The sequence below is a fragment of the Brachycentrus maculatus genome, unplaced genomic scaffold (genome assembly GCF_059751285.1).
Source record: "Brachycentrus maculatus isolate JH-2025_06_01 unplaced genomic scaffold, ASM5975128v1 h1tg000172l, whole genome shotgun sequence".
Lineage (NCBI taxonomy): Eukaryota > Metazoa > Arthropoda > Insecta > Trichoptera > Brachycentridae > Brachycentrus > Brachycentrus maculatus.
The window spans coordinates 1,110,318-1,254,496 of NW_028280925.1; the positions used below are offsets into that span (position 1 = coordinate 1,110,318).

The 144,179-nt window shown below is 29.8% G+C and overlaps 1 protein-coding gene across 1 annotated transcript; it reads left to right on the forward strand.

Moving 5' to 3' along the window:
- Window positions 1-1,331: 1,331 nt before the first annotated feature.
- On the forward strand, window positions 1,332-63,393 carry LOC148308275 (multicopper oxidase 3-like). Its single transcript, XM_088262019.1, has 5 exons — window positions 1,332-1,791; window positions 33,707-33,806; window positions 35,192-36,318; window positions 58,007-58,192; window positions 61,172-63,393. The coding sequence occupies exons 1-5, from the start codon at window positions 1,647-1,649 to the stop codon at window positions 61,540-61,542; spliced, it is 1,929 nt and encodes a 642-aa protein (XP_088118145.1). The 5' UTR covers window positions 1,332-1,646; the 3' UTR covers window positions 61,543-63,393.
- The last annotated feature ends 80,786 nt before the right edge of the window (window positions 63,394-144,179 follow it).

Here is a 144,179-nt window from a genome sequence, read left to right on the forward strand (position 1 = left end):
TTTAAGGGCGTTGAGGGGAGCGGACATGTCGATTCCTTTTTGAGGGGACATTTCTAGGATCCTAAGAAAAACTTCAAAGTTTAAAAAAATTGAGGCTGATGCTATTTCAATTGGATTATTTTTGTTATCATGAGTCCATGCTCTAATGATAAACAAAAAAATATTACAGTGACAGTAACATCAATAAACAACGAATTTTTTGTTACCCAATTGAATATAATATATGTTCATGTATTGTATTTATGTATAAACAAAAAAGAGATTATGATGACTTATAATGTTTGAAAAACGAATTTATTGTCTATATTCGGTACAAAAGGATAAAAAATTATGATAATTTTAAAATTTGTTGTCTCTGAAAACACCTTTTTAAAAAATAATTTAATAAATTTTATTATTCATTTCAAAATCCCACAAGGTATTTTACATAATTATGTGTTCTTAAAATGGCGGTACCTTTCGCTTTCTACCGTGGTTATCCTAGAATATTCATTCATAATATTATATAGTACATTTACTATCATTGACAAAATAAAGACTTTTCACCTTGATTTCAACAAGTATAATGTTGAAATATGAAAAATACATCCGTAATTTTATAATACTAAGGAAAAAGAATAAGTCGAAATGGTACCAGTCCACCTTTACACGAGTAAAATTATTATGAAACCGAATTTTGCAAGAAAACTGGTTTGGTGTCCCGTCTACGCTCAACTCTTGAAAAGCGAAATTAATAATACTTACTCTATCTACTTCTTATAAGCGCCATTCCAAATAATATACATAATATAAGAAAGACAAAACTATTTTTAAATTTTATAAATTACATTAAGTTTTTTTACATTTCATTTTATTTTAAAATTTGAGCATACGTTAAAAATATAAACTATTGCATAAGGATATGTAATATATTTGTGACGAATATATATATTTTTTGGTTTCATTACATTTTCTTGTTTTTTTTTTTAAATTTCCAATACACAAACAAATATTTCTATTCACACACACAATACACTTAAGTTTTTTAATAAAACATTATGAGCCATAAATAATAAAGTATACAAATATCACACCGGATAGAATTTCCTTTATTATGTATTTTAAAAAAATATATATATTTCTTAAAAATGGTTTACACTCATCATCAATTATTTTACAAAAGTTATGATTTTTTATGAGGTTATTAATATAATAAACAACAAATACGATATTTCGACTCGAGTGAAGTGTGTTCTTACGCTACTTGTCGAACTATTCAGCGCTTACCTGTTGAGTTGAGCATAGACGAGACACGTTTTCAGCACAATGCGGCGCGAAATATCAGAGGTATCAGTTGTCAGCTGGTCGTGGTTGATGGCAGTCGAGGAATCTATTGCTGTATTGTAATAGTCAAATGAAATAAACCAACATAGGGTCATTATTTATATTGAAAATATATAAAATAATATTATTTAACAGGTAAAAGTATAACAAAACTATACGGAAAAAATGTGCATTTGAATGAGCCACTATACTGCAATCTCTTTCCATTTCGCGGTGTTAAATAACTGACTTACATCATGCTGTTTTATGTCGAAGAATTATTCGGTAATATTTAAAAGTTTAGTGCTGTGATAAATATATTTTTGGTATTTATATTATTGAAAATGAAAGCTTCGGAGAGTGTTTGTGAAAAGAATTATGAAATCGGGAAGAAAATTGACTACAGGAAGGCCTCCCTCCAGAAGGTCGCCATTATCCTGGGCCTCGTTTGTTTGGTGTCTGTGATTGTTTACTTTACTCCTATGCCAGGTAAATACTTTATTTTTATTTTTAAATCTTTATATTTTCAATTATGGCAATTTTAAACCCAATTTTTAACATTTTGAGTGTATCCAAATACTTGTTCGCAAACCTGGAAAACAATATCTCCAATTATAGGAGTTATTTTTCAAATATTTTTTTTGACATCTCGACATCGATGAAGAAAAATATGGAAGTCTGGTTATTTACCTGGCTTACGGCCATCATAGGCTGGTTTAAGTGATCACTTTACACACGTGTAACATACAATCGTGTGGTTGTCAATCATGGATAGAATTGGTGAATGTTACACATGTGTAAAGTGATCACTTAAACCAGCCTATGACGGTCGTAAGCCCCGTAAATGCCCATACTTCCATATTCTTCTGCACCTATTTTTCAGACTAGTTTGGAAAGCGATAGAAATAAAGGAATATGAGAGGACAGATATTTATGATTGTATTTTTTAAATTTGAAATAAATGCATTTTTAAATGTTAAAATGAAATCATTAAAAAGAATAATATTTTATAACATGTGTTCGATATATCGCTCACTCCTTTCAAGAACGTCATAAATAAAAAATTGTCAATTTTCAGTAGTGCATGATTTCGGAATGCCCAGAAAATGTACTATATCCCAGCAAAAGCGTCATATTTTTAATTTAACAATTACTTGCTTTAGGGCAGAAAGTGTTGTTTTTGCATTTTGAAGAAAAGGTATTGTTTAAGTATTTTTTAAGTATCCTAAATATTTTTTAATTGGAGAAAAAACCTTCAGGTTTTACCTAAAAAGATCTGTTGCACAGTAAAAAGTTCAATAAGTGACTTGATATTTATTTGAAATATATCGTATTATATTTTTAAACTTTAAAAACGTCCTCCTGAAAAATCAAATTTTTTTATTTATGACGTTCTTGAAAGGAGTGAGCGATATGTCAATATCTTCCAGTGACCGTTGCTGCTATTCCATTTTTTTTTACTCACTAATTTTCCTCTATTTCCTTTTTCACAAGGCATTAATGTTCATTACACTGATTTTTTCTGTACTTCATCTGTATCCTTTAAAATATGTTCCACTCTAAATTCTAATAATTTGAAACCATATGCCATGCCCTATGGACCATTAGATGCAGTTAGTGATGGAAGAAGAAAGAAAGTATTCAATAAATAATTACATATTCAAAATATTTTCACAAAAATCACAGTTAATATCATTATTTGTGTTATTTTTAAAGAGTCTTCAGCGTACTGTAGGTACTGTGTGAAAAAAAAGCAAGCATTGGTTGAATGGCTTCGAACCACTTCATCAGATTCAAAGTCCACCGCATTACCTCAGTACTATGACCCTAATTTTCTCTCTTTTCATGTTCTAAATTAAAATGAATACCACTACAAACCATTAAAATAAATATATGTAGTATGTATATGGCAAGTACGTTTGTAAACCAGCAAAATTAAGTTGGAAAAAACAATACAAGATAAAAAAGTGCTTACGTACTCATAAAAGTAATTATTAACCTTCTTCACACGCTTTATTTATTTGAGTATTTTCAAGTAATAAAATGTAGTTCTCAAAATAAAATAGTTTTATTGTTAAGAGAATTGTAATACATTTCCACATATTATACGTGTAGTACCATATAAAACAAAAAATATATGCTAGACCAAGTAATTAATTGTATTGTATTTTCAGTAAATATATACTACTTTGGAGAAATATAATAGGCTTTCCTCATCCTTCAACACCCTAATTCAAATGTAATTTTTATATACGGTGTTTAATAATAATGTTGAATACATGAAAACACGCGTTGCATAAGATTTAAAAAGAAAAATATTGTGGAATTGAACAAGTAAATGTATATTTATGTATAAATAAAAATATTTAGGTAAATTTGTTTGACATCTTAACTTTAAAAAAAAATAAACAAAAAACTAACAAACCATCATGCCGCTTCCCGCAGGGATAGGAAGAGAGAAAAGAACACCACACCAATCCGTCTTTGGAAATCTTCACCTCTTCCACATTCATGCATCTCCTTACACCTTCCGATCCCTGACCTGTTCGCCTCCGTAGTGAAATGATCAAGCTCGCCTGCCGTTTTGGAGGTCCCGGGTCCGATTCCAAGGGGGGGGGGGTCAAATAAATGTAAGTGATTTTTTCACTGTAATATTTATTCAATATAACGGAGGGCTGATCACCTTTCCTTCATGTATCAAGATAACACTGCGTTGATATGATGCAGTGCCCTAAGCACCGTAGGGTGGATAAGGGTTTTGAAGAAGGCCTGACCACTTTCTAAGTATTTGAAATATTTGACCATGTCAAGTTTTCGTCGGTCTTCCTTTGTTTCTATTACCAACCTTGTATACCTTACCCTCAATTTTTTTCAACTATTCTTTCTTCACTCACCCGATTTATATGCCCAAACCATTGCAACACACCTTTCGTAATTTTATCGATGGTACTTATCTTAGCCTTGCATTCTTTCTTTATATCTCCATTCCAACGTCATTCATGAAACGTTTTTTCGCACTTTCGTCTAAGAGTCATACATTTCAACTGTATTCAGTCGACTTTTATTCTTCTTTTGTCTACGCCACACATTAGAGTTGGAACCAGGACTCCACTGTGTGCTGCCAGTGTAGCTTTCGCTAATAGGGTTTTATTTGCTATAACTAAATTTACTGCATCATTTACTTTGATCCCAGCATTCACTTTCCTTCCTATATCATTATAAATCTTAAATCTATTTAAAAGTAATTAACCGATTACTTTAATTTTGGCACAACGTTGGATTTGAATACGCGACAGTTTTTATTGTTGCATTTTTTCCTTATTTAACCAGACCGAGCTACCGCAACTTGTAGCCGGGTATAGCTAGTTAGTAATGAAAAACGTTTTTAATTGACGATCCCACGAAATAATATATTTTATTATGAAAGATAATAAATCATTCTCATCTTTTGTGTTGTTAGTATCAAATTAAAATTTACACATATAAATACATAAATATATTAATAAATAATATATAATTACACTGCCTTCCGCTTTCAAGCGTGCAAGCAAAGTGAAAAAAATGATCTCGGTGTTAAAATATGTACAATGTACATGTTATACACACTCGCTTCACATGTGTACGATTCCAAAAGTTTCCAAATTATGATATCACCTCCGAGCTATATTTACCGAGCAATTATGTAGGTTTAGTAATCGTCATTGTTATTAATTTACACGTATGTACAGTGCATCAGCACAAAATACCAATTATAGCTACACATTTAGACCGCTTCATTAAATGAAACAGTTGAAGATCAATTATTTTCCAAAGTGTTGCACATATAAAAAAAAATATTTATTAAATATAAACACACATACATTTATATATATATATATATACATATATATATATATATATATATATATATATATATATATATATATATATATATATATATATATATATATATATACATACATATATTTATATATAAATATGTATATATATATATATATATATATATATATATATATATATATATATATATATATATATATATTATATATTTATATACATATATATATATATATATATATATATATACATACACTCATTAAAAAAATCATAAAAAAAAATTCACAGACCCACCATGTCACCTTATATGTCTTGTCAAGTTTTTTTTTTATTATTTTGCATTTAAATAAAATCTATTTAAATATTTGTTATATAAATAGTGCCATGGCTCTTCGGAGTTTCCTGGGTTGAGGCTTCCGTAGTACGTAATATGACATTTATGTGAATGAATAATAATCATGTAGGAACTTAAATTATACATTAATAACGTAGTTTATACACAGCGCAGATAAAACATAAATAATTATGCACTCTGATGATTCTTAATAGATAGTATAAAACACTCCGGGGCTACCATTTTAATGGAAATATAACGCGTTAGTATGTATTAAAAAAAAAAATGGAATAACCCGCAAAGCCTCTACTTTTAGAGGCTTGCGGGAAGGATTCTACAAGTAGAATTGTAAGGATAGGTAAAAGTGAAAATTTCATTCATACCCTTATCCGCACCCCAATAGTGCATAGGGCTCTGCATCATTTAAACGCAGTGTTATCTTAATCGCTAATACATGAAGGAAAGGTGATCAGCCCTGAAGTTCAAGCCCTGATTCAGCAACTGAAGTGTAAAATGGAAAGTGAAAAATACATTTCAAAAACCCTGACCAATTGAATATTTTCAATTGAGACGTTTCTTCAATTATTTTGCAATTGGCGGGAATCGAACCTACCTAATATACCTATCTAACCACTTTAGTTGTATTCTATAAAAAATATGAATAAAATTTTCAACTTTAACATCCTGACAATATAAAACACCAACTTGTTTCCAAAATGTCAAAGCGGTTAGATATAACAGTCCCAGGCGGTGATTCCAAATGGGAGTTAACGCGTTAACTATGTAGTGTAGATAATATCGTTGTCATGGTAACATTAACTTTAATACAATACAAATAGACAAAAGCTATCAAATTGGTAAAGTTAGAAAAAAAGTCTAGAGGTAAAGTTAAAATTATCTACACTACACTAACGCCATCTATCCATCTATCTAATTAATGCGTTGTCTATGCATTGTAATTAACCAACAAGGATGGAATTTCAATAAAAAAGTTCTTTTGTATCTATGTAGTGATTACTTCATGGTAGTTTTCAAGTCAGGATGCTGTTTTGTTTATTTTTTTAAGTGATAAAATAATCGAAAAACTTGTCTCTGATAAAACGTGAAAAAATATGCATACGAACAAACACATATTTAAAAATTGAAACAAACATAAACAATGTGTCGGGTTGTAGTCCCGTGGTTAGTGTCGCGGACTCTTAAGTCAGAGTTTCTCAGTTCGAACCAACTCTACCACAATTTGATACCTTTTTCTAATAATGAGCCGCTTAGGCTCACAAAAATATTATGAAATTTAAATATTTGTGTAAATAATAAAAACAGAAATATTTCTATTTTTCTTAAAAAAAAAAAAATAATTAGAATTTAAATAAATATACGCACAAAAGAAATCACACATATTATTGAATTAATAAATCATTTAAGTTTAATATAAATGTTAATATACATGTAATATTATGGAAATAGGGTTTACAATTGTATTGTAGTCTTGTAAATTTTAATGATCCGCCTTCCTTCAGTAATGTAGAAATTAATGAATTCATAAATAAATTCACCTAGTTTTTATAGCCATGCTGTAAAATAGAAACTCTATCGTAAAGTTTACTTCTATCTCCAAGTTATTAGCGGTAATTTATTATCATACTCCAGTGCATTTGATTCATATATATATGAAACATCATTATATTTCTCCTCAAACTTTTTAAAACATTATTTATTGAGCTGAATTTAGTTATTTTTGTAAATAAGAGAGAGTTTTTACTAATAATACAGCTTATTTTAATTTTATTTGAATTATTTGAGATGGAATTTTCATTGAACGATGAAAAAGGTTTATTAAACAAAAATAATGAAACACACACGTTGCGGTACTCATAGACGGATGTTTATATTTAAATATATAATTTTATTTATAGACTTGGCGTTAAATTAGTCGACTAAAAATAATCTTTTATAATATTATCAACATTTGCTTAACGCCATAAAAACGTTAATTGTATTAAATGTGTCCTGTAAATTATTACAGCACAAGTTATAACTATTCCTTAAGTGTTTAGAATTGTTTACCTATATAAGGACCGTTGGTCCATTTTATTTCAGAGGAAGACCGAGAAAAACTTGTCATGATCAGGTATGCCATATAGGTACTTGAAAGCGGTCAGGTTAGGAGTCGAAACAATCGGCGGGTATGTATGAGGAGATGCATGAACGTGGAAAAGGGCGAATAATGTTTGCATAGACATTTGGGTGGCGTTCTATTCTCTCTGCCTACACCTGCGGGGAAGCGGCGTGATAGTTAGATAGTCCATTTAATCTTCACATTCGTTTGAAAATGCCTTAACAAGGTGAAACAATTGTCACAAAATGTATTTTTTATGTGTTTTTCACAGTAAAATTCAATTGTGTAGACTCAAAAATCAGTGTTTGATTTTAACATTTAATAAATAATTTTTAAATAATTTTATTATGTTGTTACATTCAATATGCTTATTTTTAATTTTTATTATGATTCATTAAAAAAATTTAAAATGAACATGATTCCAAATAGAATTAGCATCTCGAAAGGAAACGCATTGTAAAAAAATGTTTAGCTATAATATTATTTATATATGATAATAATATTTATATAGATAGATAATATTTGTATAAAATGACAAGTGAAAGGCAAACAGTTATGACGACGTTCGAAGACTTATATTATACGGAAGATAATAAAAAGAATCCATTTTCACTCAAAGCCTTAAAAATAGGATATTTTCTATTGAAAATATCAATTTATTAAAAAAATGTGTCATTAATATTGACACTGATGGACCGATATGCCACAACTTTCCGTAATAAAATATCGAATATGAAATATATCAGTGTTAATTTTTTATTTACAAAAAATATAGAAAACTGTTGCTAAAAATATTGAATTAATCTTACCTTTTAGGCTTTAAGATTGACTATTAATTGAATTGGTTACCACAAAAGAGATTCCGGGTGAGATTATTCCGCGACAGAATTGATATTGGAAATTTAAATTACCATTTGAAAACGAATCGGTATAAATCAACAGTATCATATCATTTGATACTTAAGCAAAAAATAACCATAGAGACTAATTATTTAAAATTGATTTTATTTGTGCTTATTTTTCGATCAGTTTTGATCAGAATGGCAGCGCCATCTGCTGAACAAAAGAGCATATCACGCAATTTTAAACATTGTTCTTGGCAAACAGCGTGCTTTTTGACAGCTTCAAAAATATTGTTTACCCACAAAAACTAACTTACCATCACACCGCTTATCCGCAGTGGTAGGCAGAGAGAACAGAACGTCATTCCAATCTGTCTGTGCACACAAACTTCGCCTCTTACACATTCATCTCCTTATATATAAGAAGAAGAAAAAAAAAGTAGTTTTGGCAATCTTTAGGCGTGTAGCATGTGTAATAATATCAGTATTATACACTTTCTAGTCGCATTGTTTAAGGTGTTCATTAAATCTAACATAATCAATTGATTCGGCTGCCAAGATTGTTATCTCGACTTGAGATTGATGAAGCGAATTTGTCTTCTTCAACTATAGCCAATTTATTTGAAGAGATTGGCCATCTCGTTCACATAAAAATCATTTTAAATTCATATAGACAAATAGGTATGAATAACATTATAAATGTATCGTTGAATCTAAATATTTACATGGATGTTTTATACATGTATGATCGTATTATAATAATGAATGTGATTGAATTACTCGCATCACCAGAGTTATTACAGTATTTGCATATCAAAACTTTCGTCAGCTTGAGAACATGTATCAAAATTGATTAATGAATTAATATTATTTTTTGACATCTCATCAAAGATAAAGAAGAATATGGAAGTCTGGGCATTTACGGGGCTGATGACCGTCATAGGCTGGTTTAAGTGATCACTTTACATACGTGTAACATTCATCAATTCTACCCATTATTGACAACCACACTACTCAAATTCTTGGAAGTTCTATACATATGAACCAATTTTGAAACATCGAAAAATAATATAAAAAATACTTAATAATTAATAATTAGAGACAATCCAGATTTGTAAACAAGTATTTGGACACACTCAAAATGTTGGAAATATATTGTATATTGGAATTTGATTTTCTTTAAAACATACATTGAAAAATATCAATTTCATACTATTTCTGTGAGCCTAAGCGGCTCGTTATTAGAAATAGGTATCGAATTGTGGTAGAGTGGATTCGAACCGAGAAACTCTGACTTAAGAGTACACGACACTAACCACGGGACTATAACCCGACACTTCATTTTTAATTTAAGTTTTACTAAGTAAATACCAATATTTCTTAAAATCTATAGTGACACGTGTTTTATCACATGTTTTACCATATCGATTTTTACCACAAAGTGACTGCCGAATCAATTAATGAAATTATTTTTTTCTATACAGACACGGTATTTTAAGCAAAAAAAAAATCAATTGCCTACGTCAAATGTTACCTGGGTTTGAATAAATTACGTTACGATTTCATGTATGTTGGGCCCTAATGTTAAATATATGCTTAACACAATAGATGAAGACAATATGGATAAATATTTTGGCAATTATGATTCCATTTGTAAAATGAATTTTTTGCCAGCTGCACTCGGTTGTGAATTGTTGTGGCTCAAATGAAAAATAAAGAAAAAAGAAGTCACTTTTTATTTTTTTAAATATAATTATTCAAATACAATGTGTCAACATTACTTACTGTGAATAACGAAATTCACAATTTTATTTATATAGAAAGATAAAAACACGAATACAAATAAAATATTAAAACAAGAATATAGTATAAATAAAAACACGCGATTGCTTTTATTCTCATACACCATTGTACGATGAATTTTCCAATATATCAAAAGGGTTAAGTTGCTAATATGATAGGTTAATATGCACATGTATTCTGTCGAGCCTTTTTACAATGTACGACCAATAATAGCTGGTCACGTACATATAAGAGATCTAGGTACTAAGAGTTTTTTCTTCATAGGAATGTCTAGTGTCTTGAATTTCTACATAACTGATGTGAATATAATACATTTGGTATAAGGGGTTGGTAGTGCGTTCTCCTTGAGCCTTAAATATTATGACCTAATCAACGTACAATTATTCAAAAATATTTAATGAAATTTGCAGGTAGAGTAAAAAAAAAAAAAACTTAACATTTATATGGTGGACAGCATGTTTCTTGGCAGCTACTGTCACTTAGCATTGTCAACTATTCGGATTGTACTCTTATTTAGTAAAATTTTCAATATTTTCATTGCAAACATTGTGGAATGAAACATATTAGAAATATACGCGTTATATTCAATATTTTACATTCAACCAGGCAGCCAATAGATAGTTGAGAATAAAATACTTCGTCTTTAATTGAAATTTCACTTGGTAAATACAACCATTTTTTTAAATATTTTGTGACACGTGTTTCGATGCATTTAGCATAATTTTTAAATACAACATTTTGAGTGTGTGTAAATAAATTATCTGGTCAAATTATAAGCTTAATAATAAAAATGAAAATGGTGTTTTCTGGCGTTTCTCATGTGTGTAATTATAATCCAGGATTCGGATCTCACATACTAATATAAGAGTTTCTGCTTAATAAAAAAGCTTCTTTACATCTCACCAATAGATGTCTCTAGTGAAGTTCTAGTGATTCAAGAACAAAGTTTCTAAATTGGTTCATATATATATGTAGAACTCCCAATAATTTGAGTAGTGTGGTTGTCAATAATGGGTAGAATTGGTGAATGTTACACGTGTGTAAAGTGATCACTTAAACCAGCCTATGACGGTCGTCAGCCCCGTAAATGCCCAGACTTCCATATTCTTCTTCATCTTTGATGAGATGTCAAAAAATAATATAATTTTTAAATACTGAAAAGATGCGGAATGCATCGAAGCACGTGTCACAATAAATATTAAGTTAACGTGGAATTAGCCAAGTGAAATTGTAACTAAAATTATTTGGATATTACTAAAAAGTGACTGCAGAATCGATCAATGAAATAGAAAAACGTTGTGTATTAAAAAAAAAACAAAAGAAGCGGAATATCCATAACATATTTGGGTGGAACTATGTTATACGCATGCCTTTTGAACGGCGATGAAGAGTAGAAAATATTTAATTAATTTATGTACAAATGTACTTGTTGTATGCAAATAAGAAATCAAAAAATGACTAGGAATTTCGCATCAATAAATCACGAAGGATATAGAAGAGAAATTTTACATCACCATAAAGCTCATTTGCATAGTATTAAATTCTAACAATACAGGTAGGCCAAAATATAATTATAGTGATGTTCTCGCCCAAACCCAACCCACATATTATTTGATGAGCACTGAGTAAGTACTCTACCACCTACTCAGTGAATCACATTTTTTTATGATTATATGAGATGGTATTTCTTCTATGGAATACAGAATATTGTAACATCTTTTCTGTGATGAAGACGGAAGGAATGGAAAAATATAATATGGTAGCGAAAATATGTAATTAGACCGTAAGTAATACTTACGATGTCTGAACGTCTCTTTGCACGCAATGTTCTCAGGATAAAGATCAGAAAAAATATGATTTAATTTAATTTACCTAAACCGGAAATAAACTAAAAAAACGCATCCGATTCAAAACTTAACTATTATGACGTTATTTTACTCTTAACCAATGAATCTTTACGTTGAACCGTTTAAAATTTTTTTCATTTAATCTTGAGTGTGTCCAAATACTTATTCACAAATCTGGATTATTTTCAATAAGAATTATTTTTTACATGATTTTTTTAACATATCATCATAGATGATGAAGAGTAGGAAGTCTGGGTATTTACAGGGCTTACGACCGTCATAAGCTGGTTTAAGTGATCACTTTACACACTTGTCAATCTTTTCAAGTTTAATCAATGTATCTATAAGTTCCAAGAATGTGAATGGTGTGGTTGTCAATCATGGGTAGAATTGGTGAATGTTACAGTGTGAAAAGTGATGAATGACGGTCGTAAGCCCTATAAATGCCCAGACTTCCATATTTTTTTCATATATGTTGAGATTTCAAAAAATTAACGTTTAATATTATCTCATTAAAATAAATTAAAACTACATTTTTTAGTAACATCATTATAAAAAAGTTATAAATATTTCACACGTTTGAGCGTATCAGCAATGCGCTCAAACGTGTGAAATATTTATTGAAAATACCCTATTATATGTATCTCAGGAAAAATAATTGCCTAGGAAGGTAATTTATTGCTCAGTAGGCTATTATTTTGGTTTAAAAGGTGTGGCATTCCAATTTATATTATATATACCCAAAGGAAAAGTTTTTCCGTTTTACTCGAATGACTGAAGGAGAAAGTTTTTAAGCGGAAATCTTTGACGAAAAACTAGGAGATAAAAATTACGTTTGCGAGTATAATGTTAAAGTATATTTGTACGTTGTCAAAACATTATTTTTAATATTCGTTCTCATTTATTCGTTTGCTAGCTATCCACGGTTTGAATGAAACTTGCGGTGAAAATAAAAATAAAGATCCGAGTATAAAATATGTTTTGGAGTTTAGTAGAGACAAATTCTGCACGAAAATAAATACGAATTCTTTACATTTGGTAGTTAAAATAAAAAAATTACATTTTTATAAAATACCTATATTTGGTTTTGTATTGACATTTCTTGGTGGAACTGAATTTTATATGATTAAACAACATTTTATGTAGATTTTCCACTTTAATTTTTTTGACCTGTGATCGGGTTTCGTCGTTAACGACATCATCAGGCTGGTGGAAGGCTAGTCGAAATTCTGTGTTTTATACACAACAAGGCAGGGGTTGAAAACCTGATTTAATATACATTTTCTGATAGATTTCATTTAAATCTAACAATTTTAAGTAGTGCATTAAAACAATAATTTGAAAAAAATATAGTACGTGTTTTAAGTTGAATTTAGTATAAATTTTATTACAGAAATAGATTTTTGGAGCTATATTCAAATAATGTATGGGTCGATTCCAGATTTGGGACCGTTGTTTGACACTCTTCATCCGCACAGTTGTATAGGGAAAGAAGAAACATAGATTTTGGTCTGATGATGGAATTTGATGATTAAAAGTACCTACCTAAGAAAACAAATCGGGTTAGGTTCCGAATATTATTTTCAATGGAATTCCTTCAGAATTTTGATAAAATTTTCTTATTAAATACAATATTTTATTAAACAGTACGTAGGCACCTATCCGGACGAGAATATTAAAAATGAATAATTCCAATTCAACCAGTCTGATAATGATGAGACCCGACAGCCATCAAGTAAAAAAAGTGGAAAAAACTGTGTACTTGTTATTTTATTAAATCACTATATACCTCATTATGATTTAATAATAATCTCGATTAGTTTCAAAGCAAACAGTTTTTTCCTTAAGACTAATAAGTATTTAATACCATCTACTTAATAAAACATTTAATTTATTTGAGTGTTAAAGAGAGCTTGGTTATGAATCTCAAGTGCCTATTTTTGTATTGATTGGTATTTACAGGCAAAGGAATCAGAGATGGCCAATAATTGGGAACATTTAAATAACAGATATTTATTTTTAATTAATGTTTTATTTAGTAAATACCACTATTTCTTAAAATCTACTGACACACGTGTTTCGATGCATTCCGCATCATTTTCAAACACCGTATTTTGGTCATTGACTTCACATACATTTTGAAAATGATGCGGAATGCATTGAAATACGTGTCACAGTAGATTTTAAGAAATAATGGTATTTACTAAGTAAAACATTTATAATTGTGACGCACTCGCTCACAAACGAAGTCACATCCTCGGAGGACCTCTACTGGACTCCGAGAAGGTGAAGCTCCTACCACCAAGACAGGTCGTGAGTTACATGACTCGTGTAGGTCTTGGCAGTGAGCTGTAATACAGAGGGAAGTCACAATAGACCTAATTTGGTCGCAGTGACATAAAGGATGCAAGATCCCTTGACCAAAAAAAAAAGTAAGACATTTATTAAAATGGATAGATTTTACCACAAAGTGACTGCCGAATAAATTAATGAAAAGACGGATATTTGGATAAATCATGAAAATGTTCTTTTAACATAATGCATAAAATAAAAAATCACAATGTTTGTGCTTCAAATATTGATTATGTTGAATATATTATAAATATCTCATTTTTATATTTATTATTATTATAATATGACATTATTCAATGATACGGATCACGACTGAAGACATAGTAATGGAAAAAGTACGTACATTACGCGTAGATTATACAAATGTTGATGACATGACGGCATCATTAGTTGGCGGTAAGATGATAATGCGATTGGTGATATTTTCACGATTTCGTACTTAAATAAAAATAACGAACCCGTTTAGATCTGGTGAAATTGTTTTATAAAAAGTAGGATGAAACTTGAAAAAAACTTTATAAATTCAATTATAGATGGCGCCGAAGTAGCATGCACGAGATGTTTTCAATTGAAGCATGAATATAACTTCCAAAATTTGAGTAGTGTGGTTATCAATCATGGGTAGAATGGTGAATGAATGGTGTATATATCAATAGCACGCTACACACTAGAGTTTCAACTAAGTTTTTTTCATTATTTTTAAACTTATATTATGTCTGGGAATTGACAGGTCGTAAGCTCTGTAAATGCCTAGACTTCCCTAACTTTCTTCTTCTATATTGAGATATCAATAATAAATACTAATACTACTACCATCACACCGTTTGGTGAGAGGATGGAACGTCACACTCTTCTGTCCTGACATAAACTACCGGCTTCTTTCACAATCATTTATTTAGTCATACATGCCCTCCGATCACGAGGATTTTTGGCACCACCAGATTTTAGGTTCTGATTGATCTGATCGTGCTAAGTCTTATTCGGCCGTCTTCGTTCATTTGCCACATATACATTCTTAGTCATTCTCTCGTTATCAATTCGCTCCACATGTCCCTACCACCTTTAAGAACTCTTCTTAATCTTTTTAACCATGCCTAGTTCCTTCCTTTCTAATATCTTCGTTTTTAATTCTGTTATACAATGATCAATTTGAATTTTAAAAACCAAATTGAATTTTCTATAAATTCTATAATTTATATTTTAAGCAATAACTTTGTGATTTTCCATTCTTTAATTAAAATGTAACTTTGTTTTCAAATTACTGTAAATTTTCCATTATATAATAATTATTCCATTTTACAATTAAAATGTAACTTGGTTTTAAAATCACTATTGATCAAAGTCATTTTAAAACAAAATAACACTTTAATTATTCCACAAATTCGTATCAAGGAGCCCATATCAACGACGTTCACTCTGCATTCATTCTTCCTTTGCCAATGAATGTTAATTTATCATATTATTTTTTGATATCTCATCAAAGATGAATAAGAATATGGAAGTCTGGGCATTTACGGGGCTTACGACCGTCATAGGCTGGTTTGAGTGATCACTTTACACACGTGTAACATTCACCAATTCTACCCATTATGGACAACCACACCACTCAAATTCTTGGAAGTTCTATATATATGAACCAATTTAGAAACCTTGTTCATGAATCACTAGAACTTCGCTACAGACATCTATTGGTGAGATGTAAAGAAACTTTTTATTAAGCACAAACTCTTATATTAGTATGTGAGATCCGAATTCTGGATTATAATCACACACATGAGAAACGCCAGAAAATACCATTTTCATTTTTATTATGCCCAGACTTCCATATTCTTCTTCATCTTTGATGAGATATCAAAAAATAATATGAAAATAACTCCTGTAATTGGAGATAATCCAGATTTTGTGAACAAGTATTTGGACACACTCAAAATGTTGTAAATAAATTATCTGGTCAAATTATAAGCTTAATAATAAAAATGAAAATGGTATTTTCTGGCGTTTCTCATGTGTGTGATTATAATCCAGGATTCGGATCTCACATACTAATATAAGAGTTTCTGCTTAGTAAAAAGCTTCTTTACATCTCACCAATAGATGTCTCTAGTGAAGTTCTAGTGATTCATGAACAAGGTTTCTAAATTGGTTCATATATATAGAACTTCCAAGAATTTGAGTGGTGTGGTTGTCCATAATGGGTAGAATTGGTGAATGTTACACGTGTGTAAAGTGATCACTCAAACCAGCCTATGACGGTCGTAAGCCCCGTAAATGCCCAGACTTCCATATTCTTCTTCATCTTTGATGAGATATCAAAAAATAATATGAAAATAACTCCTGTAATTGGAGATAATCCAGATTTTGTGAACAAGTATTTGGACACACTCAAAATGTTGTAAGTTAATTTATCATATTAGTTGTCTGTAGGGTATACTTATAAACAAATTTAAAATAATTATCATAGCAAGGGAGTTTAACCTCACGTGGTTTCTCTAATGGTTTCTCACGCATATCTTGACATTTCATGTCACTTAGAAGATTACACTTATCCGTCATTAATATACCATTAAATATATCCATGGAACTGTACGTACAAATAATCGAGTTCGGTGCATTTATCACGTTTTCGCTTTAAGAAAAAGTTCAAGAGTCAAAAATCAAAATGAGTAAATGTGACTTGAATAAGCTAATTTGCATTAGCTTATTGAATTTTTAATTAAATTCTAGTTTGTAAAAATATCGGACTTACGGTCAAAGGTAAGATTTTTTCTTAAATGTTTTTCGCAGATAATTTACATTTAGGATTTTTTACGGAGTGTGTGGAAGTTTTGGGTAAGGGAATGTAATTTATTAATAATAATAATAAATACCTTACCGCACCCCAATGGTGCATAGGGCACCGCTTCATATAAACGCAGTGTTATCTCGATCGATTACACATGAAGGAAATGTGATCAGCCCTCCACTTCAGGTACCAGTCCAGTGTAATATTGAATAAATATTAGAGTGAAAAAATCACTTATATTTATTAAACCCCCTAGGAATCGAACCCGGGACCTCCAGAACGGTAGCCGAGCATGCTGAACATTACACTACGGAGGCGGTAATTTATTATGAGTAATTTAATGTTTTTGATGTTTTAAAATTTAATAAACCCTGATGATATAAAGGTTCTTGTCGAAACTGGTAGGTTACAATGTACTAATAATAAAAAAAGTTGTCAAAACAAAGTTGTTTAATTTTACAAAGGTGAGATTATTTGACCGAGCATTTACATTTATTATTCAGATAAGTGTGATAGTATCTGTCAAGAGGCACGCTGTCCGCCATGAGCAATGTTTAATACTGCGTGAGTGGGTGTTGCCATTGCGGTCATATGTTTACAAATATTTATGAATTGTTTTTGATTAGTAATTAAATTAGATTCATCTCATGCTTTTAATTGTCTTTCTTTTTTGTTATTGTTTATTATGGTAGTTTATTGAGTGTGTCTAAATACTGGTTCACAAATTTAGGTTCTCTGGACTTAGGAGTTATTTTTTTTACATATGTTTGACATCTCATCATAGATGAAGAAGAGTCTGGATGTTTATGTACATACATCCAAAAAAGGGACTCCGCTAAATAAAATCTTTCTCAATCCAATACAGATGGCTGTTGTGAACTCATATTTACTGTTTCATGACATTGGCCATATATCTAGGAGCACCAACAATTCGAGTAAATGTGTTGTCAATCATGGATAAAATGGTGAATATTGCACGTGTGATCACTTAACAAGCCTATGACAGGTTATAATACCAAGACTTCCTTGGCTAACTACATCTAGTTTAGTTCAAATAAGACCCACACATATATATATATAAATATATATATATATATATATATATTTATATATATATATATATATATATATATATATATATATATATATATATATATTTATTTATGTATATATATATATATATATATATATATATATATATATATATATATATATATGTATATATATATATATATATATTATATATATATATATATATATATATATATATATATATATATATATTTATATATATATATATATATATATATATATATATATATATTATAATATATATATATATATATATATATATATATATATATATATATATATATATATATTTATATATATATATATATATATATATATATATATATATATATATATATATATATATATATATATATATATATATATATATATATATATATATATATATATGGGTCTAATTTGAACTAAACTAGTTAGTTCAAATTAGAGATTAAATTAGTTTTCATTTCTTGTTAGACTTTTCTTTGTGTAGGTGGTACTCGGTGAATTTATTGCTATGTTAACTTTCAACAGTTAAGAAAAAATAGGCGTTCCTGCAATGAATATTAAAAAGATTGTCATAAAAGATTTGGAAATTAATATTCGAGATACAATTAAAAAAGTAAATTATAAAAATACAAAGTGAAATTTTATGGTATCAGATGAACATAAATCAATATCATATTAAAAAGTATAGTGGTCTTAGTTATCTCACATTTAATATAATATAAACAATTTTGTTTTCTAGGTTTGGTCAAGTAAAGAAAATGAATGGTGCTTTCATTTCCGACCCCTATTTATCATTTGATATCGATAAACGTTTATTTTAAATCCATTTAATTATTATTTGTTAACTACTTCTATTAACAAATGGTAATAACTCAATTTTCAATTAAACAAGACATTAGTAATCAAACAATTTGTTTAATATATATGCATATTTTATGCGTTTGATTTAAAAATATATATATAAAGTAGCGAAATATGGTATTCTAATACGTACATATATTGTAAGCTTTATTGGTTGCTGTCGAGATAAAATAAAAATATTATCAAACGCCAAAAATATACACCAATTCATTTATAACTTGTTTGTGAACTAAAAAAGTACTGCATTCATTTAAATTCTGATAAAGTAAAGGTATTTAAAAAAATATTATTACTGTTAGTCATATAAAGACATATATTGTATCATGTTGAGAGATGTAATAAACCATCATAGACGAAGATACTCTGTGCTATTAAATACAGGTACATTATAAATAAACCTATCTTTTAAAAAACAAAACATTATTAAAAAATCAGATAAATAAATAACTAATCATAATAATAATTTATTTTGAAGAAATAAAATGACTTTTAAAAACGTCATTTTATTTTTAAATAAAATGACTATTAAAAACCAACTAGTTTCGGCAACAGCCTGCAGCCCTCTTCAGGGTTTGTTTTTATGACTTTTTCATTATTGCTTTTTCATTAATTTTTTATTAGTCATGAAACAAAACCTGAAGAAAGCAACAGGTTGTTGCCGAAACTAGTTGGTTTTTAATAAAAATGTGAGTAAAAAACAAAGTCATTTTATTTTTCCAAAATAAATTACAACGATCAACAAAGTTAATGCTTTAAATATTCAAAATATAATAACAAAAAATATCATCACATCGCCTCCCGTCAGGGGTAGGCAGAGAGAATAGAACCTAGAACCTAGGAATGAACCACTATTTTTTTTTAATTAAAATTTTATTTGGTAAATGCCACTATCTTAAATTAAAAATGGATAGATTGTACCACAAAGTGACTGCCGAATCAATCAATGAAATTATCGAACCACTACACTACGAAAGGGCATATTTAGGTTGAAAAAACGTAGGTTTTATAATCGTTTTACGTCAAATTACGGTTTGTTCAAAGATTGATGTCGTAGGTACATACGAGTACGTCAAGCTCAGATTGATAAAAGCAGCTCACGTATTTACCTACAGGCGTCAGGAACGGAATATAAATTGGATCATAACCAGCTTAAATTTCTCTTGTTTTTGATGAATATAAAGGTGATTAGGTCACGTTAAGAGTAATACTCTTCCATTAATCATTATTCCACGGGCTTGCAAATCAATCTCTGAACTCGCGTAGCATTTCCGTTTCGTGATACCTTCATTAATCATCGGACAGAGAAATCCATACCCCAGACTTGATTAGTCGTCCATTGTACATAAAATTATTATTCTGAACGATGCTGCGTTTCCTGTATGAATGGTGGTACATATTGCAGAACACCGGAAAAGATGCAATGTTTTATAACCTCTATCCTGACCTTTGTGTTTTTAATTTGAATTAAAAAAAGGAAATCATAACAATACGAAATAGTAATCACAGAAAAAAAGGATGCCTCTTTTACAAGGCATCAGGTTCGCGCGGCCCAGGACGACTGCTGACATTTTGTCGGCATCTCTCGTCCGAACTTCGGATCGTGGACCTATCTTGGGAGGATGCAAGGGAGCTGGCAGCCGAAGGAAAAGCCTGGAGACAGTTTGTGAACTGCATATGCTCCACATAGGGAGCGTATTCAATAACTTATCACGTGAAAAGCTAGCAGTACTTAACGGAGTCCTGGTTCCAACTCAAACCTATGGAAGTGAATAATGGAATTAGTAAGCACCAAATGAAGTCGAAATGCAATTTTCCAGACGAATTATGAAAAGTTACGAAAAACAGCAATTATTAATATTGACAGCTTTTATATAAATTGTTAAAATTGAAAAAAAAAACATCAATTAAACCAAGTTTTATTCCATCTGCCTATTTTGTAAATTCTCTTTTTCTTGTTTTGAAACCCCTGGTACAGCAAAGATATGACAGGTGGGGATGTACGGGTATGATAGAAAAATACATGTTTTCTAAGCATAGAGTACAATAGAACACCTGGAATCGATACAGTATTCCCTTTTCGGCTTCAATTATTCAGATGGAATAATCAATAGCCCGCAACTTAATTTTCTTCAAACCCAGGTAACATTTAACGTTATTGCATTTTTGTTAAAAACATCGTTATTGTATTTAAAAAAAGCTTTTCTTCAAAATAAATAAATAATAATAAAAAAATATAACCATATCCGCTCCCTAGGTGGAGCATATGGAGTCCACAAACTGTATCCAGCCTTTTCTGTCGGCTGCCAGCTCCCTTGCATCCTCCCAAGTCAGATCCGCGTCCCGAAGCTCTGACGAGAACTGCCGACGAATCGTCAGCAGTGGTCGTCCTGGGCTGCGCGAACCTGATGCCTTGTAAAAGAGGCAAGCTTGATTAAGGCTCTCAGGAGGCATGCGGAGTGCATGGCCAAGCCAACTGAATCGCCTTTTCTTGACGACAGTTGTGACCAAGATTTGCTGCGTCCTACGCCTTATCTCTTCATTCCTCACAAAGTCAAACCACCGAACGCCTAAGATTCTCCGCAAACACCTATTCTCAAAGCTTAGTACACGGCTGCTCTGGGCCCTTGTAAGGTGCCATGTTTCACAGCCGTATAAGAGAACAGGAGCAATGCAGGCATTGTATGGGCGGCATTTGGTTTTCACCGAGTATAAATCCGATCTCCAGACAGCCTTCATACTGTTAAATGCGGACCCAGCGAGTCCTAATCGCACTCCCAGTTCCTTTTGAAGGCTGCCATTTTCAGTCAAAATAAATACATGATTTTAAAAATAAAAGAGTAATTGAAAGATAAGGAGTTTAAAAAATGATTAAGAATGTTTATTCGCCTAATTTCAATACATTTTTTTAATTGTGCGCAGCCAATCGCGTACCGGCTATGTATATTTGAGAGTACACGTTTAATGTGCTCAAATCGTGCGATTTAGGAGTCAACTCTAACATCAAACCCATTTCGTTACACTCTCGTTCCAAGCAATCATTTCCGATGTTCACATTTAGGGATAAAAGAAGAGATGATTAATTTGAAACAGATTTTATCGAGAAATTTCCAACACGTTTTTTAATACTTACTCGTAAGTTTAATATACTCTAATTTAATAACAGAGAAGAAATTTACGCGTATTCTACAACCTAAACCATAAATTATTTTTTTATCAGTTCAATTAAATTAAATTAAAAAGCTGTAAATGCCGAATTTATTTATAAGACGTAGAGCCAGTGGGTACCAAATACACATTTTTTCGTATAAAAGTTGTGAGTTAAAAGCTTTATTCTTGATTTCGGTTGTCGGTATTTTTTTTATCCATTTTTAGCATGGAGTCGTATCCCTCAGACAAATGTGCGGCAAGACATGATAATGTTCGAATCGTGAAATAAGGAAATAATGCAAAGCTGAGATAAGCATTATCGATAAAATTAAAGAAAGGTGTGTTGATATGGTTTGGACATGTGTCACAAAAGAGTGACGAAAGAACGGTAAAAAAATTATGAAGCGAATGCAATGAATGGAATGAAAACCATTAAGATTTCCAGGAGTGATCAGGTCTTTAAGAACAGTGTCCGTCGATGGTTGCTTAGCATAGGGACAAGGAAGGGAAAAGGTAGGAAGTGAATTAATTAAAGTCCAGGTGTAATGAAAAACCTTTAAAGTGAAAATTATTTTTGTATCTCCTGTGTATTATGTTTATAATCTAATAGTTAAAAAAAATATTATTAAAAAATAAAAAAATTAAATAAAATTGTATTAACATGTTAGTATTCGGCTCAACACAGGCCATGCCTAAAGAGCCGTAATACGTATAATAAATTATATATGAAATAAATATGTATCATTTAATGTATCTATATATTATGAAAAAAAATGTAGTTTGAAAAAGACGCCGAAGAAGACCGAGAAAAAATGGTCAAAGTCAGGTGTGTCAGATACTGAAAATTGGTCAGGTCAGGAGTTGAAATAACTGGCGGTCATAAATGAGGAGATACATGAATGTGGATGAGGCATAGAAAGTTTTCAAAGACAGTGGTGTGGCGTTCTATTCTCTTTGCCTAACCCTACGGAGTAATGGCGTGATGGATAATTGGGTAAGTTAGTTATTTTTAGCTTTCTTTTACAAGTTATTTAGATTTATACAATGTTATCAGTCATAAAACCAGAAACAAAGAGGATCTCAAAGGTTATCAGAATCACCCCAATATCAATATTTCACGGTTAATAGGTTACTTTAGTGACATTCAGGGTTACCTTTACCATTTTTATATTTATTTAGTTATAAAATTAATATAAAAAAAATATTCATTTAAATAACAAAAACTATCATTGATTTGATATTGGCAGTATATTACCTACATAATTGCTCCTGTAAAAAGTTTGACCATGTAACCAAAAATTTATACAAGAAAGTAATTTATCTCATTCTCTCCCCGTATACTAATTGATAATCAATAACCTTATTATATTACCATATGTCTGTACGTCATGTGCTTAAATTCGATATAAACGCAAACTATTTGGTTATATTTAACGACATTGCCAAGAAGAAATTTTAATAAAAACAATATTTCTGCACTTTCTCCTTGATTTCGTTTGTTGGGAAAACTTCCTTATTTGTTAAAGTAATTTCTATTCATATTTTTTTTCGATATTTGACGTTTATAGTTTGAAAATGTTAAATATGTGCTTATACATATATACTAAAAATTGCAAATATTTATTGCACAGTTTTCGTAATGTCGAAGCTAAGTGACATGATCGGAATCTTTTTTTTTGTTGCTATGCGAAAAATTAATATTCAATCGCTTTTGTAGAATGAATGAAAAAATCCAGAAGATTTTTTGACATTCAAAAGGTCAAAAAATTTTCATATATTGAGTGTCCAAATTTTTATTTACAAATTCTAGGTCGGAGATATATTTTATATTTTTTTATTGATAGAATGAAAAAGAATTTTCAGACTTCCATTTTCCCTTCGTATAAAAAATGCACGCCAGTCGAGTTATTTATATTGACATCTCAAAAATTTAAGAAGAACATGGAAGACTAGGCATTTAAAGGGCTTACGTCCTGTCAAAGGCTGGGTTAAGTGACCGTTTTATAACGTTCTACATTCACCATTCTGTCAGTGATTGGAATGATGTAGTGTAAGGTGTTCAATCATGGGTAAAATAGTCATTGTTACACGCGTATAAACTGATCAGTTGAACCAGCATATATCAGGTCGTAAGCCCTGTAAACGCCCAAATTCAACTTCATCTTTAATGAGATCATAAAAAAAATCTGTTAAAAAAATTAATGCATTATTTTTGATATTTCAACACAGATGAAGAAGAATGTGGAAGTCTGGGCATTTACAGGGCTTACGACTGTCACCATAGGTTGATTTAAGTGATCACTTTACACACGTGTAACATTCACCGATTCTACCCATGATTGTACACCTTACACTTTATCATTACTTACATATGTACATATGGTAATTACTATGTGGATAAACCAAGTCGTTCATGAGTTACTAAAAACTGTTGAATGCCCAGACTTCCATAGTCCTCTTCATCTACCGTGCAAAAATAATAACCGGAGGTATATAAGAAGGACCTACATAATCCTACATATTTTAAAATTATTTTTTATATGCTAAGATATCAATCGAGAGCCTCGAAAGATGTCTAGAGGAAGACCAAAAAATTCATGGATGCTGCAAAGAAAAAACATGGTTTAAGAACATGGCCTAGGTGACGTTGTCCATGACCGAAGAACCTACAACCTGAGGACGAAGAGAGCTGACCGCAGCAGTCTACAAAGACGATAAGTTGGGATGTAGCCAGGAAGAAGAAGATGTTGAGATATCAACAAAAATCTGTTAAAATAACATTGTGGCAGTGGGCAGTAACTCAGTGTTCAGTAAGTCATGAACGACCATAATTATGTGCACACGTAGGTAGGTACTGTATGTCGGCAGTCTGTAACGGAACATGCCACACGCTGCAGATGCGAGACGAAAGAATGTATCGGGCTGTGCGGTGAAAGTTATCGAGGTACTTTTATTTATCATTCGGCTGTATATTTGCAAAAACTCTTCACTTACGCGGACTTTCGGTTTACGACTGCGCGCATTGGGCCGGGACAGTTTATTAATGATAACTTGGCGTTATGCAATTATCGGTTCAAGCGTCCATGATATTTAAATAATTTCAAATTAGCGTTTTTAATTAGGCAGTATCAAGTTTTAAACTATTTAAACATATTACGTACATTAGTCACATGTATTATGTATATTCCGGACGATAATTTATGTATGGCGCCATTTTCGTAAAAAACTACCTCGCGGGCGCTTCTAGTATAGGATTCTATAGAGTATAAACATCCATTTAATAATTTTTATGTATAATATATAGATAAACATAAACAATAAATAAAAAGTGATAGTCGCTCTCCGAGCACAAGAGCTAAGTTTACTTATTGGAGAGAAAAGCGTTATTTATTTTAAGATTGTAATGTGGAAAATCAAGAAAAAGAATCTAATAAAAAAAAACTAACTTCTGGGTGACGCAAAATTAATCATCTTACCGGGAGGTGTTATAATGTTTGCAATTGGCGTCGTACGTCAATCATACTTGACATTTGTAAACTAGATAGCTACAGTATGCAAATAAATTTTAGATGGCTAAAAGTTAGTCTTCCGATTTTGTTTTTAAATATCTTTTTTATTAAAAAAAAATTGATTAATGCAAATCTGTATTTATACTATTACACTTTTTTTGTAAATAAATATATCATAGCCGTCAAGTTGCTGCGGCCAGTATTGATACACAATTGTGCCGGTTTTATCAAATTGTTTATATACTGCAGCTGTCTAGTTTACAAAGGTTAAATATGATTGACGTATGACACAATTTGATAAAATTATCACATCTTTCGATAGGGTGTTTAATTTTACGCCACCCTGTATATTATTTCTAGCCTACAAAAATGGCAGCTGATATCGATGAGGTTTGAAATATTACTTTATTAATAGACAAAAGTTTCATTATGTTTAAAACTAAAAGTGCGTAAACATACTTCAAGTTTTTTTTACGTAAAGATTAAGTATGCATAAAAAATAACAATTTTATTCCAGTACCTACTCAAAACGTATTTTTTGTGGAGTTATCGTTAGTGTTTCTCTGGTTAAACGATTGAAATTACACGCAATATAATACGCGGACGTAGATATGTATGCATAATTAAAATAAAACAGAAGATAATATCATAATTTTCAAAGAAACATATGCTCACGGTGGATGAACAACTTTTATTGATTACTTTTTGTATTGTTAGCTGTGAAATTTAATGTTTTTTATTGCGATAACAATGTTTGATACTAATTACCTTTGAATACATAGTCTGAATTTATACAATTAGATGAAATAAAATTAAGTTGTAAAAATGAAAAGATAGCAGATAGTTAGTAATTCGTACTGTGATGACGTTAATTGATGTTTTTAACGTGTTAATAAGAACATTTGTGTTATAAATCTAACGCCAAATTTAATGGTTACTAAGAATAAATTATATTTATGTGCAAGAAATTCAAATAAAATATGAAAATGAATCAAGAAAAAATAATACAGGGTAGTGTATTGGGTATTGACGCTTTTTCAAGATCAGATTTCAACGTATAAATACAAAAAACATATAAACAGAATAAGAACGAACATATAAATATAATGTCAGAAGACAAACTTCCACGTATCGCCCTCCAAACCAACCCTGAAGGCCGCAGACCCCAGGCAGACCTCCGAAAAGATGGAAAGACAGCTGGGAGTCGACATCCCAAGAGCGACGTACGGAGGCACAAACAGATCCCTAGGATCTACAAAAAGAAGAAGAAGATTTCAACGTTAATATCTCAACAGTGACTTAGAGGATAATAATGGGTTTACACAACCCATCGTTGTCTGGTTTAACTGATCACTTTATGTATGTAACATTCAGTATTCCACACATTATAAACATATATATATATATATATATATATATATATATATATATATATATATATATATATATATATATATATACATATATATATATATATATACATATATATATATATATATATATATATATATATATATATATATATATATATATATATATATATATATATATATATATATATATATATATATATATATATATATATATATATATATATATATATATATATATTCTTTCCGAATTATTTCTAACCATGGAAAAGTTCCAATGATTAAGGAAACTCTTGTTTTTATACCAATTGAGTGGTATAAAAACAAGTGTTTCCTTAATCATTGTAACATGTCTTACCACAAAGTTATGGCGAAATAAATATAAATAAAACATAGAAAAACACATTGCTTATTTTAATTATTAATTTAACACATCGCATTCAAGTTAAAAAATACTTTGTAAGTATTTTTAACTTGAAAGCGATGTTTTAAATTTTCTACTCCCCTCAATAGTTTTTCAAGCACAGTTTATACTTGTTATAGAAAAGGTCGACTTTCTTTATTATTATAGGTACATACAAGTTAAACCTACATTCCCTACGCAATGAATTGTAATTATAAGCTTGATTCGTTTTGTCTGATGGAAATTTGAAGATTAGTTATAATAATAACCTTATTTTAATTGAACGATTATGGCTTAACTCAAAGTTAATTGACGAGATAATAGCTATTCTTATTTGCTTGTAAATAATGCATAGGTATATATATATATATATATATATATATATATATATATATATATATATATATATATATATATATATATATACATATATATATATATATTTATATATATATATGTATATATATATATATATATAAATGTATACATATATATATATATATATATATATATATATATATATATATATATATATATATATATATATATATAATTAATATACGATATACTTTTTTTTATGAAAATCTGTATCGATCTAACCTATATTTTGAGTGTGTCCAAACTTTCATACACAAATTTAAATTCATTCATAGATAAAGAAGAATATGGTGGTTTGGGTTTTTGCAGGGCTTACGATTTTACGTACATTTCATGAAGGTTTCTGTTTATAAATAAACCAATTTCAACCCCAGATGTATTTAACGAAGTAACATGCAGTTGATATTTTCAATTACAGAACACATACATTTCCGAAAATTTGAGTAATGTAACCATGCGTAAAATGGTGAATGTAACACATTTTATAAAGTGATTACATAAACCAGCCAACGATAGGCTCAAAGCCCTGTAATTGTCTTGATTTTTATATTTTTCTTCATCTCCGTTAACATAACAAAATAATTTGATTTTACGTACGTATACCAGTATGATTAAAATGTTTTACATTTCCACGACTGTTATATGTTATTGATAAAAATAATAAATTTGGATAACTTATATAACGCCATTTTCGTAAAATACTACCTCAAGGGCGCTTCACTGTGAATGAATTGGGGAAAATATTATGGTGGAAATGATTTAGCAAACAAATGTGTTTTTAGTTTTTTTCTAAAGATCATCATCTCACTCTCACTATTTCTAACCATCGGTGGAAGAGCATTCCACGCAATCGGTCCCGCAACAGCAAAGTCACGCTCGCCAAATTTAGTGCGCTGGTTGCGAGCTGCTAATTGATTATTATACAATGCTATGGATCAGTTATTCCTGATTCTGTATTATTTATGGACGTAGAAGCGCCCTTAAAGCCGTTTCATGCATTAAAAAAAAAAAAAAACAAAAAATTTAATCGAGTGTAATTTTTTTAAAAAGAAATTTGATTGATTGTATTAATTATAACAGTGTAGGGATAACAGTGCATCGAACTCGTGTTTTTAGGTTAGTATTGTAGTTTTACTTTTTCTCATACACCTTTCACAATTTTCTTAAGCCTCGAATTGATTAATTACTCAGTCAAACACTATTTATTATTTTGGAAAAAATAAAAAAAGGCATGAAAGTAATACACATTTTAATAACGCATGAAAATAAAACATATTTTTGTTTTTTAAATTTACATGTGAAATAAAGCTAGAATAAATTACAGATTACAGTGTACATATAGATTAGCGAATGAACACAAAATCTGCAAAATACATTTAACATACATATGTAGTAACAGTTAACATGTAAAAAGACGCAACAAAACCATCAATTCAGGTACATCATATTTTGTTATATTGATGTTATCGGTGTTTGAAACATTGCTCATAACTTAAAAAAAAACTATTTAAAAAAACTGATTCGTGTGTCGATTAATTATGTATCGCATTTGTAGTAGGAGACTGACGAATTAAATTTTTATTTTATTAAGGTTACCCTTTGTAATCGATACATTATACAGTAGTTTGTAATCTAGGTACAGTAATGCAATGTATTTTGACCATAAATAAAATGTGGTTTGTAGTTTTCATTTTTAATTGCTGGTCAAGGTAGCATAGTCTAGCTATTTAATCAAACTTTGCATTGGTTACTGCATTACGAAGGTTAAAAACGCAGCAAAAATCTATTGGTGTTTTTATTGATAGTCTGAGATACTGTTACTTTATTTTCTGTTGGTTTAAGGAATTTTAATAATACTTTAAACATAAGTTTTACTTAGTAAATACCATTATTTCTTAAAATCTATTATGACACGTGTTTCGATGCGTCCCGTATCATTTTCATAAAATTCAACGATCGCTTATTATTACAAAATTAATTTAAACAGAAATTAGTTGAAAAACTAGACTTATTTCCGTATGTGCGAATGCGAATAAAAGGTATTTCGAAATTAACTTTCAGTTTTGCCGAAGCATTTAAGTATCTTTTTAAATCAGCTTCTTCGTTGAGCCCATATCTTTTCAAGACAACATTCAATATCCAATTAAGGAAAGGTTTCTCATTCACGCTGTTATCGCAATTTGTCGCTATTGTCACAATTCAATCAACGAAAAAAGGCGTGTTAATACATAGAGGAAAAATTCTTTTGAATTTTAATTAGCAAGATATTTTGTTGAATTGATAAATATTTTCACAGATGTGTGAAAACGTAAAGTACAAATAAAAAAACAGAGAAAGCATGTTATTTTAGTAAATATATACGATATATGTATACTTAAAAGTTGAAGATTAACAAAAGGCTTTAATATTTTTTCCTTTGAAAATATTTCCATCGTAAATCTTTATCTTTGAGTTCCATAGTAGTTTTATAACAGTTTATATCGCATTTTAAGAAAAATACTATATATGTATGCTATCACCAACGAACGACAACCCACTTTAATTTTTTTTTAAATATATTAATTTTTAAAACATACCATATTACAAACATAAGTCACATATCGCTCACTCCTTTCAAGAACGTCATAAATCAAAAAAACTTGATTTCTCAGGAGAACATTTTTAAAGTTTGAAAATATAACACAATGTATTAAAAATAAATATCAAGCCACTTGTTAAATTTTTTACTGTGCAATAGATCTTTTTAGGTGAAACATGAAGGTTTTTTCTCCATCTGAAAATTATTTAGTTCATTTAAAAAAATAATCAAACAACACCTTTTCTTCAAAATGCAAAAACAACACTTTTTGCCCTGTAGCGGGTAAATATTGAGTTAAAAATATGCCTCTTTTGCTGGGATATAGTACATTTTCTGGGCATTCCGAAAACATGCACAACTGAAAATAGATGATTTTCGATTTATGACGTTCTTGAAAGGAGTGAGCGATATATAATATTCCCGATGAGTAATTTCCATTACTTATTTTGGGATAAAGGTTAACAAGACTGAAACACAAATAAGAAAGTAAAAAAAAATATCAAACAAAACTAACACAGGGCAAAATGTAAAATTTAAAAATGCAACCGATTTTTTTAAGGGATCAGACCGCGATATCTCTATTTTAAAAGGCTTATTTTAAATTAAACACACTAAACAGAATATATTAAAATGGATTATTAGTAAATATATGTGTTTTCCATTAAACCTTACTAGCTACAATAAAGCGTGGCCAGGTGCAGCTTATTAAATATAAAGATAAATAATAATTTATTATACTTGGACAAGTTTATATTTCCAATACCATTTATTGATTTTCTTTACCTAGATAATAATATGATACCTATGGGTAATTTCAACTTGCAGTTTCTCGTAGAAGCTGCGTTACATTTCTAGAATTATGATTAACTTGGTTACAAATGTTCCCATTTGGAGTAATATAGTATGCAACCGTAAATAAACGGACATTGCTTATAATTTATATCTCTGGCTGTACTCGGCCACGCGTCGCTGTGGCTTAGTCTGGTTAAATAAAAAAGAAAGAAAATAAAAGCATGAATTTCTAATATGCCTATGCAATGAAAATATTTTAAATCTATGAAACAAAAATGCAATCCAACACGAACATTATTCATGTCCACCATGAACAATTTTGAGTATTGCTCGTGTTTCTGTTACGTCCAATAAATGGCACTGCCGTTGAGGTCAAAGGAGCTAGTGTGTATATATGTATATATATATATATATATATATATATATATATATATATATATATATATATATATATACATATATATATATATATATATGTATATATATATATATATATATATATATATATATATATATATATATATATATTTATATATATATATGTATATATATAGATAAATATATATAAATATATATATATATATATATATGTATAGATATATATGTATATATATATATATATATATATATATATATATATATATATATATATATATATATATATATATATATATATATATATATATATATATATATATATTTATATATATATATATATATATATATATATATATATATATATATATATATATATATATATATATATATATATATATATATATATATATATATATATATATATATATAAATATAATATATTATATACATATAAACATAATATACATATTAACATACCAGGGGCGTGCCTTCCACATAGGTAGAAAAGCTGTGCTTATCCTAACTTATCCGTGTGACATACCCTACCTTACTAAGTAGTACCTAGCTTACCTTACTACCTACCTCTACTACTAACCGTAGTAAGTACATATCTACGAATGTGTTCTTATTTCTTCATTTGTACTAAAACTGATATTGAATTACTGCGCGAACCCCTTATAATTAAGAATTTCTCGATGCAATCGTATTTACTCGTACAAGTCATGCAAGCAATTCATTATTCCTGACACCATGATTTTTTAAACGAAAGTATTCTTTAATGTGTACTTTGTACTTCTGTGTTAATAAATTTAAGGTAAATTTTCTCAACTGGTTTACAACGAAATACTGTAAATAAAAAGAAGTAATTGATGGGTGCTTAACATTATTTAACAGACGCTGGATGAGCCCGTTATTCTTTGTTATCTTATATTACCTGGTACAATATAACACCAGCTCATGTAATACGTTTTCCCTTCCTTTTAAGGTTTAGTAATCATTAAGTCACAACTTAATTTTCTCTAAATCCTGGTAACATTTTGCGTACGTATTTTTTTTCTTAAAACACCGTCTTTGGGTGGGGTAAATAAGATATTCTTCGAAATAATTATATGCTTTTTAAAAGAAAGAGTTATTGAAAACCAAAGAGTTGAATTTTTTTTTTAAAATATCGTAGTCATACAGGAGAAAGTGACCAAGTGCATTTTTTTATAAAAACGTGAACATTGACTATTTGATATCTTACTAGCTTAATATTCCCCTGGAAAAAATCTCAAAGGATTTTAAACTTGGAAGTATAATATATTAACTTGTTTAAAATGACTAACTGCATTGGTGTTTATTTTCTTGCCAAGCAAAAGTGACTTAAATGGCCCGCCTGAACATTTTTCGCTTTGTAAGTTGGTCACTTTCTCCTGTACGACTACGATATGTATATTTAAAAAAAAACAGAAAATCCCAAAATACATTTAAAAAAATCGAGGGTGAACTGACATGTGACCTCTCCGGTGGTCTCCGGTTGAATGAATTCTTTATTAGCGAATATCCCCTTAACTTTAATTATTGTTTCTTCAATTTCGATTTCAGTATTTAAGCAATAGGGGCTTGGTTCCAACCCTAATGTATGGAACTGAAACACGGAATTGGCAACCGAAGTACAAAAATGGAATGAATGTACGGCTGTCCAAATTTAAAACACAATAAGGGACATTTTTTTGTAGTACGTTTTTTTTGCATTTATGGACTAAGTAGACTCTACTTAGTCCAAAAATGCAAAAAAAAAGTACTACAAAAAAATGTCCCTTACTGTGTTTTAAATTTGGACAGCCGTGTAGTCGAAATGCATTTTTTAGACAAATAATCGATAAAACGATGTTTGATAGTCCAATGGTGATATAATGGCTGAGAAAAGCATAATTGATTTAGAAATAGACATTGTTTTTTAAATATTGTTGGGTTTTTGAGATTATTCAACATGGCATTTTTTTGTTTCAGAGGAATACTTCGAAAGCTGTGACCGACCATGTCACGAGTTAGATTGGCCTATGATATGCAGAGTAAAACTAACTTTAGAAGTTTATAAATCTCTAAGCAAGTGAGTGGAAATGTTATATAATATTTAATAAATTAAAAAAAAAACTGACTTAATATTTTTTTTTACTCTTCTCTGTTGATGAGCTCATACTCATAGAGATGTGGATTTTTCATGTAGAATGATTTATTTAATTGCTTTTTACATATGATTCTTTCAGTGTACCCATTTTTTTGCACAGAAATATTAGATTAAACACCACAAGAGAATATAATTTCAGGAGTTCTAACCACTGAAAATCTGTTACGTAGATTAGAGAATGGGATACTCTTGAAGCCTTGAAATAATCTAATGACATTTTTACTTATTTATTTTTTTACAAAAATGTTAATAAAATTAGTATATAACCACTCACCGAGATTTTTACGTCTACCGGTTTCGAGACGAACCCGTCTCTTCGTCAGGACAATCACTAACACAGCATGCAAACAATACTACCCTTCACCACCATAGCACCATTTACACATTCAAAACTACACAAAATGTCTAACACATGCGATTTTTGGTCGACCCGAAGACCAACATGCACTACCAAACATCGCACCATTTACACACTCAAAACTACACAAAACGTCTAACACATGCGATTTTTGGTCGACCCGAAGACCAACATGCACTACCAAACATCGCATGTGTTAGACATTTTGTGTAGTTTTGAGTGTGTAAATGGTGCTATGGTGGTGAAGGGTAGTATTGTTTGCATGCTGTGTTAGTGATTGTCCTGACGAAGAGACGGGTACGTCTCGAAACCGGTAGACGTAAAAATCTCGGTGAGTGGTTATATACTAATTTTATTAACATTTTTGTAAAAAAATAAATAAGTAAAAATGACTAACCACAAAGTTAATGCTTTAAATATTAATAATATTGAGAATATTATAATGACATTTTCTTTACAAAAAATAAAAAAAGATGTAAAAATGTAATTAATTACACATTTAATATATGTTAATCTACAAAAAATTAATGCCGGTTATATTATATGCATGAAGGTTGAAAAAAAGCTTTTAAATAAAATGGAAGCTTTTCGAGTAAACTTACATTTGTTGATCTTTAGTACGTCTACAATTATTAACATTAGTATTTTAATAAATACGAGTTATGAAAATATAAATACATCTTATACTCCCTTTGAGAATTTATCATTTGGAAGTGAAATTAGTTTTAGTAATAAATAACAATTTTATGGGCGTTATTAAAATCTGAATTTCTGTTCACTACGGCACACTTTCTGAAGTAATAAACTAAGAATTTTACAGTACTTGCATTTCAATATTATTTTAGCGAGGCGTGTTTAAATCAAAATGAATGCATAGTTAAATCTGCTTTCAATATTCTGCTTATTGGTTATTCCTTCGATAGAAATTGATTAAGATTTTTTTGAATAGGTCATGCAGAGGTTGTCCGGGGAATGTTACGGACTGCCAGCGGCCGCATTGTGTGAGCGCGGATGGCCACTCCCGCGGCATCTTAGCCGCTAACCGTCTCCTCCCTGGCCCCAGCATACAGGTCTGCGAGAATGACATCATGGTGATAGATGTGGTCAACCGTGTACCGGGACAAGGTCTCACCATCCACTGGAGGGGGCAACCCCAGATAGAGACGCCGTTCATGGACGGAGTACCCATGGTCACGCAGTGCCCCATACCTAGCTATACCACCTTCCAATACAAGTTCAGGGCGGCGGCTCCCGGAACACATCTCTACCACGCTCACTCTGGAGCTGAAGCTTCGGACGGACTATATGGAGCATTCATCGTCCGCCAACCGGATGTTTTAGAACCCCAAAAGAAGCACTACGACTACGACTTAAACGAACACGTCATGGTTATATCTGAATGGAGCCACGGTTTTGCGATCCAAAGCATACTAGATTCTCTTCCTCTCCCGGTAGAGTCAGTTCTAGTCAACGGAAAAGGTGTACATAAGGACAATTCTTTAGACATTGAATCAGATATAGCAGCTCCGCTATCAGTATTCTCAGTTAAACCGGGAAAGAGATATCGATTCAGAGTAGCTTATGCCGGAGGTGTAAAGGGATGCCCGATCACATTATCTATAGATAATCATGCCGTTCAGCTTATTGCTTTGGATGGTCACCCGGTTGTCCCGAAAGAAATCAATTCTCTCATTCTTGGCAAAGGAGAAAGAGCCGACTTTGTCTTGACCTCGGATAGAGACATTGACTCTTACTGGATCAAGGTATCCACCGTTGAGAACTGCGCAACTCCTATATTTAGCGCGGCCGTGTTGAAATACGACGGCAAACAAGTGATCGAAACCAAACAGGATATTGAAGATAATGACACAGCGGAAGCAACAACCGAGGCCGATAAAGAAGTGTCGAACAGCGAACTGAACACGGTGACAGGAAATAAGTGCGGCGAAGAAAGAACCCTGTGCGTCAGCGAAGTGCAAGCCTTGCACAAACTCCCGGAAGAGCTGAGCAAAGAGAAAATGCAAACCACAATATATCTGCCATTTCATCACAAGATAGACCACCATCCGAATACAGGTAAAAACAAATCTTAATTATTATTTTATTATTATCGAATCTTAATTATATTCCATGTGTCGAAAAGCCGGAACAAATCCAACCGGATACATTATGTTTTAACAAGATTGTTAACGACAGTAGAAATTCGGAAATATCTTTGTTTTGTTGAATTTTGTTAAATTCCTATTTACCTTTTTGTGGTTCCTGAATTACATAAGGAAATATAGTTATTACAAAAAGAAATATAAATTCTGAAAATGTCGAACAAACGCGTTAGCTATACGAAAACCTAATTTACGTAAAAATTGGAGTTGGGCGAGTTTACTGTTTTTATTTACGAGTTTCACGTTTTATATCCTCTTGCATCCCTACAAAGCTATAATTTAGCCAAGCTGTTCAATATTTTGAGATTTTCTTGGCTATAGAAATATCTAGTTTTCTCCATAGAAAACAGCAGATACGGGTATAAATTATGATTACAAAAATTCGTACAGAATCTGAAGTAACCACTAAAGTTGTCAGTCTTATGACTCATAATTTTTTTAATTGACGAGTAATCAAAGCCACCAACGTCAATTTTAAGACTATCGATTTTCTATTTCATTTCATATTAATTTAAAATGTTGAACGTAAAGCGGAAATATCGAAAAACGTCCAAAACCTTCTGATAATGTTATGCTTACGTAACTACCACAGTTGTCCGACCACGTGTAAGTCTCAAGTACGAAATTATTAGGAGAAATATTTGACTGTGGTTAGTTATATAACAAGTGAAATGTGGTTAGTAGAGTGTAGTTATGAGGTAAGAGTGAACGTCACTTGAACATTTTTGTGCGTTTGGTAAGGCGCCTCGTATGAGCACGTCACTCGGTTATATATTATAGAGTGGGGTATTAATTATACCCGTAATGTAAGGCATATTATAAAGTTAATCTCTGAGGAATTTACTTCCGACTGACCCAGATTGATGATTATGTAGCAGCTCGATGGTGTTTTCTTGATATAGGCATACGAGATAAGTGTTTTCAAGATTTAAATAATTTTATACGTATCATGGGGTTATACATATAATATAATAAAGTTTTATTATGTATTGATTCGGCATTAACTTTGTGGAATGACATGATTATTTTATTAAAATTAGACACTTGATTATACCTCTTTAATGAGTTTTATTTATATGTACGACTAGTTTCGAAAACGACAGATGTTTTCATCTTCTGGTACAAATTAAAACTAACGAACAAAAAATATATCTAGGTGGTATATATATATATATATATATATATATATATATATATATATATATATATATATATATATATATATATATATATATATATATATATATATATATATATATATATATATATATATATATATATATATATATATATATATATATATATATATATATATATATATATATATATATATATATATATATATATATATATATATATATATATGTAGGTTAATAAATAATACGAAAAATCTTGTTCGTTCCCTTCTCTATTTTTATTAACCTATATATACACCTAGATATATTTTTTGTTCGTTAGTTTTAATTTGTACCAGAAGATGAAAACATCTGTCGTTTTCGAAATTAGTCGTATATATAAATAAAAATCATGAAAGTGGTTTGTTCAATTGTTAATTTTAATAAAATAAAGTTATTTGATGATAGATTTAAAAAAAAAAACTTAGAAACCTAGTGGTAGAATTTGAGAAAGAAGATAATTTTTATACTTATAGGGTTATACGAGTATAATATAATAAATTTATTTGATGAACGATTGGGAAAAAATAAATAAATATAGAAACCAAGTGGTAGAATTTGACAAATAATAATAACGATAATGATATGACATGAATAATTTTTTTAAATCGTTTTAGTACTGAGATTTTTTCTTATATGTATGCTGAAATTGCTGAAGACTTTTGCAAAAATGGTAAATTTCAAATTTAATGAACGTTTTAAAGGCGAAATGTATTTTTATTTTTCATTATTTAATTTAAAAAAATATATTATTGATGAATCAAAACTTAACAAACGTGTACGCTGTGACATAACCTCCCAGCTCGATCGATAAAATAAACTTGCGACTTCGTCGGTATATCGACGGCGGCGTATTTTTGAAGTTATACCAGAGTCGATATATCGATTCTGGTACAAATAAAACACTTTTTTTAAATAAAAAGTTTTTTATTTGTACCAGAAGATGAAAACAACTATCGTTTTCGAAACAAGTCGTAAATAAAAATAAAACTCGATAAAGTGGTATATTCAAGTGTATAATTTCAATAATATATCGATTCTCAGCACTCTAACGGCTAATATGAGAGTTTTACATGATAAATTGTGTTTTTTAATGATATAAGTATAAGTATTTAAAAAAGCGGCTTGCGTTTTAAAACAGGAATTAAGTTGTGGCAGTGGTGGTAGAGTTTATTACACGGAGTCTGCGTACCCACGGACTACAAACCGACTTAAATTGATGAAAAAAAAACATAAAATATCGCAATGCTATTAACACTGTTGGAATATCTAAGATGCTATTTATTCTTCATTTTATTATTTCAATACATTAGACAATTACAGCCATCATGTAACTACTACTATACTTCCGGCCCTTATCATAACGCAATGGTGCAAAAGAAAAATAATTTATACGTTTAATTTATAAAAATATGAAAAAAAGAATAACCCGCAAAGCCTCTATTAGACTCTTGTCTGCAGGTAGGATACTAAGGATAGGGAATGTAAATGTGAAAAATACATCACAAACACCCAGAACATTTGAAAATAAATATTTCCATAATTTATTTTGCAATTGGCGGGAATCGAACCCGTGACGCCAGTTTCGCAGTCGAGCGTCTACCCAACTACACCACGGCGCCTGTCGCCATTGTAAATTGTACATTGTAATAATAATAATAGATAAAAAGTATTTTCATTTATTTTAAAATATAAACATAATTTTATACAGAATTGGCCAGTCTATTCCTCCTATCTCGGAAGTGTTACGTAAATGTTCAAATTTTACGTACCGCCTGAGGCACTAACGTACAAGAAATGGACACCACATAATAATTATTACGTAAAATAAACGCGCACACTTAAAATCACGTTTACCATTAACCTAGTAAGACACATTCTTTATTTCATAACGCTTTAAATAAATTAAAAGTTTTCTACGAACGTTTTTACTTATTGCGTGGGTTTTTTTAACACGTGAATGAAGAGCTAAACACGCACATACATATTTTGTTTATGGGAAAAGACGTGTGAGATGATGAATATATATATATATATATATATATATATATATATATATATATATATATATATATATATATATATATATATATATATATATAAATATATAAATTTTTATTTATTTATTTATTTTTTCTTTAATTATCAGGGATTTATTTTATTAGCAAGTAAATAACATTATTTTCTGGTCCTTATCTACAACCAACGGTGCATGGGGAACTGCATCTCATCGATGCAGTGTTATCTAGTTCGTTAATTACGTGAAGGCAAGGTCTTTGTCAGTCTTGCTCTTCAGATACTAGTTTATTATCCTGAACCCTGGGAATTGAAATAATCGCTGGATATGTATTAGGACAGCGTTGAGCAAAGTGTATACAGCAGCACACTGGTGTACCGTGGTAATTAGTTGATGTGTCGCGGAAAAAGTCACTTACCGATGAACGAGCAAGAAGAATTCATGGAGCTAAAAACTGATCGTACATTAACCCTTCATTGCATGACTTTTTTATTTTAAATAAAAAAAACTATTTTACTCTAACAGTTAAAAGAAAAATAAATAACAAAATAATGAAAAACTTTTTCCAATGAAAAGTCAAGAAAACACGTATGTGTCAAATTTGCAACATCATGCAGTGGTATCCTTATAATATATTGTATGGAATAAGTATGGAATTAATTAATTTCATGATAAAAATAAGTCTGTTATACATTTATTTTTTTACGTTTGTGTGTGCTAATTTATACGGTGATAATTAAAACAATATTTTCAAATCATTTTTATACATTTATTATATAATTTTTATAAATCTCACAGGTGAAAATTTAACTGAAATTTTACGAAGTAGTTCTAGCACATTTTTGTCTCCATATAAAAAATGAATATCCACTGCTTTCAAAGCGTGCTATTGCAATTCTTTTACCATTTGCCACGACTTACCTGTGCGAATTAGGATTTATGACTCTAAATGCTTTAAAAAAAAGAGAACGCCTGTGGACGATCAACGAAGAGATGAGAACAGCCTTATCAACAATTGCTCAAAATTTTGATTGCCTGTGCTCAGTTAAGCAGGCTTAGATTTTGCATTAAACATAATATGTAAAATATATTTTCGCATAAGTAATATTAATTTTGATAATTAATCAATATTAAATAAACTTCGTTTTACAACATTTTGAGTGTGTCCAAATACTTGTCCACAAAATCTGGATTATCTCCAATTACAGGAGTTATTTTACATCTCACCAATAGATGTCTCTAGTGAAGTTCTAGTGATTCATGAACAAGGTTTCTAAATTGGTTCATATATATAGAACTTCCAAGAGTTTGAGTAGTGTGGTTGTCAATAATGGGTAGAATTGGTGAATGTTACACGTGTGTAAAGTGATCACTTAAACCAGCCTATGACGGTCGTAAGCCCCGTAAATGCCCAGACCTCCATATTCTTCTTCATCTTTGATGAGATGTCAAAAAAAACTTCGTTTTTATCTTTGATGAACTTCTAAAATTAATGATTTGGCAGGTGTACCTTGAACTGAAAAAGTTTGTTGAACACTGTAATAGGAGATGCATGAATGTTCAAGAGGCGAAGATTGTAAAGACAGACTGGTGTGACGTTCCTTTGAGGAAGCGGAGTGATGGTTACGTTGTTACTTCTACCTTTTTATTTCTTATTTTTCTCCATGCATTCATTTAAGTACAGTCGCTTTGATTTATACTATCGTTATTTTTGAATTTTAGATTACTAAGAAATACGATTTTCGATTGTGAAGATATGTATAAAATACGTGTATTTTATGGAGGAATTTAATAACAAAATTGACAAATTTTACAAATAAAATAATTATGGCAAAGACATATTTTCCAAACATTCATTTTATATTTACATTCATTTTTTATACTCGCGCTTTCACTAAGCAAACAGTTAGAAAAATACATATGTATTTATGTACTTTTATATTGTAAAATACGTATTCGTAATTGCATGTACCTATATGTATAATGTAAGACATAAAATGTCAAGTCGCTAAAATGTATATGTACATACATATATTTTTTCATGCATTCAAAACAATCTTATCATACATCAACTTAGGATAGTATACAATGTTCGTGTAGGTACATACGTACGAGTATGCAGCATATAATGTATATAACAGTGGCGGATTATCAAACCTAATCAAAGGGGCCAATTATATTAAATTCTAAAATTTATAATTATTTAATTGTACTTATATGAAAATATTGAAAAGTAAAATAAAAACAACAACAAAAGCATTAAAATGTTATTTTCTTGCCGCCGTAGCGGCCGCACTTTTGCAGTACGGCAAACCATACATGCCGCTTCTATGGCGGCACTCCAATGCTAAGGGTTAATATTCAATATAATATCCAAGTGTATCATGAAACTGAATCCTTTTATTTCTGAAATTTGTTTTTCATCAGATAATACCAGCCTATATAATTTAAAATGCAACCGTTTTTTCCTTTAAATTATCTTAAATCTTCACTGATTTGGTTTGAAATTTTTGCGTTTATGTAAAAACATGTTTTTTTACAAACACCAATTTTTATCGAAATGGTAACGCAATCTGTTGAACCTAACAGCAATGTTAAATATTGCTCATGGCGGACTGCATGCTTCTCGACAGCTGCTAAAGTATTGTTTACCCACAAGCATGCTGTGTTTTTTTTCTTTTCTTTCGTTTCCATTTAACATAACTGGGCTATAGCAATGCGTACAGTAGAAAATATGCGTATTTAAACAAAGTGTGGGTAATATGCATTTTAGTTATAATTTCTCGCGCTCTTCACGTATAACAAATTAAACCAATGCATTTACTAACAAAAAACATATATATGTTAGACGCTTTTGTATGTGAAATTTCCACATTTTTCCTCTTTTACGATTTTTATTAATTTTTTTTAATATTTTTTTTACCAACCTCATTTCTGTCGATGTTGCGGATATTGAAATGATGTTTACTTTTTTAAAGAGAATTTTCTACAAATATTTAGAAGGGGGCTTGAAATTAAATTGCGCCTGGGCCCTTTCGCAAGTGCTTAATCCGCCACTGTAGAGATAAGTTTCTTTTTAAATGCCTTGCAAGATTTAATCTTTAACCTATTTTATACACTAGCTTAGGATGCTGATGGTGCTATTCTCTATGTTCTTAATTTTGAAAACAAAATAAAAACTGTATAGATACATATTTGATGCTTAACTGATACCTTGTGTATACGGGTACTAAAATGAACTAAATTTTAAGGTGTAGTATAAATTGTTCAATATATTAAATCAATGCCGACTCTAAAGCTACACCACCTTATATTTGCAAAGATTCTTCGTCTCTTCCACATTCATGAATCTCCTCATACATACCCACCGCTTATTACGATTTCCGGCTCTCAAGTATTTGACATTCTTGGTCTTGCCTATTTTTTTTTTCAGTCTTTCTCTGCTGATAAATTTACTACATACGCCTGATAAATTTGTTTAACTGTACTTTCTTCACTCATTTATTCCACATGTCTAAACCATCTCAACACACCATTCTTAATTTTATCGATAATGCTCATCTCATCCTTGCATTCTTTCCGTATTCTTCACCATTCGAACATCTATCACACACCGTTTTGCTGCAAATTTGTCTGAGAGATCGCATTTCAACTGCATTCAGTCTACTTTAATTTTTTTTTGCTCTAAGATTTTTCAACTACGTGCTTTAGCTAATCCATACATTATTGTTGGAACCAGGACTCCATTGTTTAAATACTGACCGCATTTTCACTACATTCAGTCCACTTTCATCAAAGCATAATATTACTAAACTCAACCATAGATGGTAACGAAAACTAGCATTTGAAAGAAGATGTCAATTAAAGGATAAATACAACTTCCAAAATTTAAATTTTTGAAATTTTAGCTTTGTTAATATCCAGACTTCCGTATTCTTCTTTTTCCGTATTGAGATATCTATTTAAATCTTAAAAAATAGACAACAACGCAGATACGGTGGGTCGACCTATCCGTTATTCCATTATAAACACTTTTTAACAGGTTGTACAGAATAGGGCCATGAGTGATGAATTTCATTTATTCATGCTGCACAACACATGATAGGTATGTAAATGAAAATGAATTTGTTTACAAACGTCTTGTAACTCAAAACATGCTCTTCGAGATGTCAGATATCATTTATCAAGACTCGTATGATAATACAGTAAAACCTCGATATAACGGACTAATTGGGCTAAGGATGTGTTCGTTGAAGCCGAAAGTCCGCCTTATAAAAATAGATTTAAAATAAATATTTTTTTAAGGAAAACATAAAAACTGTATTTAGATTTAAATAAACAATACAAAACAAAAACAAAATTATATTTATTGTCTTCGGACGCTCCTTATTAAGTTGCTATTTGATATTGATGCGCTTGCTTTTGGTAATCCTACTTTGAAAAAGGGATCAAATTAAGTTTGCTGTTTTTTTTAAGAATATATAATGAACTCTCTAAAATTACAAAAATGCGTATAATGTTGTTGAGCATCGCTATCTGAACATAAGTCAGTAAATGTTTTTAGATTGTCGAGATGTGATCTTATCATTAAAAGTATTTTGGCAGGATGGCATCATGTCTCACATTCCAGTGCTAGACATTTGACGTGATTGTCATGGCTACAAAAAAAATAATGACATGCGGTGACACTTGAATTTTAACATGCAAATATGTATAATATTAAGAGGATATTTTTTGTTTTTTAGACTTTATATGGATTTAATTTTTTTTTCTAAACTTCTTACCTTTCAATAACTCTTTACTTTTTAAAGCTATATAACTATTACGAAAACTAATTTTTTTAATGCAAAAACGGTGTTTTAAGAAAAACATCAATTACGTAAAATGTGACCTGGATTTAGAGAAAATTAAGTTGCGACTTAACGAATACTGGACCTTAACAGGATGTTTTATTTTTATTTTTGCATTTGATCAGATTTTTTGCTTATTAATCCACAGTTTGTTAAAACAGAGGTCCGTTATATCGAAGTTTTACTGTAATAATAATCTATGAATGATTTTCTACACGATATATCTTCGAATTTGTTCCTTTGATAAAATCATTGATATAAAAAGCATAAAAGGTCAAAGTGTTTGTAACAGGTGGGCATGTAGACTTTCTCTTTGTCATTAGAACTGATGCATTGTCTGGGATGACAAGTGACACATCATTGGGTCCATTGTACCAAATGACAGAGGAACATTTTGACATCTCAACAAAGATGAATAAGAATATGGTTTGTTCCCATTGATAATTCACATTACTGTAGAATCATCCAATTTGTAGAGCTACTTATGTCTGGGAGTTGCAAGTCCACTCGACTACTTTCAGCTCACAATTTTAAAGGTATCCTGTGATATTTATTGATTGTGTAAAACAAGATTTCATATTAATTTTTGACATCTCATCAAAGATGAAGAAGAATATGGAAGTCTGGGCAAATGCCCAGACTTCCAGCCCCGTAAATACGGGGCTGACGACCGTCATAGGCTGGTTTAAGTGATTACTTTACGCGCGTGTAACATTCACCAATTGTACCAATTATTGACAACCACACTACAAAAATTATTGGAAGTTCTATATATGAACCAATTTTTAAACATAGTTCTTGAATTACTAAGACTTCACTGGAAACATCTATTGGTGAGATGAAAAGAAGCTTTTTATTGAGCAGAAACTCTTTTATTAGTGTGTGAGGTCCGAATCCTGGATTAATCCATGGACCATGACGGTCATAAGCCCCATAAATGCCCAGACTTACATATTTTTCCTCATTTATGTTGAGATTTCAAAAAATAATATCAAATTGGAAGACGTTAATCAAGTAGTCATTAAAAATAATCTCCGTCCAATCTTGTGCCTAATAATAAGTGCTTAAGTATTAAGTTAAATCGTGTTACGAGACGCCATTTTAGGATGTAATTAGTCAGAACTCTTGACCCTTATATTATAATAATTGTAATTTCCATATGTAATTATTTTCCTTTCTACACTTATTGAATTGAACTCATCTCGTAGTCATCTTTTTTGGAAGGTTTATAAATTTAAGTGGTTATTAAAACATGCTAACTCAAGCTTTTGAGAAGCAGCTTATGGAGAAAGTAAAAATGTTTGCAATTATATTCTTTGTTGTTGAAATGCATGCATGAGTTACGTTTTTAATGATATAAATCGTTCAAATATTGGTACAATATTCCGTTATTTTAATCATAGACTACGGGACTTGTTTTAATGTACCTAATACGGGACTGTCGTAAAATTTACAATAAAATGAAAAACCCACATTTTACTATTAACGTTTACTAAACATACATTATATGTGAAGGAGGCGAAGAGTGTATGTCAGGACAGAAGAGTGTGGCGTTCATCCTCTCTGCCTACCCCTGCGGAGAAACGGCGTGATGGTAGTACATAGTAGTAGTAGTAGTAGTCACTGTATTCTTAACATGTGTATCCTTAGTACTCTTTACGGAATAAATGTCGGTCGTAAAATTTACGAATGTCCGGTAATCTAGGGTTCAAGAAGACAGATAGCGCATTCTCCAGAAAGCATCTAATTAGATATTAAAATAAAAATAAAATTAAACTGTGTAAAAAATTTTCTTCACAAACTCTATATTTGCTCCACTTTTTTATATCAACTTTTTTTTTACAGATGTATCAATATAGATTGAGAAGAATATAGAAGTCTGGGCATTAATAGAGCTTACGACCTATCTTTGGCTAATAGAAGTGATAACATTATACACTGTGCAACAATCACAATTCTTTCCATTATTGAGAACCTCAAATTATAATGAGTTATTTTAATTCTTCACTTGAAAATATCTTCAGTAGTATTAAGAATAAACCAAATATTTCATGCATACATGTATATAAATGTATATAAACATATTTAGATTTTGCACGTCTGCCACTTCTACCAATGTGTTCATATTTCTTCATTGGTACTTAAGCCGACATTTATTTATTGCGAGATATTTATCTTATACGAATATATATAGAAGATGATTATCTTAAAAGAAGACATTAAGAACTTATATGTTTGTAGAAATAAATAAAGATAAATTTATAAATGTATATATATATATATATATATATATATATATATATATATATATATATATATATATATATATATATATATATATATATATATGTATATATATATATATATACATATATATATATATATATATATATATATATATATATATATTTATATATAAATATATATATATATATATATATATATATATATATATATATATATATATATATATATATATATATATATATATATATATATATATATACATGTATATATATATATATATATATATATATATATATATATTTACATATATATATATATATTTATTTATGTATATATTCAACATATCTCCATCTCAAAATCTTATAAAAACCATAAAATATAATTTGATTCGCTTCAAATACATTAAAATAATTATTTATGACTTTCAGTATCACGATATCTGTGGCTAGAAAATAACCGAGAGATGAGAGATTAATGTACGTAGAGTGTGAGTCCCAACAAAGCGAGAACGTGAGAAAATATTTTCTTTCATTGTTTTAAAATTTGGCGGTAGGACAAAAGATGTATTATGACTAGTTTGTTTTCAAAACACTTCCTAAAGCACTCACAATACATTTAAAATATAAGTAATGGTTATAATACAATATCTTCATTACCATACTATAATGAAACGAGAAAGCAAGACTCATTTGTATTCAAACTGATATGGAGTTTAGCTAAACGACATTTAATTTAACGCAGGCTTTTATATCAGCTATTTAAAGAAGGAACAAACAACTCGAAAATATATACCATACTTCCATTATGTTGCTGAGCTTTTTGTATTTTATTTTGTATGCATTATACTGTAAGGCCGTTCTTATGGATTGAAATATTCGTGTAAATATAATGCATAGAATAATAAATCGACGTGCCCTACGTAAAGTGCTATAACTACATTTTTGTCAATTTTGAGATATTTGGTGTATGTTATCAACTGACCGTTATCTACAAATATAAACAAACAAACAAAAATTTATTAAATAAATTACCCCTAGTTTTCAGGCGTATAAGACGCTATCTACATCGAATTTTCGAAATGAACTGAAATCCTAAAACTACTTAATTTTGATAAAGTATAAAGTTTTTAAAAGATTAATACATTATTTAATCGTGTTTTTGAATGTATAATACTTGTTTATTTCAGATAAAACCTTTAATAAATAAAATAAAATACGTTAAACAAATTTTCTAAGCTCTCTCCTGTAAAGTTACAGATTTGCAGATAGAGTACTTTACGTAGGGGCCGTCGAAATGACCAATATGCAATCATTTGTGAGATCATCTTGGTATGATTTAATTTACATTTTTTTGTTCTGTGGAGTATTATTATTTTTTTTTTAAGCTTAGTACCTACTGAGATAAAAAAATATTAAGGGATTTAAAAAAAACTTAGTTTCTACTAAACATCATACATAGACGATTAAATAGACGATTTATAGAGCGATTATGGTTTTTATTTCTCTTGCAATTACTATTCGGTTTATAAACGATAATTTTCATTAACAACATTTTGAGTGTGTCCAAATACTTGTCCACAAAATTTGGATTATCTCCAATTACAGGAGTTATTTTCATATTATTTTTTGACATATTCCAGACTTCCATATTCTTCTTCATCTTTGATGAGATGTCAAAAAATAACATGATAATTTTCATAATTATTAGGTGATTTTTCAACACCCCTAAGATACACCTCTAAAATTTAAATATGAAAATGATGCAAAACGCATCGAAACACGTGTCACAATAGATTTTATGAAAAAGTGATATTTACTAAGTAAATCATAAAAATAAATTGATGGTAAAAGAGACATCTAGATATGCGGGATGTCTTCATTAAAAATAATATAATTAACACTACGTTAGAATCTTTAAGCATCGAATTTTTATATGGTTTGCCCTATGTGTTTAAATTTCTTGAAAATTATTCCTCCTCTATCATTAGAAAACAATAAAAAGCCATCATTGATTTTTTATAGCTCATTATACCTTAATATCGAGGAACCTGTACTTGAAACGATGATGAAAATAAAAACACGCTTTTTTTTAGATCGATTGAGTGATTAACTGTGCCTATTTTCATGTCGGTAATTTGATATAATTACACGAATCGTAAGTGAAAATAAGAAATAAAAATGTTAAAATACTCGGATAATCTCATATCATTAATCGCACATCATAATATTATAATTACGGGCTCTTTTCAGACGTGTCGGCGTTGTGCCTACAGTTATTTTATTTAAAGATTCGAGTTTCTATGTACCTAACATATTTTGCAGGTATCCATGATTTTTTTTGAAAATTTTCTATGGTTTTTAATGGATTTCAACGGCCTATATCATTAAATCAGGGGTGGCTAAACTTTTGAACACGGCAGGCGAAATGTTTTTATTTTATTTTTAAAATTATTATATCAATAATAATAAATTTCGACAATTTATATTACGCCATTTTCGTAAAATACTACCTCAATGGCGCTTATAGGTGGTAGTCTACCTACATCGTATTTTTATACAGGTGAAATAAAAAAAATGGTTTGAAATAACGACTCATCAGAAAAAATCATTTTTAATTTTTTTATTTGTTGTAACTGCAGACAGTTGGTAGAATTCCATATTGAATTGTTGGGTAATATATCCAAAATAAAACACGTTTTTTTTTATTGAATTCTACATTTATTTATGTATATTTTAATACTTGACGCGTTTCGTCTTCTTAGGACATTATCAAACACTCTATGTGTTTGATAATGTCCTAAGAAGACAAGAATTAAAATAAACAATTAAATGTAGAATTCAATCCAACAAAAACCGTGTTTTATTTTGGATATATTACCCAACAAAAGAAATCATTTCTTTTTGGATTTAATAATTTAAATCAATATGTCTTACAAACAATCTATGTCTCTTCCACATTATGCATCTCCACATACATCTTCTTCTATGCGTGTAATATCAGGTCCCCCTGACGTCCCCTATCACTTAAGAACTATTGTCTTTGTCTTGGGCAGCTCTATACAGCGCCTCGACGGTCCTGATCCCCGTCCAAACTCGTTTATTCCGGAACCAGGAGATTTGTCATCTGCTCACACCTCATTGACCCTCCATTTTGCGTTTAATGATTAGGTGCAATAGCTCGTTCTTCTCTCCTCTTAGCACATACCTCAGATCGAACACCTTTCGGACCTTGATATCAGTCAGCAACTGTCTCCCTGCTCTTGCTCTTTGGAGTACATTCGCGTTGCTGATTATATCGGTCCATGGAATGCGTAGCATCTCGCGATGTAGCCACATTTCGAATCCCTTATACATATCCGTTAATTATTACGACTCCTGACCTAACCACACCATAGTATTTGATATACTTGATCATGCCAAGTTTTCTTTTGTCTTCCTTTGATTTTATTACCAACCACAAACGCCTGATAAATTTGCAGAACTGTTTTTTCTTAACTCATTTGATTCACATGCCCAAACCATCTCAACACACGTGCCTTAATTTTATCGAAGATGCTCATTCCGCATACTTATCTTTTATCACCATTCGAAAATCCATCATGCATAATTTCACATATCGCTCACTACTTTCAACAACATATATTAAAAATCGTCACTTTTCAGTTGTTCATGATTTCGAAATGCCCAGAAAATGTATTATATCCCAGCAAAAGCGGCATATTTTTAATTTCATATTTACCCGCTACAGGGCAGAAAGTGTTGTTTTTGCATTTTGAAGAAAAGGTACTGTTTTATTATTTTTTTCTAAACATACTAAATATTTTATTAAACATACTAAATATTTTTCAAGTGGAGAAAAAACATACAGGTTTTACCTAAAAAGATCTGTTGCAAAGTAAAAAGTTCAATAAGTGGCTTGATATTCATTTTTAAAACATTTTATTATATTTTTAAACATTAAATACGGTCTCCTGAAAAGTCAAGTTTTTTGATATATAACGTTGTTGAAAGGAGTGAGCGATATGGTATATCAATTGTTGCATAATTATGCGTAATTTCGTTGTAGGATTGAAACAATTGAAGCGAGAGTAAAAGATTAGGCCCGTATTGTTTGATGGTATTTCTGACACCGTAATAAGCTGAGATAAAATTTGAATGTTAATGCATAGATTCCATTGTTCATTTTCTTTTCGTTTCAACCTTCAGTGAAAGGTGTCAATTATTAATGTAAAATTAAAATCAATTCTTTATAAATGTCGGCGAAAGATTTTTGTGCTTTCTCTACATTAAAATTTGTTTACAGTAGGTAGGTAATCTGTGAGCATGATATAGGTATCTCAGCTTTATATGAAACATCTATCTTTTTTTAAAAATATGAAATAAGATGAAATAGGATGTCTGAGCATTCCAGGGCTTACTACCAGGTATTTGGCTGGTTTAAGCGATCACTTTATTCAAATGGGGCAAGTTAAATCCTTGCTGTGAGCAGTTATTTTTTCCTGTAATATAGTCATATTTTTTTATTAAAATAATATGTATTTAATTTATCATAATAATTTTTCTCTCTTTTCCATTTGTTAAATACACTTTTAGTCAATACAAAAATCGTCGCTTCCATTATTTAAATTTATTCATTATCTATAATAAAATAACAAATTTATGTTGTTTTTTCCACATGAATTTTATTTGATCAGCAACCGGGTTTCGTCACAACCGACATAACCAGACTGGTGTGAGGCTAGACAAAACGTTTTATACATATGGTTGTTGGTCTAATAAAAATCATGTGGTAAAAAACTACACATGTTATTTTATTCTATAAAATGCAGTTTCACCAAGAAATGTCAATACCAAACTTAAATCTAGTATTTATGATCGATTACAAAGAAAAATCACAAATCAATTTGAAATTAAAAATACCAAATATGTATACCGTTAGTTTTTTTGTATTGCCAAGTGACCGAATCAATGAGCGATCCGAAGGGATCAAAGTTCGTGGACGAGATTCAATTGAAACTTAGAACCGGATCTCTTAGCCAGTGTATTTATACCAAGAAATGTAAGTACAAAACTTAAATCTAGTATTTATGATCGATTACAAAGAAAAATCACAAATTCATTTGAAATTAAACATACCGAATATGTATACCGTTAGTTTTTTTTATATTGCCCAGTGACCGAATCAATGAGCGATCCGAAGGGATCAAAGTTCGTGGACGAGATTCAACTGAAACTGAGAACCGGATCTCTTCGCCAGTGTATTTGACTGGAACATTTATATTCGTTAAATCCTAATACTGACTCTTGTTCGCATGGCATCAAATTTATGAAATGTTAATTTAATCGTTTATTATAAGAATGCGAGGTGATCAACTTTACGCCTTTTAATATCCAGAGTAACGTTAAATATATATCAGAAAAAAAATATCACAATACTATTTATTTTGACCCGACGAACAACCTGTACCAAAAGCATAATATTATACTAATAATAATAATAAAACCCTTTTCCGCACCCCAATGATGCATAAGGCACTGCGTCATATAAACGCAGTGTTTTCTTGATCGTTTACACATAAAGGAAAGGTGATCAGCCCTCCGCTTCAGGTACCAGGCCAGGGTAATAATATTGAATAAATATTACAGTGAAAAAATCACTTATATTTATTTTACCCCCCTTGGAAATCGAACCCGGGACCTCCAGAACGGTAGCCGAGCGTGCTGACCATTACACTACGGAGGCGGATATAAATATTATACTATTGACCCTTATTCGCATCCAATGATTCATTCAGGTATAGCATCAAAATGATGCAATTTTAATTTGATATTTTACTACATGAAAGCAATGTGATCGGTCCTGCGCTTGTCATTGTTCAGGATAATAATGAATAAATAAATATATTGAATTAAAAATAACATTGAATTATCAAAGTGAAAAAATACTCATATTTATTTTATCTCTTCTGGGAACCGAAACCGGGACCTCTGACATGGTAGACAAATGCACCAACCTAAAACCAAAATAACTTAGTTCAATTCATATTAAAATTGACTACTCATTAATATGAGAGTTATATAGTAAATGAGGTACGAAGAAGTCAGTAATCATGGTTCTATAGCGCTCTCCATTGACCGTAACATTTCGGCCGACATCGCCTTTAAACAAAATATGGGCCAATGATTCCACCTGCCCATAGAGCACACCAAACAGTGACTTTTAATGGATGTAAGGGCGTCTCGACAAAAGCTTCTGGGTTTTCTCCACTCCAATTTGGCAATTGTGCTTATTGACATTTAACCAAAAATGTGCTTCTTCGGTGAATACAATTTTGCGTTGAAAAAGAGGATCAAACTGAATATTGTTTTCGGCCCATTCACCCTTGCCCTTAATGGTCATTCAGTCTATTCATGGTGAAATGGTAAAACGGATAAAAATCAACTGTCAACTGTTAAATTGACAATCTGTTGAAACAATATTGCCATTTTAAAAACCAAGCCTAAAAAAAACAGTCGTTTTATATTACCTCTGGGATTTTTACTTTATTCGTGGCAATAGTACTCGTACATTTTAATGATGTGTATATGCGCTAAAAGCCATTAAATACAAATTAGCTGGTATGTACAACTCTACCAAAAGAAAACGAGAAGCTAAACGATCAGTGAGCCAAAGGTTAATCGTTTGTAAATTCAACTCGTGAAACACATTAGTTATCATCAAAAACGTTGAAAAAAACCCGAACGTGTAGCCATGATATCCCGTAACAGTCAGTATAGGAAGTAGTTAGTGTTCAGTGGATGTAATTTAAATGACAGTTCCTTTGGGCGATGACGGAAATATAGTATGATTAACGATGTTTGAATATATGTAATATGCATACTTTCATATCCTTTTTTTACACGGGTTGGCCGCTTTCATTAACCGTGCATCATGTTACATTTTGCAACGACTCGCTGGACCAAAACGATACTCGAGAAAACAGATTTCTTCAGTCGAGCTCCATGAAAATCAATTTCTCATTCTGATAAGTGTTTGTTTACACATAAAATTATATTATTAAACTATAAAATTATATTGTCCGCCATATATTACACATAAAAATTATAAAATTATATTGTCCGCCTCCGTAGTGTAATGGTCAGCACGCTCGGCTACCGTTCTGGAGGTCCCGGGTTCGATTCCCAAGGGGGGTGAAAATAAATATAAGTGATTTTTTCACTGTAATATTTATTAAATATTACCATGGACTGGTACCTGAAGCGGAGGGCTGATCACCTTTCCTTCATGTGTACAACGATCATGATAACACTGTGTTTATAAGACACAGTGCCCTAAGCACCATTGGGGTGCGGATAAGGGCTTTTTATTATTAAAATTATAGTTTATTAAATTTATTGTTATTATTATCATGGAAATGTCTGTCAATTAAGTTTAAAAACAATATCTACGATAACTGCCAGGTCAAAATACAGTAAAACATAATTCATTTCGAAATACAGTAAACCTCGATATAACTCAATTTTTATGAGAATTGTAAAATAGTTTATATTCTTAATTTTTCTCTCTTTCTTGTGTGTATATTAGGTTGAAATTGTTGAAAACAATAAAAATGTATGCAAAAAGAACTCTACCGACAACACACAGAAGGTGGCTTGGTGGGTCTCTGCAATTTTTTTAAATATGTTTAAAATTGTTCTTTTTAATGTATACAATTTATGTTGGTAAAATAAAAATAACAGACTAATTGGGGGGAGGGGGTGTACGTTAAAGCCGAGAGTCCATTATTAAAGAGAGAGAGAGAGAGAGAGAGAGAGAGAGAGAGAGAGAGAGAGAGAGAAACTTTGAAATATAAAAAGATGTAACAGAATGCAAAATTATAAAGGGATTCATTTTGTACTTGAAATTATTTTTCGAGAGAAACTTCAAATGTTTTTAAAATAAAGAAAAATAAAACAGAATGCAAGATTATTGTAAATAATGCAATTAAAAATATGGTTTATTAAGTTTCATAACACCTTACCGAATTTTTTGAACTTTTTTCTACAATTATCTAATATTATTTTTTTTTTCCAGAAAGTCAACTGTGATTTCTAATTCTTAAATACATAAATACTTTATTCATATTCTGCATAAAAATATGAGTTGTAAGAGTTTAACGGTTGAAAAAGAAAAAAAATCCGTGCAAGTTAAAACCATCCGGCTTAAAAAAATATGCGCATAATAAAAAATGAATGCTCAAAGAATTAAATGTTTTTGTGTAACATGTTAAGCGCTTTTACCGCGCCTTATCTGCAGCTTATTTACATTTGATTGATTACTTACACTTATTTTATCGAGATATAAATCTAAGAGAGTTGACTCCAACAGTCTCCAATGATGATAAGTTGGAATGGAGCCAGGAAGGAGAAGATATATAGTAGATTGTATATATTATACTTATATCAATGTATATATTTCTTCTTTTCATCTCACCAATAGATGTCCATAGTGAAGTTCTAGTGATTCACGAACAACGTTTCAAAATTGGTTAATATATTATAGAACTTCCAAGAATTTGAGTAGTGTGGTTGTCAATAATGGGTAGAATTGGTGAATGTTACACGTGTGTAAAGTGATCAGCTCCGTAAATGCCCAGACATGCATATTCTTCTTCATCTTTGATGAGTGAGTATAAATATATATATTTATATATATGTTTATATATTGTATATATATATATATATATATATATATATATATATATATATATATATATATATATATATATATATATATATATATATATATATATATAATATATATAAATATATATATATATATGTATATATATATATATATATATATATATATATATATATATACATACATCTATATATATATATATATATATATATATATATATATATATATATATATATATATATATATTTATATATATACGTAAATGTGGTTTATATGATACTCATTAACTAACTGGTTCGCTGCTTCCCTACAAGGGTAGACAGAGAGGTTAGAACGCCACACTAATCTGTCTTTGCAATGTTCACCATTTCTACTTTAATGCATCTCCTCATACTTATATACCGATTAATCTCGACTTTTGCCCTGACTACTTTGAAATAAATGGAATTCTTGATTATGCCAAGTTTTTTTTTATGTCTTCCTCTGCTCCTTTTACCAAACACATTGGCCTAATAAATGTGTTTTACTGTTATTTCTTTGTTCTTTCGATTCACATGGCCAAAATATCTCAACACACCTCTCTTAATTTTATCGATAATACTCATCTTAGCATACATAGTTTTGACTACAGTCAGTCTGTTTTCTTTCTTCTTTCGCCAACTCCATGCTTCACAAAACACACACACACACACACATATACGTTTGTATATGTATGTATATATATATATATATATATATATATATATATATATATATATATATATATATATATATATATATATATATATATATATATAAATATAAATATATATATATATATATATATATATATATATATATATATATATATATATATATATATATATATATATATATATACATATATATATTTATATATATATATATTTATATATATATATATATATATATATATATATATATATATATATATATATATATATATATATATATATATATATATATATATACACACACGTAGAATGTTATTCTCATGTCAGATCTATTATTATATTATTTATGCACCTGCGTACAAAATATATTATTTATGATAAATCTTTTTTATAATTAAACATAAATGTAATTCTCCATCACTGATCGTTATTAATAATGTAATCCGCTTACTGAAAAATGGAAATACATCAACATCACAAAAAAGCTTAGCATCGTGTATGTATTCTTTAATTATTGCATATTTTATTATCCATGCTTGAAAAATCGTACATACTATTTATCAAGAGTTTTCAAATTTCATATATGATTAATTATGTGTGGGTATTCTTTAAAAAAATATTCCTCGTGTATATATGTACGGAAATAGATAAACATTAATTTAATATTGATTTCACCTACATATCAATATGAAGAATGGCAGTATAATATCTACATATCTTGTAAAAATTGATATTTGAACCCTGAAGAGGGCAACAGGTTGTTGCCGAAACTAGATGGTTAATAAAAAGGGGATCAAAACACAGGGTCTTTTTATTTCTCAAAATAATATATCAAAATGATCCACAAAGTTAATGCTTTCTATATTTAAAGCATTGATATTTGCCTTTGTAAATAAATCTAAATGACACTTAAAATCTAGTAATGAAAATTATTTCATCGGGCAATCATTTAATGATAACATCTTTTCTAATTTTAGTTTAACTTTTTTATATATTTTTTAATGAAATAAAAATTTTGATACAAAATACATATTTAAATACAAGGTTGGTAAATATAAAAAAATATTTAAACGTAACGTTTCTCCCTCTCTAATAAAGTAGATACTTATGTAAAGAGAGGGAGTTCGTTTTACAAATATTAATTTTAAAATTTTTTATATGAGTAAGTTTCTCAAAGTTTCATCATCAAGTTTTAAAACAAAGTAAATTTTATGAATAAAAAAATATTCCTCGGTATGGTATACTTGGTACCACTGTTTCTTAAAATCTATTGTGTCATATGTTTCGATGCATTCCGCATCATTTTAAAACACCCCAATGAAAATTCTGTCGGCTCAAGATATTTGGACGCTATATTATATTGTAGATATAACGTTATTCTTTTGCAATATGAAAAGATTACAAATGTCATTCGCTCATATTAATTGTGCTTATTTTTCACTCGCCTAACAAAGGCAAGTCATTAGCTTGTATGTTAAAACCGGTTAAAAATACTTAAAAAAAAACAAACCTTAATTCAACTATTAATGGTGCCAAGAACCCGCATGTACAAAAATGTGCTAATTATAGGATATATACAACTTCTGAAATTTGAGTAGTGTGGTTGTCAATCATGGGTAGAATGGCGAATGTTACATATATTTAAGGTGATCATTTAAAGCAGCCTTTGACACGGCGTAAGACCTGTAAAAACCCAGACTTCCATTTTTGTTTCATCTTAAACTTTTATTTAGTAAACTATTATTTCTTTTACGTGTTTTACTTTTTTTCATTTTATTTTATGTCATAATTTAACAAAACAAATATAACGAATATATAAAACGCCAATTTCGTAAAATACTACTTCAAGGGCGCTTCATTATGATTTAATAGGATAAAAGGAGATACGCAATTTTTTAAATGACATAATTACTTGACAGGATTTTTTTGTTTGTTCCAGGAATATCAGAAGTAGACAGTGTGACGTTTACATTTCCGTCGTCACCTCTTCTGACGCAGGTGCGCGACGTGCCCGCCAGTTCGCAGTGCACGCGCGATTCGTGCTCGAGTGAGGACACGTGCGAGTGCGTGCACGTGCGCAAAATACCACTGGGAAACACGGTGGAACTCATACTAGTCGACCAAAGTAAGTATTTGTTTGTAAATTTTAAAAAATAATATTAATCGTTCATTTCTAGTTTTTTCACCCTATTTAAACATTCTTCTTTCTTACCCTTATCCGCACCCAATGTACGTAGGGCACTGCATCACTAATATTTATTTTCACCCCCCCCTGGGAATCGAACCCGGGACCTCCGGCACGTTAGCTTAACATGCTAGCCACTACATCACGGAGGCGGACTAAATTATCTATTTTAAACTAACGAAACAAAATTTATATTCAGTTTTTGGTTTTGATATTAAAATGAAAATTAAATAATGTTTACAAAAAGTGTATATACTGTATTAATTACAAATTTAAAGAAATAGCTACTGTAGAACGGGGCTACTTGAACTTTGATGTGTTACTTGAGCCCAGTACAAAAAAATATTTAGATCGTGGTATCGAAGTATCGTGACAGTAAGTGTCACCTGTCAGGGAAACAATGAATCATGTCGATACTTTCGTTATTGTAGACCAAATACAGATTTAGAATTTTTTGTACTGGGCTCAAGTAACACATCAAAGTTCAAGTAGCCCCGTTCTAAGGAACTTAGTTTTTTTTTTAAATAAATAAATTCAGCAAAATATAAAATCGAAATAAATTTACGTAATTTGTGTCTATCATTTAGTCTTTATAGAATGAATAAAAAAGTTTTGGAGCTATGACAAATGAGTTTCTTTGTACGTCTCTTGTTACTTCATCCTTAGTTTTGTACACTTTCAAATCTTCAAGACCTGGGCGATGATTGATTGTTGACGGCATAGCGTGGGTAACCCAAACCGTACGTTCTCGGAGGTGAAGTCGCATAGTTTAGTTAACATCATTTTATTTTATCTTATTTGTCCGGAAATTGTACAGCTTAACATTAAAAAAGTATGTAATAAAAAATAGTTACATTAACAATAATAAACATTACATTGCGTTGACAAAAATAGTTACATTAATAAAAATGAGCTCACAACTATTGAAAAATCAAGAGGTTATATTTAAAAAAAGAGTGAAGGATTGTGTGTGTGAGGAAGAGAGGGGGAGGTTTTTTTTTAAAAGTATTTCAGTACCTAAAAATAAAAAAAAAGTAAAAACGGAATGCTCATTTAAATACTTGAAAAAGAGGTCATCACAGTCGATGCTATAAGCAACACATTTTAAAAAAAGAGAAATATTTGTGTTTTTATTATTTACACAAATATTTCAATTTCATACTATTTTTGTGAGCCTAAGCGGCTCATTATTATAAATAGGTATCAAATTGTGGTAGCGTGGGCTCGAACCGAGAAACTCTGACCTATGAGTCCGCGACACTAACCACGGGACCACAACCCGACACTTTTCTTGATTTTTTTTTATTATTTACACTACTAAACATGGTTTATCGAAACATTTGACATAAATTATGTTTTAAACATGTTTTCATATAAATCATGTTTTGTATCGGCCGTACATGTACGGCCATAATCCTTTGGAGAAAGTTTGGTATGGCCGTACGTGTTGCTATTCCCGGATAGGTTAAGGTGGAAAATAAGAAAAATTCATAATATTTTATCACATAAAAATTTATATCCATATGATATATAAATAAAACTGCGAATACTCTGCATCTAACATTGAAATGGTATTGGCATCATAAAATCCGTCCAGATTCAAATTTACTGCCATTGAAGGACATATTTTTAATTTATTTTTAAAATCGTAAAAGAAAGTTGAAATTTGCATATTTATTAAGCATTGTACGAAACCCACACGCATTACGAAACTTTTTTAATCAATTTAATCAGCTCATTTTGCATACAATTTCAATATTTTGACAATGAGTGAGTTTAATTATCATATAAAAATTCAAATATTTTTATATAAGATAAACTAGTATCAGCGAAATGTAACTAAACATGGGTTAATAGCTAAGCTTTAGTAGATAATATTGTCAACGATAATTTAATTAGGCGAAAAAATGAATGCATTCACACTAAAATTTGCATTCAAATACATATGACTGGAAAGTGACACGAGTAATTCTTGTGAAAGTGTATTCATTTTATTTTGAGTTAACACTCATTGATTGAATCTTCAGAATTAAGAGGGTAGTCTTCCAAGGTATCATTATAGGGCAGACAAATAAAAAAGTAAAATAAGATATGTTTTAATCATGACTAAGATATATTTACAAATAATTACACTGAGCAACAATTTACAACTTTTTTTTTGTAACTTGAATGAAAATACCTGATCTGTATGCACTTTGCATAGCTGAATTAAAAAACGAAAGCAAAAAAATGAAGCACGTCAGATTTTTTTAGTTATGGATATTTTTGATTATTTATGTATGAATATATAAAAACATATAATGCTAGCGTATTCAATATTAATAAGTTAATATATTTCCACTGTTACTCCATAATTATCATTTTTTTAAAATCCCTTAGAGCTTAGACTAAAACATGTCTAGATACCAACCACTATTACGGTTTCAACGTATGTATGGGGTCCATACAATAATCAGACTTTGAATAAGAACGATTAACTTAGTCCAAATCAGTCATCAAAATTTCAGTTACAAAATCATTGTTGGCCAGTGTTATGTTACCCAGTAAGAATATTACAATAACGTTTTATATAATGGGGAAAGAAGTATTGTTTTTGTTAACATATTCGTGTAGATAATGACATTTTACATCCATGTATCTCCATATATTTTGACTTGAAATTATCTATGAAATAAGTAAGTGATACATCGCGCTTTAATAATCAAAATTATAAAAAATGAAATATAAAAAAAAACTTTTTTCAAAAATTAACATTTTAAACTCTATCTAAGAAACGTAGAATAAAGAATTATACTACAACTATCCCCTTAATTAAGAGAGGATTAATTTTACACATAATCACATGTTAAAGTGCTACCTTAATCTCACGTCTTATGGCTACTTTATGACTTGGAATTAATTGCGTACATTTGGTTTTAGGTGGTGAAGCTGATCACGTTTTCCATTTGCACGGGTACAGTTTTTACGTAGTGGGAAATAATCAATTCTCAGAATACATGGATGCAGAGACGATCGAGAAATTGGACCAAGGTGGAGAATTATTTTCGAAGAAAAATCTGGTTAATCCTGTCAGGAAGGATACAGTTACTATCCCGCAATTTGGAGCCGTGGCCCTGCGGTTCAAAGCTGATAATCCTGGATACTGGATACTTAGAGACGAGCGCTCCAATCAATGGACCAGAGGACTTGATATCGTCTTCCAGGTTGGAGAAACTTCCGACTTTGTCAGACCTCCTCCTGATTTCCCAAAGTGCGGAAGTTATGTGGGACCCCAATATTTTTTAATCTGAACAGAGACGATATTCACGATGAATTGTGACAAAAGAAAAGTGACCATTGTACACAATTTAATTCGTTGACGTAGTGATCGCTCTTTATATTCTATAATACGACAACAGTCGAATTTATTGTTCGATCGTTGTAAAATTCTGTAAATAATATGAAATAATAATAGAAAAATACAACGTCAAAATTAATAAAATTGTGAAATGCTTTTACCGATATTTTTATGTGCTTGAGACTGGAAACAATCGATAATTGTTTTATTTATTAGTAAGTGAAGTTACCATTATTTTATACTAAGGTAAAACTCGTATAAATGCGAAGTGATCTCTAGTGATAATACTGATATTGAAAATAAACATTTACCACCCACGACTGTGAAATGCATACAACGTATCAAAGTACATAAATTCCGTTTTTTCCTGCTGTATTTGTAAGATTTCAATGGAAGAGTTTCGTCGCTTGGTATTCGAGTATAACTGGTTATCGCGAAATATCTCTGTGGTTTCATTTTATAAACTGTATTGTACAATAATTTGTACCTGCACACTACTTACAGGTTCCTTGTTAAAATACAAGAAGTGAAAGTGCATTTGCATTTTTTTGTAAGAGTTCATACAAAATTAATGCGTTTCCATTAAATATACTTCCTTATTTATTGGTTTGTCGTTAACTCTGAGAAATTATATACAAAACAGCTATTTCTTACAATCACAGTTTATTAAATGCAATATTATAATTTTCATTGGCCTAAAATATCCCATCAACAGGTGTTTTTACTTTATTTTATTCATTATTCTTGAAAATATACGCAAATTTATAAAATTATTGAAAACCCCAATCAATGAATACATAATATACAGTATAAGTTTACAGTCAAAATGTTTTGAAAAATTAAACAATCTGTTCAAAATACCCAGTCTGATGATGTCAGTAACGACGAAACCCGGTGGCTGGTCAAATAAAAATAAAGTGGAAAAGCTAAAAATATTGGTTTTAATCTAATAATATATTAAAATGCAATTCCATCACGAAGTGTCAGTGGATAATATAAATCTATTACAAGCATCATTTTTTTTTGTTAAATCATGTGCTCAGGCGTTTCCTAGCATGTAAAATAATCCAGTTAGGATCTTTCAAATGAAAGGTTCTCTGTTAAATAAATACTCTTTCATTCCATACGATCCATGGCAATCGCCTGATTTAAAATATTTTTAGGTTCTCTACAATAATAATGTGATAAAGATAATGAAAATATATCATTATTAGGGTTTGATTTTACGTTTAATGAAAAACGTAAGATAAACGTTTTTTAAGGCAACTGTTGATAGGTGTGCGAGTAGAATTACATAACATAATTTGATACATTCACTCAGTGCTCTCATACTAAAATGAGCTCAGAAATACTTGTTTTTCAAATGGCCTAAAGTTGATTTATCGCATACAAAGTTATGCAAGCGTTTTTTTCGATATTCAATTTGTGAATATTATGTAATAGATAAACATGTAATATAGTTATTAATTGTTTTTGTAATATAACGATGTCTTGCCGTACAGCAACTAAGGCGCAGTAATACATTTTGAGAATTTGGGATAGGAACGCAAAGAGATGTTATTGAAATTTTCCTTTAGGTTTCGCATTTTACCACTGTGTAACATAAATTCAATACCATCGCTGCATAATTGTCTGTGGATCTCTTTGCGAGCCTCTCTGAAATACCTGATTTATGCTGTTACTGCACTTCATTGGCTGCAAATAAAACTATGCTTAATATTTTGTTCTATTTTATTAAGATTTTTTTTCTTTGTTTTTTGTTTTCGTTATTTTCTTATACTACTTTATTTATTAAATATTGTTATGGAATGTTTTTTTGAAAAAAATGTATAAAAACATATAAACTTGTTATTTTTTTTTAATTTGCCTTTATAAACTACCTAACTAACTTACTAACCATCACCCCGTTTCGCAGCAGGGGTAGGCAGAGAGAAAATAATGCCATATCAATCTGTTTTTGCAAACAATCTTCGCCTCTTCCACATACATGCATCTATTGTTCCGACTCCTAACCTGCCCACTTTCAAGTATTTGACATACCAGATCATGCTGAATTCCGGTATTATCATTCCATCATTAGGTCATCAGTTTACATTTGACCTGATGGCGGAATGAGTAATACGAAACCGGTAGTCATGATGTAGTGGTTTTAAGTTGTATTACACAAATTATACGATGAATGATGAGGAGAGTGTAATTGTAATTGTTTGAATTATATATTGTTTGAGTAAAGAAAAGTACGAAAATAAGGAATAATCATTTATATATTGGAAAGCCAACAATTCTGTCCATACAGTTGAATATCGATATTATGATTGATAGTACTATTTGCAAGAAATTGAATTCTACTCATGGCTAGATGCATGCCGTATAAAAATGTAAGCGAATACTTTTTTCTTTCATATGTTGAGAATAAGATACACATTCTTAAAAAATAAATTATAATAGTTATGTACGTAATTTATACACCTATTCGATTTATGACATCGTATTTTATACAAAGAAAAAAGTGTTAATATTTAAAAAAGTCATCCACTTAAATTAATTAACGGAAACGAGATGTCAAAATGGTGTTAATATATTCATATTTTCATATATTATTTTTATAATATTATAATTACATATTATTATTTTCTTAAACATTACAATGTATTTAAATAAAGTAATGCAAAAACGTGATAACTTATTATAAAATATTGTTTTATCTGTGCACAAATTTGATAAGTATGCAAATACCAAAAATATGCTTGAAAAAGTTAAAAAGAGACTATTTAATTAACATAAATAACTGTTCAGTTTTGTGCAAATGTGATATTTTTTATAACAAGCGCAAATAATTATATGCGTGTGTGTATGTGTATATAATATACATACGTATTTCGATGTAGTGTCCGCCTCCGTAGTGTAATGGTCAACACGCTCGGCTACCGTTCTGGAGGACCCGGGTTCCCGGACCAGGACCCAGAGGGGGTAAAAATAAATATGAGTGATTTTTTCACTGTAATATTTATTAAATATTACCCTGGACTGGTACCTGAAGCGGAGGGCTGATCACCTTTCTTATTATTATTATTATTTCGATGCATTCCGCGTCATTTGGTGTTTGAAAATGATGCGGAATGCACTAATATAAAACACCGTATTTGACATACTGTTTGATAATGACGAGACATCAAAACACGTGTCACAAAAGATTTTTAGAAAAAACGGTATTCATCAAGTAATTTTTTTTTTTTAAGAATGATTAATTGATTTTATCATTTTGATAAGGTTCACTTTGGGAGTAGTAGCCTTGTTCAAAACAACAATACTTAATTACAGTAAATAAATACAATGTCTTTGAAACAATTATGTGAAAATTCCGCGTAAAAACTCGTATATCAGATTATCCAGGTCTTAATCAATTGTTTTATGTGTCATTCACATCTCCACGTGTAAAATACAAAATACTTTCACTAATTAAGTACTGATGAGTATTTAATTTGACACTTTACGATGAAAAGATATTTTTTATTGCATCGTAAAGTTGCCAAGTTTAATAAGTAATAAAATAGACAAAATGCTAATTAGAATGTTTTATTGAAGGTCATGAATTTATCGGATAATAAACGGATATAATTTAACTTTACGTCTTTTGTAAATAATAGGGGGAATTCAATTTCAGAGCTCGGATCACCGCGCGAGAGGTCGGTCGTGCCTTCACACGTGATTATATATATATATATATATTGTCCGCCTCCGTAGTGCAATGGTCAGCATGCTCGCCTACCGTTCTGGAGGTCCCGGGTTCGATTCCCAGGGGGGTTTAATAAATATAAGTGATTTTTTCACTCTAATATTTATTCAATATTACACTGGACTGGTACCTGAAGTGGAGGGCTGATCACCTTTCCTTCATGTGTAATCGATCGAGATAACATTGCGTTTATATGAAGCAGTGCCCTATGCACCATTGGGGTGCGGTAAGGGATTATTATTATATATATATATTTATATATATATATATATATATATATATATATATATATATATATATATATATATATATATATATATATATATATATATATATATATATATATATATATATATATATATATATATATATATATATATATATATATATATATATATATATATATATATATATATATATATATATATATATATATATATATATATATATATATATATATATATATATATATATATATATATATATATATATATATATATATATATATATATATATATATATATATATATATATATATATATATATATATATATATATATATATATATATATATATATATATATATATATATATATATATATATATATATATATAAATATAACTTAACGAGCTATATTTTGTATAACGAGTTACAGAGAAAGGGCTAGATCCTTTTTTACGACATTCACTTGTAAGCCAGGACATCTTTGAAAGGCAATTCTAAATTCGTGCAAAGTACGTAAAATTAAGATTTTTTTTCGCACTTAGTATTAAAAGAAAACAAAAAAATTCAAACGCTTTTTGAGGTGTATGGAATTGAATTTTTAATAATAAAGCATTAGCTTTGTAGATCATTGTCATATATTTTGAAGAAATAAAATACTTTTAAAATGCTTTTTGGTCCACTTACCTCACATGTGAGAGGATAAAAAAACAGAGTATTTTATTTCTCCAAAATATTGTACGTATGGGATTATTTAATCGTGTACAAAATGAATATTTTAATTAAACTTTGAAAGGTTTTTGAAACAAGTGACTTATATTTGTGGATACATTTGTGCATAAAACCATTCCTCTGTTTCGCAGTTGTTAAATATTCAGTTATTGTATGTATTAAACCTGGTTTAAGAATAAACGTTTTGGTTTTGCCGTGACTGAACACCCCGTATTTACATATACAAGTGCGTATATGGCGGGTTGAAACTAATGAGAATATCCAAGAAAAAAAAAACTGTGTGAAATCACTAGAACGACTCCTGTCTAAAAAATAATGAAAGGAGAGCGTGATTATAACGAACTATCTATTGATAAAAAAAGCACGCTGTCAGTCTTTACGTCTAACACGATATCATACGATACTATCTTTTTTGCAATTATTTTCAAAGTGACAGATAATTATAAAACCATATTAATATGAACATTAAACATGTACGAGTAGGCTCTATTCATAAAAATACACACGATGATTCCTTAAAATCGTTTCATTAAAAGTGAGCATACAATGTGCTTAAAATATAACCAAGTTTTTTATTCTGAAAATATATATGAACGTTCAACCAATATAACTAACAAAATCAATAAAAAAATATTTATTTATGTTTAATTTAATATATAAAAATCCTTCCAAATAAATATTTGGTTTTGAAAAGAAAAGAGTTATTGAAAAGCAAGGAGTGAAAATAAAATTACTTTTTCAATGTATATTTTAAAGAAAATCAAATTCCATTATATAAAATATATTTCCAACATTTTAAGTGTGTCCAAATACTTGTTCACAAATCTGGATTATCTCCAATTATAGGAGTATTTTTCATATTATTTGTTCACATCTCATCAAACACGAAGAAGAATTTGATAAGTTTGGTCATCAAAAATGGGTAGAATTGGTGAATGTTACTAGCGTGTAAAGTGATCACTTAAACCAGCCTATGACGGTCGTCAGCCCCGTAAATGCTCAGACTTCCATATTCTTCTTCATCTTTGATGAGATGTCAAAAAATAATATGAAAACCTTTATTTTATTATGAACTTAAACAAAATACTATTTTAAGAAATAAAATGTCATCTTTAAAGTTTTGTTACTTCTTGCACGATATTAAAATAGACCGTGAAATACAATATCCGTCAAGATTGATGGCAAACTGTGATAAGTCGATATTTGGGTAATGTGTGACAGCAAGCGGTCAGTGGTCGATACAGATCTTTGTATTAAATCGTGTTTGGAGAAAGCAAATGAAAAGTAGTTAAGGCTGATTTTAACAATAATAATGAATTTTAAAGCCGTGTATAACATGTTCCGTTACAGTAACCAATTAAATGTATGTAGACTTGATTAATTAGCGTATTACATAATCTGAAAATTTGAGTGGTTAAACACGATAACGAATTATATTACATAAGGTTGAAGTGGATTCAAGTGCTTAGGTAAGGTATGCACATTAGATAACTTAAAATATTTGATAAATTTGTGTTTTATTTTATTATTCCATTCACTGAATTATTATTTTCACATTAGAACATGATATTTTTAAATTAATAAAAAAGTATTGTGTTTTTATTATTAACAAAAATACTTTAATTTCATACTATTTCTGTGAGACTCATTATTAGAAAAAGACATCAAATTGTGGTAGAGACTCAAGAGTCCGAGACACTAATCACGGGATCACAACCCAGTGAACCAGGTAATCGTTATGGATCTTCCTCGAAAGACATCTAGAGGATAGACAAGACAAAAAAAATAATGTATGCTACAGGAATATTATTTAATATTAGTTATGTTATTTGTTATTTGATACGAAGGCATGACCTAGGTGACTTTGTATACGACGACAGCTGACCTTAACAGTCCACAAAGATGATAAGTTGGGATGGAGCCAGGAAGAAAAAGATGACTAGATTATTCACCTCTGGGATGATAAAATACATGTTTCAAAAGGGCTCAACCTGAGACAAAGCATTTTTCATTTTAATATAAAAGAATATGAAAGTCTGAGCATTCCAAGGCTTACGACCTGACATTTGGCAAGCTTAAGTGAATACTTTACACACACATGCTTTCTCAAATCGAACATAGGTTGTTGTATTAATTCAGAATTATTTAATTAGCAAATGGATAAATATTCCCAAAAAGTGACTGTTGAAATCTATCAATCAATATAAATAGCCCTGGGATGCTCAGACTTCCATATAGGCGAGTGTTTTTGCCAAGAATTTTCACTCATGAATAACATGAAATTATAGTTACTTTAAACATAAAGGGTAAATCCACTCACAAGTAATAGGCTATGAAACTTATAAAGTTGTAGCCTGAGTAGGGATATGATAAAAGGTGTTGCATAAGCCGTAGCTAGATTTCACGGTCACTTGGACGTTAGGTAAAAGACTTCCATATATAAACGACACATGATTCATGCCAAGTTGAGACACCTATATAATATATTGTATTTAGATATATTATCCGTGTGAATAATCCAGTGTCTTAAGGAGGGAACTGACCGGAGTCTTTTCGTTGCAACGTAACACGATACGATACAAGCATTCGTATAGTCAGTACAGCGAGCCGAGCTCGTTCCGAAGTCGGATGCTCGCCGCGAATGTTACGTTACGACGAAATGCTCCGGTCAGTCCCTACCTTTATAGATAATAAATATAAACAAAAAATAAAATATTTAGATTTTTTGTGGTTGCAACGTCATCCAATCTTTCTTAAAGTTTTTTTTTTAAATTAAAATTACACGATTTACTAGAGGGTTGTAAAAAAAATACAAAATATATATTCACATATCGCTCACTCCTTTCAAGAACGTCATAAATAAAAAATCGTTAATTTTCAGTTGTGCATGTTTTCGGAATGCCCAGAAAATGCACTATATCCCAGGAAAAGCGGCATATTTTTAACTTAATATTTACCCGCTACAGGGCAGAAAGTGTTTTTTTTGCATTTTGAAGAAAAGGTATTGTTTAATTATTTTTTTAAATTTACAAAATATTTTTCAAATGGAGAAAAAACCTTCAGGTTTTACCTTAAACAATCTGTTGCGTAAAAAGTTCAATAAGTGGCTTGATATTTATTTTTAATACATTGTATTACATTTTTAAACATTCTTCTGAAAAATCAAGTTGTTTGATTTATGATGATCTTGAAAGAAGGGAGCGATACGTATTGTTCGTATTGTATTCACTTTCTAACGATTAATTTAAAAAAAATAGTGTCAAAGACAATTCGCAATGTATTTTGTAGCAGTATGCAAATTAAATTGAAAGTGAAAAATTAACATTTATACTTTAATTACTAATTGATTTTTTTATGAATGTATTTGACCAATTATGAATCTGGGTTGTCACTTCGAAGTCTAAATCAAATATTTTTTAGTTAATTAGAGTTAAGTTTGATTTTTTTATTTATGGGAATACTCTAAAGTGTAGTGAATTCAGTATTTGTGAATTAAAATCAACACACACTTAATATGTACATAATATGTTTTGATACACGTAATGGTTCCGATTTATTTGGTATAAAATCAGGCCTGGCCAACCCAATTTGCCCCCCGGGCCGCATTGACGACCTAAAATCCCCAAGGGCCACACATACAAACATAATACCAAAAAAAAAAAAAAAAAAAAATAAATATATATATATATATATATATATATATATATATATATATATATATATATATATATATATATATATATATATATATATATATATATATATATATATATATATATATATATATATATATATATATATATATATATATATATATATATATATATATATATATATATATATATATATATATATATATATATATATATATAAATAAATGCATTGATTTTCCAAATTTACGTCTATTATTGACGCCCTGTATTTATAATATTTAATTTTTGAAAAAAAAAGCGTGAGTGGATCCAAAGGCACTAATGTTTAATGGCCACACATACAAACATAATACCAAAAAAAATTATATATATATATATATATATATATATATATATATATATATATATAATATATATATATATATATATATATATATATATATATATATATATATATATATATATATATATATATATATATATATATATATATATATATATATATATATATATATATATATATATATATATATATATATATATATATATATATATATATATATATATATATATGTAATAAAATAACTAGGTACCTACCTATACATTTTATTAAGTACTTACAAAAAGTACCTACATAAAACAGTTCTACCACCAGATGCCGCATGCGTCACTCAGAAGAAAACAAAAGACTTCCGATAATATTATTGACTGTCAGAATCAGATAGATAGATAGATAGATAGATATAAAATTATTTTAAAGATAAATTAAGAATAAACTTTAATTACAAAGCAACACATTGTTTATTTTATTATTATACACTTACTTTACATATTATTTACACTTAATTTTCAAAAGGAAAATATTACCACGTTATAAAACGACAATTTTGTTAATTGGAAATGGATTATGAAACATTAGATGTATTAAAACAATTACTACAATATGTTCGGAGTGAGAGAGAAAAATTAGAAGATGATCAAAGAAAACGATTAGAAGATAATCAAAGAAGACGTGGAAATTTAAGAACTAGTGATAAAATTAAAAATAAAAATCATGTGAAAAAAATTTCTACAAAATATAAAATAAAATATACTCCAGAAAAGAAGAATTTCGAAGCAGATTGTGTGAGCAGGAATCCAGTATTAGAATCGAAGGAAAATGCAAACGAACAATTAAAAGTTGTAAATTTGGTTAAATTAGAAGATATTTTAAAAGATCAGAATAAAAATGAAGACATACAAATAACACAGAAACAGTGCTTGAAAGATGAAAATAAAAATAAAGTAGAAAAAACTTCTACGAAAGATAAAATAAAATATACTCCAGGAAAGAAGAATTTAGAAGTAGATTGTCTAAGCAGGAATCCAGTATTAAAATCGAATGAAAATGCAGATGAACAATTAAAAGTTGTATATTTGGTTAAATTAGAAGATAATTTAAAAGATGAGAATAAAAATAAAGACATACTAATAACACAGAAACAGTGCTTGAAAAATAAAAATAAAGTAGAAAAAACTTCTACGAAAGATAAAATAAAATATTCTCCAGGAAAGAAGAATTTAGAAGTAGATTGTCTAAGCAGGAATCCAGTATTAAATTCGAATGAAAATGCAGATGAACAATTAAAAGTTGTAAATTTGGTTATATTAGAAGATACTTTAAGAGATCTGAATAAAAATGAAGGAATTCAAAAGAAAAAAACAAATGGATTGAAAAAAACTGTGTCTACTTTAAAAGGGTCAAGAAAAAAAAATACAAAAAAAGAAAGAAAGAAAAAAGAACGGAAAAAAAAGAAAGAAAGAAAAAAAAACAAGAAAGAAAAAAAAAAAAAAGAAAAAAAAAGGAAAAAAAAGAAAGAAAGAAAAAATATAAAAAAATTAAACTTTATCATATCACTAAACTTATACCAGTCCCTTCACTACAAGAAGATGATCCGGAGGACGAGTGAAAATTTTACTATGAATTTTCATCCCCAAGGGGGGAGATGTAATAAAATAACTAGGTACCTACCTATACATTTTATTAAGTACTTACAAAAAGTACCTACATAAAACAGTTCTACCACCAGATGCCGCATGCGTCACTCAGAAGAAAACAAAAGACTTCCGATAATATTATTGACTGTCAGAATCAGATAGATAGATAGATAGATAGATATAAAATTATTTTAAAGATAAATTAAGAATAAACTTTAATTACAAAGCAACACATTGTTTATTTTATTATTATACACTTACTTTACATATTATTTACACTTAATTTTCAAAAGGAAAATATTACCACGTTATATATATATATATATATATATATATATATATATATATATATATATATATATATATATATATATATATATATATATAATAAATGCATTGATTTTCCAGATTTACGTCTATTATTGACGCCCTGTATTTATAATATTTAATTTTTGAAAAAAAAAGCGTGAGTGGATCCAAAGGCACTAATGTTTTTTTGAGCAAAAAATCTAATATTCGGAATTTTTTCTGGTGAAATTGTAATTTTGCAGTTGAAATTGTACAAATTCAACTTCAAAAAAGTTATTAATTAATAATACACTTCATCATAAAATAAATAATGTTAAAAAAATCATCATATGACCCCAAGCCACACGTAAAGGCGCCGCGGGCCGCGGGTTGGCCAGGCCTGGTATAAATGAATCATTAAAAAGGTGTTGATGTTAATTAACGTGCAAAGCAAATGTCCACACGTTATAATTATCTATAACAAGATGTCTTTTGTGTCTACCTTATATATTTAAATAAAGTTGTTTTCTTAATACACTTTAAAAATTTTGATGTTTTACATTATCTTTAAAAATGTAGTATTTTGGTTTGTGTAATTTTTGTTTAAATGAAGGTACATAAAAAGTGTTGATGATTTTAGTGTGTGGTAGTGCAAAAAAGGTCCACATGATAAATATGTACAACAAGATGTCTAATGTGTGTACCTATATAATTTTAATAAAGTAGTTTTCTTAATACACATTTAAAATGTTGATGTTTTACATTATCATTCATCAATAAAAAAGGCGTATATTATTTTTCTGATTTATTTTACAAAAATAAAAAATGCATGTAAAAATAACTCAACCGACAAGATACATAAGATGGCTTGGTGGGTCTCTGCAAAATATAATTGTTTTTTAAATAAATGTATACATTTTTGTAAAAAAAAAAAAACATGATTATTCTTGATGGTAATTTTAGAACAAAAAAGGTCCACACATGATTAAAATGTATAACCAGACGTCTAATGTGTGTACCTTTATTATTTTTATAAAGTTGTTTTCTTAATACACAATTAAAATTTTGATGTTTTACATTATCATTCATCAATTATATTTGCTAGAATATGTATGTTTCTGATTTATTATGTATATATGAAGGTAAATAACATGTGCTTATGGTTAGTCTAGTGCAGAGTTCCCCAAACTTTTTTGTGTGTAGACCCCTTGCCATGTTTTTCCGTGTTGGGTAGATCCCCTACTTACCTGATATTGATTTCCTGTAAATTTCTAACTGTAGTGAAGTTTAGTGTTCAAAACTTTAATTAAAAACACATGTTAATTTATACATTTATTAATTGAATTTAAATTAAAACTACTCAAAATAAAATTTTTACTGACCACAAAGCGAATATCAACATCCTACAACTTACACAATTATATAAACATAAATAATAATTTTTTACTTCATATGTGTTGAGATCCACTATCGTGGCCCCCATTTTCATTTCATGGACCCCCAAATTTTTTTTTGCTGACGTAGACCCCTTGCAGGTTGTCATAGACCCCTAGGGGTCGATATAGACCACTTTGGGAATCACTGGTCTAGTGCAAAGAAAAGGTCCACATATGATTAACATGTATAACAAGACGTCTGATGTGTGTACCAAATATTATTTTAATAAAGATGTTTTCTTGATACACAATTAAAATTGTGATGTTTTTCATTATCATTCATCAATCACGCAAGGCGTGTTAACAATCGAGTATATAAACAATCGTCATATTTGACAGAATAAGGCTAATCGAAAGGCAATATGTGCCTTTGATGGCTTTTCATCTTGCCGTTTTTGGCCAACAATACAAAAGAATACCTACTGAGTAATGATCAAAGATGACAATCCGAAAAACGAAACGTGTTCCGAATGCGTTACGTAAAAGTTGAAAGTAAAATGGTAGTGAGGCTTCGAAGAGAAATTACGTCCGTACTTGAATAAAATACATACATCTTATTTTACTGCATGTAGCTAGTGGCGTTTTCATCTTATCGCTCTTCAAGATGTTCAACGGTCATTGTTTGGGCGGTTGGTCGTTAAATGTAAATTATATTCGAGGTCGAAATTTCACTGTCGTTCAGTGAATGCGCGAATATTGGTCGTGAATGCTAGTCGTAAAAATATCATTCGGTAAATCACGACTTATGACCTTTTGAAAGTAACTATGGAAAGCAAAAAATATTTTTGCAATCGCTTATCTGACCCTTTCAATCTGAGTCAAATTGAATTTTCGTAAAAAAAAATATTTTTAGTTATATTTTATTTGTGCCACCGATTACTTTTTATTTTGTCCGACTCCGTAGTGTAGTTGTCAGCGCGTTTTGCTGTCGTGATTTGAAGTCCTAGATTCGATCCCAGGAGGGATCAAAATAAATAATTCCCTTCTTCTTCTGCTTGCTATAGGCTTTGTGGCCTGTTTTTAAGAGGGATTAGCCTCCTGCTATGTCGATTCCTAGCTGTCTACCTTGGGATTGGTTGTACAGTGCAATGTGGGAGAGTCTGGATGGTTACATTATTCTCACACGTGCATACTATTGTGAATAAATTATTCAAAATAAGTAATTTTTCATTTATATATATTTTTAAACATTATCCTGGACTGATAACTGAAGCGTAAAATTTGTCACCACCCACTTTAGACTCCGCCCATTCCTTTCAACCTGTTTAATCCTGACCTATTTTTTCATATTAGTGGCATTCAACATTCTATGTGCATGTCAGCCTTAGTGCATGTTGTTCGGTAATCCTTATTGCATTTTGGTCCTCGGCAACCAACGAAATTATTAGGACATGTGGAACAAATGAGTGAGGAAAGAAGGGTAAGACAAATTTACCAGGTGAATGTAGTTGAAAAAAGGACCAGATGAAGACCGAGGAAATCTTGGCATGATCAGGTATTTATAGTAACTGCAAACAGTTGGTAGAATTCCATATTGAATTGTTGGGTAATATATCCAAAATTAAACACGGTTTTTGGATTGAATTCTACTTTTATTTACATGTATGATATGTGACGTGTTTCGTGTTATTATGAGTGTTTGATAATGTCTTAATAAGACGAAACGCGTCACAAATCATATATGTATATAAAAGTAGAATTCAATCCAATAATCGTGTTTAATTTTGGATATATTACCCAACAATGATCAGGTATGTCAAATACTTATACAGGTATGAAAAAAATGGGTGAGGAGTCGAAATAATCGACGGGTATGTATGAGAAGATGCATGAATGTGGAAGAGGCAAATAATGTATCCAAAGACAGATTGGTTAGTCATTATATTCTCTCTGCCTAGTCCTGCAGAGAAGCGGCGTGATGGTAAATAAGTTAGTAAGTCATCATTTCTTGAATGTTTTCCGCAGATACTTTGTGGTACATTTAATATATTTATAAAATAATAGACTTTGTTTTCACCACTTTTTTTAAATCATATAATTCAATCTACCGGTTTCAACAATACATTGTCATCATCGGGGTTTATTTTAAATGTAAAAAAAATATTAAAAATATTATAATACTTTCACAAAAAAAAAACTTCCACACACTCCATAAAAATCGTAAATGTTATTTTAATTATTCATTGCATAGCAACCCCAAATAACAACTAATGGAATCACCCAAAAAAACAGTATGAAGCTGCACACGCATACGTAAAGTGGAGAACACACAAATAACACAAAAACCTAATTTGCAGAAATTTTAGGAACAGAATTTGGAAAAAAATATTAAAAATAGGACTGTTACTTAAATTTTATTGATTATTAATTATATTTAAATTTTGTTTTATGAATTTTTAATATCCTATATCTCTATATTATGTAATGAGTTTACTTTTTTATTTCAAAAAAATAATATAAAAAGTGGTGAAAACAAAGTCTATTAATTTTATAAAGATAGTTAATTATCATTCAATGGAGATTGTCAACTTTGTTTCTGTAAACCGTCTATTAAATTGTAAGTGTATTGAAAATATTATTGGATAATTTGCATCTGATACTTTTCAACATGAAATAGAAGTTTTCCAATGCAGTCACTGAACCATGAATTCTGGAACTTCACAACCGCAGCACAGCTTTCTCTTACGGAAAATGCAGTTTTGGGTTGCAGAATTAGCTGAAGTACTAGTCTGCCATGACTCGGAACGCGATCAGTTGAATACAGCAAACTTGTAAGAATCTAAAATTTGCTTCGATTGACGCAGAGTTAAAGATGCTCCGTCTACAAACAAATTCATCAATTTGTTCAACCAATTAGCGTAATTTGTTGTCATTCATGCGATACAGCCGTACGTTTGAATGGCTTTGAGAGCAGTCGCCACTTTACCTCTATCGAGGTATTTTATCATAGTTTCTACCTTGAAAAAGTAGTTTTACTAAATTGTTATAAATTTATAAATCTAAGGGTCTACCGCTCATTGTAAGGAATTGGACCTTAAGAAATCGTTTCTTGGGTCTTCAATCTATGACCGATGACATGTTTTTTTACCTCTGACAGGTAAACGCATTATTATTATTATTATTACTTTTATTTTTTTAAATTTAATGGCAGCGCCATCTATTCAACATAACATCAACACATGCATTACTTAACTTTGCTATGGCAGACAGCCTGGTTTTTGGCATCTGCCACGACTTATGATTTCAACATTTTTAATGATTTCGATCGCATTGATGTTTCATAGAATTTTAATATTCCCATTGCTTCACAAGCATTGTGAAGAACACATTTGGAAATGAGTGATTTATATTTTCTTTCTTTTCCATTCAACCAGATAGCCACAGCAATGTTTAATAGTTAGTAATAAAATACTTTTTCGTATTTTATTTAAACTTCACTTGGTAAATACCACTATTTCTGTGCGTTTGATGCATTCTGCATCATTTTCAAACATGTGTGGCTCAGTCTAAATTTAAAAGTTGTATCATTGGTGTTTGAAAATGATGCGGATGTATCAAAATGCGTGTCGCAATATATTTTAGGAATAAAGTGGTATTCACCAAGTGAAATTTGAATTATAAATGGATATTTACTACCACAATTTACTGCAGATCCAATTAATAAAATTACTTCTTTATCCCGATAGGATTCGATCTTACTGACATCATCAGACTGGTATGTCTGATGATGTTGGTGACCACGAAACCCGGTCAATGTTCAAAGGAAATAAATGTCGAATAAAACTGTCCAGTTGTTATTTTATTATATTTTATTTATTGTTATGTACGTTATTGTATAAGACTACGGATATATACATAGATATATGGAACTAAATAAACTAAACTAAACTGAACTCCTGTATGCATAAGGGGTTACAATAGATGATTTAAAAAAAGGAATTTATCTATTTCAAACGCCTTTAACACACACTGAGGCCTGTCATAAATATCATGATTTAAAAATACAATAAAACATAATTTTTAGAATTTTTAAGCTGATCAAAAATGCACTCATATTTTTTTACTGTCCATATATTTTTAAGAAATATTTATTGCAGAGACATCCATTAAACTGTTTTGAAAGCATTTTCAAATTATCATAAAAGTTATGAAATTGTGTTGCGCCATCTACCGGACTTCAGTTACATCTTTGATTGCCATGCTGAAGATATTGGCTAGCGTGAGATCGAAGACGTAGTTTTGGTTCGCTTCTGTACTAACTAGTTAAAACGTTATTTCATTTTTTATAAAGTAAAACACGTATTTAAAGAAAAAACTCTCATACCAAAAATACGTACTAAAAGAGAACGGTTTTGCCTGACGAATAGGGAATCGCCTAACATATTAAAACATTTGCTTTTCTACGGCCACCGTCGTCAGTAAAAACGTCGTCAGTAAAAATATTTGGTGAAATTAAAATTTTTATATCTTTATAAATGAAAATGTAAATGATCGTTTGAACAAAAAATCCCCTCAGAGTTATATCATTTATTGACTTGGCGTTAACTTTGTGGAATGACATGTTGATTATTAATATAATACTTATTCGAATAAGTGTGTGTTTTTATCCATTTATCTTAAACAGTGTGTAAATAAAAAAGAAAATGTATATAAGTATATATATAAATATAAAAAATATATATATATATATATATATATATATATATATATATATATATATATATATATATATATATATATATATATATATATATATATATATATATATATATATATATATATATATATAAATAAATACATATATAGGGGTATATATAGAACTTCCAAGAATTTGAGTAGCGTGGTTGTCAATAATAGGTAGTATTGGTGAATGTTACATGTGTGTAAAGTGATCACTTAAACCAACTATGACGGTCGTCAGCCCTGTAAATGCCCAGACTTCTACATCCTTCTTCATCTTTGATGAGATGTCAAAAAATAATATGAAAATAACTCATGTAATTGGAGATAATCCAGATTTTGTGAACAAGTATTTGGACACAATTAAAATGTTGTACATAAAGATTTATTTATTTTACGTAAAATAACCACATTTTTCTTTAAGTTTCTCAATTTTGTTGAATTTTACGTAAGCACCACGTAAATTAATCACAACTTGTTAGTGATTAGGAAAACTTTACAGGTCACTTCACTTTGAGACGAGGTATCTCGAATCCCCCTCAGAATGAGGGTGTTTTCACTTGTAATTACAAGTATTTTTTATTGTTTTTTTTATAAAGCTCCTATTTCGTTTGTTCAACGCCGTAGTGCAGTGGACCACTGCTATTATCGATTTATACACAGCTCATACATATTACATATTTTTTTTATTTAAAAGTAATACATAAAGATGGATACTGGAAGCACGTTGTGAAAAATTATTGCATAATAAGTTTTTTTTAAAACAAAAGAAGTGTGGTTTTGTTTGATGTGTTTATTTGTTTCTTTGCTTTGGATTTTATAGTTCTATAAACGTCACCATAAAGTGTGTTAATTATGATTTGTGTTTTGCTGGGAGGTGTTTCCTGTGTTATGTGAGAGTAATTATAATTACGCCTCCGTACTGGAAGTCCCGGGTTCGATTCCCAAGGGGGGGGGGGGGGGTCAAAAAAATTAAAGTGATTTTTCACTGTAATATTTATTTGAAATTACCGTGGAAAGGTACCTGAAGCAGAGGGCTTATCACCTTTCTTTCATGTGTTATAACGATCAAGATAACACTGCGTTAATACGATGCAGTGCCCTATGCACCATTGGGGGCGGATTGGACCTTAAGAAGAATAATCGAATACGCGTGTTATGATTGTTTTAGCATATATGTATGTAGTTGTTTGATTGTCATGAATTTTAATTTGTTGAACATTCTTCTATATCTATTTTGAGATTTAGTGTTAAAACATTAATTATTTTTTAAACCACTAACACAAAAGTTAGATTCCATTCATAATTTGTATAAGAATAAGATTTGCTTACTTTTGGGGTGACTGTATAAGATTCTCCGAGACTGTAATTAAAAAGGTCAGCTTAAATTACCAGTAATGAAAAGAGTTGAGTCGAACAAAGAAAGGGGTTAAGTCTAAATTATTAAGATAGTAAAACAAAACGTCAACAGCTTACTTTGGTGGGTTGTAAAATGAAAACAAAGGATTGGGTTGTTAATTAGTCATATTGTCACTGAAACAACTTTGTGTAATGAATACGAGCGTAATAAAAGTTTTCGTTTTGTAATTATAATGTCGTTAAAGGGATAGGATTATCGACCTACTGACTCGACAGTAATGGAAACGTATAAGAAAATATGAAGGTACAATTTTGGCATTCATGGGATACGTGACCTGTTTTAAGATGGTTGAATGATCAATTTTCGTAATGTTAAATAGGTCAGGAGTTGGAATAATTAGAGGGTATGTATGTATGACTAAGCTAGACAAAATATGGAAAGGCCTGGGTGTGAGTAACAACACCAAGATGAAGCTTGTCAGAAATTTGGTCCACTCCATTTTTCTCTATGCTGCTGAAACATGGACCATGAAAGCAGCAGAAAGGAGAAATTTTGACGCTTTCGAAATGTGGTGTTGGAGGCGCATGCTCCGAATTCTATGGACAGCTAGATGCACCAACGAGTCCATTCACCAGGAACTACACTTGGATGGCTTGACTCTAGCCAATGTCTGTACACGACGGATTTTCCAGTTCCTTGGACGCGTTACGCGTGGCAATGAGGATAGCCTGGAATAACTGGTTGAGATTGGTAGACTGGAGAGGAAGATCCCCACATGATGAACCGATCAATTTAAGTCAGCAGCAGGTACCTCGGTGGTTGGAGTGCTACGTGCAGCGCAGTCAAGGGATAACTGGAAAACAGTCATTGCTTCCACGAGGGTCACAACCCTAGTAATGAGAAATAAGACGGAGAAGAGAATGTATGGTAATGTAAGGAGTTGCATGAATTTTGAAAGCGCGAAGATTGTATGCAATGACATATTGTGTGGTATTCTTTTCTTTCTGCTATCCTTGCGAAAAATCAGCGTGATGATAAGTTAGTGGGTTTTAAGGTCTTTTTAGCACAACCATGTATCATTATTTTATTAAGTATACATTTATATGGAGGTCCTCAACAAAACGTTACATTTCGATAATAAATGATTTTAAGTAATCAGGAATTCTAGGTTGTAAAATTGATACGTTTTGGTGCGATTTGATGATTTCATATTGGTTTAATACAGGATTGGTCACGTTTTATAGCAACTTTAATTGAGATTTTGATGGAATATAGTAAACAGAACAGATTTGCATTTAAAAGACTTTTTGGCGAGGACCTCCTCATATTGGGTAGAAAGAAGCGGAAATGCGGGAGGGCGTGAAATTTAGTGAACCCTTTTCAATTGTATTCCCTTACCACGTCTTGTTACTAGGCGGGGGAAGTGTGGAGGTCACCTAAGTAATCGCTCACACTATTGGAAGGACTTTTATTGCCGTCTATGTGCATCTTATTTATATGAATGACCCAACTCCATCAGCGTAAATGGCAGTCAGTTCCACCTTGCTCCATACATGATAGGGTAGGAGGTTACGTTTGACTGAATATATATATATATATTTTTAATGTTTTTGCTGGTACTTTGAGGAACATTTCATGGACTAAATGATATGAGTAAAACTCAAAAAGTTGTCTTCAAACACATCTTATTTTGGTACTATTTTAGAAACCGGTTTTAAAAAAGTATATTGTTTTCATCAAGGAAAGATAAATACGTATCCATCTCTGAAGAAGACGAGATGTCTGTCGAAACCGATTGGATAAATAGTACCAAAAACAAAAATGGTTAAAAACAAAATTTTAATTTTATTTGTTGTAAAATAACTGTTACATATAAAAGTCATAATTTCATATATAAATAATTTGTCGCACTGATTAATACACTTTATAAAAACCGTTCATTTATCTCCATATGAAAAAGTAAAAAAAAAAGATCCGTGTTTCGGATTTTGCATACAAATAAATGAGACTCTGCTTAGTAAAAGCTTTTTTAATCCAACATAGATGGCTATTGTGAACTCATATGTAGTTTGTCATGAGATAGATCAATAAATCAAGGAGTTCCGAAAATTTGAGTAGTATGGTTGTCAGTCATGGGTAGAATGCTGAATGTTGAACATGTGTAAAAAGATCACTAAACCAGCCTAAGACAAGTCACAAGCCCTGTAAATACCCAGACTTCCATATTCTTCGCCATCTACATATATTCAATGGTTAAAATGTAAAAATATATGTTTTTGACCTTAGTCGATTGATTGGTATTTTTATAATAACACTCTAAAACCGACAACATTCATTGCGCCACCCTATACTTGAATGTTTTTAATTTAAATTGAAACTCCTCTCTTAAATAATCATAAGTTTTCACGTTAGTTTTCATGGCTTCACAAAATTGCTCATTAAATGTAATTTGCTTTGTTTTTCGGGGTAAATTTTCATTAAGAAACGTAATACTCGAATATGAACAACAAAAGAATATCGTTATTTTAATACTTATTACTTTATGAACAACGAAGTTTTATTGTAGGTAAGCTTACCAGAACTATATCCGCCTCCATGTTGTAATGGTTAGCGTGTTAAGCTACTGTGCTGGAGGTCCCGGGTACGATTCCCAGGGGGGTTGAAAATAAATATAAGTGATTTTACACATCAATATTTATTAAATGTTACCCTGGACTGGCCCCTGAAGCGCAGGAGTGATCAATTTGCCTTTGTGTACGTAACGATCAGGATAACACTGCGCCAATACGATACATTGCCCTATGCACCATTGGGTGCGGACAAGGGTAAGAAGAAGAAGAATCTAAGAAGAACCTTTGAAGCGCCCTGAGGTAGTATTTTAAGAAAATGGCGCCATATACGTTATCCAAATTAATTATTATCTAAATAGTTTTTTGGGCGAATATTACACAAATAATATATACTTTCACCTTACTAAAATACTATAATGCGCATGTGAGGAGAATGGAACCATCCAGACTCGCCCCCCCATTGCACTGGACGGCCAACCCCAAGGTAGACGACTCCCGGAAGACCACCAAAGAGATGGAACGACAGCTGGAAATCGACGTCGCAGGAGGCCAATCCCTCTTAAAAACAGCCCATTAGGCCTACATCAAGGAGAAGAAGAAGAAGAGGAAGAAGACTAAAATACATACTTTATCTATTGTATTAATATGATGAATGTATTCAATTTATCCATTAGTTGGAGGAACAATTAATTTATTTTATTAAAAGAAATGATCTGAAATGAAAGAATTTAATTTTATATTACAGAAATTCCAAATTTGAATCTGAACTTTAGCTACGTGTGGGTAGGTTATTAAGGCAACAATCCATTTATCGCTTTTTTACAAGTAGGCACTTTAATTGTACTATAAAAAATCAATATCTTTTTAAAGAAGAGTACAAAAGACGATGACGTTTCGATTTCTACAGGAATTCAAAACCCCAGTTCACGCAATACTAAACAATACCTATATTATGATATATCAAGTTAAAAGATAACACAAGGGTTAACGGGTTTTGTTAAACTTCTTTATCGCTACTATGCTCAATGAATAAAAGCCGTAAAATTAAACCCTAAAGTAAAATAAAATCCTTTACTTGTTATCTTTTTTTTGAGTATCCATTTAAATCAGTTGTATATATGTGTCAATATATCGCTCACTCCTTTCAAGAACGTCATAAATCAAAAATTGTCCATTTTTAGTTGAGCATTTTTTCGGAATGCCCAGAAAATGCACTATATCCCAGTAAAAAAGGCATATTTTTAACTTTATATTTACCTGCTACAGGGCAGAAAGTGTTGTTTTTGCATTTTGAAGAAATGGTATTGTTTAATTATTTTTTTTAAATATACTTAATATTTTTCAAATGGAGAAAAAACCTTAAGGTTTTACCTGAAAAGATCTGTTGCACAGTAAAAAGTTCAAAAAGTGGCTAGTAATTTATTTTTAATACATTGTATTATATTTTTAAACTTTAAACGTTCTCTTGAAAAATCAAGTTTTTTGATTTATGACGTTCTTGAAAGGAGTGAGCGATATGTTTCGCCTACTTTCGAAATCCGCCAGATCCAATTTTACAAGATATTAAAATATATACTCTATCGGAACGCCAATTGTGGGTTTTATTGTTTAAAATATTTACTTACTTGAAAACCTGCTAAAACAATACAACATTTTGAGTGTGTCCAAATACTTGTTCACAAAATCTGGATCATCTCCAATTACAGGAGTCATTTTCATATTATTTTTTGACATCTCATCAAAGATGAAGTAGAATATGGAAGTCTGGGCATTTACGGGGCTGACGACCGTCATCGGCTGGTTTAAGTGGCCACTTTACACACGTGTAACATTCACCAATTCTACCCATTATTGACAACCACACTACTCAAATTCTTGGAAGTTCTATATATATGAACCAATTTATAATTTATAATTGATTCAAGAACAAGGTTTCGAATATTAACATTAATTTATATAAAAGATACGTAAAAAAAATAAGAAGTAATAATTTTCCATAATTAATTGTGCTCTTAATAATACGTCAGGTATTTTTTAGAGTACACGTAAATATTTCAAGTTTAGTATTATAAATACCCGGTACTTAAACGAATGTCAGAAGTAGCAGAGGATTAGTAGAAACCAAAAAAAACTCTTATCATTTGAAATGATTTATGAAGCTTGGGGATTAATTAAATGAAACTTTATACAAACGGAATATATTATCCTGAATAAATTTCTTACATTAAAGGTCTTCTGGGTCTGTTATAAACTATATTTTACGACAGTCTCAACATAACGACACAAGTATTGTCTGATTATGAACAAAACTATTTTATTATGTAGTTTAAAAAAGATGAAATAGAGTACAAATATTGTTGTCTTAAAAAATTATTTAATAAATTCTCCTAAAGAATTATATTTTATGTATTTATTTATTATTCTTGTACTTATTTACGCGGATTTCTTATGATAAACATTTATTAAAACCACGCGGCATGTGAATCGAATGGGTGAAAAACGGATAGTTAAACAAATTTATCAGGCGAATGTGGTTGGTAATAGAAGCAGAGGAAAACCAAGGAAAGCTTGGCATTTACAAGTGTTTCAAATACTTGACAGTGGTCAGAAGTCGGAATAATCGGCGGCTATGTATGACGAGATTCACGAATGTATGTGTAAGGACAGATCAGTGTGGCGTTTTATTATTTTTGCCTGTCCCTGCGGGGAAGCTGTGTGATGGTGAGTGAATTGTTTTTAAAGTTTGGTTGAGTTAATATATTTAAAATTTCTTTTGGGTAAAAATACATTTTTTATTAAGGTTTTTTAATTACCATGACTTATATAATAAGTAGTGGATAAAAGAGACAAAAAAGTTAATGAAACGTCAAGAGTGATTTGGGTAAAACTAACAAGGAACACATTGCATTGTTGCCAAGAAAATAGTGTTTTTTACCTTCGTTTTCTAGAAATTGGACAGGTCAATAAGCGGAAGTGGATCAGTTGTTTCAAATAGCTAAAGATAATCTCCACCCTGATAGTAAACATTAGGCATGTTGGAAAAAAATTGGTGGGTAAAATACGAATCGAAACGAATCTCGAATATCGGCACGATACTTATCATCAGAAGAAAGAGGAGATAAAAGTATTGCATAGGGTGTCTCAGAAAATGTTTAGAAATCAGAAAATAAATAAAAATTCACAAATTTTACGAACATAACAAACAAAAATTATTATTTATATATTTGGCGTTTAATTTGTTGTAATCTATTTTTATTTATGTATTAAACGTTAAATCAAACATAGGTTTTTTGAGTCTAATAAATTATATTTTATAAAAAAAATAATTTGTGACATTTGTTTCGTCTTGTTATGGCATTTTCAAACTAATGTCAAAACAAAGTTTGTCATAACATTAGTTTCAAAATGTAATGACAAGGCGAAACAATTATCACAAATTTTATTTGTATGTGTTAACAATAATATACAATTTAGAAGACTCAAAAAAATCAATGTTAGATTTTAACATTTAACATGTAAATAATTTTAAAAAGTTACAATAACACCGTTTCCGAGTGGGGGCAGGCAGAGAGAATAACTACTTTAAAAAAGCCTTTTAAATACGAAAATTTAAGAATAATAAAAATAAACATGTATTTTATCCTTAATTAAGTACCATCGATAAATTTTGAGTGTAAGTGTCCTCTACAAAGCTCTTTTTTGAGATGCACAGCAAAACCAAAATAAGATATTTTAAAAGTAGAAATGCGTAGTTAATAAATTAAACCGTTCTAGAGGTCGAGGGTTCGATTTCCAGGGGGGGGGTCAAATAAATTATAGTGATTTTTTCACTCTAATATTTATTCAATATTACCCTGGACTGGTACCTAAAGCGGAGAGCTGATCACCTTTCCTTCATATGTTAACGATCGAGATAACACTGCGTTTATATGATGCAGTGCCCTGTGCACTATTGGGGTGCAGATAAGGGTTTGAATGACAATCCTAAACAAATATTTATTAAAAAAAAACTTATGAAGCTTTATTTATTTATGAGGTGGTTGAAGTATTAACTGACCAACTCCACAAATGCAGCGATCGAAAAGCTGTTATGGCAAGCTACATAACAGGTTTATTATCATGTATGAGATCAGTACGTATCCAAAGTGCAAACCACTGACGTTATCGATAAAGCTCAGTGGTTTGAAAGGATCAGAATGTTTCATTCAGTCGACTTGCTCACCGAACTAAATCAGAATTGATGTGCTTATATCTGTGATAAATTGGTACATGAAACTCACTCTTATAATAGTAATAGTTATGCAAATAACTGAGTTTAATTCAACCCTGAAATAATACTCATTGTAAAAGGTTATTTTATTTTCATTTATTGATTCGGCGATCATGGTAATTTCAATCCATTTTTAATTTAACCTTTTACTAAGTAAATACCAATATTTCTAAAAATCTACTGTGACAAGAGTTTCGATACATACATCATCTTCAAACTTCGTATGATTAAAAATGACACGGAAAGCTTTAAAATACGGGACACAAAAGATTTTAAGAAATAGTGATAATTACCAGTGTTATTTTATATTAAGCACAATTTTTCGATATGTATATTTTTTTAGAAAAAAAGTGATCACTCAGTCCAGCCTTTAATGGGCTATAAGCTCTGTAATTATCCTTATATCTTTGTTTACCTTGTATATGGGGTAAAATCAAGAATTAAAAAAAAATAGATACGTTCACAACATTAAATCGTTGCATCAATGAAAGAGAAAAATCAATGAACTTTAATGTTAAATTCACCAATTAAAAAACCAGTCTAATCTTTTACACAAATAGTATTTATATAAGTTAATATTTCTTTTTATATCAAGCCATCAAAACTTACTTATTAAGGATAAACTATTCTAAATATAAAACGGAATAAAACAGGCATGCTACAAAAACTTTTGTAACTTATGCTTAGAACAACTCTATATATTTTTGTAACTTATACTTATAAAACTCTATATTTTTTTATAACTTATACTTATAACAACTCTATGTTTTTTGTAACTTAACTTATAATATCTCTATATTTGTTTGTAACTTGTACCTAAAACAACTCTATATTTTTTTGTAACCTATACTTATAACAACTCAATTTTTTTGTAACTTGAATTTTTACTTGTAAAAGCCCTCTGGGCGTTTATGCGAATGAATAAATAAATGAATAAATCTTGACCATATGACCTTGTCATATTTTCGTATGACAAGGGATGTATTGATATAAAGATATGCATATTATATATCATAGTTTCAGATTAAATATACTGTTCGGATATATTTTCTCATCCGAAGTCAGTCCTAATGAAACATTTCATAATATTGTGACATCGGTACAATATGAATTAGCGAACCCCTGTCAAAGTATTTTCGGGAACTCCGGAAAAGTCGGAAGCAACAGTAATTGATTTTAATACTTTAATAATTTAATATTACCATGAAATATATGTTAACGTATATTTTATGCAAACTTTGAATATGACAACATTTTATGACAATGTCATTTTTAATCTAATTTATATTTATTTAAAAAAAATGTTAGGACATTTGGCGGTAAAATTATATAGTAAAGAACAAGTGTATGGAAATATGTCACAATTCTATTTTCTCTCAGTATTTGCTTCAGGTCCCTGTTTCAGCCAGTTTCAGGTACAACATTTTGAGTGTGTCCAAAAACTTGTTCACAAATCTTGGTTTCTCCACAAAGGAGTTATTTTCCATTTTCAATATTTCAACATAGATAAAAAAAAGAATATTGACGTCTAGTTTTTTTTTCCTATTTCACTTTTTCGCACCCTGCTTATAAATGCAAGATCATGCTACTTTTAGGGATTGGCGTCTAAATTAAAATTTCAAAAATGTTAATTAACCCCTAAGTAGAAAAATCTAGATTTGTGAACAAGTATATGGACACACTCAAAATGTTGACAAAAAACTGTTCAAAGTAAAAGCTGCATAAAAATTGAAAATCAGGTTTTCAGGCGTTTTTCAGTATGTAAAATAATCCGGGTCAGGGTCTTGCATACAAATAAATGGGTATCTGCCAAATAAAAGCTTTCTAAATCCAACCTTGGATGGCTGTTGTGAACTCGATCAAGGAACGTCAGATTGATCATTTGTATATGTATGACTTCCAAAAATTTGAGTAGTGTAGTTGTCAATCATGGGTAGAATTGTGAATCTCACACGTGTGTTAAGTGATTACTTAACCAGCTTATGACAGGTCGTTAGCCATGTCAATACCCAGATTTATATATTTATCTTCATCTTTTTTGAGATGTCACGATGTGAAAGAAGACCAGCGAAAATGACGTGCGAAAAAAGTTTAGACCGTAAATGAGAGATGCCTCACCCTTCGCACACTTCAGACATTGTTTTGTCTGACAATATATCTATTTTGGTGTATTAAGCACCTTGGAAGATAATTCCGAAGAGTGGTCGTTGTTGAAAATTACCCTATTATCTTCTTTATCTATTTTGAGATATTAAAATCGTTTAGGTAACATTTACTTAATATAAGTTGAAAAACGTATTTTTTCGACGAACTGGTGAAAGTTATCTATATCTATTATATGGAGGTAGATATAAAATTAATAAAATAACCATTAGTAAAAATCAATTACCATAAGCACAATACAGCTGTTATTCGAAATAAAAACCTTCATTTAAGCAAGCTACATGCTTTATAAATATTTTATTAAATTTCTATATCATGTCCCATTGCGTGACCGAAATAATTTGTTTTCTTGTGAAAAGGTTCCTCCATTACACACACAGAAAACCCTTCTATTAAGTAATTACAGTGATTATTTATATCATTGGTATTAGGGATATCAAGGACCGTCTAATTCGTTTAAGTTATAGATTTGGAGTCTAAATTATGGTCTATATTACAGACCATTACGACATCTAGGGTTTCCAGGATGATTGGAAAATTGCGGGTTAGTAAATGTCTCAAAGACATTTTAATGATGTATAAAAATGTCTTTGAGACATTTACGAACCCGCAATGTATGTATGTATGTCGCTCACTCTTTTAAAGAACGTCATAAATCAAAAATCGTCAATTTTCAGTTGTGCATGTTTTCGGAATGCCCAGAAAATGTACTATATCCCAGCAAAAGAGGCATATTTTTAGCTTAATATTTATATATATATATATATATATATATATATATATATATATATATATATATATATATATATATATATATATATATATATATATATATATATATATATATATATATATATATATATATATATATATATATATATATATATATATATATATATATATATATATATATATATATTTATATATATATTTTTTTTTTAATATACTAAATATTTTTAAATTGAGAAAAAACCTTTAAACCTTAAAAGTTCTACCTTAAAAGATCTGTTGCACAGTAAAAAGTTTAATAAGTTGCTTGATATTTATTTTGAATACATTGTATTATATTTTTAAACATTAAAAACGTTCTCCTGAAAAATGAAGTTTTTTGATTTATGACGTTCTTGAAAGGAGTGAGCGATGTCCATAATGTCTTAGAAGGGAAACGTACTAATTATAAGTTTGTTAATTTTTTTAGCTTGGGATGATAACAAAAAAAAAATGAAGTCTTCGAATTTATTCCTGGATCATTAAATATGTGATTTTAATAGGCAATAATAAATTATTTACTTTATAAGGCAGTCATTTTATGGTAACGTAATGTATATCTTCTTATTATTTTTATTACTTTTCACCTTTTTAGAATGTTCTCCCAGTATCGAGTAAATTTTTATTTCCAAATTTTACATTTGATTTATAAAAATATGTAATCCTTTTAGTTTTATTAGTAATGTTTATTTGAGTATTTAGTTATTTTAAATTCAAAATATACATTTACAGATATAAAATAATTTTGAATACAAGTTTATTAGCGGAGGGTGAAAAAGTTGAGATATTAGTAGGAAATGGAACGTTATTGTTGGAAAGTTCTAAAAGGAAGCTCGGGTAGCCGTCATTTAACGGGCATCCAAAGAACATGTGATCTAGGTCCTTCTCTCAAAGACGACATTCACACATGACAGTATCCCGGACATGTATCCTAAAACAAATGGTAATATCTTTCCATTTTAAATTTAAAAAATAAAAAGTCCAAATTTTCTAAAATCTAAAGTAACACGTGTTTCGATGACTTCTGCATCATAAAACGGTATTTGATAATAATGGTTAATGCATCGAAAAATGTGTCATGGTAGATTATATTTAATAATATTTGTAATTTAAACATTTAAATTGAAAAAGTAATAAGTAGTTTAGCACAAAAAAAATGTATCGTTTTACAAAAAAAAATTTGATTGATCGATTTAAATAAAATTCATCAAAAATGTACTGTACAAAAATGGCAAACATTTTTCTGTTGAAATGCTATAATTTTTATTTAATTCTATAAAATGCAGTTTCACCAAGAAATGTCAGTACAAAACTTAAATATAAACATACAACAAAGAATAAATAAATTGAATTGCAAAATTATTTGATAAAACCGTATGGGGTGGGGTACACACATACATTCAGGAAAGGATCAAGTAGATATGAGAAAATCCTTCCAAATAAAAAAGAAATCTGATTTATTTTTATAAATAATAAACTTCTTTTCAAGGAAGCCAAAAATTGATTCAAAAAGGATTTGGACAATTTCGTTCAACTTGATTCAGAATAAAATATGGAAAGATGTTTTCATAAAAAAAGGCATTCGATTTATGAGAAGTACTTCCTTTGCCCAAGTCCCACATGGTTAAGTTTTTTCAAATTACTTTCAGGTGAAGCTATTTGATGTTTTAGATTACAGCGTTAGCAAAATACATATGTCAACCCTTAAAGGCTTGTACGTATATCAAATATTATCAACAGACAATCGATTATTCACCCTACGGATGACATATTATTATAAAAGTTTTCCGTAACATGAAATAAAATATCTATTTTTTTATACGATTGAACATGGAAGCCTTCGTGAGCATCCAACCGTTATAGTATACACACTTATCCACCAGCATTGCATACACACATTTTTTCAAAAAAAATTTCAAAACGGATGTTCAGTAATAAGCAGAATGGTGAATGTAACACAAGTATTTTAAGTGATCAGTTAAGCCAGCCAAATGCCTGATGTTGTCTGGGATGCTCAGATTTCTATCTTTATTTATAAATCAAGCGCCAGTATCGTGCTCATTGCGTGCGGTCCAATATGCTGACACGCCGCTTTGCCCACTGCTCCGCGCAGGTAAAAAATAGACTGTTCCAAGTGTTGTGTACGCAGCAATACGGCAGCGAACTATGGTGTAAGGTTACACAACGAAGCTTAAAGAGCATGAAAATATGCTACAATAACGGCTACAGAGCTTTAATGAAGTTACCCCGACACTGCAGCGCGAGTGGTATGTTTGCCACAGCACGCCTACCACATTGGGATGGCCTGTTAAGGCACCGAGTGGCAGGCTTCCGGGAGAGGCTGATGAAGAGCTCCAACCTCATCATAAAGCGGCTTGTGGAGCACAGATGGGGGCTGGACATGTGGCGGCACTGGAGCGCAGTGCTGCGTTTGCCAGCGAGCTAATTTTCGTCTACATCTCTCCAAATTTATTATTATTTTTATTTTTATTTTTATTTTTTAATATTTCTTTCAATTTCTTATTTCCTACTTATTTCTAATTTCATTGTTTAAATAAAATGTTGTAAAACATAAATGGCTGACTAAGTATTGCACCCACCACTTAGTCAAGCTGGAATAAAGAGTTAAAAAAAAAAAAAAAAAAAAAAAAAAAATAAAAAAAATAAATAAATAAAAGATAGATACCTACTACATCGCTCACTCCTTTCAACAACGCCATGTATCAAAAATCGCCAATTTTCAGTTGTGCATGTTTTCGGAATGCCCAGAAAATATACTATATCCCAGCAAAAGCGGCATTTTTTAACTTAATATTTACCCGCTACAGGGCGCAAAGTGTTATTTTTGCATTTTGAAGAAAAGGTATTGTTTAATGTTTTTTTAATATACTAAATATTTTACAAATGGAGAAAAAATTTTCAGGCATTTTACCCAAAAAGATCTGCTGCACAGTAAAAAGTTCAATAAGTGGCTTGATATTTATTTTTAAAACATTTTATAATATTTTTAAACATTAAAATCGATTTCCTGAAAAATCAAGTTTTTTGATATATGACGTTGTTGAAAGGATTGAACGACATCTCAAGTTGAGACACCTACATATTTAAGAATTTTCCATCGAATAAACTTTCTGTGTCAAACAAAACAGAGCATCACGTCTTTATTTTGGAAAATAAATGTTATACCAGTAAATTTATTCAAACAATAGTGTTTTTTTTTCTCAGTTATAAACATGAATCTCGTTTCTCTGAAGCTAACGTTTAATAATACTATACAATATCCGAAAGAAACGTTGTTAATGATACCTGCAATGTGCTTGGAAAAGCGAGCTTGCATTTCTTTTATTGGAGAAATTGTTTTCCTAAGAGAACTGATAGATAGTACTTTCTTTATATACTCAAGAGGTTTGACTTGTATATTAACTTATATTTTATTATGTTGCTGACGTTATTCACAAAAACTTTTGTCGTCAGTCGTCATGAATGAAAATCATTTTTCAGGTGTTTTTCAATATTTAAAAATAATCCCAGGCTTAGATCTTGCATACATCCAAATAAAAAGGTCCCAACTAAATAAAATCTTTACTCATCCCACCATAGATGGCTCCAGTGAACTCATATGTAAAATGTCATGAGATTAATGATATTTGTAGGAGTTAAAAAAATTGAGTAGTGTGGTTGTCAATCACGGGTAGAATGGTGATTATTTCACGTGTGTAAATTTATCACTCAAACAGCCTATGACAGATAATAATCCCTGTAAATGCCCAGACTTCCATATTCTATTTTATTATCATATGTTGAGACGTCAAAAATGTATGAAGAGATCGGTTAAGCCAGCCAAAAGCCAGGTCATAAGCTCTGGAATGCTCAGACTTCCACCTTCTTTCATATTTAAAGATTTATCGATGTTTCATATAAAGTTGATATACCTCTAATGTAACATTACTTATTGTATTATTTCAGTTAGTTCATTCACTGAAAATATAATGATTAAAAAAAGGAAAAAAAGTTGTCTGGCGTTGTGATAAGGGTGTATTTCTGTTTGTGTACCCTATGTAAGAACTGAATCGTAAAATGAATATAACGTCGTTTTGCCGGTAAGGTTGTGCAAGCAAGAGAAGTGAGCATGGCTCAAGTTATAAAAATGGGAATGACATTTTTGATATTAAAAAACACAGCCTCCAAATAAACTACTAAAGTCGTAAAGTTTATGCAGTATTTGACACAAATAGGAAGAAATGTTGATTCTCTTTCTAAAAACTTAAAAAATGACAGAAATACATTCATATTTACATGCAAATGTAATCTTTTGTCAATATTAAAATAAAAAAAAACCTGCTTCTAAACCTAATGTACAGAAGTAAAAAATAAAGTTGGCAGAAAGGATGAAAGTAGACTGGATGCAGTCGAAATGTGGTCTATCATACGAATGTGCTATAAAACGTTGTATGATATACATAGATGTTCGAATGGTGATATAAGGGAATAAAGCAAGGCTGAGATAAGCATTATCGATAATATTAAGAAAGGTGTGTTGAGATGGTTTAGGCATGTACCATAAATCAAAGTGATGAAATAATAGTAAAAAATATGCGGTGATTATGGTTGATAATAGAAGCAGAGAAAGACCGAGGAAAACTTGTAATGATCAAGTATTTCAAATATGTACTTGAAAGTGGTCAAGTCAGAGTCCAAATAATCAGCTGGTATGTACAAGGGACACATGAATGCGGAAGATATAAGGATTGTTTGCAAAGACAGAGTCCTGCCGGGAAGCGTCGTGATGGCTAAGGATTGTTAAAGTAACTAAATAGTTAGATTTTTTACACAATGTGACAATGATTGATAATGAGTGTCATTAAGGCGCACGACAAATTCCAACATAAATTTCACTTTTATAACACCGTTTTTGTTTAGAAATATTTAAAAAAAAATAAATATACGGTTTCGAATATAAAAGAGTCATTAAAGACGTAGGGGGTTTTAAAAAAATATTAAAAAAAAAATTCAATGTGCATTCTACAAAAAATGGGTGGAGAGACGTCTATCCCTTGTATTTTAATTTGAACGCTCTAGATCTCGGCCTTCAGATTTGGTAATTAGATGATGCAATATTTAGTTCCGTTTTGTACAAATACATAATTATTACATCCGAGAATCAAACACAATTAAGAAGTCACCGTGAATATGATACGTGTTAGTAATGCAAATGTATCTGGAACAAAGGGCCGATATATTGTGTGGTTCTCCTAGGTGTGCACAGGTGGGGTGCGCGAGCGACTTGCTCTGTATTGACCCACTTCTCTCCCCTCGCCGCCTACACAAACCGCCCCTTAACCAATTTACCCCACCTTACCCACCCCAGCGAGCGGCATCCCCTATCCGTGTAACGTTGGATTAGAACCGCCGTCGCGACTGTGCCGACTATATCGTCGGGACGACGTTTATACCGCAAGATAATTATATGAAAATATGTTCATTTAAAAATATATATTTGAGAAATGTTTTGATTCAAAGGGTTGTTTTAAAAACCGTTGTGTAACTCATTTATGTGAATGTTTTGATTGATGTTACGATTCTCTAAAATTCACAAATAAAAGAAAATAATTATGGTTGTACTCGGTAAATATCGCTATTTACATAAGTAAATATTATAAAAATACGTGTCACAACACATTCAAAGAAATAGTGGCTTTTACCAAGTAAAACTTGAATTAAAACTTTTTTGATTTTACCACACAGAGACAGCTGAACCAAATATTATTTTAAAAAAAATGTTTTAGAGGGTTGTCATATTTACAATGGATAAAACAAAAATTGTATTTTATAAAAAAAAACTAAAAAGCGATTTCCACATTTATTTTATTTGACCAGTGACCGCGTTTCATCGTTGCCGACATCGTCAGACTAATGGGAGGCTAAACAAAATTTTGTTGTATACACACAAGGCAGGGGTTGAAAACCATGATCTTATATGTTTATGTTATCTGACAAAATTAATACAAATACAAATGTGAAGAAGAAGGATTTGTCAAGGAACGGTTCTAGATTTATCCATATATTATTTAAATTTAAATACTAAAATCCATATGCAGGACCATATGCTGCATTTTGATTTGAATTTTGATTGACTGAAAGCTCAGTACTAAAAATTACTTCATAAGAATCGCAAGAAAATTATCTAAAAAGAATCGCAGAAAGAAAAAATTGTTTTAAAAATTACCTCACAAGAATCGCATGCATCGAATCTTCCCGAGGTCCTACAGAAGCATCTGATACAGAATCATCTAGCCTTTCTAACAGACCTCTCTTGCAGAGCAATTTTTTTAATAAACCTAGTTGCGTAAATAATTACACAAAATAAAAGAAAATTGCAACTCGATTTTACTTAGAATTTAAATTTAAAAGCTTTAAATATCCCTGTTACTGCCAATCTAAATAATGACAAGTTTGCAAAACCCCCACCAAGTTTCTAGAAGTGCCCCAGTGTAGGCAGTGAAAGCAATTAGTAGTTAGTTCAATTAGTCGGTTCAATTTGGCCGGCACACAGACGTCTTAACAACTCTGACTAGCACAGCAGACAGACACGGAACAGTGCCAAGGCATTTGCAGAAAACGTTCAGTCACTCCCTTCTGCAAGATCAATCGGTGTTATGTGACTTCGCAGAGTTGCAAAACCCCGCACATACATACGTGCAGCTTTCCCACATGTCCGACCAACTGCAATTTGTGTCATTAAACATTGGCCGGAATTAGTTGTGACGCTGATAAAGAGAAGAAGAAGCGATAATCTATCGTCTTACATCTGGGGCGCCTGTCACTATATGTATTTACAACAACACAGTATTACCTTGCTACTATCAGATAGAACTCCCACTCATGAATTCTGAACTGAGTATCGCTTAGTGTAATTACTGAGCAAAATTCGATTAATATTGTATTAAAATACGAGGAAACTATTTAAATATATCTTTGAATATCAAAATATTCTCCGTTTAATTAAAAGTAATATATTTTAAAATGAACACTTAAATATCTTTAACAAGATAATGAAAAGAAGCAAGAAGTTGGTAAAAGAAGAATAAAAAAAAACTGAATGCAGTCAGACGATTGTCGGTTAAATAAGTTATGGTCCATGTACGAATAATGATATGAGAAAAGAATGCAGAGCTGAGATCATCCTAGATAAAATTAAGAAAGGAGTGTTGAGATGATTTGGGAATGAGACTCGAATTAGTGAAGGAAGAACAGTAAAACAAATCTATAAGGCTAATGTGGTTATCAACCAGAGTATAAGCAGAGAAAGGCTGAGGAAAATTTTGCAAACTAAAGTATTTCAAATATTTGGATATATGAGGAGATTCATGAATGTGGAAGAGGTTTAGATCGTTTTGCAAAGATAGAATGGTGAGGCTTTTTATCCTTTCTGTCTACCTCTGTAGGGAAGTGGGGTCTGCTAGTTTTTTTTTATAGTTATTTAGTTACAAAAAAAACATATTTGATTTTACGATATACATTTTTTTTAAAGTTGAGATTAAAAATTGATATTTTTTCAGAAAACCCGAAGCAAAGGGTTTCGACAAAATGAAATAATATGAATGTTTGTAGTAACTGTGCCTCAAGGGAAATGGGATACAATCTCAACGTATGGAGTCACATAGATGTATTAAGAAAACGTACCATTTCTTTTAATAATTCAAAGAATTTCAAGTATATCCAAATTTTTGTTGAAAATTTTTATTGTTATTTATTGTTATTTTAAGGGATTTACGTGAAGTTTTTATTTTATTGATATATCATTTACTTTTTTGGAGTTAAAAACCGCGGTTGACTTTTGTAAATAATATTGTACAAGCTTAGTTCAAATATCGGTGTTTGATAATGTTGCAAAAAGAATCGAGACAACCGTTATAAAAAGCATTTTAATAGAAGTATTAATAAAAATAAAATCCAATTTATATTTAAAGCACTAACTTTGTGATTTTCCATTTTAAAATAAAAACGTAACTTTGTTTAAAATCACTTACAATTTTTTTATTTTATAATTTTTATAATTATAGTGATTTTAAAACAAAGTAACGTTAAGTCAAAAAATAAATTAAATTAAAACAAAAGTAACAAAAAATAATAACTTTTTTCGAAACATTTTGTGTGTGTGAGTGGGTGCATACATCCAAATAAAATGGTTCTCTGCTAAACAAAAGCTTTCTCTACTCAACATAAATGGCTGTTATGAACTCATATATTGTGTCATGAAATTAATGACATATCTAGGAGTTCCAAAATGTTGAGAAATGTGGTTGTGAATAATGGTGAATGTTGCACGTCTGTAAAGTGATCACTCAACCAGCGTCAAGCAGGGATAAGCCCTTTAAATATCCAGATTCCATATACTTTTTCATCAATGGGGAGATTTAAAAAAAAATGAAGCTTTTTAATGAGGTACAAACTATTTGAGTGGGTCTAAATAATTTTTCACAAATCTTAATCTACAATTAGGAGTTTTCCTAAACATTTTTTCACATCTTAACATAGATGAAGAAGAATATGGGCATTTTCAGGGCTTAAAGCCTTAAGCCTACGACGGTCGTAAGCCCTGTATTTACAGGGTGAAGTCTGGGCATTTGCCCAGACTTCATCTATGTTGAGATGAGAAGAAAAACCTGTTTCGGCTTTAACCGAAGAATGTATTTTGGGTCCACATATGCATAAAATAGTAGAATCCTTCTTATCCCTCACTTTTGCAACAGAGAGTAAAGCCATAACTCAAATAGGTCGGATTACGAGAAAATACAGAATTAAACGGGTTTAAAGTAGAATAAACAGTCTCTCATCTTAAAAATTATGGCATGTATTATTTTTCCATTGAAAATGTTGCAATATACCGCGAAAAAACTTTTTTTATTATTGAAAACTATATGTGAAAAATAATAAATAAATAAAAAAGTAAAAAGTAATAAAAGAGTAAAATAAAAATAATTAAAAAAAAATAAAATAAAGAAAAAATTCGATGTCAAAAAAATATTTCATGAAAAAATTTAAAAAATTGTTTTTGTGCAAAAAATTTGGCTCGTGTACGATCGGATTTACCAAAGTGGCATACAAGACGAGGGGAGACAATAATTTTATGACTGTAATATACCCATAAATACATTCTTTACAATTGAAAAGTGATAATTTATTTTTAATAAAAGGCTGGTGTGTAAGAACGGCTACATTAAACTTTTCTTCTTTGATATCAGTTATCCCGAAACATGTTTTTACGACTTAATGCTTTCCGCTAGTATGCCCTCGATATGCCAATAGATCAGGCACACTCTTGGGCGCCCGCAAAAAAAATACTAGGAAGCGGCAAACTATTTTAAGTAATGTTTTAATGTAGTTTTAATTTACTGTAGCGCATTTGTATGGTGAACGAACGGACAGGACACTAGTAATAAGATCGGACAGGGGTACTGTAGCAACAATTTTTTTATTAATTAACACATAAATAAAAATCACATTATTTGACTGTTTTCAATCAACCCAGGGGGGCCAAGTGCCTCCCCTAGCCCTCCTCTAAGCCCATGGTAACACTTAAAACACCTCCCAGACGTTACTTATAATAAATTTAATTTTCGGCGCCGCAGGTCGCAATAATTAAGGCTTATCGTCAGCCATTTCCTGAAACGAGAGTTGAGTAAACGGCTTTTGGGTATAAAAAAAACGGAAGTTTGCATTGCTATCCGTGATTACCGAAGAGACTCGGCGACGGTGCGGTTCTGCAAAGTTTAACCCTGTATATGCGTCACAGGGGAGTAACAAGATGGGGAGGTCGGCCGACGTTCATGCCACCAACAGTTTTAATAAGCACATAAAACGTTGCTCGGTTACGTGTGGGGATGCCCTTAAACACGCTCTAATATAAGATTACAAGGGAAAAAGGAATAAGCGAGTTAAAAAAAAAGATTTATCAGTCTACACTGCTGAACTTGATAGTAAAAATATAGTTAGATTTTTCATAACAGGTTGACTATCTATTTTTATTCTGAGCTCCTCATTTCTTCATCTTCTTCAAACCCTTATCCGCACCCCAATGGTGCACAGGGCACTGCGTCATTTAAACGCAGTATTATCTTGATTGTTAACACATGAAGAAAAGGTGATCAGTCATCCGCTTCTAGTACCAGTCTAAGGAAATATCGAATATATATTAGAGTCAAAAGTTCACTTTTATTTATTGGACCCCCCTGAAAATCAATCCCGGCACCTCTAGAACAGTAGCCGAGCGTGCTGACCATTACGGGCGAAACTTATTTACACGGTAGATACTTTTCACGTGATACCGTATAAAAAAGTATACTGAAATATCAATTGAAATACGGTATATGGGTTTTCTTGAATAAAAATCAATTCAGGGTATGAATAAATAACTAACTAACTATTACGCCGCTTGCCCGGATGTGTACGCAGAGAGAATACTCTTCTTCACTCATGCATATCCTCATACATACCCGCCAATTATTCCGACTCCTGACCTGACCACATTCAAGTTTTTGAAATACTTATTTTTTTAACAAACCACGTATTTTCAGTCTTCTTCCTAACTATTTCGAACAACATTCGATTAATGTGTATGATTTATCGCTGGTTTTTTGCTCACTCGATTCACATGTCCAAAACATTTTTCAACACACTTTTCCTAATTTGATTTAAAATGCTTATCTCACCCTTGCACTCTTACCTTATTTCACCAATCGTATGTTTATGATACATTGATAGTTTTGCCACACAACGAATGCCAAAATAACTTCATTAATATTTAATTGGAGATAATCCAGATTTATAAATAGGTATTTGGACACACTCAAAATGTTGTAAACTTTATTATTGCTTATTGTACCTTATTTGTATGTTAAAAATATTTGAAAATCATAAAATGTAACCGATATTACTAATTCTACTTAAGATATCTAGAGCCTGCGTAATAATTCTGTATAAATTTTCGGGTTTATTGGATTAAAGAAGGTAATCGCAAATACACAATTCAGTAGTATTAACTACGCGAGAAACCGGACGTGTCTCCGTGCACAATTTTTATTTTGAATTTGTTTAAAAAAATATGTATTTTAATATTTTTTAAAACTCTTTACCTGTCAATAACTCACACTCCCTTTTTTCAAATCATATATTTGTATAGATTTTTTTTTTTGTACAAAAACGATGTTATTGAAAAAAATTATTACGTCAAATGTTACCTCGGAGTTGAGAAAATCATGTTTCGATTTATCGTATATTGGGCCTTAAATGTCAAAATTGTAGGTTATTGATTATTCCACCTTAAGAAAGGGACATCTAGAATGATATTTTTGAAATAAAGTCACTTAAAAATATGTTTACTGCTTAATGTACCATCTACACCACAGGAAGATTTATCTACAGTAAATTTTTTGGAATAGAATCAATAAATGTTAAACATAATCCGCACTAATTTTCAGATATTTATTTAATTAAAATGTAAAAAAAACTTTTTAAGTTTTGTTTAAAAGCATGTTCTGAAAATGTTAATCTCCAAGAAACGTGGAGCTCCGTTTTCTTCGATACGAAAAGCAGTAATTCTGTATGAGTAAATTTACGAATTCATACGATGCTTGGAAAAGCAAATTGTACATTATAGCTCCTTATTACGTATGTTTACCCAGACGCAGCTGAGTCCTGAGAATCTAGAATATCAAATACCTAATATAAAATTCTTACATGGAAAGAATTAAAATACTGCATAATAATCAAGGATGCAAAATTATATGTATTATAAGAAATAGACTGATATTTTAACATACTGTAGATGAAGAAGAAAATGAGAGTCTGGGTATTTACAGGGCTTATAATCTGTCATAGGGAGCTTGAGTGATCACTTTACACATATATACAGTTGTAACATTCACCATTCTACCCATGGTTGACAACCACACTACTCAATTTTTTGGAACTCGGAAATAATATATATATATATATATATATATATATATATATATATATATATATATATATATATATATATATATATATATATATATATATATATATATATATATATATATATATATATATATATATATATCTTATAATTCACATGTTGATTGAGTGAGATTTGTATTTAGTAGAAATCCTTTTATTTTTAACTGTTTGTGCTGAAAACATGATTGTCAACATCAATATTTTCTTCTTCTTGGTGTAGGCATTGTAGCCTGTTTTTAAGAGTGATTTGACTCCCGCGATGTCAATTCCCAGCTGTTAATCCATCTCTTCTCTGGTGGTCTGCCCAGGTGTCGTCTAGTAATTTTAATGAAGGTTATAATTTGTCCAGTTGATTCATAAACGAGTGTGTCCAAATTTTTATTCACAAATCTAGGTATCTCTACTTACGAGTTTTATCTGAATAACTCTAATATGAAGATACCCAGTTTTGTGAACAAGGATTTAAACACATCCGAAATGTTGTAGGAATCGTTATATAAACACGATCGATTAAAATTATAAACAAAAGTTTACTACTATTTTTCACTGATACTGAAAAAAGGATAGTAATAATACTTTATTTGGATAATTTATATGGCACCATTTTTGTAAAATTCTAACTTAAGACATCTTATGAATATCTTATGAACAGTTTAAACGACAATTTATTTTTGGACTTATTAAGTTTTGTTACCAAGGTAGTCTCAGTCACATACTAGAATGTCCATTGTGGACTCCCAATGACCGATCTTTAAACATTATCACAAACACCTTCATATTTTTGTCACTCTTATTTATAAAACATCCCTGTCACACACATTTAACAAACTCGTACAAGTCCACTATTTTCCGATATTATCGTAAAACCAACTGCCACTATTTTTGATTTGTCGTATTCTTACACGATATCATTTGATCCGGATTATGTCTTATTCTTGCAAGACAGAACCTCACATTATGGATCCCATTTTTTTATATGGCGACCTCAGAAGAAAAAAAGAGGCGTCGGAAGACCTCAAAAAAGATCATCCGACGACAAAGCCGCTGTGGGGGGTAGAATCTGGCTGCAAACAGCAACCGACTGAAATAAAATAAATGCAAGGATGCGAAAGAGGCCTACATCCAGTAGTGGAGAATAGAAGGCTAAAGAAAAAGAAGGAAAATATGAAGAAGATTGTTTAATTAAAATTATTACGATTTTCCCTTTCATTTTTAACCCCTCTGTTCATTTATTTCTTAATTTTACTACGATATTGAATTTAAAATGTCAATTAAAATGTGATTTACCCTCATATAATCTATTAATCGCTTATTTTGTTCATAAGTTATTGAACCCTATTATTCATCAATTCAATTCGTATTAATGATGTCTCAAAAGTTTGTTGAAAATCTACCAAAGTTTCTCGGAATACCGAGGCACGGATAAATTAAGTTTAGTTGAAGGTGAAATATCTCAGTTAAAGTGCCTGAGGTCTAAAACAAAGTTTACTTGTACGTGCCGAAACGGAATGCTATTCATATGACAGTATCGATTGAAATGGACGGAATGCAATCGGTAAAATTAGTTTTATTACAGCAGCGAGATAAAGTTTAATCTTCAGAGTTCCGAGACATTTACGAGTATGAAAATAAATGTCTGTAACATCTGAGTTCTGAAAGAAACGTGGGGTTGTTAAACATAAAAAAATAACCCAAGAATTCAAAGGATTTTTTTTACAAAAGGATTTTCCGATTGAAGAAATACACGCTTCTACTTAATTAAAATGTTAATTTGAAATAACATGTCAAACACAATATTTTGGATAAATTCATTCCTTGTTCACAAATATAGATTTTTTTTAACATCTCAAAAGAGATAAAGAAGATTTTATTTTTAAATATAAGTTTTACTAAATTAAACATACATTAAAAATGAAAAGATTATTCCACAAAGTGACTCCTGAATCAATTGATGAAAGAATATAGAAGTCTGGGTATTTACAGGGCTTATGACTCGGTTTATACAAACTAGTTAGTATTGTGTATTAATGTTATATCAAACACAGATTTTTTGAGTCTACTAAGTTGTATTTTATTAACAAAAACACATAAAATAATAATATTGCGACAATTTTTTCGCCTAGTTATGGCATTATCAAACTTTCAAGCACCGCTGATAGCGATAGAGACTTTGAAATCGATACAAAAGACTAAGCACGACCAGATTAATCAAAACCTAAAATCTGATGGTGTCAAAAGTCTAAATAATCAAAGGGCATGTATGACTAGATGAGGTGAAGGAGGCTAGGAGTATGTCAGGACAAAAGAGTGTTGCGTTCAATCCTCTTCGCCTAATTCAGTGTGATGGTAGAAGTAGAATAAGTAGTACATGTACATGCAAATAAACAATATAAAAAAGTTCTCTTTTGTTACAAAAAATATACTGTAAAGAAACCAAGACTGGTTAAAATTTCCGCAAACGTACATTAAATCTTATCTAAGTTTTCCAATAAAATTGTCCAAAATACCTAAGAGTAAAAGCATAAAGGAGTATCGGGACTCTAAGGACGTAAAAACGTATTTTGCATATTTATAAGGATAATTTGCATAATTTCAGTATACGGAACGAACAAAGGCACTTTATTATTCTGTGGCTCGCTTGTTGCTCCTAACCGCGAGACACATTTTATGTAAATAAGATACAATTTTTGACGCAAGGCTCAGGAACACATTTTTCATAATAAAATGAGATAAATGTCACCCCTCAGCGTGTCCCCCATGATTGAGTGCTGAATGTAAACATTCATGGGACAAACATAATACCATTAAAAGTACATATGTACACCTCACAAAAATTAAATGAATATTTCAGGATACACGGAGAGTTCGTTAAGGGTCGCTGAAAATGTCACCACATGAAAACGTCATTGATATTTGAACAGAATCTACTTCAATAAATAAGATGTAAATGTACTGAATACAAACGTAGTATTTTTTAAAAAGGAAAATATGTAGTTCTGGACAGTTTTTACGAGACTTGTGACCTTTCATTGGGTAGTTTAAGTAATCACTACTTACACTGTGAAACCTCCACCATTCTACCTATTACTTGTATTTTTTTTGATAATATGTTCAACGCAACAAACGAATTAAAACCACACTTTTTTTTAAAAAATAAAGTGAAGAAAAGGGAATAGAAGTAAGATATTTCGGTTAAATTTCACTAAATAATAAACATTTGATATGATTTACAAAAATAGGAAAATATTAATTTTCTAAATTTGAGGAGGATATAGGCTACAGTATATATTGACCTTTATTCGAATCCAATGGTGCATAGGACACTCTAACGAATTGATGCAAAGTTAAGATGATCATTAATTACACTATTAAATGGTGATCAGTCCTTTGCTATAGATATTACTATTTATGCTTTAGATTATTTAATAAATTTTACAGTGAAAAAATAAGTACTTTTTATTTTTACCCCTATAGAATTCAAACCCGTAACCTCCAACTTGGTAGTAATCAAACATAATAAGCATTACAGAACGCAGGCTGATAAAAATATAATAAATTTGTGGGTAATATAATATGCGGAAATTCTTTTAAGGGTAGTATTTTTGCTGAACATAGCATTGTAGAAGGGTTGAATAAATGTACATGAATACAAAGGAAAATAAACGTAATGCCATAGAATAAAATAAACATATTGTACATCGTGAAAATTGTATAACATATATTTGTGTGTTTTTCTTTTAAATAACGTTTTTATTTTTACCATTATTTAGGCAATATTACAGAATAAAAATATTCGTATTATTCTAATAGTCTATATTTATTGCCAAGTAAAAACATTTGTAAGAAATAATATTTTGTGTGTGTTCAAATCATTGTTCACGAATCACACATTATGAGTTTGTCTACTTAGGTGTTATTTTTATTTATATGTCAACATAGATGAAGAAGAATATGGAAATCTGCTTATTTGTAGAGCTTATGACGTGTTGGTTGGTTTAAGTAATCTGGTTGGCTGGTTTAGCTGGTGTATCTGGTTGACTAGGTGATCTGGTTGGATGGCTGGTTTAAGAGATCACTTTATACATTCACCTTCCAATCCATGATTGACAGCCTCACTACTGAAATTGTGGTAGTTATGCTTTCATGGACCCCTTTCACATGCTACTTTCGACACCATCGAACTTAACCATAATTGAGAAGTGTGGAGTTGTCAATCGTGGGTAGAATGGTGAATGTTACACGTATAAAAAAGATCACTTAAATGAACCCATGACAAGTCGTAAACCCTGTAAACACTCTGACTTTCATATTTCTTTTCATTCATGTTGAGATGTCAAGTACTTGTAATTCTTGTCGATATGGTTTGAATATTTGTTTGCAGGAAAAACACCATGATATTAAAATTTAAATAAATATAATTTTTATTGGTAGGCGCTGTGGCGTCGTTGGGTAGATGCTTGACTGCGAAAATGGTGTAGCGGGTTCGATTCCCGCCAATTGCAAAATGAATTCAAGAAAGATTTATTTTCAATTGGTCTGGGTGTTTGTGACGTTTTGCGGGTTATTCCTTTAAAAATAAAAAAATAAAACTTGGTTTATAAATACCACTACCTTTTAAAATCTATTGTGGCACCTATTTCGATGCTTTCTGCATCACTGTCAAATATCACATGGTGTTTGAAAATGATGCGGAATGCATCGAAACATGTCTAGATTGTGAAGAGTGTATAGATTTTAACAAGTAGTGGAAATTACTAAGTAAGAAGTAAATTAATTAAAAACGGAAAAATATTACCTCAAAGTGACTGCCGAATCAGTTAATGAAATAAAATAGCTTAGAGATCCCAAGACAATGTGTTATGTTAAATTATGATTTTTAAAAGCAAAACGTAATTTATTGTTTCAGAAGGCACTAAATTTGATTTTACAGATTTCCCCCGTCATATTCCGAAACGGCAATCTGAACTCTAAATTAAATAAGAAAGTTGGTAATAAATTTTATTTTTTCCCTCCATTAAAAGCGAAATTCAATAAAACTGTTCTACCTTTCAGTCTGAGAATAACGCTGTCGTAAAATGAATGCCAAATATTCTTATTTGGCTTTGAAAATAAATATCTCGCCGTTTCTTTAAAAGTTTTATTTACCTCCCTACTTGTGAAGATTTTGAAATATATCGTATTGAGATCTTCCCTTCTTTATTAACTTTATATACATCAAACACCCCATATGATGGTTTCTTGTATTGATCGTAAATTAGTCACTATAATACGTTTCATCTGACCCTTTTACTCGTATATTATATTATATACACATGTTTTTGCTACGGGTAATGCTAGAATACGAAATTAACGCAAGTTTATAGGTTTAACTGACAAAAATAAAATAAAATTATTAATTTACTCGTGTACATCTAGGTCTATCCAATGCTGCTTGGATAATGTTAGAAAAACATAGACAATATAAGTACAGAATCAGGACAAAAGAATTTTTGAACAAAATATTTCAATTTATACGTTTTATCATAAAAAAAAATGTAAAAATGTACCCAACATATTGTATGGTAAATAAACCTAACCTAACATTACCCGGCCAGTATTGGGTAGACCTAGGTATACACGGGTAAACTGCAAATTCCAATTTATGTCTGTCAGTTTTCGAACATTACCCAACTGGATAGGGTATATATATATATATATATATATATATATATATATATATATATATATATATATATATATATATATATATATATATAAATATATATATATATATATATATATATATATATATATATATATATATATATATATATATATATATATATATATATATATATATATATTTATATATATATATATATATATATATATATATAGATATGTATATATATATATATATATATATATATATATATATATATATATATATATATATATATATATATATATATATATATATATATATATATATATATATATATATAATTCACAAATTATTATTTTTGTGATACAAATACTACAATTGACATCATGAATTATTTACTATTTATTATTATTATTATTATTATTATCAAACACTGGACTATTTATCGTACGGATGATATCTCAATATTATAGATGTCGCAACTTGAGATTAAACCTGTCATTTTATATTAAAAGAAGAAGAACATGGAATAAAAGACTGGTGGATGGTGTAAAATGCCACTTCAAGCCAATCACTTTAGCCACCTAAATAATTTATCGGAAACCCTGGGATTTTCAGACATCCATCTTCTTTCATATTATACGATAAATGACAAGTTGAGACACCTGTAATAATAATTAATTAAAATAAATACGTATTTTATTACCTGTTTCACAACAAAATTTAAATATTTGCGTGTAATGAAATAATTAAGAAATAAAAATATATTTTTCGTGAAAATAAAAATAAATAGTACGTAATGTATAAGAGTAAAATACTTTTAAGAATCCAAAGAAGAGCATGACAAATTAGAAGGATGAAAAACGTATTTTTTAAATATGAAACTCTGTTAATTATTTTGAAAGCTTAATTTAAACGAGTGGTTTTAGTAATCGCATTAAAAATAATGTTAGTTTCGTTCTGTTTCCTTTTTCGTGGTAAAACACCTGTCTTGAATTTCTTTTTAAAAATTAAACAAAAGATGAAAAATTAAAAAGGTAGATAGCTTCCGAACAAAAGGAAATTTTAACGTGCATGAATAAAGGAATTTTTATTATTAGCTCTGTTTATTGTAAAATATTTTACTCCATCATGAAATAGTAAAAAGATAGGCAACTATTATATTTTCATCCCCTTGTTTGTACAGGAGAAAAGTTTCCCTCTGTCGAAAGGGATGAAATGGGAAAATATAGAATAAATAAAACATGAATAATATTTTCAGAATAACAAAAACTGTTTATTTACCCGAAAAGAAGTGATACATTATTTAAAAGAAAAAATAAATGATAAACAGGAAAGAGTAAAAGGGAATCTATTACAGACTTAATACAATATTATAATTGTTTATCCGAATTAAGTTTTTAAAAACACTGAATTAAATAATCTGAATTTCTTTGTAAAAAATAGTTTATTTATGTTAACACAAGTAGGCTAGAGAACTAAAAATGTTTTTGATTGAAGTTAAACGAAACGCCATTATTTTACGAAAAAAGAGCTTTATAAATTGTTTAAAATAATTATATCTCATTAATAGATGAAATTGAAGGCTTTTTTTTTCATGTTGATGAGAAAATCTGTATTTCTAGAAACTAGTCGTGCTTACATGAATAATCTCAAATGGTGGTCTTGGACGAGTATTTTATTTTCATAATTAGATCTTCACGTTATTATCATATTTTAATAATCAAACTAAGCACTTTACGCTGAAACAATCCTTATTAACAAATGCATTTACAAATTACTTACAGGTAACATATCTTTAAAAAGTACCTCCCAGCAAAGTACACATCGCTCACTCCTTTCAAGAACGTCATAAATCAAAAAACATGATTTTTCAGGAGAACGTTTTTAAAGTTTGAAAATATAAAACAATGTATTAAAAATAAATATCAACCCACCTATTGAACTTTTTACGGTGCAACAGATCTTTTTAAATAAAACCTGAAGGTTTTATCTCCATTTGAAAAATACGAAGTATGTTTAAAAAAAATAATTAAACAATACCTTTTCTATAAAATTCAAAAACAACACATTCTGTCCTGTAGCGGGTAAATATTAAGTTAAAAATATGCCGCTTTTTCTGGGATATAGTACATTTTCTGAGCATTCCGAAAACATGCACAACTGAAAATTAACGATTTTTAATTTTTGAAGTTCTTGAAAGGAGTGCGCGACATGTCACCAACAATCATTAACACGCTTTATGCAAACGTTCATTGAACCACAAGCTCCAAAACACATCATACAAAATCTAACACATCTCTTTTAGTCAATGAAACTTTGATTATTATATTACGCAATTTAATCGTACTTCTTGCTTCCATAATTTACAATTTCATTAAATAATATATAAAAAGTATAAAGTGCTATTGATAAATGAAGTGGTGGGTAGATCTGAAATATATCGCATCATTTGGCCATGTCTTATTCGATTGCATGTCGTAAACAAATTACTTTTCATATAATCATACAAACATTTGTATTTAAAAATGTACCCTTGGTACGGGAAAATTATTTTTAAAATTAAAGTTTTCATATGTATGAGGAAAAAGAAATCAATAAATTCCATAAAGTCAATGAATAATTTACTTTTGTACGAATACGATAATGTTTGATTGGTGTATGAGAATTTTAATTTATTAAGTATCAAAAAATGGAGAAAATTAGTTATAAAAAATATTTCCTGACACTCAAGAATACATTTTTTAAAAATAAACAATTGTTTAATCGATATATTTTTTAAAAGGAAATGTGTACATATTACTGTTTAACTATTATAGACAGTATAAAGTAGATATGAGTAAAATAACAAGCAGGAAAAAATATTTTTCCACAAGTATTTAAATCCCAACAATGGATTGTAATCAATAAAATTATTGTAACTTTAGACAGTCAATAAACATGTCGAAAGCTCTATGCGAGTATATGCCACGATTTTTGTTGAAACTTAGTTGTATAAAACAATAAAACTTGATGCATTAGTAAAAAAATATTTATTTTATAAAAAGAATATAAAGAATAATATAAGAGTTTCTGCTTACTATAAAAGCTTCTTTACATCTCACCAATAGATGTCTCTAGTGATTCAAGAACAAAGTTTCTAAATTGGTTCATATATATGGAACTTCCAAGAATTTGAGTAGTGTGGTTGTCAATAATGGGTAGAATTGGTGAATGTTACACGTGTGTAAAGTGATCACTTAAACCAGCCTATGACGGTCGTAAGCCCCGTAAATGCCCAGACTTCCATATTCTTCTTCATCTTTGATGAGATGTCAAAAAATAATATGAATATAAAGAAGTTATAAAGTACCGTAATCGTCATTTATAATACTTCTATATAAAAAAATGGTCGAAAAAGGTTAAGTGTGAAGTGATGTATTATTCCATTAGACTTGAAAGATGTGACACTTCCCAACTCTTTAGCGTCCAACCCTAAAATATTTTTTTCTTTTCTCTGTGTCGTATTCTTTTTGTTACCAAAATATCTCCTTTCATCCTATCCAAATACGAGTATGTATTATAGGACGAATATAAACAAATTAGTAGGCGCTCGACTGTGAAACTGGCGTCACGGGCTCGATTTCTGCCTTTGCAAAATAAATTCAAGAAACATTTAATTAATTTCTGTCGGTATGAGTGAATTTTTAATACGATATTTTTTCCTTAAAAAATGTAATAATAAGAAACTATTTTTTTGCACTCCCATTTTATTTAAAATGACAAATATTCATAACTTTAAGTTAACTTGGACAAGTTTTTCGATGCATTCCGCATCATATTCAAACACCGTTAAATTAAACCAAATGATTAATTTTAATATTTAAAATTTTCAACGAAATAAAAAAACATATACTTATTACACGTATTCCGATGCATTTTGCATCATTTTCAAACTCTGTAAAGTTAAACCAGATGATCAATTTTAATAAAATTTTGAAATATTCGACGACAATTAAAAAAAAAATCACACGTGTTTCAATGAATTTTGCATCATTCTTAAATACTTCTCGGTAGATTTTAAGAAATAGTGATATTAACGAAGAAATTAAAAGTGGAAAAATTTTACCAAAAAGGGAACTGCCAAATCAAATAATGAAATTAACAAAACTTTAACCTCATAAAAATATTAGTAGTAGTTACTTGTTTTTAATTTTTCGTAAATTAAAATATAAATGATACTTGATGTGCAATTATTGATTTGTGTATTATATATTGCCTGTACAAAAATATAATAATTCAGAACAATAAAGGATACGTTATACACTCCGGAAAAGTTTTTATTTTGTTTGAAAAATCCAAATATTTTTTTTTACACGTATGAGCGATTAATTTTCCATGTTTATTTTTCATTTGTTTAGCGCTGAAGCCTTTTCAGTGCAACTGATTCAGAACCTGAAACTTTTCCGCACGGAGGTTTTTATGAAAGTAATAAATAAAACGCTGAAAAAATATTTTCAGCTTCATCTGAATGTTTGCAACGGTGGAAAACTGAAATACATTTTGATAGTGACGACTGAAAACGTAATTGTGAATAACGTCAGCAAGAGAATAATAATATATTCATTGCCATGAAATATATATATATATATATATATATATATATATATATATATATATATATATATATATATATATATATATATATATATATATATATATATATATATATATATATATAAACATATATATATATTTACATATATATATATACATATATATATATATATATATATATATATATATATATATATATATATATATATATATATATATATATATATATATATATATATATATTCTATTGATTTACCCCTCTGAACACAATTCTATTGTGGCATATCAGTTTTGAGCATATCCGTTTCTTCGTCAGGACAATTACTTCACTGGTATGAAAAGAATACTACGCATTACTACTATATTACTATTTACACACCTACAACAATACAGCATTACTCACATGCAATGTCGACCCGAGATTAGGTCATCTTTACTTTTTTTTCTAAAATGAATGTAATTTTAGCATAAAACCAATCACCGGGAATGAAGTCTATCAGTTTTGAGCATATTCGTGTCTTCGTTAGGACAATCACTACACTAGTATGCGAACAATACTACGATTCACAACCATAGCACTATTCACACACTTACAATAACACAGAATATTTATCACATGCGTTTTTAGTCAACCCGAGGGCCAACATGCACTGAGAATTGCAAACAAACGTCCCAGGTTCTTACATGCATATGTCGATAAAATTGAAAATACGTTTTGCAGTTCTGATAATATAAATGTTCATGAAATTCTTTTCCACAATTTCCGACTTCTCGGCAAGCAAGAAATTCGGAATAAATTCGATGTTGCCAGAATGTAGGGCACCGACGGCTTTCAGCGTGAAGGACGCCTCAACAAATATTTATTAACCAATAAATATGCTACAAAGTATCCGCCACTGTTCCGGTTTTGGTGAGAATGTCCAAATGGGTTTTTTAATGCGTGATAATGCATGTTGGAAAGAAATCGTGGTAGAAATGGGTGAAATTATAATATTTTGTTACATTTTGAGTGTGTCCAAATACTTTTTCACAAATCTGGATTATCTCCAGTTAAATGAGTTATTTTTCATATTTTAAAAGTATATATATATATATATATATATATATATATATATATATATATATATATATATATATATATATATATATATATATATATATATATATATAAATATATATATATATATATATATATATATATATATATATATATATAAATATATATATATATATATATATATATATATATATATATATATATATATATATATATATATATATATATATAAATATATATATATATATATATATATATGTATATATATATATATATATATATATATATATATATATATATATATATATATATATATATATATATATATATATATATTTATATTTATATATATATATATATATATATATATATATATATATATATATATATATATATATATATATATATATAAATATATATATATATATATATATATATATATATATATATATATATATATATATATATATATATATATATATATATATATATATATATATATATATATATATATATATATATATATATATATATATATATATATATATATATATATATATATATATATATATATATATATATACTCTCTCTCGCTGCTAGAATAGAACGCTACACCACTCTGTCTTTGCATGCACTTTGCAACATTCTTCGCCTCTTCCACGTTCATGCTACTTTTCCCAAATGTTCTTCTTATAATCCTTATCCGCACCCAGTGGTGCATAGGGCACTGCATCTTATCGATGTAGTGTTATCTTGATCGTTACTTCTCATACTTACCCGTCGATTATTTCGACACCTAACCTGACGAATTTATCAATTTTTTTAATAAAAATTTTACTTGGTAATATGCAACACTATTTTTTAACATCCATTATAACTTGAGTTTCGATACAACTCGCATTATCATGAAACATTTAATAGAGTAGGATATGACAATTTTTATTTTTTTTATTATTAAGTAAGCTTGTATTACAACTAATATAAACAATTATTTACACTTAATTTACATCTTCTATATACATATATTTATATCTCTTTACAGTAAACAGTTATTTTAAAATTCTTTCATACTCTTTTAATTTGTCATACATTCAAGCATCTTATCATACATTTTCAAACCCTTATCTATTAAACAATTTTGCGACTCAGTTTTTTTCTAATTCGGTATCCTTATTTCTAGTAAAATGCTCGTGACAATTTTTGTTTAAAACTATTTTATCCTTAAAATATTAAGTATAATATATAATGATTAGGAATGCATCGAAAGACTTGTCATAATAGATTTTAAGAAATATATATAGTTACCAAGTAAAATTTAAATAAGAAGTATTTAAAAAATAAGTTTACTCTGTTACGGTTACGTTCAGAATTAATTTATTTCACATGCAAATAGAAAAACTAAACCTTTTAATAACCTCCGTACTTTATCATACTCAGCGGTCGTAAAAAAGTCGGCTTGAATACTCGTCATTAATTTTGTTTCTTTGTTACAAAACTCACAAGCAGAAAGTCGAAAGCGTTTAAAATAAATTCTTGAGAAATCTATTATAAAGAAATATAACCACTACTTTTATTATTTTTATACGATTTCTAAGGAAGAAGTCCTTAACTTGCTAACGTCATGGTGTACTGTATTCTTATTTGAAATTTAAAAAGGGTGAATTGACTTCTAATTCTTCTTCCTCTTTATTTAGGACTATATCCTGTCATTCTCCGGTCCACTCCTGGGAGGTGGAAGACCAGCTATCTCTCCATCGTTTAGGTGGTCTTCCTGGGGTCTGCTACCTCTTAGCTGCTGTCCGCTGCTATCTTTACGACTCAATCTGGCAATCGACACGTCTGGCTGCTCGCGCAGGAGATCACGTACAGAATTGTGTTGCGAGTACCCCCTTATGATCACTTACGTAACATAAACCATTTTGTTCATAATTAAACATCCATATGTCATTAATTCTAAATCATGTATTATTTTAGTTTTGCCAGTCATGAATAAAATCCTATCGCAACGCTACTTATCACGTACAACAGTTAAGAATTACAACCTGCGCGTGATATTAAACCAAGCCTAAACGTTACAATTTTAGAACCCGCGTGATGAATGCCGGCATAAGGTTTCGTGGAAATATGTCATGTCTTAATTAAATTGATAATACTATTACGTGTAATGGGCGACACAATGAAATAAGACAAATAACGTTATACGTTATCTTCTCAAGAGCAATGAAATATGTCACGGTGTAAATTTCTAAGACGTAATGTGGTTCCTGCAGAACAATTTTAAAGGGGAAACGAGGAGTTCTTGGCGTTGTATTTGAGTTTTAGATCTTCTTTCGCCGACTGAGTATAATTATACCAGTTAACTCTACATAGGAATTTTATTATTTTTATTTTATTATTTTTTTTATTTTTATAAATATTTTGTTTATTTTCCAAATAGTAAATAAATAAATTAAAATAAAATATTATGAAACAGGTGCCTATTTAAGTTTTTTGTTGTTTTTTAATTTGAAAAACTAAGTTAAGAAACGTGTCTACCCGAAATGTTACAAAATTTCCCTAAAACGACTAATCTTTTATTGCGCGTTCTCAACAAGAATGAAAACGTTTCCAGATTTATCAGTTAATCAGCCACTTCAATATTTCCGGGCTAAGAATCTCTGGCGCTAATATACCCTGGAGGGAAAATCCAGAATTCTATCAAGGAAAGCCCTCGCATATTAGGGAAGCAGCTCGAGATGTAAGCGCTTATGCATAAAGTATCCAGCCCGCGGAGTACTTCGTTCCGTATTCATCTGGGAATTTTAAGAGATAACATTTGTTTCCTCTCAACTCTAAATGACCCTTATCTGAAAGAAGAAACAGTACGTACATATATTACTTCTACTACTACTACCAATATCACGCCTTTTCTCTGCAGGGGTAGGCAGAGAGGATGGGACGCCTCACCCGTCTGTTTTTCTGAACATTTTGAGTGTGTCCAAATACTTTTTCACAAAATCTGGATTATTTCCAATTACAGGAGTTATTTTCATATTATTTTTTTGACATCTCATCAAAGATGAAGAAGAATATGGAAGTCTGGGCATTTACCTGGGACCTGACATACTAATATAAGAGTTTCTGCTAATAAAAAGCTTCTTTACATCTCATCAACAGATGTCTCTAGTGAAGTTCTAGTAATTCAAGAACAAGGTTTATAAATTGGTTCATATATATATAGAACTTCCAAGAATTTAAGTAGTGTGGTTGTCAATAATGAGTAGAATTGGTAAATGTTACACGTGTGTAAAGTGATCACTTAAGCCAGCTTATGACGGTCGTTAGCCCCGTAAATGCCCAGACTTCCATCTTCTTCTTCATCTTTGATGAGATGTCAAAAAAATAATACTGTATGCTAGCTTTATTCAGACTTTTGACACCACCAGATTTAAGGTTCTTATTGATCAATTTCAATTCTTTCTTGTTCAATTCCCCAGTTCACATGTAGCAAACATACTTTCCTAGTCATTTTCTCACTATTTATTTGCTCTACATACATGTCAAAACCACTTAAATAAGCTTTTTTTTAACCTTTTCTAATATTCCTGATTCAGCCTGACACATGACTCTAATATCTTTATTCTTAATTCTGTCATCAGTGTCGGTACCAACATTCCCGTATCTATGTTTGTGTGTATTGATATATCATCTGTAGGGTCGATAATCCAGAAACTGATAGTTCATAATGATAATGATAATACGCGATGAAAATTGATTTTTTTTATTTATAATGACCAATTATGATTACCAAATTTAAAAATACGTTAAATATTAAGGAAAGATTTATCAACAACATTTTGAGAGTGTCCAAATACTTGTTCATGAATCTAGATTATCTCAAATTATAGGAGTTATTTTATACGTGCGTTAAGAGATCACTAAAAGAAACCTATGATGGTCGTAAGCCCCGTAAATACCCAGACTTCCATATTCTTCTTCATCTATGTTGAGATGTCAAAAAATAATAGAGATGATTTATTTCACACAAAAAAACACAAAATAAACTACAAAGAATGTTTTATTTCATCGCCAAAACCCCAGGTTTTTTTGTTTTCAGGTATAAGCATTATATTGGAATAGTAATACATTTTTAAAAATTATTGTTTAGTCCGTACTAACCCCAACACCATTCAGCACCAGCGTTACAAAGTGTCCTTGCCTTTATTACTATCGATTAAACATATCCACACAGCCACACACACATTTTTTCTTTTCACTCCTTAAACTGCATAATCTCACACGAAGCCCCAAGCTCTCGGCTATGTGATACGTCTTTCCTTATATGAGAATTTTTGTTCCATGTAACGTTTGGGACTGAATAATGAAAGCGAAAGTTATCCTGAATTAAGGCTGTGATCAATATCTGTTTCATTTCCCGAGTTTGGTAAGTCGAACATAAGCTGGTCAATGCAGATATCTAAATATAAACCGCAGTAATCTCTTGGGAAATGTTACAACTTGAATTTATAACCCCATAAGAAAATGGTTCGAGAAAACATATTACATTTGGTAATAGGGGTTTACGAGTTTAAATAAATGGGGTTTTCATGCACATGGAATATATTTATGTGGTTGAGAATTTCATGATAGAATTTGATCAATGCTACTTTTATTAAGCTCAAAAATATTTGTTTTTTTTATGGATATGAATTATAATATTTTAAAAAAACTTACGAAATGGATATTTTTTTGTAAACCATTTTGTTATGGGACTATTTTAATCGTTTATTTTTCAAATGATTTTTTCGATATCTTAACAAAGATAAAAAAAGAAGAATATGGAAGAATGGGCATTTATGAGGCTTACGACCATCATAGGCTGGTTCAAGTTATTACTTTTCATACGTGTAACATTCATCAGTTCTACCCATAATTGACAACCACATTACTCAAATGTTTGAAACTTCTAATTTTACTGACCTATTTAGAAACAAACTGTTTGAATTTTACTGGAGACATCTAAGGTTAGATGAGAGAAGCTTTTTTTTAAAGTAGATTATCTTTTATTTGTATGTGAGGTCCAAATCCTGGATTATACTCAGATACTCAAAAAACGCTGGAAGATACCCTTTTCATTTTTATTTTTAGCTTAAAATTTGACTAGTTAATTTATTGACAATATTTTGAGTGTATCCAAATACTTGTACACAAATCTGGATTATCTTCAATTAGTAGTTATTTGTCACACCAATCCAGATTTGTAAACAAGTATTTGGACACACTCAAAATGTTGCCTCTTTATCAATTTTATTTAAATATCTTCAAACTGTAATTAAGTACGTATAAGAGTACTTGCCTTTAATATTCCCATTAGTTTTATACACAACTCAATGTACTAAAATGAACGAACAATGTACTAAAGATATAGAAGGGTCCGACACCTTTCAAGATACACACATGGACAGCGAGAGTGTAAGTTGTACGCCCGGAGTCAGGCTTATATTACAATGTTCTCTGCAGAATCCACACATGACGTTTATGTGAAAGCGTTAAAAAGGAAATACCCATAAACTTCAGACTATGGATTTGAAGCTGACAAGCGCACTGAGATAAACGCATATTTATTTATTTACTGTCGACGTCGAAGCCTACTTACTTTTCAAAAATATAACAAAGTGAGAAGATACTTTCATACATGGAAAATACAACAATACATTGTAAATAAATGGTATATAAATGTTGGTGTATTGATATTTTAATCAAACACAGATCTTTTAAGTCAACTAAGTTGTATTTTATTAAAAAAACACATAAAAATTCATGAACAAACAAACCTTATATCTTCACCACTGCTAAAACATATTAAAATAGACTGTTATTGTTCATCATTTCTATTTATGTAAACGCTTGCATGATGCGTTATTAAAAAACTAATAATTTTTAATTATGGTAGGTACAAATAAATCTACATATATATATTCTTAAATATAATATTACCAACTCACAAATTGCCATGTCAATAGATTTTTCCCGTTCCCAGAAAATAAATATAAGTGTAAATTATTACTGCACATATTAAAACTATTACTTAATACCTAGAATTGTAAAGCTAAATAAGGACCGTCAGTCCATTTAATCTTCAACCAGGCCAAAAAATGCCATAACTAGGCGAAACAATTGTCACAACATTAATTATTATGTGTTTGTTCAAAAAATACAAGGTATACTTAAAAGTCTGTGTTTGATTAAAAGAATAATACATAAATTAAAATGGAGTTCTACAAATTAAACGCCAAATCTATAAATATATTAATGTTTATTTTTGGCAAGCACGTCGAAATAGTGAAAATCTGAAGGTTTTTATAAATTGGAGAAATATAACTCTGTAAAGGACAGTTATTCCAACCATAGTACATATTATGAAGAATTCACAAGTCTATACCAAGGGTGGGAAACTTTTGACTTTTGACTTGTGCCATTTAAAATTTATAAAAAAATTAATTTGTCATTTGCTAAATTGGACCGTCTTGATTTTCATAAAATCTATAGTAGATACGTGTGGTATAATAAATACGTGTAAATTTTTATAATATAGTTACAAAAAAACATAAAATGAAAGAAGGAACATATTTAAAATACAAAAAATTCTAGGAAAACCGTGTCAACGCATGAATCGAAAAATCATTTTTCTATTAAAATAAGATAATGTCTCAAATTCGGGCGATTTAATTTTTTGCACAGTAATATAATAAGCAAATGATTTTATGTATTCCGTTATTCAGAATATTTTAATTATTAATCCCAGAAATTCGGTTTTTTGAACATTAAAAATTTGGTTATGTGAGAGTTTTTTATGGGATTTTCCAAGAAAAAATTAAAGTTAAACATATATTTTATTGTTAATATTTTATCTCATTTATTACTAGGGAGAAAAGATTTTTCCGAATATTTTTTGTAGTAAAATGAGTTTTTACTATAGTAAAAGAGATTTGGGAAAAAAAATTACTGCTCCAATATTTTGACACCCATTTTTGGTTTATAATGCCTAGGACACTATACCTGATCAATTCATACACAGTAATGAAAATTATGTGTTATCTTAGGATACTCGGGGATGCATACCTGTACTTAGTACCTTAGTTTTTTATTTGTTATTATTGTTCCTTTATAGCACAAACTTTACTAAAAAAAAAAATATTTATTTTCTCCAATTGCTAAAAAGGATATACAATTACAATCGCTGAATTATTTAGTGAATTTTATTACAAACGATAAATTTTTGCACATTTTTAAAGATTTATAAAAAAAAGTGACATAAAAAGCATAACTTATATTTTCAATTCCATGTCACTAAATTCATTTTTCTTGAATACACATTTTAGTCAAACATCGTTCTCCCACATACGTTTGAGTGACCTTTGCTACGTGGGAAAATCGGGTAAATAAAATAGTGAACCTTTTCACGTTTTTTCACTCAGACCGGACGAATTCAGAAAGATATTTCAAGTCGAAGGTTTTAAAACTTATCGTAGTGTTATAAGCCACACTTCACCTGGTGCGTTAGCCCTGATGAATGACAAGCAAACGAGACATTGTAGGGCCGGCTTAGCAAAGGTTTAGGACGGTTCCACAATATACATGGACTTAGGCAACAAAGGCACTGAATCTCGTTTATATATTGTTCATATATAATATTATCAAAACAATGACCATGTTAACGTGTTAGCAGAACTGTAAAAGAGAAAAATAATTTAAATTGTTGTTTTATTATTATGTTCCTACGTTACTAATTAATTTAGACTGCTTGTTCAACCTTGTTTATTAAAATCACCACGACCATTTTAAATTCGCAGTTATATGAAATTCACAACCAGATTTACTATCACACTACTCAAATTTCGGAATTCATAGAAATATGATCAATCTCTTGACATTTATAATTAGATTAAGATTTTTTTAAAGCAGAAACCCTATATTTGTATAGATCCGAATTCTAATTACTTTACATACTGGTAAAAGCCGAAAACCTGATCATTAATTTTTATGCAGCTTATACTTGAAGCTTATACAGCAAAAATGTAAAATAACCTCTAAGTAGAGAAATCCAGATTTGTAAAGTATTTAATACACCTAAAATGTTTGCAAAATTAAACAACTTTGTTTTAACCACTTTTTTTTATAAGAACACTTTTTCACCTACTGGTTTCGATGAGAACCTTGGCATCATCAGGGTTTATTAAATTCTAAAACATTAAAATACTCAATTACATTACCTTATCAAAAGCTTCCACACAGTGTGTGGAAGTTTTATAAAGTTTATAAAGTGTGCCACAAAGTATCTGCGAAAAACATTCACGAAACTTCAATTGTTGTTTGTCATAATGTTTCTATTTGAAAAACTTTAATTCAAGATAAAAAAAAATTATACGCTAAAAAAATATTGATTCTTTGACCTCATATTAAAACGTTAATTCACTAAGGTTTCCGCCTTAACCCTTTCAGATCAACGGAGATAAGAACACCTTTAAAGTACAGTTTCTTTTGTGGATAAGTGTTCCTTCGTCGTTATATATACTTTCTGTATACACATTCTCGTGTGATATATGGGATCCCACCGAGATATCTTGTAAAAAGGTTTTCTCTACACTTGGATAAAGGAAAATTCCACATTGAAGTATGCCCTAAAGGTCGGTGCTCGACGCGACTCGAACTAACTGCTAGAAAAATGTACGAAATAAATCTAATACAATTTAAACGCGAGCAAGTACGAAGGAATGTGTTTATTTTTCCACAAATTCGAAACTGAAATATAATTGAAAAAAAAAATTTACAATATAGCTACATGCACGAGAAAAAGATGTAAAGACATTTTATAATCAATGATCATAAAACCATTCACGAAAGATTTTATAATAAAATGAACTGAATAACATAGAGGGAGGAAGCAAAATAATTGGTTAATTATAGTTAAAAAAGGTTAAATTAAAAATATAAAGCTATAGTTACACGTAACTACTAAACCATATTTCTACAATGAATATTTGAGTTAAAAATATATAAAATGATTTGAAAAAATAAAAGATAACCCTTACAAATGAAAATAAAATTAAAAAAAAACATATCAATCAACATGATTGTATATTTGTACCTCTACACATTTTATTACATTTCTTCTACATTCAGTTTATAGGAAAAAATCACTGTAAGTCTTGTGGTTAGTTATAAGCAATAAACTAAAACATTTGCTCATTTTTTAAAAATAAATATTCAATCCAACCTTTTTTCTCAATCAACGTAAAAGAAACATAGGATTTTAGTAATCAAACCAATTTATTTTATGCTGAGATTTTTTTCATCATATATGTATATTAAGGAAAAAAAAACAAATATTCCCCAGCCTCCAAACAGAAATGAATATGGTAAATGATGAAAATAAACTGCATAAGATTTTAAGCGAAAAAAATAAACAATTTCAATTAGACCATAAGTATACATTTACAGTTATTTTATTTGAACTAAAATTTTCAGTGCATGTTTGGACTTGCACTGTTTGGACATCATTTTCTTTTTTGGTGAGGTCCAGCGTTTACCTTCCAATTTGCGTTGTAGTAAAATGCGTATTATTTAGAATGTCTTTTCCCTCATAAAATCGCTAGTACTCGAATTCTATCTTCTATTCAAGGTCTATAACTTCTTTTAACATCTCCGCCTCGAACTTCCTTAACCCATTTTGGTCATTAATCTATAGCACCACTTTTTGAATGCCTCTACCTTCTTTATGGCAGCCTGATTGATGACCAGGTTTCGATGTCATAGAGAAGGAATGTTTTGGTCTAGCATCATACAATTTTCATGCAAAGATTGAGGTTGAAATTTTCATTACCAAGAAGGTCTTGCATTTTTAAGAAGCAGATTCATGACACTTCTATCCTGTCTTTGATCTCTCGGGAGTTGTTTTACTGGTCAGTAAGGCAACATTCCAGACATTTGTCTTGACATACTTTTCTATTACATTCTGCATTGGCACTACTGTCAATTGTTTATTCTTAATGACAATCTTGTATTTTTTGGATTTGAATATGTCTAATCAAATGCCATTCGTTCACAATATTTCACAACATTCACAATATTCCACAACATTCACAATATTTCACAACATTCACAATATTTCACAACATTCACAATATTTCACAACATTCACAATATTTCACAACATTCACAATATTTTACAACATTCACAATATTTCACAATATTCACAATATTTCACAACATTCACAATATTTTACAACATTTTCAATATTTTACAACATTCACATTATTTTGAAACATTCACAATATTTTGAGTTTGTCCAAATATTTGATCACAAATTAGAGTTGTCTCCTTAGGAAATACTTATTTGGATATCTTAACAAAGATGAAGAAAAATACGGATATCAGGGTATTTGCAGGAGCTTCTGACCTGTCAAAGGCTGGTTTAAGTTATCACTTTAAACACGTAAAACATTCAGCATTCTAACCATGATTGACAACCACAATGCTCAAATTTCGTTCTTCTTCTTCATCCATTCGCTATTTATGTTGAGGTATCAATATGTTTTACTGTTGTAAAAAATATCAAATAAATCAATACGATTTTAATTTTAAGGTACACTTTGCTCAGTATAAAGACGAGTTTAATAAGGAAAATTCAGAGATATATCTTTTTTGTTAATTAGTTTGATATTTCAAAAAAAAAAAACATTTTTAATGGAAGTGAAATCAATGATGAAAAAAATTTCATTGCAAATAAATCAATTTTAAAAGCTCAATATTTCTTGCTTCAAAAATATGTTCACCATTCTTTGTTGAGTTTTCAATTGAATTTGGATATGTACAAAAATAAGTTTCTGTCATAATTTGATATTCTCATTAAAATACACCTCTCATTGTACCATCTTTGTAAAGGGAATTATTAAATTTCATTGTGATTGTGTAACAATGTATTAAAACAATGACCATACTTTAACCAAAAGTACATTCAAATTGTGTTGGTACTAGCGTATTCTTGGGTAAAATAAGAGAAGGGTAACATTTTCTAAAATCTCCTTATTTGGGGAGATAAATTATAAAGAACATGCGCCATTACTAGTCTTATGAATAATTCGGAAATTTAGGAAGGAAATTTTCACAAAACAATCCTGGAGTGGATTATTGTAAGTGATGATCCGCTTAGCATACATATTTATAAGTTAAGATTAAGGCCGGCTCGCCGTTTAAAAAATAAATCCACCCCTTGAATTTGTTTTACACGCTTAAATATGAAATTTGTAATTTTTGGATGGATTTTTGGTCTTAGAAATAAATATTTTATTCTTTGTAAAATAATACTCTTTTGTTGGTATTTTTCTCCAAACGGTTTCGATAAGAACTAGAACTTGTTATCATCAGGATCAAATGTGTACTAAACACGTAAGAAAAAAGTTTATTGTATATGTTTAACCCTTTTAATGGCAAGTTTCTTGTCGAAACCAGTTTGAGAAAAGTGCCGATAAAAAGTTGTTTAAAATGAAGTAGCTTTATTTTATAAAATTTATAAAATGTACCCCAAAGTGTCTTCAAAAAACATTAAAAAATTATATTTTTCCTATTGGCATCTCACGGAATGAATTGAAAAAAGTATTTGGAAGTAGGGAAATCTGGATATTTGCAGAGTTTATGATCTGTCATTGTCTGGTTTAAGAAAATATTTTACTCGTTATGTGACTTTCAACCCAAAAATAAACAACCCGTAATTAAATAACCTGCATTTGTTTCGAAGTTCCTTTAACATGAATTTTGATTGAATTTTGATAGATTGAGAGTTTCAACAGATGGTAATTCAATAAATCGAGTTTGGTTGCTTAAATATTGGGTAAAGTGGTAAATTATTTATTGATTTGGCGTTTAATTTGTAGAACTCCATTTTAATTTATGTTTTAATTTCAAATCAAACACAGATTTTTTGAGTCTACTAAGTTGTATTTTATTAACAAAAACACATAAAAAATTATAGTGTGACAATTGTTTCGCCTTGTTAGGGCATTATCAAACGAATGTGAAAATCAAATGGACTACGGTCCTTATGTAGCTATACAATTCTAAGTGACAGTTTTAACACGTGCAGCAATAATTTATGGGAGACAACAGTAGCTAATGGGGGATTTAGGTATGTACCCTTATATTTATTTTCTGGGAAAGGAAGATTTTATTGACATGGCAATATTTTAGAGAATTAATATTTTAAAGCTTAATACAATTGTTGGTAATATTATTTTTAAGAATTTATATATGTAGATGTAATTATTAGTATATCAATAACGCATCATGCAAGCGTTTACATAGAGATAGATTTTTTATGTGTTTTTGTTAATAAAATACAACTTAGTAGACTCAAAAAATCTGTGTTTGATTTGAAATTAATACATAAATTAAAGTGGTAAACGTTATCAAACGTATGAAGTGATCATTTAAGCCAGACAAATATCAAGTTGAAGCCTTGGATTGCTTCCAACTTTCCTTCGTTTAAAAACAAAGAATACTTCGTCTTGGTTGAGATTTAATTAATGTTTACTGATACATCATATTTAAGATAAAAAATCCGATGTCTTATGTAATAAATAGTATTATAAAATGTAAGCACAGTTAGTTTCATAAAGTTTCATAATTTGGTTAAGAAATGGTAAAATTGTAAAATGATAGTGATTTATTTTTCATAAAATTGAATCCAAATTGAGAAAAATCTATTAGAAATATGTATTTCAAATGAAGGCGAATACAAAACTAAAAAAAATACTATATTCTGTTAACGCTGTTTTACATTTTACCCTGTGAGATAACGTTGGATGGACGAAAGGTGAACGCGTAAAAACAGGGAGTAAATAAAATTTTAACATCTGAAACCGGCGCTATTAAAACAATTTGTTTACGGACTAACCCTTTGAATAATTCATAAAGGTTGACAGAAATTAATTAAGGTTCAGAATTGGAGAAAATGAGGATTCATTTACAGACTGTCCCAACCTTTTGTCACCGCCCTTCCGCTTGCTTTCTTACCTTAGACAGTGACCGGGTGGGATTATGTCCTAGTCTTATTTTTGTCAATTACGTACCAAAGTTCACGACGGTTGTTGGCGGGCAGTTACGGCAAAGTTCACGTTAAGGATGGGTCTAAGAATGGGGGTCATGTCCTTAGAACCACCTCTACGTACTAACTTATAATATAAATAGGGCTTATGTATTATTATTATTACGTAAGCTGTGGCATGGGTTATTGCGCCCTTAAACTCGGTTATAAAGAGTGAAGGGTTGGTGTGTTTCATTATTTAGGTATACGAGTGTGTAATGTGAGCCTTTGCGAAGCGATGCCCCGTAAAAAATCCTTCATATATTTTGACAGACACAGCATGACGTTATACTCGTACTTAGATGAAGTTTAATAGTTCAGGGTTGACTTATAAACGAAGTTATAAACTCCCGTTCTGTTGCGCAGCTGAAATTCTTGAAATTTGAAATTTACATAACAAGAAGAATTTTTTTCAGTCTTTTGCCTTTCTGAAAACGAAAGTGCTTATTTTAAATAACACAATTTGAGAAATATCGAGGAGTGTTTCAATTCTTAAGGGATTCAAAGAATGTAGTAATCCGGAGTTCATACGATATCTACTGTCAAGTATAATATGAAGAAAGCTTCAGCATCTTTTTAGGTGTAAATAAATAGTAATTTAGGTGTAAGTAAAAATATAGTCTGAAAACAAGCATTTTTGATAAAAATAAGGGAAAGTATGTTGAAATAGTTTAGACTGTGGGATAAATGAGTAAAATGAGAACAATAAAATAAAATTATGAGGCGAATGTGGTTTATAAAATAGGAGCAGAGGAAGATGAAGAAAAACTTGGAATGATTGAGTATTTTAAGAACTTAGGGAGGTCAAGAGTCAAAATAATTAATGTGATCGCTTTATAAACTAAGTAACATTTATCATCAATGATTGAAAAACACATTACACAAAATCAAGAAGGTATGATCAAGTATTTCAAATACTTGAGCGTAGTCAAGTGAGGAGTCAAAATAATCGGAGGAGATGCATGAGTATGTGAGGAGATACATGAATGTGAAAAAGCAAACATTGTTTACAAGACTGATTGGTGTGGCTTTCTATTCTCTATGCCTACACCTGCGGAGAAGCACCGCGAAGTTAAATTAGTTAATTAATTAGAAATGTGGGATGCAATTGATTAAAAACTCTTAATTTAAATTAGATTTCAAAATTATTTCCAGTAATCCATCGATTATTCATTTGGGGATAAAAGCAGAGTTTCAATTAATTAGAATAATATGCAAAACCACACATTTAAACTATGCATTTAATATTCATAACAATTGATAACGATAATCATTGATTTGCATAATAATATTATCATAACTTGATCAGGTTGTTTAACATTATATTATATATGTTTAGAATATAATGAAGGTATATTATACCCACATGCAAACGTGCGAAGGCACCGGATACCACGTGAAGAGGCGTGAAAATCTATGAAATTTTAATTTGATATTATTAGAATTACTGCCCAGGTTTCTCTTACTCCATGGGTATCTGCTTTATTTTTAAATATTCATACACGAATTTTTTTGAAATTTCACTTGGGAAATACCATTTTTTCTCAAAATTTACTATGACACGTGCTTCGATGTATTCAGCATCTTTATCAAATTCAGTGTGTGAAGCTTAGTCTAAATTTGAGAGTTGTGCCCTTAATATGGTGAATAAAGATGATAGGGTAGAAGCTGTTTTCTGCTTTTCAATAGATAATGAGTGGGAGGCTTAAATCATAAATACATGTCATTGAATTTATTTTTATTTTCCGCCTTCTATAGTGATAAGAGTTATTTGTAGTTATTTTTTTTGTAATTTTTACGACAAAAACAATTGCTAAAAAATTAAGGAGCGTCTTAAGTCAAGAAGTTGAAAACTTTAAATAACTTAACGAAAATGGAAAAAAACGAAGCTAAATATAAATTAGGCTTAGTGGGGGGGACATTCACTGCTTTTAAGTAAAATTTAAAGGAGTAAAAACATGAGACAAAAATTATTTATAAATGAAAAATCGTGCGTCCAGAATAGGAAAAATCTTAGGGAAATCGTCGAACTGATATTTGTGTTTACCGGTAGAGAGGTCTGAAGCCATGTTAAAAATAATTGAATCACCAAGTGGGTCGTATTTATATTTAGTCAAAACATTTTAATGGGAAGAAAATGTTAAATGACAAATAGTGCTAGAAAGTGTACATATTACTTAATGGTTTTTTAATTACTTACCATTCAAGAATGTCAACATAGTTGTCAATTACGACCCAAATGCCTTCATACGCTGAATATCATTAATGGGTAAATTAGTGGGTGGAACAAGGTTGTTTATTTATTAATTTATTCATTTTTCAACACACAAAAACCATATTATTTTTTGACATCTCATCAAAGATGAAGAAGAATATGGGAGTCTGGGCACTTACGGGGCTGACGACCGTCATAGGCTGGTTTAAGTGATCACTTTACGCACGTGTAACATTCACCAATTCTACCCATTATTGACAACCACACTACTCAAATTCTTGGAAGTTCTATATATATGAACCAATTTAGAAACCTTGTTCTTGAATCACAGAACTTCACTAGAGACATCTATTGGTGATAATAATATGAAAATAACTCCTGTAATTGGAGATAATCCCGATTTTGTGAACAAGAATTTGGATACACTCAAAATGTTGTATATAAATCATCTGGTCAAATTGTAAGCTTAATAATAAAAATGAAAATGGTATTTTCTGGCGTTTCTCATGTGTGTGATTATAATCCAGGATTCGGAAGTCACATATTAATTTAAGGGTTTCTGCTTAGTAAAAAGCTTATTTACATCTCACCAAAAGATGTCTCTAGTGAAGTTCTGTGATTCAAGAACAAGGTTTCCAAATTGGTTCATATGTATAAAACTTCCAAGAATTTGAGTAGTGTGGTTGTCAATAATGGGTAGAATTGGTGAATGTTACACGTGTGTAAAGTGATCACTTAAACCAGCCTATGACGGTCGTCAGCCCCGTTAATGCCCAGACTTCCATATTATTCTTCATCTTTGATGAGATGTCAAAAAATAATATGAAAATAACTCCTGTAATTGGAGATAATCCAGATTTTGTGAACAAGTATTTGGACACACTCAAAATGTTGTATATAAAAAACAATTTCAATTGATAATAATGTGCCCTCATAAGGCTTTGAAAATACTTATAAATAAAACAATACTTATAAATATTATAAAATTATATACAAAGTAAATTGTTGGTAGCATGCAATAAAATAGAACATGGTTAAATGATTGAACGATCCATTTGAGAACCATCTTTTCTTCATTTATAAAAATCAGTTTTATAATAAGTTGAAATATAATACTCAATCAACAAATTTATATCGATTTTACTAGTAATATTATTGTTTAAGATTATTTTCAAGTAATGGATTTTTAAATGTGAATTTAAAAAATATACGAGGGAATCTAAGACCGACTTCTTCTACTGCACATTTATATTTATTTTTGTACTGCACATTAGGTTTTCTACAAAAAAAAACTTCATTACAAAGCTCATTTTTTCAATCATGCCTGTGTTACGTCTTGGAGGATTAGTCGATGAATAGTGACGCTCGCGTGGAACAAATAAATCGTAGTGATATTTAATATAAAACAAAACGCGTAATGCCGTAAATCACGTAGCGTATTATCCTGGGAATCCCTTTCCAATTACTCATGGAAAGATTATTTATGAGTGCCAAGGAGGCTTTGGCTGGGGGCGAAATTCCTCTCCATTGTGCCAAGATATGGAACCTTCCGAGGAGACCAGAGAAAAACATTTTGTCATGCAAATTTAACGCCACGTTGTATTGAATAGCTACGCTTAACAACACAAAGCGCCCCAAATTGTACGGAGATGTGGGGGATCGAACTAGAACTAGTATGATGTACAACACTGCCTTCTTTACCAAATATGAAATGGGTAACCTAATTTAGTCAAAAAGAAGAATGTTTTTCGAAGTTGTGAACAAGTATTTCAACATTATTTTCATATAAGTACATTTCACTTGAATAACAATATGTTTCTACCTGACACAGGTAAAAAATCAATCACAGATATTATATACAAGTATAAAAAAACCCGTGCGAATTTGAATGCAACGTTGTGCTAAAATTTCAAAGCAATTTTAATATTTATAATTTCAGCTTGCACTTTGTGGTAATATGTGATTAAATTATAAATGAAACACATGATTTTTACCACTTGAGTATAAAATGTATTATGATTATTATAATTTATTTTGAGCACTCGCTAGGCATTGAGTTAAACACAATATTTAAAAAAATTGTTTAGTTAATATCGAATCTAAAATTATTATATGTAATATACAGATATTGCAAAGAAAATACAACAAAAATAATAATTATCTTCTTTTTCTTCTTCTTCTTTTAAGACTAGGTCCTGTCATTCTCAGGTCGCTCCTGGGAGGTAGAAGACCAGCTATCCTTCTACGTTTAGGTGGTCTTCCTGGGGGTCTGATCCCGCCTATGCTGCTGTCCGCTGCCACCCTCACCACTCGATCCGAACTCACTCTTCTCACATGATCTATCCAGAAACGTCTTCTTTCTCTTCCCCATCGCACAACATCTTCAACATCGCAGATTTTTCTTATATCTGAGTTTCTTACTCTGTCGCGAAGTGTTAGGCCTGCAACGGGTCGTAGAGTATTCATTTCGGAATAATTATATTATTTTATAATATAATAAGTTTATGGCTATAGGATGAGGTAAAATGTGTGTTTAAAATAAAGATGCATCGATTTTAAAACAATTAAATTTCGTCATGTAAACTTTCCATAGTTGCGGATTAGGTACCTACGTACGATGTCGAACATTATTTTATAGAATGGCATTTTGTTTATTGTCTAGGAGGCATTGGATATATAGATTGTCGACTATCTACTTTAAGGAAGCAATTTAGCAGTAAGTTCAAATGGTTTCTCGGTTATTGTTTGTGGATATTCGTTACACTCTTAGTATTCCACTGGGATACCCTACGATAAACCGAAGATATACAATGATAACGGAAATAGGAAAAGCACATAATTAAGATATTTAATACTTACACACATTATAGGATATTCAAAGATTTCATGTGATGCCATTTTTAGACATTTATTGATGATACTCAAAATGAAAACTGGAAAAATAGATACAAAAATATCATGTCCATGGCTAAATAATATAAAGTAACATAAAAAAGATTTATTACAATATCTTTGATTATTACGGCCACACATATTTTATGGATAAATTTGAATTTTTACTACTTTTCTTTGTATTTACCAATATTTATTAAAATCTATTATGACTCATTTTTTTGGTGTATTCCGCATCATTATGAAATACCGTTGAAGTACAGCTTTTACTATCTCTTCATCCTTCAACGTCACAAGGGTACCATTCAAGAATTTAAACTTATCTTCACATGTGTTATAATAATGAGAAATATATCAAAACACGTGTCACAATTTATTTTAAGAAATAGGGATATTTACTAAAAGAAATTCAAATAAAAAATAAATCTTTTTGACCCGTAGATAGATATTATCTCAATGTATTTTGCTTTATTTTTTTTTATTATTTTTTTTTGACATTCAACTTTTACTGAATCATAATATTTACACACCCTTTGATAAAAGGTTTTGCAGTGGAAGCTTATCTTGTGCAATTTAACGTGTAAGCATCCCTTGGGTTGCCTTTAACTAATTAACTTACTAACCATAAAGCCGTTTCTCCACAGGGATGGATAGAGAGAACACTACTCTGTCTTTGTTAATATCTTCATATCAAATAAATTGCCTCATTCATGCATCTCCTCGTTCATACCCGCAGATTACTCCGACTGCTGACCTGAGCACTTTTAAGTATTTAAAATACTTGATCATGCCAAGTTTTCCTCGGTTTTACTCTGCTCCTTTTCTGACTACATTTGCCTCATAAACATATTTTAACCACCACACCTTCGGGTTATTTTCAGACATTTTTTAATAAACAAGCAAAAAAATCACAAAGTTTGTTGTCACAAAATATTGTGAGGTAAGAAACCTGACAAAAATTTGTCAGTGTATCCGGTACGCATCAAATATTTTTGTAACAGATATCTTTTCTAGGTATTTCCAGATATCGTTAGCGCGGAATGGTGAAGAAAAACCGCGTATCACGTACGTTCGCATGTGTAGGGCGGTTAATGTTCTTTCTTCACTCATTCCATCCACATATCCAAACCATTACCACACACCTTTCATAATTTTATCGAAAATGCTTATCTCAGTCTTGTATTCTTTTCTTATATAACTATTCAAACATCCATCTTACAACGATTTGCCACACATTTGCCTGAGAGATCGCATTTCAACTGCATTCAGTCTACTTTCATCCTTTTTTTGCAAACTTCATGCTTCACTTCCATATCATTAGGGTTTAGAACCAAAGTGATATTTTAATATTGTATTTAATGTATTTTTGTAATATCCAAAAATGAGTAAATAAAATATTGTCAAATTCCGGTGGTCGGGTTCAAATTACGTTCCGCTTTTGTCAAATCTATTTTGAAATGTGTATGTTCGACAGCTGCCATCTACACAAATCATTAAATCAATCACGAACTCGCACACTTTACGATTCATAAACATGCATCAATATTTAATGTTAGAAATATACTTTTCCATTTTATTACAATCATGACGGTGGAAAGCTTTGGCCTTATGAAACATTGTTGGAATAATAAATAATGCAAAGTAAATGTTGCTTTTATAATATTCATCAAATCATTCTAGATTTATCGGGTACCAATATACATTATTTTTTATAATGGTCATGTTGTTGATATTTAAAAGTTTTTGGGTAATAACGACAAAAAAGTAACAATAAAAAAACTCATAATTCCCATCGAACTTAATGTATTTATTTATTTAATACATATTTATTTGGCTATTAGCTTTTTTGATTTTTTGCTTTTTGACTCTTTAGAAATACTGTACAGCTAGATATAGCTGACATACGTACGTGTAAAATTTTACTATACAATTAATATTATTAAAATATTACGATACAATTAATATTAAAATTAATGTGTCGGGTTGTGGTCCCGTGGTTAGTGTCGCAGACTCTTAAGTCAGAGTTTCTCGATTTGAATCCACTCTACCACAATTTGATACCTATAGTATTTCTAGTAATGAACCGCTTAGGCTCACAGAAATAGTATGAAATTGAAAAATTTGTGTTAATAATAAAAACACAAATATTTCTCATTTCTTTGAAAAAAAATTTTTAATTACAATCACAATTAAAATTTATATCATTTTAAATAAAATGGTCCAGGAAATCGAAACAATTATAAAAAAAAACACAAAAAATTTATCAACGTACATATATAAAATAGACAGAAATATAAAAAAATCATTAAAAATACTAGTCCCTTAAATTTCATTTCATTCATTTTTAGGTAAAAAAATAACCGTAGATATATTTATATTTATATTTTAAATTTAAATTGACAACAAATTGAACAACGAAAATCAAGTTTGATTGAAAAGTTTGATTAACCTTATTTCTTTTTAAATAAAACATACTTTTAATTATCGTTTAATTACGTAAATTTAAACAATTTATCAAATATGCCACTTACTTATGGGTTTACATATATGTATACAGACAATTAAGTAATTTTCTTTTACCCCTTTCCACTTAAAGTACCGCATGGGATCGACAAGGTGTATTGATAAAGCTTATCACAGACTTGCATTATTGACTTATTTCAGCATTTGAACACCGTTTTATTATATGGTATAATGTTTTGCCTTAAATTCATTCATACTGTATTATATATCATATTCATACTGTACACTTTCGTCTTTATTTTGCCAACTTCAGGCTTCACTTTCAATTATTAGGACTAAAGCCATAGTTATATTGTATTTATTTATGTGAATAAAACATAAGCTCAAAAAGTATTATAAAATTTGAGTTGTCGGACTGAAATAATGCCCTCATTGTGAACTGCCTGTTTAATTTTCGCTGTGTTGACTTTTATTTGCCATAACTGACTTCAGTAGAGAATTCACTCTCCTTTGTAAATTTTTATCAATCGTTCCATCTCAGAAAACATAATTCGCAAATATGCGAAATCATCTACCTGTACCATGATTTACCCATTTCTTTTTCGAAATCCATAACCTTGGATGTGCGAACATTCATCAGCAAATATTTATCATTTTCTTCGACGAAACCAATTTTCTTAATGCTTATATTTGTATTTGCATGGCACTCGTGCATAAAGAGGCTGTATTCGAATCAACAGATCCTCCTGAGGAGTGTAGAAAGCTCAATGGCGCACTGGAAATGATAAAGCTCGTAGCTTGTTGCTTTCGACTTGTAGCGCCTTTGGTTTTCCCGCGCAGCTGTGCGCACGCGCAGAGCTAGACTGGCCACACAAAGGAAACGCGAGGCGCATGCCCAACCCTACGGCGGTGGACTGTACGGAAGGGTACTCTACTCCTATCGGCAGTCGTACTGCATTAATTATTTCCTAGGGACTTGTTCACTGGACGATGTGATTTCAGCTGGGATTCGAAAAGGGACCATTCCAGTAGGATCCAAAAGTTTTAGGCCTTTGGAGTTAATACATTTAAAAAATATATTAATATTTTTATTGATTTGGCGTTTAATTTGTAGAACGGCGTAATTTTTATTTTCTATATTGAAATCAAACACTCACTTAAGGGTCAACTAAGTTATAGATTTTTATTAGAAAAACACATTAAAATATAATTCGTCACAGTTCTTCGATAACGTAATTTTTTTAAATGTGTTTTTTTTTAAAAATGTGATCTACTTCGTAGATCCTATATTCTATTACACTATTCTTTAAAATCTATCGTGACACGTGTTTTGATGTATCTTGTATCATTTTCAAACACCGTATACGGTGATTTTTACCAAGTAAAACTGAGATTCATACATTTTGATCTTTTTTTACATACGAAAAAATAATAGTGGACAGATAATATGACACGTTTTTCGTGAAAAATCACCTCAAGGGAATTTAACACGTTACAGTCATTTTAACATTTAATTTACTTCAGTAAATATTTCTTACATCAAAATGTATAAAATAGAAATAATTTTTCAGTATTAGTACCACACACGCTGGCACGCATGCACGCACACACGCACATAGGTAGACGTTCATTGATTTATTTTACAACGTAAGTCAGTAACTTTTGGACCTTACTACGGTTTATAGGAATATTGTATATGGTACAGGAATACTCCCAAATTTTACCTTCCCAAAACAGAGGATGCCGGTATTTAATATATTTTTGACCCTTTGTTGTATTTTATATTTTCATTATTATACACTCTTATCCAACCTTTAAACGTTATCCAATGAGAGTAAAAATATTTTTCCGAAAGAATTATTGTGAAAATGAACTTATTTGATATATTTACGTAAAATATGTTAAGGGAATGTTAAAACAGGACGAATATTAAATAAATGTCCATATGCAAAATAACGTTCACCTTTCTTAATTCACGTATATATTAAACGATAATGTAACATGAAAGAACGAATACGAAAACTTAGCATATTATTAAATCATTGGTTTTTCGATGATCTTGGAAGAACGAAAGTATGTTTTCACCTTTCCATCTATGGAATTTATTCAATGTTATTATTTTAACCTTAATCTTATTTTATGCAATTTTTTTTATGTTTATGTTATTATTTTAACCTTAATCTTATTTTATGCAAAGTTTTTTTAAATATCGCATCGATTCAACTACGGAGAATTGTATCAATAATCTAATCAATTTAAGGTAATAAGTCACCATATCGCGTAGTGTTATTAATCAAAAGATATAAAACAAACGTGTCTCAACTTGGGAGGAGGCATATATGATGCTCAGACCTAGGAGCAGAACGTCGACAGGGGCATCAAGCTACGATACCTAAAACATTTATTAATTTATCATCTGTAGGGTGAATAGCCTAGTGTCTGATACAATACGAGCACATAGAAAAAAAAATTAAAGGTTTTCATTTTATTCATGGTCACTTAATTAGAAATAGATTCGAAAATAATTTATTCCTCAACTAAAGTTATGTTAATCTATCCAACAAATTTATTATTTTAAACACTCTTAAAAGTAGGCCCAAAAGTAGAAACAATTTAAAAAACATCAATTCTTCTACTATTTAAGGGTGAAAAATACTTTAATCTAAAGAAAATGTCACCTTTGAGATACCAATAAGACTAAAATACCGAAATGCAATGCCAAACAATTCCAAAAGAACTTTCAATACTTGGGAACAAAGTTCTTCAATAATCTTCCTACAGATATAAAAAAAATTGAAAACATTTTAATGCCAAATAATGAATTAAATGAATTTTATGCATGTAACCTAAGAAAAAAAAATACAAAAAATAATTTAAATTAATAACCGAATTAAAAATTGATTACATTATTATTTTAATTCGGATTCTGAATTCGATATCCTGCCCTTTTTATATTAATCTAATTAACTTACATGAGGGGGTAATTGAGACGTGAAAACTCTGTCAAATTTAATAAGAGAACTCGTATTTTGTTTTGAATTGTACGTTTGTATTACCAAAATGATTACATTGAAATTACATTATAACTTTTGAGGAATACATCGTGTTACGTAAAACTTGTTTTTTCGTTGTAAATAAAATATTGTAAGAGGTACAAATACAGCAGAGGTATGAATATTGTAAAAATACTTTAAAAAATATCTGACGATTATTGGGCAATAATGAGATATTCAATTACAGTAAACCTTCCTATAACGTTGATATAAGTACCGCGTTATTGGAGGGAACGTTATAGAGGAGTTATGTTTTAAATTGTAGTAATATTTGTAATGTTACTTTCAGTCATTTCCACTGGTAAAAATGTAAAAATACAATTCCTTCTACGAATTGTAAAAATACAATTCGTCCCCTTAGATAACGCGGTACCTATCTCAACGTTGTAGGGGGGTTTACTGTGTATCAATCATTATTTAACATCAATGATTGTTATATTTCAAAGTGTTTAAACATTCATATTCACATTAACATATATGTTACGTTAACTCAGGTACAGTAAGGTTGAATCCATTCCAAATTGAAACCAATTTGGAATGGATTCATTTGTCATTCAATTTCATAAATGTGATATTTTTCAACATCAGTCAGAAATGAAGACTGTAACGAGCATATCTGGCGATAAGGAATACCAGGAAAAGATAAATATGCGAGATCGAAGATGTCGTTAGGTGGGGAAGGCAACGAAGAAGACAATGGTATGCGCATGTGAGGAGAATGGAACCATCCAGACTCCCCTCACATTGCACTGCACGGCCGACCTCAATGAAGACAACTCCCGGGAAGACTAACAAAGAGATGGATAAACAGTTAGGAATTGACATCGCAGGAGGCTAATTACTTCAAAAACGGCCACAAGACATACACCAAAAAGAAGAAAAAGAAGAAAATATTATTCCACGAATTTATGTGTAATTAAAGTAAACAACATAATTAAGTTGAAAGCTCAACACAACCAAGTAAGAGGAGTACCATTTCACTGGACGTCAAATTGCTGGGTGTATTGTTAAAATCTGATCTCCCTCTTGAGACTCATATCAGCAAAACAACAAGTACATATGTTATCAAATTGAGATCAATCGTTGTATTTTTCCAGTTGTTGCTGCCCGTTAATCGATTAAAACATTTGTTGTATCTAGATTCAATTGTTATAACATTAAATTTACGAGTTCACCAAACAACACAATAATACAATTGAAATCAGAATTAAATTTGGCTAATTAAACTGATATTTGGAGTTAATAAATGAAGCCACTTACTCCTGAATATTTCATATACTGCACTGGATATGCTTTCCCAAAAAGGTAGAGTATATTTTTGTCTGCTTATTTATGTTTTGAATTAATACAAAATCCAGCTCCAGAGTTTTCGAAAGATATGTATATTTCACACGAAATGGCTGATATGGGTCCCACGCTTCAATTGGCTACGATAACAGCCATGAGTAAAGTGATCTTACCAATTCACAACCGGGGTATTAAATTTGGAGAGCATGTCTTCACTTTTGCAGGATCATTGGTATGGAATGTTTTTCCACTGGTAGTCAAAAACAGTGAGAGAGGTGATCTTTAGAATAAAAACTAAATACACATTTGTTTGCTTAATTATTTCCATAATTTTCATTTCCCATTTTTATTCACAGCGAAGCGCCCTTGAAAATGAGCATTTTATAAAAAATGGCACTTTATAAATTATCCAAATTAACCTTTATAAGACAGGTAGTTTGATATACGTTATGTATTGATTTGAAATCAAACACAGATTTTTATGAGTCTACTAAGTTGTATTTATTAATAAAAACACATGAAAAATTAATTTTGTGCCAATTGTTTCGCCTAGTTATGGCATTTTCAAACGTATGTTTAAAGACATTCGTTTGAAAATGCCATAACTAGGCGAAACAATTGTCACAATATAAATTTTATAAGTGTTTTTGTTAATAAAATACAACTTAGTAGACTCTAAAAGTCTGTGCTTTATTTAAAATGAATACATACATTAAAATGGAGTTCTGCAAATTAAACACCAAATCAATAAATAAATTGTTTAATATACTTTTAAAAATGAAAGAAAAAGTACTATCTCATATGAAAAAATAAGTTAACGTGTCCTGTTGTACAGGGGTAACAAAATAATACGCTGGACGGTGAGAATACAAATTTCATTCTCGTATAATTCAATAATTCCTGAATTCAACACGATACATTTCGAATAAAATTTATTTCATGTTTAACCGATAGGAACAAAGGCAAGAGACACTTTATGACGCCGGATGGCGTTGGGATTTATACGGACCAAATAATAATAAAATAAAAACTGAACACTATCCCAATATAATGTTCATACTTGAAAGCAACAGAGCTGGCCTTTTAGTCGATAATAAAAAAATTGTTTTATTCTTGTATTTTGTTTTGTTTTTGTTCTTTCGAGTTTTTTATTCAATGTTCAGTTGATTTTTCTGAGAATAATTTAAAATACCTTTTTTTTAAATTCAGTAAGCATAATTGGATAATGGGAAAATAAACAATATTAGAAAATAATGAATTTCAGATGATCATTATTGGTAGAACGTTATCCAAGTGATCACTATAGGCAGCTTAATGCTAAGTAGAATGGTACAATATTTATTTTCTTTCTTATGAAAATATTTTTTACATTTACATATTATTTTCATCGTTTATTTTTATCGTTTGAATTACATTTATTGGTCATATGAATTGTTTTTTAACGAATTACCTACAATTATCTTAAATTTTCAAGAGCGACATTTTCCAGTAGTATAAAGCTCTTAATTGAAGTGATTATTTTGCTGATGATAATGCTCCAATCGACAAAGTATCTTTCTATTAAAAAAAAAAAAAACAAACAAATAAATTTACAAGTCATCATCCACATAGGTATGAGAGAGTGAGATACATTTTTATGCTTTCGTTTTATTTTCCAAATCTCAACTTATGAGAATGTTAAGAAATGTCACAGTAGAAGGCCGATTACTGAAACATAAGGAATACTTGTAGAGGTTTTATGCCATATAATTGTTTTAAAATAATGTTTTGATAACCATTAGATTATTTTGAAATTATCAGAAATGATAAAAAAATGAAGGTCGAAAAAAAAAATTTTGCGCTTTTATTTGTTGAATGTTAAAATGACAGTTCAGATATTTTATATAAGTAAAACACTTAATGGTGTGAATCTGGGCATTATTGTTATAGTACTATAAAAATGTATATGTTTATTGAATGATAGGATCGTATAAAAATAACTCGAACATAAAACTATAAACATTTTACGAGACGCTAAAAAACCTTTCAATTTTATAGTTCTATCATTTGTGTCCTTTGTCTTATTTGACATTAAAATGTGCAATATTACGAGTGTATATGTGTATATACATATATATTTATATATATATATGTATATATGTATAAATATATATATATATATATATATATATATATATATATATATATATATATATATATATATATATATATATATATATATATATATATATATATATATATATATGTATATACATATATATATACATATATATATATATATATATATATATATATATATATATATATATATATATATATATATATATATATATATATATATATATGTATATACATATATATATACATATATATATATATATATATATATATATATATATATATATATATATATATATATATATATATATATATATATATATATATATATATATATATATATATATATATATATATATATATATATATATATATATATATATATATATATATATATATACATACTGTTTATTATAAATACCATATATTTACGTGTATCCAAGCAATCCGCGTAATTTTTCATTAATTAATTTAAGTAATTAATTACAAAATGGATAGATATTTCAACAAAGTGACTGACGAATAAATTATGATATTATTTATTATATTGACATTGTATTGTAAATAAAATAACAAAAGTTTAAAATGGCTTTTTAGGCAAGACTTTTGTAGAAATAAAATATTTACCGAATTTCACAATATTTTGAGGATGTCCAAATTTTTGTTGATTTTTATCAGATATTATTAATAAAAGTTGATATGAATAAATCCTAAGTGGAACAAATCAATAAATTTTAAAGATAATTTGGAGACACCAGGAACATAGTGAATAAATAACTGGTCTAAAAATAAATTCAATGAAAATTGGAAATTATGTTTTCAGGCGTCTCTAAGTGAAAGAATCTAACATTCATTTTATAAATAAATAAAAAAATCCTGATTTCAGCCACATATATCCTCAACGAAGTAACGTGCACATGGTTGATATTTTCAATTAGAGCATTATATAATTTTGTAATTTGAGTAATGTGGTTGTCAATCATGTGTAGAATAATAAATGTTACATGGTGAATGAAGTGATCATGTAAACCGGCCAACAACATATTGTTCTTCTTCTAACCCTTGTCCGAACCTAATGGTGCATAGGGCACTGCATCGTATTGATGTGGTGTTATCTTGATCGTTACTTACATGAAAGCAAGGTGTTCACTCCTGCGCTTCAGGGACCAGTCCAGGGTAATATGAAATAAATATTATAGTGTAAAATCACTAATATTTATTTTCTACCCCCCCTGGGAATAGAACTCGGGACCTCCAGCACGGTAGCTAAACACGCTTACCATTACACCACAGAGGCATATTGTTATATAGTCGTGTAAATATCTATACTTCCTTATTTTTTTTCTTTAATCAATAAAAAACTTTAGAAGTAATTACGCATTAAATATACGTACAAAATGGTAAAAAATATTTATAATTCATTAAGGTTTTTTTAAAGAAATATAATGGGGAAAAATATTTATAATTAATTTGAGAATTTGTTTTTGAAAGAAAAATAATCAAACGAATAAAACTCCTTTAAGACCCTAAAAATTAAAGAACGAAGGTTAAAATACTGTGATCTAAGCACAAACAGTTTTCCGTTCTGCATTTTCGATTTTATCATAAAGAGAGTTTTCTTTGATCCAGTTATCAAAACCAGACAGAACTGCCGGAGAACTCAAAAGAAGAATCAAAGGAAGAATTAAATTGAACAAACACAAAAATAATAAAAATAGAATTATACGAAAACACCATATTTCTTTGAAACCTTCCCCTTCACAGGGGGTTCGTTTAGCCTCGGGTTATGTAGATAATATGGCCTCAGGCTGTGCAATTAATATTGTAGGATTCTAATAAATATTTCGCGGATATATAAATTAGACGTTGATTAAAATTTTACTTGGTAAACAGTAAAAAATAAACAGGAAGCAGGAATCAGGAAGCAGAAGAACGTTATACTAAATAATATCAGAGGTATATCCATATATATTTTTAATACTCTACATATTAATTAGGCACACTTTATAAAGATCATTTTTAAAATTCTTTTACAAATTAGTTATTGAAAAAGATTTAAAAAAAATGTATGTGATTGATTCCAGGATTTGTACCTCACATACTAATATAAGAGTTTTTGCTTAATAAAAAGCTTCTTTACATCTCACCAATAGATATCTCTAGTGAAGTTCTAGTGATTCAAGAACAAGGTTTCTAAATTGGTTCATATATATAGAACTTCCGAGAATTTGAGTAGTGTGGTTGTCAATAATGGGTAGAATTGGTAAATGTTACACGTGTGTAAAGTGATCACTTAAACCAGCCTATGACGGTCGTCATCCCCGTAAATGCCCAGACTTCCATATTCTTCTTCATCCTTGATGAGATGCCAAAAAATAATATAAAAAAAATTATTACGTTTTCTTGGTTTTAATCGTTAATCAATTCGATTCCATAATGAAAACATTATAAAAGGGCAAATTAAAGTAAGAAGATAGAAATAATAATTAATAACAACATTTTGAGTGAGTTCAAATATAAGCTGCATAAAAGGGTAAAATTATAAGCTGCTTTAAATTGAAATTCATGTTTTCAGGAGTTTCTTAGTCTGTTAAATAATCCGGCTAGGATCTTGCAGACATCCAAATAAAAAGGTCTCAGCTGAATAAAATCTTTTTAAATTTAATCACAGATGGCTTTTAAAAACTCAACACGGAACGTCATGAGATTTATCATACATATATGTATGACTTCCAAAAATTTGAGTAGTGTGGTTGTCAATCATGGGAAGAATGGTGAATGTTGCACGTGTGTAAAGCGATCACTTTACTAGCCTATGACAGGTTATAAACCATGAAAATACCCAAAAATCGATATTCTTCTTCATTTATGTTGATGTCAAATTGAAAGTTTTTATTTTATTTGTAAAATAATAAATAATTAATGTAATCAGTTCTCGCAAAAAGAGTTGGAAAAGGTGTAAAATAAAAATAAAAATCTTTATTAGCACCAAATAAATAACTTGTGATGTTTCTTTATTAATCCACTTGGTAAATACCACTTTTTAAACAAATGAAAATGATGCGGAATGCATAAAAACACGTGTCATAATAAATTTTAAGAAAATATGATATATAATTATATAATTAATTTAATTTAAATTAAAAAGACAGATATTTCTACGAAGTGACAAGTACTTACGTAATACTTAATATGCATTTGTCAAAGTTACTTAAAAATTGTGCTATTTATTAAATAATATGAGAGTTATTCTAGAGGGAAATATTACAAAACGTAATATATTGTCTTGTTCAAGTTACCTTGGAAGTAAAATAGAGTTATGTGATGTATTTACAGATCAAAGTTGTTTACTAACATGTCTTTGTAAACATAAACAACCATAATATTTTAAGGTAACCTTCAGATGAATTTTTCATGAAAAGAAACCCTTGCATATCGCAGTTACAAAGATGGAGAAGAATATAGAAGTAATTGGAGATAATCCATATTTTGTGAACAAGTATTTGGACACACTCACAATGTTGTAAATAAATTATGTGGTCAAACTAAAAGCTTAAATGATAAAAATGAAAATGGTGTCTTCTGGCGTTTCTCATGTGTATGATTATAATCCAGGATTCGGAAGTCACATATTAATTTAAGGGTTTCTGCTTAGTTAAAAGCTTCTTTACATCTCACCAATAGATGTCTCTATTGAAGTTCTAGTGATTCAAGAACAAGGTTTCTAAATTGATTCATATATATATAGAACTTCCAAGAATTAGTGTGGTGTCAATAATGGGTAGAATTGGTGAATGTTACAAGTGTGTAAAGTGTAAAGTGATTACTTGAACCAGCTTTTGACGGTCGTCAGCCCCGTAAATGCCCAAACTTCCATATTCTTCTTCATCTTTGATGAGATGTAAAAATAATATGAATCTTCGAATTAAACAAGCACGATTTATCTTTAAAAGTTCAAATATGCAATACGAAAACTAATTTTTTGTAATGAAACATTTGTATATCTAGGGAATACCATTGTTGAGAAACTCTTTTCTACGCCCCAAGAAAGAGTTCTCATGTTGACAGGGCACTGTCATAAATAATAAAAATTGTTTCATCTGACAAAAAGCGGAGAAAAATGGTCGCTCGTTCCTCTTACAATGACTTTCTCTTTCTGGGAGCTTTCGGGTTGGACGTATAATATTTATGAGTCAACAAAAAATGCGGAAAACAAGCAACCGCAAAGATCGATATGAGAGGCCTGTTTGTGGAATATGTGTGTTTAGAAAATGACACAAATTTTAC

Coding starts and splice junctions, on each gene's coding strand:
- LOC148308275 (XM_088262019.1), top strand. CDS start 1,647: ATGAAAGCTTCGGAGAGTGTTTGTGAAAAGAATTATGAAATCGGGAAG. Junction 33,807..35,191: donor GTTTATAAATCTCTAAGCAA/GTGAGTGGAAAT, acceptor TTTTTTGAATAG/GTCATGCAGAGGTTGTCCGG. Junction 58,193..61,171: donor ACTCATACTAGTCGACCAAA/GTAAGTATTTGT, acceptor ATTTGGTTTTAG/GTGGTGAAGCTGATCACGTT.